A 144,179-nucleotide genomic window follows, 5' to 3' on the forward strand; every position below is an offset into this window, starting at 1 on the left:
AGTAAGGACCGCAGATACCTCAAATGACACCGTTTTTAAAGCGATACGAAAGCCTGAATATATGCAATGTTTATTTTAACTAAACACTCACGCATTTCGTTGGTCTCTGAGCTTTTGTTCGACGGGGAACGATGGCGTGTTTCCTTCTGACGTTTTTCTCATAGTTTTTTTCTGACCTTAAGGTGAAGGTCAGAAATTATCGCGAGTAAAGTCAGGCCCGATCTCACTCAATCGCCGATCGGCATCATTTTCTTGAAAATCTGTTCCCATTAACTGCCCTTTGTGAACAATGATTTAACGCGTCGACGATACACAGGCGAAGAAGCGCGCTGGAGTGGAGGACTCCGGATTACCTTTGACCGCTTGAGCATCTTCAACATGCGCCGAAACATCGAACACATGAAGAGCGAAACCGCCCATGTTCGAGATTTTGGCGCACGTTGAAGATGCCCAGGTGATAAAAATTAACCCAGAGCTTTCCACTGCAGCGCACCTCCTCGCCTGTGTAGCATCTGCGCTTTAAACCATATAATCAATCAGTCAGTCAAGGTTGGAAGCCAATACGAAGCTCTCAATTTGGAAGCCCTCATTCGAAGCCCTGAAAACATTTCCGAGTAAGTGCTCCAACCGTTTAAAAAGTACAGAACACTCATGTGAAATCGGCAAGCGCTGAAGTTTGCCGCCGCAGCACCAGCGGCTACCCGATCGTGCTTTAAATCTGACTTATGCCGCTTTCTTTCTCATCTAAAAAATACATATATGCACTCAGTGTAGGTAGGTACAGTAGACTCTCGCGTTCACCAGCATAAACCTTTCCCCAGCAGCATGAAAATTTTAAATAAATCGAAACTGAAATTAAGTTGTACTCTTGTGGTGTAGTCAGCGATTAGATAATCTTTGCTAGGTCAGCTTGCAAAGCTCATTATCAGATAAATGTTAAATAAAAGTAAAAGGGAGGTAAATGTCACCTTTGTTGATTTTGAAGGCGCATACTCCGCCAAAGTGGCCGCATTGTTTGATTTTTCTGTTACTATTTTGTACATCCGTTTTGGTTGAAGAACAACTATGCGTTCCCACACAAGAGGAATGTTTTGATAAGCCCCACCAACTTTCTTTTAACGTACGTTTGCGATTCGTGATGTCCCAAAACTCTAGTGCGTGAAAATGTATGAAAGGCGATAACTGTTTCCCGCTTTTGTCCTTGTATGGAATAAGTAGTAGCAGCTGCCGCTGCGGCGAGGGGTGTATTTGTATTCTGGACACTCGAATTTGCCCATATAGGCCAACTTGCTTTTACTCTTTTTTGTGTTTTTGATTTTGTGCCAGCGCACATCCGAAACTCGGCAAGCAAATGTACAAATTCACCAAATTATAAGACCACGGCACGGGTACCCCCGTGATATGTAGGATTTCTACTGTCCAGAACAGTGACACTCACCTGCCGTAACAAGTCCGAATTTCGGTAGCCTCCGTGTTTCGGTACGGAATCTATAGGATCGGTCAACGTCACATGTATAAATAACACTGCCTGTCGCGTCAGCCACTTTCCAATGGGAGCCGTACGGACGCATTTGGCGTGTCCGTAGGAGCGCGCCACACGACGGATCAGCGGAGAAACTATGCGTCCTACGGGCCCTAATATTGAGGAACGCCACCACTTTGCCACGTCTGTACGAACCTTGTGAATCGTTTCGGGTAGTTTCTATGAAGCGACGCTGCCCGGTGCACAGTACTGAGGCCGGCAGCAGGTGGAAAGGCTAACGAGCGGGTAGTGCGGGAAAGAGCCACAAGAAATGTTTGTTCGTCCGTTTTCAGCTGCCGATATAGGCAATGTTATAGGTGCGTTGGCTTGGTCAACATATAAACCATGTTCTCTGTATGCTCCTGTGTGTATATGTTGGACTGCATAATATATACACAGTACAACTACGATTATACGGCTTTCTCGGGACCGAGAAAAAGCGTCGTAAGACGCCGTGGACGTAAAATCTCAAAACTTACTCCTATAAATACTGCTTCGCGCGGCAGATTGGCAAGAAATTGCAATGTGTACTACAAATTAATGCTTTGGATTTCTCGCAAAACAAAATCAATAAAAACATGAATGATACAAAAGTGATGCAGTGAAGGAGCTAATCGCGTTGTATTAAAGCAAACCTTGCACTTCAGTCCACTGCCGTGATTTTTGCCAGCCAGTGCGAATCATGGCGCACGCGATCACGACCAACACATGTGGAAGCCGTAGCCTGTCAGCGTAACCTCGAGGGCAATTCACTGCTTAGTCGGAGAAATGAACACCTGCACACATCCCCTGTGAATTCTGCGCAATAAGAGAAGAAGAGACGCCAGGGAGGAGCGGGGGAAAGCGATTATGCAGACGAACGGGCGGCTGCTGGAGGAAAGAGAAACGAAGCGTAAGACGGAAAAGGAAGCTATGCCACCGAAAAATCATTGAGTGGGCGTGAGGTCCGCGGAAGAGGCCCGCGGCACTTTCATTTCTTCCGCCGATCGGTCGCGCGCTTCGCCTGGGTTGTCGGATACCGTCCGTGAGGCATGAAATCGCATCGAATAACCGGGGTTTTATGGCATTGTCTATACGGGGACTTCGCGGGGGCTGGACATGTTTGTCGTAAAATCCTGGGCATACAACTGAAGTTCACTGAACTTGATCTGCCGTTATTATGTATCGCATCAAATAATAAAGGAAGCTCACATAACGCGTAAGACTTGAACGCAGCCAAGCTGTACGCAACTTTCACGACCATCACGACGATTGCAGCCAAGTTGCTTCTTTTTTGCTGCCGCAACGACCTTTACACCATCATTGTTGCTACAAGCATCAGCTTCCTTCATTTTTTAAGTGGTACTCATTAGATATCATAAGCGGCGCACGCCGTGAGGTGACTTTCTCGTTCCGAGCAAGTGTTGCCACGAATACGGCAAACGCTGTAGTTTTTTTTTCAATCTTGGCCAATCTCTCTAAGTGGGTATGCTTGGTTTGACGAACGTGCGCCAGGGACGCTGGGTGGTCGCGGAAAGGCACGCACACAGAAGCGCTGGGGATTTTCTTGGTTGTCATAAACTGCAGGGCGGTCGCTGCAATCTTGCACAATCCTCCAAAGTGGGTATTTTGGCTTGACCAAAGTGCGGCGGGGACGCTGGGCGGTCGTCGCGTGGCACGCACACACGAGCGCTCGGCATTTCCTTGTTTTTTTAAGTGCCAGGCGGTAGCCGCAAGCCACGCGCTCTCGTGCACGCGCTCACGTGCAGTCGGCATTTTCATGGCATTTTTAAGTGCGCATACGCACACTAAAAATTTGATGAACACCTTCGCTGTTAGCAAACAGCCCGGTTGATGAACCAGGAAAATCGCAGCGAAATTTTCACTTGGCGATAACTATCTGTCGCCGTAGTTACCCAAAGAAGCCAAAAGTAAGCAATTTTGAATGCGCTATTGCGTAATTTAGGTTTGCATTGCCAGATTTTATTGATGAGCGCTCAGGGAAGCTTAACGTTCAAGCATTTTTAAAATGATTAAAATTTCCTTGAATTTTTCTCAAGTGGAACCAACTGTCAAACTTCTGGGGTTCCTATCTTTGAAGGATGCCTCTACACAGTAGCCCCAATTCATGTCGGTCATACACGTCGAGATGCGACATTAGAACATTGTTATGGTCAAAGGTTTTTGCTCCTGTATGGTTACTATCTGCCCCGCACACCTACCTTCCCTGCTCGCTCTTCTCCTCCGACCACTGTACCAGCATGCTCGAAGCACGGACTCATTCAACAGCTGATTCGCGAAGTTTAAAGGGCCTGTGTGGGCATTGCAGCCAAGCGGCTCCTTGACAAGAAAGCTCTCCTAAAACGGGGGCAAAGAAACATTATAGCTCAGTCTAGTACCGAATTCAATAAAATTTATTCCACTTCCTTACATCTCAACGTTTACCGATGTATGTAGTATCACCTCGTTCGAACCATTTATTGTATGTGTTCTTTTTTTCATTTCTGAACAGGTTTTTTTCAATGCTTTCGTGTGGATCATTATTAGTTCTTACGAGATGACATAATATTACAAACGCCTTTTTTCGAAGAACTGCTAGAAAAGTTTCGAATATTTTTTTTTGCACTTTAGCCACGCGTTGCCACAACATTTCGAGAAACCTCTTACAATAAAGCGCCTGAGTCAGATGTTTCGATGACGATGATTCTGCGATGGTTGTTGTAAGATAGAGTCAACCAGCGGATTTCTGACTTTCGGATATCAAAAGGGCAGGAGTTGTTCATTTTAAGGTTACACTACGACGGAGCTCTGACATATGAACACGTTAGTGCGTGTCAATTACACTTGCACTTATTATTTTTGCTACAGATTTTTGTTGACTGGCACAGTACGAAGAGCACTTTTTTAGACCTTCTTACAAAAGCTGTCAGCATTTAAGTGAAGTCACAGCCAATCTTCCAGAAACTTTCAACAAACCACACGGCTTATTTAAAAGGCACTATATGTTTCTGAAAAAAAAATAAATTGATAAACTTGAAGAGTGAGCAGCCTTTATGCTCACTCCACTGCACGTTTCGCGCTTGTCGTATATTTGCTTTACGAGTGCATATATTACACCCGAAAGAAATGCAAGTCACGACTCAAGTATTTGTCATCATCGCCGTAACCGTTCATGTAAGTCGTGGTATTTCTCTTTTGGTTAATATTCCCATTTAAAAATTTGTGATCGAGAAACAGGGATTGTTTTGAAGAAGCCTACGCTGTTCACAATAACTGGAGATAACCTATGTCAAACTAATGTCTTGGAATTTTTCTTTCCCTCATATCTTTGTTTGATCATGTTACAATACTGAGGTATTTACGAAATCACATTTGAACGAATAGATTCAAGGGATGTTACGCTCTTGGCTCTACTTAATAGCTCTATGAATAATGCCAAAACAGTCTATCAATTCTGTCTGAGCACTTGTTTGTGAATAAATACACACGAAGCCGTAAGCAACAACCCGCATAGGCAAGCCTAGTTACATTACCATCGGCGTTGGTGCCGTTAAGAATGTAGCGGTAGCACATGAGAGATTAATCAGTAGTGACAGTACACTCATGCACACACTAAATGCGAACACAAGCAATGAAACTTCAAACCCAAATCCAGTAATGTTTCATTTTGTGCAATGAACCCTTTATAGTAAAACAATATTGCCCATCCTGAAAATGAAGCTGTGACAGCAAGATAGGAGCTCCACAAACGAAGATGCTGTTCTGGAAATCCCTATTTGTGCATTCGCGTGCCCGAATTATTTGACCGCTCATATAGAGGGCTGAAAAGAAACCCTAGTTAACCACCATGTGTTGTTCTACCTAACTTCGTGTGGTTTGAGGCGCAGTATTAATATTAATCCGTCGCCTGCTGTCGCCTGCGCTACTATAACTTCTGGGGGTATTTGGAGAAATCAAGCGGCAACACTTACGAAAGGTTCCACTAGATCTGTTCTGCATTCTGCTTTGAACACACGTGGAGTCGGCCAACGTGGTTCCATACACGTTGAATCAGGGCGCCGCGATTCACGCACTTCTCCGCAGTACGGCAGCGCTAGCCTCGAGGCACCGGCCTGCAGCTGTGGAACGCGATAAGTTTAAGTTGTCTTGAGCAAACCTTCAACCAGTTTATTTTGGGAAGAGCGCGATGGAAGAGGAACACCGTGAGAGGTGAGCGGGAAAGCGAAAAGAAGCATTTACTTGGCGAATGTCGACAAAGACTATCGCCGTTTCTCGACATTTCCAAAAAACCGGCAAATACGCGGACCAATTTCAAACAACGGGATGGAGCCACAGCTTTCTTATTTTTGAGTTTTTCCACACGCGGAAGGTGTGGTGCAGTTATGCGATCCCGGGATTTCCGTGGGAGTCGCAATGTGGCCATACAGTCACATGTAATTTTTGTCTACGTCGCTCTGTTGTCGGAGACGATCTGCTGGATGCTAGAAATAGACGGCTTGACTGTAAAATTGTTGAACCTTGTGAGGTGTTGCACTATGGAACCTTCTGCCTTCAGGACAGTGTGTGGATCACTTTGTAGTGAAGGGAACACACTGGAAAATGTTTTGTGATCAGTGAGTATTGTGTGCCTTATTTAACGTGTGGAGTCCCCTGATAACTTTCTCAACAATATAGCATCTACACTAAAACTTCCTGTACTATAGTGCATGTTTTGGACATTTATTATATACTTGTGGCCCTTCTATATCTGACCACTTCTGAAAACAAGTGGTAATTTGTCCGGTGTTGTATTTTAGGGAAGTACGAAAGTGCTCATTTTTTTCGTAAGGAGCTAGTATATAGTGTTGGATTGTTTTATAAGTATTATAGTTCGTACTTGGCACCCCCAGTGTTTGTGCATGCAATCACTCCTGGTGGAAGCATGGGCGGTGACAGGTTGTGTTCCGCTTTCATGGGTACTGAAACAGAGGCTATATAAGTAAGCAATAGGCTGTCTAAAGAATGTTTCTCTTTGCTCACTGCGGCATGCGTCTAGCAACCCTTCGTCATCATCTCGTCTCCTCAAGGTGCGTCCCAGCCCTGCTACATCGTCCAGAGCATTAAGCATAAGAAAATGCCAAGATCCGTCAAACACGTTGTGCGTCATGCTGCGGGTACCGGTTAGAATCATTATACCTAAATTTGTAATGCTCGACGTAATGTCAGGCTTGTGCCAGGTGCCTGAAATTTTGTGTAATGGCGTCATTTTCTGAGACGGCTCGCAGGCGCAGCTCGTGGACGCCTCAGTTGCAAGGATAGCCCGTTTCAAGGAATTCTAGACTATTAACGTTTTCATATCAATAACATGCGACGAGCCTTGCAACAAACGAGACGCCGGTTAACTAGATAAGGTGTAACGGATGTGTAGTAAAAGAAACAGGCTGTTACGCGTTACAACCTTCGGAACTACAATATCAGAGATAACAAATATTTTTAGCTCATTTGCCATGCGAGCACGAGCCCCGCCTGATGTAAGCAATACAGTGTTCTTCCACTCTGTGACGAATTATGACCACCGATGCTTACCCCAGTCCAAGGGGCGCTCCAAAGAAAACACTTTTCTGGTTATTTGCGAATAAGCGTACGTCTTAGATAATCAGGTGAATGAAACTTGGAAGGACTAGAATTTTAGTTTCGCAGACATACATAGGGCTGTCCCTTTTCCTTTTGCGTAGTGGGCATCTTACTTTCTGTGTAACACACCAACCCAAACTGAAATTGCCAACCAGCGCAACGGTCATGTTACCGATGAGCACGAGAAGCCTGGACGAGAGTGCGCGCCCTTTCCCGACTGGTTCCAGCAGCACCCCATCTGTGCACTCACACCCCGTCAACCGCTGATGTGGGCGTGCTTATGCGTGAAATGCACCGGCAAAATATCGCTCCAGAAGCCCTTCAAACTAGATGAGAAAACACATAAAAACGTCATAGAAAGAGCTCTTGAAGAAGGAAACAAAACACTAAAACACGAGCGCTTGAGAGCGAAAATTGGCGCCTACGCCGATTTATCCAGGCGTTCTACACGTGGAAACCAAGGCCTATACAACCTCGCTGTAAGAATCACATAGTGGGACGAACAGAGACCACTCGCATTGAGGCAAATGCTAAGGCTGCCTATACTCTACAAATTTTCACGGAGCATTTGCCGCACTCACGTTTTTTTCTAACCAATTGTTGTGATAAAGTGGTGTTTGTTTAGAGCAATTTTACCATCTTAAGACGTTTCTTGTGGAGATACACACCATTCCTAATTATTATTATTCGTTATGCAAAAACATTCTTCACTCTTTCTCTTTTAGGTTTACAGCAGTGAAGAAGAACAAGGTAAGTGCTGTGTTTTGAAGCAAGCGAATGTTCTGACGAAAAAATGGCCATGTATCGGCTCCTTTTGTTCAAAATGTCGACGAAGGACGATAGTCGACTGGCGCCCGTGACAATTAAATGCCTCTCTTTTCTTTCCCACTCACCCCTCGTGCTGTTTCTATTCTATGTCGCTCCTCCCAAGATAACCCGCTATACGTTTGCTCAAGTAAATGTAAATTCTACCGGGTTCCACTGCTCCAGCCTGAGTGCCTGGAGCAGTTCGAGGCGCCCTAATCATGTGTTTATAGAACATTGTTGCCCTCCTCCATGTGTGTTCCAAGCGCAGCGTGCAGGCTGTCTAGTGGAACCCTTCGTTACTGTTGCCGGTTGTTTTCTTAAAATGCCGCCAGGAGCTATAGTGGCGCGGCCGACAGCAGGCAACGTGGTGAGGCGGTGGATGTAGTATTTCATTTGCTAACGCAAAACCCACGGATCCAGGATTTTTTTTAAGTTACACTGCAAATGCCACTTAGGTATTGATTTTCTGCATTGTATTTGCGTAATGTCTTGTGCCTGTTCAACAATGTTGACAAGTATGAACATTGCCACCGGAACTAAACTATTAGATCTGGCTCTGGGTATATAAACCTATTGCGGAAATTCTGATTCGCTTTGGCCGGGTGGTTAAATCGAGTCATAGACAGACAGACATACAGACAGACCAAAATTTCTATATTTAAGTACCTAAAGAAAGACTATCGTCTTTAAAACACCAATAAGTGTTTCATTCGTACACCTTGAAAACAGCACTGACATCTCATCCCAATTATAACTGACACTATGGCTGAACCTGTTGCGTACGTTTTACTGCGACTTTGGAAGCCCACAATACGGCGATTCTCGCGCGGCACTTCGAGCTCATACTAAACTTTCTTTGCGATCTAACCAGCTTCGTGGTGGCGCTTGCTCACTTTAGACAGCAGCTAATGACTGTCATTTCCTTTGTTGTTTACGAGTATCGTCACTTGGACGCCATCATGTGACGCCCCCGATAGCGGGATAGCTTAACCCTACCAACTAGATGCCCAAGCAGCAGAAAGTGCCAAGCTCAAGCATGACAAATCATCAGTGGCTTCTGGGTCGGAGCTTGGTCAATGTGTGCCTTTATATTCCGTTGTACTGCAGTTTAACCGTCATGCCTCGTGTTTGCCAAACGCTACTTCCATCTCTGAAAATGTGCAGTTTGCACCCCCTTTTTTTCCAGTAACGTGAGTGTAATGTTTTATACCCATATTTCGTCTACTTTCTTAATGCTTTTCCCTCCTATACCCCAACAGGGGCCTTAAAGGAAACATTATAATAAGAGGGTTATGGCCAAACCTGGCACGCATCACACAAACGCACCACATAAAAAAAGGTATGCTGTGTGTAAGCGTGCCCCCGATTGCTCTGCATAGCAGTGAACTTTCATTTTGGAACGGCTGTACAAATTCAACGAGCAATTTCAACGCCTTGTAGATTCTGAGGTTTAAGTGCTCTAGACGATGTCTTCGGTGGACGTTTATGTGGGTGCTGGTATTAGTATTTATGAGTTTGTCTCTCAGTAAGCTTCGAATGCGAGTTCCGCGTCGTCTTGTTCTATCCCTTTCTCATTTTCCTGTCTTCTGTGCTGCATCTCAATATATAATGATGATGATTGATGATTTCTATTGGTTTCCCCTTTGTATCGGGGTGATGACATGTCATCTTACCAAAAAGCAATAATATACCTATGTTTTACACTCTTGGTTCAATACTAGCGCTGCTTAGGGCAGGCACAAAAAGCTTATTAGGCACAAAATACTTTTTTTTTCTGTTACAGGTGCTAACTGTCTTAGGCAACATTCCCCTCTCTGCTTTTCGTCCACCAGCATTCTAATCTTCTTTTGGTCCCCTAAACAGCATTGAAGTTAACTTCCTTTGTGATACCCTTAAATCCTAGCGCATCTGGAAGCCGAATATTACCCTCGTGTAGATTTAGATGGATACCCTCACATTCTAACACTATGGGCCGCATAGCTTCTGTTTCTTTTCCGCAGACCACGCATACCCCATCATTTTGTGAATACTTCCCCACAAATCTTTATGTTCGCAGGCAACCTGCTCTAGCCTCAAAGAGCAAAGCGCTGCCCTGTGAATTATCGTAGAAAATTTCCTTTCTGATGTTCAATTTCTTGGCCCTGTACATCTCTGACGACGTTTTAGCTTCCATTTTTTACCTCCATTTATTTGTTTCAATCTGCCTTGCCTCTCTTTTCGTTACCTTGGCTGTTTTAGATTATTCACTGTTCTTTCCGTATTTCATCGCTTGCCTTCTAGTCTTCCTTAACCACTGCGTGTCCACGCTTTCCAAGTATAGGTACCTAAAAACCTTAGCTGCCCACCGTTGTTGATCCGTTGCTCTCAACCTCATTCCAAAGCATATTTTACTCTGAGCGTCTCTAACTTCAAACGACGCCCAGCCCCTATCTCCCTGAACTGCTTCGTTAGCTGTTTTTCCATGCGCGCCTAAGGCCAAACGTCCTACCGTTCTCTGGTTCACTTCAAGGCCTAATAGAACATCTGATTTTAAGCAGAGTACAGCATTCGCAAGCGTGAGACCTGGAACCATTACTCATTTCCACATTCCTCTTACTACTTCATATTTTTTATACCCCCACACCACTCAATGCTTGATAATAGCCGCAGTTCGCTTTCCCTTAACCTTACGTTGCTCCTCGTGAGTTCTTAAGTAGTAACCCCCTTCGTTTATCCACACTCCCAAATATTTATATTTCTTCACTCCGTGTAATTCGTCTTGCTGGATATGCACTACGTCAATGGTAGCATCATTGAAAACCATTATTCCTGATTTTTCTGCACTAAAATTTAATCCGAGGTCGGTGGCTTCCTGACCGCTAATATTTATTAGCCGTTGCATATTGGTTTGGTTATCAGCTAAATGAACGATGTCGTCTGCGTATAACATTCCTGGAATATACTGTTGCACCACTTCACCTTGTAGCATATGGGTTAGGCTAAACCCTACTTGACTTTCTTCCAGTTTCTTTTCTAACCCTGCCATGTAAAGCATAAACAGTATTGGGCTCAAAGGGCATCCCTGTTTCAGTCCCCCATGGATTTTGACCTGCTGGGCGCATTTCTGTCCTTCCCACGTAAGGTGCAGTCTATTGTCTTTATAGATTGCCCTAAGGAACTGTATTAACTCGTCATCTAATCCCTGAAGTTTCAGCATCCTCCACAGCCGTTCTCTGTTTACGTTGTCATATGCCCCTTTAATGTCCAAGAACGTAATCCATAATGGTCTATTCTGTGCTTTCGCAATTTCAATGCATTCCGTTACCACGGACAAATTGTCATCCAGTCGTCTGTTTTGTTTAAATCCATTCTCTAGTTTCCCAAGTATTTCATTTTCTTCCATCTATGCTTGAATTTCTCATTTTATTGCCTGCAGAACGAATCTATACACCACTGACGTTACTTTGAGTGGTCTGTATGAATCAATACTGGCTTTGTCTCCTCTGCCTTTATATATTAAATTCATCCTAATTTCTATCCAGTCCTCTGGTATTTGTTTGGTTTCTATCACCTTATCGATTGCCCTCATGAACGATTTTTAAATGCGGAGCATTTCTTTAACTTACGATGTCACCCGGGGTTGTTGGCGTGCCTCGGCGTCCTCAACAGCCATGCCAGGTGCGCCCTCTCCCCCACTCCTCCTCTCCCGCATCACGCTACCCTCCTCGCTCTCAACAACAGGTCCGCACCCCTCCCCCTACACTATATAAAAAAATAATACTTACCGGCGCCTGGTTTCGATCCCACGACCCTGCGGGTGGAGCGCAAGGTACATGGTGCTCTACCCACTGCGCCACAAAGCCGACACAGAATGGAAGGCTACGAACGCGCCTTATATCCTTGACTCATTCAAACTACGTCAAGAAGCTGCTGATACAACGCATTCACTACCACCAACTCCCCAAACACTAAACGTTAACGCAATACACCCACCCCCTATGCGGCGCATTTACTCGAGTCCCCCTCGCGGGGAGATGGGCCCGTTTTCTTTTTACTTTTAGGTCCAAGCAAGTTTATCCGTTGCATTGGTTGCCCGCTGCTGTCTGGGGGGAAACCTTTTGCTCTGCTTTTTTCCAATGAAGGTTGCTTAAACTTATTTGCCTTCCCGAAGTTTTCTGCGGCGCTGATGTTATCGGTGCAGGCTTCCCTATCAGCATTGCCCTAAACTTATCACTAATCACTCGATGAATGTGCGCCAACGCGTGCTCTCCTTCTAAATGTTTCCCTTCCTCATCAATCAGGAATTTTTGATGGATATTCTTTTTTGAGCTTAGTAATTTTACATGGTTTCAAAACTTCTTGGATGCGCTTTTGTCCTTCTTCCGTAGTTCTGCTATCCATTGTTCGCTTTTCTGCTTGATCTTTGCTTCACCATTTTCTGCACTTCTAGTTTTTTCCCATGGTACATATCTCACTTCTCCTTCACTACCTCCGGTTTCATACCAGTTCTTTTTGCTTCTCTATGTTCTCTCGACGCCTTGTTGTCTAGGCCTGGCTGCCTCCCAGCATTGATTGTGCATGTGTCCTCTGCTTCCCCTATGTCTCCTAGTTTGCCTTCCTCTGCCGCGCCGGTCCCCCTAAAAAAGCTACCGCTCTCCCACATAAGCGCCACTCCACCTTGTTTCCTAGCCTGGGGCTGAAGTGAATCCCGTCCCCCTGGAAAGCTTGCCTATGCCCAATGCTGCCCTCTACCCTGTTCACGTCTATCACTTCACGTCTATCCCCGCTCGTCGCGTTCGTTACTTAGCCCTGCCTCCAATTCCGCAACCCGCTTAGCTAACCCCGAGTTAACCGCTTTAACGCGTTCTAGCCGCGACACCACTAAGCATAACCAACACGCACCTGCCTCTTCGTCTGCCTCGCCGCCATCCCGCTGAAACTTTTCTGGGTCTACCTGCCACGGACAGCTACCACACTGTACCAGCTTTCTACGCGTCATGAAGGCAAAAAAAGCCGACCCAACGAGAAAGAACCCTCCAGGCAAATACTCAGCTTCGGCTGTCCTCCGCTGCCTATGCCGTTCGCTTTCGTTCACTGTAGAAACACGCTGTTGTCGGAGCACCAGAAAAGCACGTCCGCACTGGTCAACTGCGCACCGCTGTGCCTTCGTCCGACCTGTATATATGTCCGACCTGTTTCGATTCGCTGAAATGTCGATTCCTGTATGAACACTTGTGTCAATACCTTAGTAGCAGACAACGGTAGAGACGAGTTTTACAACGAACAACACCGCCGACAACGGCACCAAGCAGGGGAACCACACAACACAAGCGAAATAATTGAGATGCTGCCAAAACTGCATAATCACATCAGAGGGATACTACTCGCAGCTGCCACCGTGATGATACTCGTCATCCACCTGCGTTAGCTTACGCTGTCTAGGGATGATGGTATTGGCGCATCACCAATACAATTGTCATCATAGTGCAGCCTGCTAGATTCCGCCGTTACGAGCTTGGGTTGTCCCCTTCCCGGAGCGTTCTTCCCAACAGGTCGTGTGCAAAGGTTGTGCCCTTCATTGGTAGACATGAGCAGTTGACAAAATACTGATGTTCGACCAAGCATTACTACATCTATTGTTTATTAAAACCGCTAAAGGTGTCCGGAATAACTAGTGGCAAGAAGTTGTAACCATTCCGTAGTAACCCCATTAAGCGCTTTACTCAATCACCTAAATACCGAACCTCATCAAATGCTAGTGTTAATGCATCTTTTCCATTCTTATCACCTCCTCTGATAAAAAATGCCTGCGCTATTGAACGCTCAAGCATGGCTGCCTGCCTTTCCACCCTCGATCTGCTAGTGCGTCTGAGTATCCATTTGCCGGTTCGTTTGTTTATCCATCGGTCAGGACGTAAGACTGTTTCGGCTGTCTCGTATCAATCCCTGATGCGGCGGGCAGGAGGCCACACCCTAGAACGTGACAACGAAAGCAATTTGTGCTGTTTTCTACCAGCCAAATGAGACAAATAAAAAATCTTCTTCCTTTTCGTTATGAATTTTCAGGGCCGTGCTTTTCCAGATTATGAAAAAAAAACATATTTAATGGGCAAGTGTTGTGCATGCGAGTTGTTCACACGGCTTTCGAGAATAATCAATTTTGAAATTTTTTTTCTCGCCTTCACAGGAGCTGAAGTAGAGAAGTACATCGCCGAGCTTGTGAAAAAGTTTGGTCATCAAAAAGCACGTGAGGCTAACAGGGAGCTAACTTGCGCAAGTTTTGATGGCAATCCTCCCGAGAGGACATTAGAAACACGCAGGTGGGAATTTTTGGCTTCCAGATTTTGAGACACGTCTTTTTTTGTTATACTCTAAAGGGCGGTGCCAGCTGCACCGCTGTCCATATGCCCTTTCCGGAACATGCCGCATAAAATTCACTATTTCCCCATTTGCATTGACGGCGCAAAAGCTGAATTTGGTTGATTTATTTGATTTGATTGTTGGGTTTAACACGCTGACGCGACGCAGGCGATGTTGCGCGCCGTAGTGGAAGGCTCCGGATTAATTTTCACCACCTTGAGATCTTTCACTGGCGCGGAAATCTCGTACACACAGGCGTATTTGCATTTCGCCTTCATCAGAAAAGTGGTCGCCGAACGCAATTGCGTTACTACAGCTGGAATACACATGCTTCGAATACCGCATTCTATACGTTTTGGAGAAAATAGGTTCATATATTTCGTTTATTTACTACCGCGGCCTCCACATAACACCTTAGCAGTGGAGACTATGGCTGATATTTTGCTTAGAATACGCCTCAATCCTAGCATTCGAATGAAAATCGACTGTCAAAAACGCCACGTTTTCTACCAGATGCGAGATTACACCGTTAGACCACCTGTATCGCTGCAACAAGGCATATTAAAATGTACTACGAAATAAGGCACCTAAAAAAATGAAGGAAACTTAACACTAACTCGTAACACTTGAAGATAACGAAGCTTTACACAACCTTCATGACCATTACGGCAGGTTAAGTCCCCGATTGCAGCTGACTTGCAAGCTCGTTGCTGCAGCGACATTTGCTTCATCTTTGTTGATAAAAGTGTTAGCTTTCTTCATTTTCATAAGTTATAATCATTGGTCATTAAACGATGTGTGTGCTACGTTGTGTGTGGTTGGGTGGAACGTTTCACCACACTGACACAGTTGAGTTAAAGGTGCGTTTATAAATCTTCATCGAGTATAGCTTCATTTAAACTAATTCTTCGTCTCCCTCGGTGACCATTTACATTGCCTGTAGTGGCAGTGGTTATACAGCCGATGTTGCAAGGACATCGTCGTGTCGTGTACTTTTACATGAGGACGTCATCTTCAGTTTCAGTAGTAGTGCCTTGTCAGCACTATGGTAGACCGGCAGCGGCTGACACAATTGAGAAATACCGAAGTTTGCATAGACCAGACATATAAAAGTTCCATGAACCGTAGTAGGAATATTACCCGAATTCTTGTTAAAGCAACTAATACTCAACGTGTCCATCATGTAGTCATCCAGCCACGTGTCCCGCTTTCCGTTCACGTTAAACTGTCCCATCAACAAAACGGGTCCACATTCCTGTTCGTGCGTGTGCCTGATTTTGAATCCGACGAATTTTTGCGAGCGAAGCTCTTCAACAAGTCGCAATTTTTTGTGTCCGCGGAACGACGCGGCTGCGGAGAAACGAAACTGTCGGGAAGAAGGGACTGACATTGCGTTGTGCTCTGCAGTTGTGGCGTCAAAAAGAAGAGTATTAGAAGTAGAGGTTGTGCGTTTGCCGAACTAGGGGAAGACCATTTCTGTTTGGCATTCAGTTCAACATCAAAATAGCAGCATCAGACGAGTTCAGGCTACCAAAGGTGGCGGCGGACAACTACCATACCTGGTCTATCAGGGCAAGAGCCGCTCTCGTGCAGAAGGGATGCTGGGACGCCATCGAACCCTGTTATTCTGAGGAAATGACAGATAAAGAGAAGAAGGTAGACAACAAAGCATTAACCTTTCTATTCCTCGTTGTTGAGGACAATTACCTGGATGACATCGGCGAAAGTAAAACTGCGACAGAAGCGTGGACGACACTTGAGGAGATGCACTCGAAGTTTGGAATCGAAGTTTGACCTCAAGTATTTCTTCCTGAGGGAGAAGATCGAAGAAGGAAGGCTGCAGCTACAATACGTTGAGTCGTCAACGAACAGCGCGGATCTTTTCACGAATCCGTTAAATGGAAAGAAGACACATGCGTATTGTGAGTGCTTGGGAGTGAAAAGTGTGTGCTGTGCACTTCGTTCTCCATAAATCGGTGGCAGTTCATTAAGGGGGAGTGTTAGTTGTGTAATAAACGGCCACCGGATGGTGCCACGTGTACTGCAGCGCGCATGCCTGCTCAAGAGACCCCGTGACTCACCGCAGAGTGCGCGCACCGTCCTGCGCTTTTGTGGCTTTTGTTTCTTCGTTTGTACGGGCGTATTGTCTTACTCCCGCGCGCCGCGCGCTCGCGCGTATTACGTTTCAATTAAGAAGATGGCAGCTTGATGGCCGCTCGTCGTTTCTTTCGGCTCCTCGCGAAGCTGCCGCATTCTGTGCTTTTCGCATTGTGGTCATGCTGCACACACCACAAAAACTAACAATCGAGTATGGTGCGTAACTGTATATCATGTGGATACACGGGTCTATGTGCACTGCATTGTATTTTTATAAAGTTTAATGTTGCAAGGGCGGATAATTGTCCATTATTTAGCTATGGTACATGGGCTTCGGAGGCTATATGTAAACGCAGATTACAATCAAGATATATAAAAATCATTATGCAGCAGATTTAAGAGCGGCGGTAAAGTCGAGACATGCCCCTTGCGCTACAAATAGGTCGCGAAGGTCAAGACGCGCAAAAGGAAACCACCAGCGTCACCCCTCCGTTAGGGTGTCGAAATAGAAATTTTAGGGGGTGAGTGTCAAGGATCTGCATCGTGAAGGTGGTGTAACAAGCGATTCCTTTAAAATCGTTTCATTCGCCTACTTTGAGGTGCGCAAACTAGCCACACAGCTAGCGTAAAAGTTGCCGACTCGCCTAAGTCACAGAGGATTGACACACAGGTTGAACAGCCATCGTGCACATTTTGGGGGGATTTTTTGACGTGTCCCATTTATAGGTAAGTATGTGTGGCATGCTTGACCTTCGTTTAGGCCAGCAGGTACATATTTCAGCTTGCCAGCTTTTCACTGCGCGTAAACTGTCCCTCTTTGGCTTTGTCCCATTCTCCAAAACACCGATAATTCATGCACCACAAAATATGCAGAACCAATGTTTTCTGCATCAATACAACTCGTGTACAAAACCGTACAGAATAAGAGGTCCTGTACATATTATGTTGGGCCTCAATAGCCCTCTATAGGTGCGGTGTTTAAAGCGACAGACAACCGATTTTTGTGGAGTGCACGTCCTTCAGTTTACGTGAAAGCCAGCGTTCTATATACTAGATACCCACAAGTGATTTTCATATAAACTGGCAGAATTGATTTCATTTTTGCTGACAACTTTATGAAAGTCTGAAAGGTGGCGACATGTAGTGTCTAGACGTGACAGTACCTTGCATGTCCAAAAAATTCTGTCGATTTCAACACGTGATTCAAAAGCCGCATGACGGAATGTGGAAGGCTGCGCATTATTGTTGATTTAGCAGAGGACAAGTTTTTGAATACCTCTCTCGATTTCAGGCGCACTTGAAATTATGTTCCAGCACGGCTCGCTGTCAATGGTTGCCAGCATTCCTTTTGGCTGGTCCCTTATGGCTGGTAGATCTGAAAACTTCCATTTCAAAAGTTCCAAGGCTCTACCAGCAAAACCAATTCGGGGTAAGGTTTTAAGTGAAGTTTTGTCATTTGGAAGAAAAAATATACTCGATGAAAATCGGTTGTCTGCCCCTCTACCGTCTGCATGAGCGATTAGAATTCTATAAGGAGTTCCACCTGACCAGGAAGCCCACTGTGTAAGCACTAATGAAGTTTGTAATGACGATACCGGTCGTTCCTGTGAATGCGCGCGAGCTGGCAAGATCCTATACGTCTTACGTAAAACGTACAGGAGTTGTGCTAGCTTTTACTCAACTTGTAAAAGTATATACAGCTGCTTACGGTTTCATGCTAGTAATACTTAGTGACATAAAGGGGCTCGTGGCGATTTAAGTCCTACACTGGAGTGTGCACGATGTCTTCCGGAGAATAGTCTGAAATAGTGTCATACAGGGGCCCACCCCAGTCATGTACGTCTTTCAAGCAGACAGAAGTCTTCAAGCCCATAGTGTTTGCATACAGCGTAGCAGGAACTTCCGGCGCACTAGCTTCAAAACGCGCCGCTACAGCCGCTACTTCGCGTCTGTTCTGGCCTTTCAGTCTACTCACCGCTCGGAACACACCGCCTTTAACACGGTCAAATGTTTATATACATTTGTTCCTCTCGCGCGAGATCCGACCTTCAGCGACATTTTAACCGCAAAGCGGCTTTGTGTATTTCTAGTGCGACCATGCGTTTGTCTATAACCTTTTTTGGAGCCTCATAGAAATTCGTCATCACCAGCTTAGCAAACGACCGCAACGGCAAAACGTGGCCTTTCCTACCGAAACAAGAAAAGGCAATGCAAGGTTGCTTTTTATTTCAGGATTTCGAGATAACGTTTGAATCTTTAAGACTTTTCTATTTTGGCTTTCCGTTTCAGAAACTGCGTGTTAGCGACGTCGCGTGTTAGTGTGCTCCAGGCTGATGCACAGGCTTGCAATATATTGAACCTACACACCTTGTTTAGTTTCATGACAATAGAGAGTCTTAGCATAACGGCTTCCGTACGCTACGCTAAGGTTAGCGGGTAGCGGGACCCGACTGCGCATGCGCGCGCTCGTTCCAGCACCGGGAGGCCCGCCGACCCACGCTTCGTTACCGTGTTACCGTGACCGTAACATGGTGGCCAGCGGGCCCTTTCGTTCAACCTGCATAGTGACGTACGAAGCCAATCCATTCAGATCCAACTGAAACTGAAGCTCGGTTCTCGTGTGCATCCGCAGAGATCGACACCAGCACCTCCAAGATTGGAGAAAAGAAAACCTCTTGCCAGGCCCATCAAAGTCGCGTCAACCTGACTTCGGACGCTTCGAGTGCTTCGAGCATGCCGACTTCCGCGTGTGCGGCCTTGCCTGCGCCACCATGGCAACCGCTGCCGAACAATTCGGCTAGCCGCACTCGGTTTTCTCTGGCGGATGACATCGCCATACTGCTTCAAGTCATAAATTTTCAGGCTAATACTGACCCATGCAGGTGGACGGAGATCGTCGAAAAGTTGAACAAAGACCTTTGTCGGTCGTACACAGTGCGAAGTGTTAAGGAACGGGTCGACCTTATCGCAGCCCAGTTCCTACAGAATGATCGGTGGAACCTGCAAAAGTAAGTAGTTGTTTTATTACAGGCAAACGTTGCATGATCACGTCAGCTGCTCGAGCTGAGCGTGTGGGTTACTGCAGTTAGCAACCGCTCTCTACAAAGTGCGCTTTTGAAACCAGGTCTGGCACTGATGAAGAGTACGGCGAGAGGGACTGGCTATTTCAGCAAGTTGTCCACCTCATAAAGGAATCCGGACACCGGATTAAGCAGCCCGCCAAAAGACCGCGGAAGCCGCTGCAGGCTCTGCAGGTCCGTCCTCACGATCCGCCACCGCAGCCAAGCAGGTGCAGAACGGTGACGCTGCCGCTTGCGGGCTCGTCCCAGTCCGCGCAGCGGGAGGACGCCCTCGCTTACTGCGACGCGGAAAGCATGGCGTTCTTCGGCGACGTGTTGGTTAAAGCAGGTGAGGTATCCAGTACGGTGTGAATATGTTGTCTATGCTGAGTGCTGCCACCTTGAGCGATAATCGAAGAACACTCGCTGTGATAAGCCTCCTCAATTGTTGTCAGGGCTCCTCGGGGAAGCTCCAACTGCGAAGGGTGCACAATATTCCTCGCTTCCAGTGCTCTGTTGTGCTGAACGCGTAGACTATGGTGCCACCGGAACCCTAATGTAATGGTGTTCCTCACTACCTCTGTATGTCGTGCACGCGCGTTTGAATTGCCTGCGTTCTGAAATCAACACCCGTTCCACATCCCAAAGCATGCAGGGCTCATAAATATTCTGTCGATTTTATCAGGTTTGCGTGCTTGAACGCACGACTTCCTTAGTCTATGAGGCTGGCGCAACTGAGATTTGTGTGTGCATGATCTCACTTTTTTTGTCTGCAGGGTCTAACTAAATGAAATGAAAGCTTTAGGCACTATCTGTTTTGGTAATTAATATAAAACACAGCTGCAATAAATTACTTTTTTATCCATAAAGGCGACTGCATGAACTCTGCAAAGAAGGGAGAGATGTTAGAATGCATTGTTCTTTTAATAACAGCCAAAGCTTCTACAATACTGCAGTCTAAATACAAAGCAATTTGAGCTACTGCAAGGCCATTTTAGTTACAAACAACTGAGGAAGCAATAGTGTTGTAGACATAATAAAATAGTAACTATGTTTTAAGCGAACCACTATAAGCAAGGTAAACCTTACCTCTGTCCTTGTTGCATTTCAATTTTAATGCTCCTGAACATGAGTAAGTAAAATTACGACAAAACGAAGTTGACTAGACAAAACAGGCCTGCATCCTCATTTCTTTGATGAAGGATGTAATCTTTGTCTGGTGGCTACTCGCAGCACTGCGCAGGATGGAGTTTTCCACTGTGTCAAAAACAGAAGTACCGTCATATGTCTGCAGTTTCGGACGATTGGGTTTTTTTCCAAGTAGCTTCTCAGACTCCTGGTCAAGTATTCATTCCTTATATCCGATATTGTGCGCAGCTCCCGCGGTTTCATTTTCGTTATAAAGTAAGTGTCACTGAAATAAAGCGTGACCAACGAAACTTTGTATTTCCGCACTATAGCCGATAATTCACTATATCAGTCTTCATTGTAACGAGGTTCAACTGTATAAAGAATGTCTTTCAAGACTACAGGTAATTATACTTCACAGCAGCCATTCAACACTCATTTCCCACCCCCACCCCGTTTATATTTACTTCTCGGTTCTGTACAGTTCTAAATGAATGTTTGTTTCGTTATTTGTATGCCTTTCCAATTTGATGTGCCCACATCAAAAGAAAAAAAGGCCCTACCGTTGCTTTGGCTTCAGCTTTTTCTGCACAGGGAAACAGACGAAATCAAAAATTGTTAGTAACAACTGTATCTGTCTGCTGCAGGTAGGGGTATGCCAGTCACCCTGCCCGATGCTATAATTGAAGTGGTGATTGGGTGCGCAGCTGAGGAAGACGCAGACACAGCGATGGCGTCCAATTTGGCTCCGTCGGAACCTCCCACCAACCCTCCATCAACGCGTGCGAGCCCTCCACCGACAGGAGCCAGCCCTTCACCAACGGGTGCCACCTCAGCACCATCCTCCACAACGCAGACACCCTCGGGAGTGCGGATGGGACCAATGCGTGGTACTAAAAGATTTGCCTATACCAAGCATGCTGCAGGGTCACGAAAGTAAAACCAAGTTTGCCTATATTGGTAGAATTGAGTGTCGCATGAAGTAGGTATCACTGCCCAAACACTTTCCCGAACCAGAGTGTGACATCGCAAATCTTGAAAAGTGAAGCACAGGATTGATGGAGCTTGCCTAAATGTTTTTCTGTAACAAACACTCAGGCAGCAGGGACATCGAATTGTACAATGGTGTATTCATGAACTTTTGAAAAGCATGCACAATTCAAAAGTTTATCGTCTAGACAACCTCCAGTGTTAAGCATTGTTTTCTAATAGAATGCCTGTCCTTAGGTGGTGAACTTTGTTTCAGCTTTGATTTCTTTAAAATGTTTCGCCTTGTGTACAGGCGCAATCAAAAGAATAATTCGTGCAAGCAGAGGTAAGAGCCCACCATACCCGGCTTGTTCTGGGCATTTTGAGACCACCTCTTCAATGCCACGATATAAAATTGAAGGGAAATGAGAGAAAACAGCCAGCTACAATCATGCATTTTCCAGCAAACAAGGGATCATTTGTTTATTTATTACAGTGCCCACAGCACCTTTTCAAAACTTTACAGTGGGGAGAATTCAAAATTCATACAAAAAACAAGCAAAGAATTTAATGCAAAGAAAAATGACAGGCCAAAACCAGGCATGGTCAACAAAAAGGCATTACCAAACATTGTAGCAATGTTTCCTCATTTGTTATGTTTGATGCAGCTGGGCCGAGGCAGAACGCTGTAGTACTAGACTACCTGCACACTCGAGACTGTCAAGATATGGACAGAGATGCCAAGCGCCTCGCCCTTGAAGAACGCATCATTTCCCACAAAGAGCGGAAGCACCGTAAGCAAATGTAGGAAAGGTATCACGAAAGAGAAATGTGGGCCGTGGAGCGGGCCGCAGAACGCCGCCTAAGGGCCAAGGAGCGCGAGGAAGACCAGCGCCTCAGGGCCGAGAAGCTCAGGCTCCTGGCAGAAGAGCGCCGCCAGTTTCCTGCGCAACAAGAGGCACAAATCAAAATAATGCATGCATTAGTTGATTCTTTAAAAAAGTGAGTGCACGTGTGCAATAAAAACAGTGTGGTGAACAAAAAAACCTGTTACATTGTTTACATTACATCCTCTAAAGGTACATTCATCTATGCTCCCTATGAGGGCACAACACTGACAAAAAGGAGCTGCTCATTTATGATCATTACCTATTCTGTGAAGCCGTTACGTGAAAAGACCCATCACTAAATATTATCAGACAGCAGTAAGGGCCACTACTACCATTGCAGAGGAGAATTGTCGCAACTAGCAGCAAAATCGTCTAACATTCAACACATAAAAAAACCACTGTTTGCGTTGCTGCAAAATATGTGCTCAACTTAACGTCCACAGCTACACAATCTACTGTACCATTACTGTCGGAGATCAGATAGAACACTGTCGCTTGTGGCTGTATTGCCCAGGCAAGCATAACGGCTGGCCTTACGATGCGAGGCATGACTGCTGCCAGCCTCAAATCGAGCATTGTGTTGTGACCCGGTTCTTTATGGATCAGAAAAAGACAAGTAAGTTTGTTGGACTGTCTGAGGAGCATTCCATCAGTTTCACAACTGAAGAGATGGGAAACAAAACTTAAAAAACAATGCAGCACTATGACTTGCAAAGAACAACATGGCCTCCGGAAGCTGAGACGTTTCAGCTTGGAAACCAGGGTGATTTGGGTTATGTGCTTACTGCACAACCAACAAAGTGAAACGAAAACGTCCTAGCCGTTAGCAGCAACCAAGAAGTCCTAGTCCTAGACGAAAAAGTCCTAGCCGTTAGCAGCAACCAGCAACCAAGTATTGGATGATGAAAGCTCAGCAAATGGCCTTTTCAGAAAACATACAAGATGGACATGACAAGTAAACAAAATACAATACAACAGCGTGCAAAAAATAACGCAACTAGTAATATTAACACAAATGGATGCACAACAGGGACGAGCTGCAAGAGAAAAAAATCAAATGAACTAGACACGTCCACCAAAAATATCACAAAAGCATGCGGAAAATAAAGTAGTAATGATTACGAATGAAAGTGTAACACTAGCAAAATATTAATATGCAAGAAACTCTAAGAAACAAAAGGCATTACAAAACGGGTCATGCATGACTGTGCAGTACCCTGTCTTAACTCTTTCGGGGCCACACCATCACGGGTGAACGACAATCTCCAAACCTCCCGTAAAGAGGAAAAACGGCGCTATTCGGACCACTCACGCCATCTGGCGTGTTCCTCGGCAACAGACTTTTTTATTTTCGTTGTCGTTTGTTTACATTTCGCGTGGGTAGACAGCATCGCGAGTGAAACCTGCACCCAAAGTAGCGGCGAGTTGGGCAAAAATGACCTCCTGTTTCACTGCACTGGCTGCAAAGGCAGACAGCAGTTTGAGGGACTTCGCCCCTGCTATTCGTCAAATTTTAGTTATGAGGAAGACTCTCCCATTCAAAAGCCTCAGACTACAATAGGTGCTGCCAGGGAAAGGTTTGTTTTTGACTTCGCGTTGTATTTATTAACAAAACATGCCTAATACCTGATGACTGCGGCATTACTTGCGTGTGTCCGGTGATCTTTAGCGTGCGCCGAAATCTCCAACACACAGGCGTTTTTGCTTTTCACCTGCACATGAGAAAAGCGGCCGCTGTGTACGGGAACTGAACCCGCATACTTGTGCCGGTAACGAAAGAGTTAAGTACACGATGGGAAAGGCACCAGGTACTCATTGAGTGCTGGAGCACTAACACCAAAGAACCCGGTCACCTGGCTCCCATACAGGCATGTGTGGAAGTTTGCAAGGAGGTTGGAGACCTTGTACTTACGCCCCAGATTTTGCAGTGAGAACTTTTGATTTTTGTGAAAGTCAACGAGGGCGAATTCTTGAGCCACATTGCCAAAGCCCCACTATACTGCCTGCCGCACCGTACTCATTCGGCGGTTAAAGCGGGCTTCGTGGGGCTTCAGGGACGAGCCTCCATAAGGCTTCATCAAGAGCGGCCGGAGTGGTTATGCCGGATCCCCATAGATGACAAGCCGCTGGTCCTGCGTCACCTGCTCCAACTTTTCGTACAGTCCAGAATCCTTAAGGATACCTGCAAAAATGCAAACAATTGTATGCAGCCGTTTCCTTGTAACTTGCACTTAAAGGGGCCATGAAGACAAAATGCAAGTTTATTTCATTTGAAAGATTGCCTGGTTAAGGTAACACTGAAACCACTTTTAAAACAAACTTCACTCAAATAGGCTCTATAATTACGAAAAAGGAAAATGGCCATATGATGCCCTAGCTGATTTCCTGCACTAGAACACGGCGTATTATGGGCAGCTGGGCTATTGGCTGAGAGCCCGGAAAATCCAACGCAAGTTAGGCGAGCCTTATAAGCTTGTGGAATGTGCTATTTGCACTTAAATGTAGTGCACATTCTTTTTACACCAGTAAGAATGACGGGGTAAGCAACGGAAGTTACGTGCAATTATGAAGTTATTGGCTATCTCCTTGGCAATGCATCTTTTTTGTACACTATTATGAGAGATACGTTTCACGTTTCGGTCAAGACTGCCACCGTTAACACCGAACATTTATGCGGCAGGGTTGCTTCGGTGCAGGCAAATGTGAGCCTGCATTCGTGTTTCGCTCTGTCCGCACTGATGGATGATTCGACACCTGTGTGCCGGGGTCCTCCCCGAACTTGTTGGTGAGGGCCTTGGCTCTGGCTCGGCGTCTGCTCTTGTTGTGTTCCGGGTGCACGTTTCTCGGGATTGGATCCACGCGTAGATCCCGACGGACGTCTTCGCGCAGCGTGGTCTTGACTCCTTGCTGATTGTGGTACCCAATTCGAAGCTTCTCAAAGGATGTGTCGGCCGGCCTTCGTACTCGACAGTCGCTCGAGCTGGGACGTCTGCTGGGCTTCGATGATTTCTTCGAGCGTGTTGTGAATTCCCATCTCAAGCAGCTTTTCGGTGCTTGCCGTGTCGGGAAGACCGAGTGCTGCCTTGTGCGCCTTTCTTATGAGAATGTCAATCTTTTTCTTCTCGCTCTTATACCACTGGTGCTAGGCCGCCACCAATGTTACGTGACGTATCATGACGGCTTGTATTAGCCGGACGGAGTTGTCTTCCCTCATACCCCCTCTTTTCGCGGTAACTCTTCTGAAAATACTGCAGGCGTTCGCCGCCTTGCTCGTCAGACGGTTGATCTTCCCCGTGTTTCTTCCGCTGGCCTCAATCACCATCCCGAGTACCCTTATCTTGGGTACCGTTGGTATGACAGTACCGCCCCTAGTCCGGATCGTGATCTGATCGCACTGTCTCTGTGTGGCGTCGTTGCCTTCTCGGTGGTTGGTACACGAGCAGCTCGGACTTCTTTGGCGAGCACCGGAGCCCCGTGTCTTGGAGGTAGTCTTCTATCTCTTTGACCGCTCTCTGGAGGGTCGTCTCGATGTGGCCGTCGTTTCCTTTACACACCCACAGGGTGATGTCGTCTGCATAGATCGTGTGTTCGACGTCTTCTAACTTCTCCAGTCTTCGTGCCACTCCTGTCATGACGAGATTAAACAGCATCGGGGAGATGACAGACCCTTGCGGGGTGCCTCTGTTTCCCGTGCTACGTTCGCCCACCTTGAGATCTCCGGCCAGAAGTTCAGCGGTTCTGCCCCAGAGGAAGTCTCTCACGTAGTTATTGCTTCCTTCCCAGAGGTCGAATTTTGAGACTTGTCGCAGGATCGCGGCGTGGTCGACTTGATCGAAAGCGCTGTGTAGGTCTAGGCCCAGTATGGCTTTGCTGCCGACAGTTTGGCTTTCGATTACTTGGTGCGTGATCTGAAGCATGACGTCTTGAGTGCTGAGGTGCTCCCTGAACCCGACTACAGAGTGTGGGAAGGCCGCTGTTCGCTCTGGGAACTTCTGCCATCTGTTGAGGACGACGTGCTCTAGGGCCTTGCCGACGCAGGACGTCAGCGAGATGGTCTCCGGTTGTCTGGGTCTGGCGGCTTTCCCAGTTTCGGAATTAAGATCATTTTCGCTTTCTTTCACTGGAGGGGAAGCGCAAAGAATATTTTACTGTCTGCAAGGCAACGAAGTTTGTTCGGAACAAGAGCAGTGTCTTTACGTATGCTTTTGTCCCTCTAACAAATTGCTTAGAAAGTCGGAACAGTCGCAACGTGAGCGCTCAGCAAAGAACGAAGCCCTCATAGTCCGTTCATAGCGGCCAGCCACAACTACGACAGGGCAAGGGCGACTCGAAAAACACAATTACAACGCCATGACTAAACGAGTAGGCAGCGTAGGGCTATTCGTTATTAGTAACAAATCCTGCATTGGTTCGCTGCTGTGCGTCATGACAGACGACGGTATTCCACGCTGAAATTGTAGGGTCTCATAGGGTCTGTCAGTCGACTACCTCGTGGAATAAAAGTCCAGACTGTGCTGCTCTTTGAACACACGAATAGCAGCAAGGGTACTATCCCGCCAAGTTATGTGGAAAAAAAAGATCAGGACAGCCGTTTTTGTGAACCCGGCATAGATCCAATTGTGCGTTAATAGAAGCTATTGTTTTCATCGTTTCACCGTGTTTCTTTTTTTCTGCCATTTGGGTGTGTGTGCAAGACAAAAAATGTGACCGCAATGCAGATGACAACTCGTCCAATCTAACCATATCAAGATAGCCGCACCCGGTAGTGTCGTTCTGGAGATACACCGAACTAAAAATTTAGATTGTTTCGTCAACTTGCGCAACTAGCTAGTCACTTCAGTTTGCAAGCATTTTTCTATGGCACTTTGCAACGGTTTTAGGCAAGGAAACGATCGAAACGTGCCGAATATAAAATGTGCAATCCCAAAATGTGACTTTCGAGAAGATGATTTTTGGGATAATTTCTGCTATCTGACCGCCATGTTTTTTGGATTTGATTGATCAGGGTGTCAATCAAACCCACCCATCAAGCACCTACACACATACACACACAGAAAGATTACAAGAAAATGGGCACACATTTGAGACTGTCCATGCTGTGTGTTCAGCGCATGCCTAGCATTGAGGAGGTAACAAGACGAAAACAGAAAACAGCATTTCACCCACTGCAGTTAAGTGTCCCAGAAATGTGCACCTGCTTCCGTGGCCTTCATGTGAAAAGAAGAAAAGACGAGTAAAAGGGCAGGACTAAGCGATGAGGATGTTTCATGCACAGGCAGGACTGCCTGGAGTTTAGTTTGCCATGGCACCCGCTTGGCGCAACCGATGCAGGAAAAAAGACCATTGCGTTATGCATGTGAAACATATGTATTTTGCAACACTTCACCTCAGTGTAACCATGTTTGTGGTACAATAAAGATACGCACATAGTTATATTCAATCCTGAGTAGTCCTTATTCTTGAGAACTGGGAATTTCCAGGTGTAGATATTGTCACACTGTACCCGTCCCTCGTTCTCAATTTTTCCTCAATGGCCCATCTCCCTTCCTTGGCTAAGCGTTGATGTTCATGCCATTCATTTTTGATTTGCTACGCACGTGATATGCGACCTTTCCTAATCAATACTTCAACGGTGCAGCGACTTTATGTAAAACACAACAGTTCAAGACTGACCGCTTTGACAATGACAGAGCAGTGGGAACAAACTGCGATGTTCATTTTTTAAGTGAGAGCCCAGGCTCACGCAAACTGCTATGAACTTACCCTGAAATGCATTACTAGCATCAAAAAAATTTTTAGCCCGCATATCATCAATGATAATTTGTCATGCATGTGGCTTTTAATGAATACAGTAGAGTAGCTTATGTGCACTCGTGGTCCAAGCACACACTGGTCACACTAAACATACCAGGTTTACATTTACGTGGGGCTCATCTGCAACAATTCAGAGACAAGGTGGAGGCGTAGATGTAGCACTAAATTCAATTTTGCCAATGCCGTTTGATGCATAACATTTTTGTATTACAAACAGGACTTTCCTGAACTGCTAAAAATACATAACCTACCACTTGTATCCCTACCTTAAAATAGGCAGGAGAAGAGTGCTAGTGCATCATTGCTTTTACGCATTTCCTCGATATGTAGAATAAGTAGTTTCGCATCCCGCAGAATGACAGAAAGGTACTGTTAAACTACATGCGCCATCTCCTATATTCGCTGTGTTGCTGCATGAAAGCACACCACAATAAAATACGATATGCTCGAAATTACGATTTCCCCGAAAGGGCAATAAACCCTCCAACTATACTTTTTGCACTCTGATTGGTAATACCAGGCAATCAATACAATAAAATAACATACCAGCATCATGTCGCCTTCCTTTGTAAGGTCCGTCCAGCTCGCAGATGATGCCGTTTGCGCACATCACCGCCTGGTATTTCACGACGTGAAACCGTTTCTGCCCGGAGAACAACTCCTGCTGCTCCATCGTCGGCCGGCAAATCCGGCTCGCCGTGCCGTGGATGAATCCCAGCATCTCCTCAGCGGCGCAACCCTCGCATCGACGGCCTGCGAAAAACGAACGTTTCTAAAAGTGCACTCAGCGCACCAACGGAAAGGTACTCTCACCTCAGCAAACTCGTGCATTCGGGACGGGGTCATCCAATCGTGGTTGCTCATGTCCGACAGGAGGTGGGCGAAGTAATACTCGATGTGGGACAAGACTTTGTTCACCACGCTGCATATCACCGTCCCGTGCCGACCAAACTCTACCTCCAGCTCGCACAAGCGGTTCGGGTAAGCGAGGCGCCGCAGCGTCATGCATAGGGCCTCCATGCCCGACACTCTGACACGCTGGGCGGTTATCACTTCATCCGGAATCTTCAGGGTGGTGAGCAGCTCACAAATGTCTTCTCTCTCGAATCTGAAGATTTCCACGAACTTGCGCCGCTTAATATTGGCCACATCTAGAAGGCCGTACTGCGCGGTGAAGCAGTACGGCTCCGGCTGCGAAACGAGGAAGTAAATTTCTTCTATCTCGCGCCAGGTCAGCGTATTGAGCAGCAGGGGATCGTGCAGCAGGCTGTACGGCATGACGAAGTTGGCCGCGCAGCACACCAAAAGAAACATCGATGCCTATTCGCCCGTGCGCCGCGAAGACGGCAAAGACAGGACCGACAGGACTGACAGGACCTGGACGAGCACGACGCAACGCTGTTGAAGACGCCGCAGCATATGCCGCTACCTGTCAATTGCTTTTATGAACGCACACAAGTATTACAGCAAATACAGGCTAGAACAATGCTTATGCTTTTTTGTATGATGGCTTTTAGACTTCAAATGCTTTACGTGGTAACGAATTGCCAGTTTTTGGTAACTGCGCGAATAAATTTTTGGCACACCCCGCTCCGCTACCGGCGTACGGAACTCACGCTACGGCAGCCCGCTTCGCTAAAACACGTTTTCGCCCCGACCGGCGGAATAAATAGCGTGTTCGCGCGCGCATGCGTAGTCGGGTCCCGGTACCTGCTAACCTTAGCGTAGCGTACGGAAGCCGCTAAGATAAAACTCTCTAATGGTTCCAACCATTGCGCTAACGCTACAGAATGCTGCACGCCCCCTGCTATATCCCGCCGCGGTGAACCAGTGAATAAGGTGTAGTGCTGGTGAACCTCGGGCCGCATGTTTGGTTACCACTTTTGCTTACCGCTTTTCAGATGGAGGTGGCAAGCGAAAACTCACGTAGATCAAATTTAGGCGCAAGTTAAAGATTCAAAGTGGTGGAACACAATGTGGAGCTCTATATTACGACGCACCTCATGGTCCAAGTGTAACTTCGCGTCAAAACCGATATTGTTATTTTTGCTCTCTCTCAGCCTATTGTGTGTTTTGAGGTCTTCCCTTAACTCGCTCCTTTCCTCGTACTCCCGATAGCATAAAATATGCCCGCTATCAACCCCTTCTATCAACCCCTTCTATCAACCCCTGCTATCAACCTGCTCTTCTAATCCCACTTAATCAAACAATATCCCATTAAAGCCGTGATAAGTTCTCCAGTAGTACAGCCCAGCTGTCTACGCTTCACAGAGTACTCGCGCTAATGGTTGCTAGGCTCAAGCTCAGTACACTCAGCACACTCAGCACAGTCTACTTAAATATTTTTAATGGTATACTCTGGGCAACCACTTAGAAGCGCGATACAGATCCCGAGAAAGGTATTACAGTAAGTAAAGAGACAGAATGCCGAGTGGGGTGCTTTGCCGTGTTTGACTATTTATAATGAACAAGAGTGCGAAGCTGAGCGACTCGGTAAGGATCCATGGTTAAAACAGCGCAAGTGACAGGACGAGAAAAGCTGACAAGGACGGGCGCTGAGAGACGACAAAAATTTCGTCGTCAGTCACTATTTGTCCATGTCAACTTTTCGTCGTCAGTCAGTATCTGTCCTTGTCAGCTTTTCTCGTCCTGTCCCTTGCACTCTTTTAACCATGTGTTTAGAATATCCTCTATTTTCACGCGAACTGATCGTTGTATCAATTGATCAAAATGAAATTATCTGTTTAATAAAGTCCACATTAGGATTTCGAAAATTGGCCTGACTTCAGTTCCGCAACCCCGACTTTATACTTTCATTGAAGTCGACGAGAATGTTATTACGTGCGTCTATGTACTCTGTAAGTTTTGTGGCCACGGCACGTATGTGCTGCGTCTTAGGTGTGCGTCTTCCCGTTATTTCGCCTACGCTAGTGTTTTCTTTTTCATCTATTCGCGCTGCATAGGTAAGCAAGGGCCTATATTTTGACTCAAAACAACTAGTTAATGTTTTAGTGAGCACATTTGTGTCCGAATTTTTATTGACCTGGTTGAAATAACATTGGCAGCTGTTTATTATCATTTACCGCTGAAACTTTTCCGTCATTGAAAATCCCACAAATTCAGAATGGCCGTAGTCTTTACCTGCCTATTTCTATCAGGTGTTCTTTACCAAGACAGGGCGTTCTATGAAAGTGTAGATCCTTTATTCCTTTTTATTCAATGTGCGCTGATTTCAGCCGCCGAATTTTGGAATACATTAAACCATTAACAAACCATGTTATCTCTGAAATTCATTGTACGATGTTCTGCTTTTATGAACTGAAACCCTTTTAAGAAGCCTATCGCTACTTTTTTTGTTGCTCGCTTATATTCACTCTCATTTATATTTATTCTAGAGCAAAAATACACTGGTGGCGAGATTCGGTTCATATTGAAAAGCGGAGAATGGAAGTAAGAACAAAAGTAACTCACGTGCACAGACTCACGTACGACCACACTAAGAAGAAGACTGATGAGAAGATGACGTTCGTTGACAAGGTGGAGGTGACAAACGTGTTTAAGGTGTGGACTAGAAACACAAACGAGCTAAACGCTTTGACTAGTGTAATGGCGGGCATCACGGGCATTTTCACGGTGGCCGGAACCCAGGACTCCACACGTTACTGGAGAGATTACAAAACGGAGACCATCACCGAGACGCGGACAGTACAAGTACGAGCAACAGTGCCACTGCCGAGGCGGTCTTTGATCATCGTTGATGTCATAAAGGAACAAGACGAAGTGGTAAGGAACAACCTGAAAGGAAGTGCAGTCGCATGCTAAGCGTAAAAATAAAACTTTAAAGTGGTAGAACCGTTCAATCACTAGGGAAAAACGTTTGTCTGTTTTAGGTGCGCCATTAAAACAGGATTACACCGACTCTGGTAGCTGGAAGTGGATCGGATCGTTTGAAGTACCCCGCACGTGAATCGTACTTTTCGTTAGAACAAAGCTGCATGCGGGGATTTTCGCACGTTAATTGTTGCTCTTTACACGACCTTCGACAAGCGGTTATTGTCAGCCCTTTGATACTGCACTACGATGTGGGCCTAAGGGAGAATTTACCTGTGGAACCTTGCGACAGAAGCGAGAAAACTATTGCGAATATTTCAGAAATATTGCTGTTCATATACACAACAATATTTCTATAAATACAACAGGTTAGCTGAGCAAACATATTTAGATTTTCCAAAACAAGAAAAAGTGGCAAAATACCACCTGCTCTTCGCTGGGTCTAACACATATCCGGTGCCCTTACACAGCGAACAGTGATGGTGAGTGGTGACACTGGCGGACCCAGGGCCTCATACTTTAGTTACTCAGGTAATACCATGCGGTGGCTGCGGGCGTCTCTCTTAAGCGCCAGCACATAAAATCACTTGCAATACAGCGGGCACACCACTTAGGGATATCACTGGTGCGCGCGAGGGTTAAATGCAGCTGATTTTCATATGCATTTTTTCTGGGTCGAAAGGTCCTCTCAAACTTCTGTCGTCCTAATTATCGGGTGCCACAACATGCCCGCAGAGGTGCCATTTCCTATCTTTCGTCAAACAAATGGCTTCACGAAACTGAAAACTTTTTCTTTGTAAAAACATGAAGCATGACGTAGAATCAGCAGCAGTAAGCACGAAAGGTGTCTTCTAAACGTGAAACTTCACTGTACTTTGGTCGCAAAATGCTCAAGGAAAACTATCATCTCAGTCGCAACTAAAAAAATTCAATGAGGTTGCCATCTTTCTAATGCCCGCAGAGGTGCCATTTCCTATCTTTCGTCAAACAAATGGCTTCACGAAACTGAAAACTTTTTCTTTGTAAAAACATGAAGCATGACGTAGAATCAGCAGCAGTAAGCACGAAAGGTGTCTTCTAAACGTGAAACTTCACTGTACTCTGGTCGCAAAATGCTCAAGGAAAACTATCATCTCAGTCGCAACTAAAAAAATTCAATGAGGTTGCCATCTTTCTAAGCTGTGTGACCTGAAATTACTATACACCTCCAAGAAATTGCAGCTGCTGTCAAGGTGTTAAACGTGAAACAACCGCATCAAGAAGTGTAAGCTTTTCTCGTCCAACACTTTCTCTAGCAAGACGTAACAGCCGGGAGACGTATGTAAATCAGGAGTGTTACAAAACCAAGCAAAACGACCAAAACAAATTTTTCGTACCCACAAATTATGAAACCACGCTGTCAGAGCCGGTAAAACCTAGTGTAGTGTTTATGGTGTGTCTATTGTGCTTCGGTGTTGTTTTTCTTGGGATGTATTTTTCTGGCGCTCAAGAGATTGAACTCCCGCTGCGTGTGCGTGTCTAACCTGTCAGGCTCGCGTCACCTATATCCCCTGATATGATAATAAACCAGGCAGTTTGTTGAAACCCTATTGAAGAAAACAGCACGTTTTATCCGCGCTTGAGGAAAGGCTATGCTTTTAGACACTTTCAAGTGTGTCGGTTGTGCCTCAACCATGAAAACCTCAAAAACCTGGGGAAATACCACGTGAGGGCACTTGCAGTATGAGTATTTCAATATGCTGCTGGTGCAGATTTCAGTTGAATGTTAATGCTGTGAAGATTTTTCACGTGTCAACATCCTTCTCCATACTGAAAAGCAGCCAGCGCTAGAACGACAAGGACGAGCAAGGGTACAAACACAGCGCCTCTTAAGCTTGTGCGATGTCTCTAACGCTTACACTCTACGCGTATAGGATTTGGTATACTTGGACAAAAATAACCGGAATTGAACGCTGATTTAACGGTCTCCGGAAAGTGCTTTAGTCAAAAGTAAAGATACGGTTACGGAACAGTCTCCACAAGTGATGTTGTCCAAGAAATAATACAATACAACGAACAGTATTTGCCAAGCGCACTGCGCATTTGTACAAAAGAAATTAGGGTAGTGACTGTGCTTGGCCGTTTCCCGGTATGCTTGCTGGACTGTTTTTGCATCTCGTCACTGTAAATAAATCCGCTTGATCAATCAAGGCTCTATCAATACAATAATGTTAATTTCTTTGCTCTCGTGTCTAATGCTAATTTGTTTCACTGCAATTACACCTTCGACCCGCGGCCTTCAAGAAGGTCTTCGGTTTAGTGCCACAGTTCTATTTCAGAAATTACTCCAGGTGAGGTGTTTCCATTTCACAATGCGGTGGTGCACGGAGACAGCCATTCTCAGCTCCCACATGTTTGTCTGGTTCAGCAGTTTCTCTGAATGCTCTTTAGTGTAAACATCGACAGACACGTCGCCAGATAACTTCTTTGCCATATAATAGCTGCGAATGACGAATTTCACATATTGGTCAAAATCAGATAGGAATATGCTTGCACCTATTACACCCAGCTAAAAGTAGTGCGTCACGAAATATTTGAGAAAACGTTCTGGGTTGCAGAGTGGTTGGTAAGTGACTTTGGTGCTTCGGAGCGCGCGCTTTTCTGGGACCAATGAGTTTGAATTGAAGATTTTGATACTACCATGCGCTAAGGTATAAATGCGCAGATTGGGGGGCTCAGTCGACTGGGTTAACCTGGTACGCAGCAAGGTTCCGGGAGGTAAACAAACATGGAGCCCGTTCGCCGGTGCTTCGCCAAAATTCCGACGGCCACTGCTCGCGGTTTCCAATCCTCCGCCTGCGAACACATCGGAACGGCTGGTTCCAGCCAACGTTTGGGGGCTCGGGGTGCGCGGTGCACAACTCACCGCCACAATGATTGCCCAAGGTGCCCCGTAAGGGGGCGCTGCTTAGGAAATAGGCTCTCCTATTTTGTTGTCCAGCGTAAAATAGTATGTGGACGTTTTAAAATTGCGAAGCAGTTGCGCCCGCAGGAAATTTATATTATAATTAACTACGCAGTTCTCTTCAGTCTCTAAAAGAAGGAACTTAAGACTTTCAAAAATGTTACAACCCCCATAACTCTACTGAACTTAGTTTTGTTACACATCTTTTGTTTCCGCGAAATTTGCATCTTCTCGTTTTTACGCTTAAGTACTGTTTGCCATACTCGCAGATATCTGTCTGCCCCCCTCTCCATAACGCGTGCCGCGATGCGCTGAAATAGGTATACGCCAATCACATGTGGTACTTAGGCGTTTGAGTGCGCACAAGCCCAGCAAACAGCTCCTGTTTCACGAGTGCCATAAGACAGCGTACCTTTTTTCTGCCGTCATCTCAGGGTGAGCTCGACGTAACAGCCTGTTCTTCGATGGGGTGTTTCGTGCGAGTTCTCAGCAAGATCTCACATAATTGCTTTCGTACAACCGTAGTCAATGTTTTTATAAATTCCAACTCGAGAGTATAAAAAACACGTACAGCGTAGCTGCTTTTCTACGAGACCGGGTCGTGCGTATAGACCGAGCATGTGGACCAAAGAACCTTATAGTATCCATACAGCTAAAACAGCTACGGTGTACCCTCTCCATTCCCCATCTGCGTATTGTTGGCGCTATCCCTCACAGCTAATGCGCACCATCGACGCACACCATCTGTTGTCATTATTGGACGCGTTGGTCAGCTGCGGTTCCCTCTCTAAGCTTGCCACCCATGTGTCCCCCATAGAAGCCGCTTTAGCCAAGTCGACGTACGAAAGAAATAAGCTACATATAAAAATGGCATTAGCCAACGCAGCCCATCTTGGCTGCGTTGGCGGCTCATTAAGGGGACAGACAACCGATTGTTTGGTGTGCATGTCCTCTAGCTCAATAAAGCCACCGTTTTGTATATTGGGGTAACCGCACGGTATTCCTGAATAAAGAGGTAGAAATAACTTTAATTTTGCACTAAGACTTCTGAAGTCTGAAAGGTTGCTAACAACTTCGTCGATTTCAACACGTGATTCAAAAACCGCATTACGGAATAGGAAAGGTTGCACGTTGTTGTGGTTCTAGCCGGGGAAATTTCTCAAATACTACTTTTTCTATTCTCACGTGCAGTTAAAAGTATTTTGCAGCACGGGTCACTGTCATCGTTGCCACCATTTCTTTTGGCAGGACACGTATGGCTGGCAGATCTAAAAAGTTGATTTCAAAAATTCTAGAGTGCTATCAGCAAACCCGTTCCGAGTTAAGGTGTTTCAAGTGATGCCCTTTCATTTGGGATAAAAAAATGGGATAGAAAGAAAATTGATTTTCTCTCCCTTTAAATGTTTCCTCAGCAATAAAAAAAAACATATGCAAAAGCTAAGGTACTACAAATACATTTGACCTAGAAATTTATGACAACGTAAATATTATCTGTATGTTTACAGTTACAGCATAAATAGACAAAACCTATAAGTAATTGCATAGCGGTCCACTTAGCTAATCGTTATGGGGCTCCCAAATATATCTGCTCTAATCACCAAAAAGGATGTTCTGATGACTTCTGTTAAAGGAGCCATGAAGAGAAAACACAAGTTTGGTTCATTCGAAAGATTGCCTCGTTAGAACCATAACGACACCACTTATAACGCAAACTTCGCTTAAATAAGCTACATAATTAGGAAAAAAGGAAATGACCATGCGACCCACCAGCTCATTTTCCGCAACAGAACCTGTGATGTCACTTGGGAATGCTCTGCGATTGGCGGAGGCCGGCAAAAGCAAACGCATGTTAGGCAGGGCTTACAGTTTGCATTGCGAGCTAAATGCCCGTGAAACATACTGCGCATTCTTTTTATGACAAAGAACGGTGGAGTAAACGGTTGAAGGTCCGAACGAACTTGCAAGCGTGTGCCCCAATGCGTACGAAACTAGCGCTGCTAGCGCCGGCCGAGCTCGACAGCTGACCGTCGCGCTGACGAATTTTCGGGTTCTAGGCTCTTCGGGACCAACGAACCGTTCCAGCGCGCACAGCCGCGACCTTGCTTCGTATCATAATCCCTTCACAGGAGGTTGGCCGTCATATCGCCAACCAGCAAAGGTAAAAATAGAAACGAGGGGAGTAAGGAACAGCAAGAAGCGACGAGATAGTGCCAGTCGTCGCGTAAGTTTCGAATGGTGTTGGCTTGCTGCTGTCGTTACGAGCTTGTTTCGAGTTTACAACCACTGAAAACTTCAGTTTGTTCAAGTACTTTACAATGAAATTTCGTTGCTGCGTTTTGAAATGCCCATGTAGTACGGGCAAATCGTCGAGGGAGTGCGACATCCCCGCCGATGAGGAGATCTCCTTTCATGTGCTGCCCAACGACGAACCTAGGCGAAGCAAGTGGCTACGTTTTGTGAACTTTGCAAACGGAGGAGAAAGAGAGCTAAAGGAAGTACGAGTGTGCTCGCTTCATTTCCGAGGAAGTGATTACGGCAGGGACCCTTACGTTAGCTCACTCCTGGACATGCTGGCGCTCGTCGCCGACTTCGTCGAATCGCTCTAACCTTGGGGAAAAAAATGCCGTAAACACCGCGCATTGACGCTCGTATCTTTCTGGTCGAAGCAGAGAGCTCGCGCGAACGGCTTTCCATACACGACACCGGCCAACTGGCATAAGTGATACTGCTCCTGAAATTGAACTATTATTAACCGTAATGAAAATACGGCACATACGTACCAGTCTATATTCGTCCGTCGCGACGGGGCTGACGAGGCAGCGGTGCCGACGGCTGGGCGTTCGTCTGTTGTGGCTATCGCGGAATGGTCGCTTTCCCGTCCACCGCGTACCCCACAACTCTTGCCGCTCGTGCACTTAGAAGCATTGAGCGTTTTTGTGGTGTGAGGTTGTTAAATGCAAGCCCGAGCTCCTCGGCGAGAGTTTTGTTCTCCGGATCAGGCGATTCCATGACTAGGGCTGCGGGTGCACTAGGTTTTACTAGTATTTTTAAAATGGCCGCCGTCTGGATCGACTCCCGCGTGTGGGTGCTATATGGAGTTGACATACTAAGTATTTGTTTCATGGACCGGCTCTATGACGCCATTGTACACGTCACGGAATGTGCAATTTTAGCGGGAGATTTAAAATTTTGGCTTAAATTGCCTTATTTCTCAGTGAATAAAGCATGATTTGCTTCCGGGAAAGCGCTTGGGGTACTATGAAATACCTAATCTTTCGAATAAAACAAACTTTTGTTTTCTCTTCATGGCTCCTTTAAGAAATGTTCAAGATTCAACTTCTTGTGCATTTTATTTGTGTGCTACTTCCGCGTCATAAAAATTCGGCGGGACTTATCCTGAGTTTATAATAAGTCGAGTTACGCTCAATTCTGTAGTTTCAATGAAACATAGGATGTGCCCTGATAGGTTGTCTTAACGCATAGACTTTAGACATTTCGCGCTCATTCACTTCTGTAAGCGCATAGCTTGCAAATTTTTACACGTATAGTGCTTAGTTTACCAGGTGCGGTATAATTTCCCACTTTTCTTACATGCTGTTTAATCCTACGCACACATAAAGTCCTCTTTAAGGTATGGGAAAGTGCACGAATGGAGCGTAGTGTGTAACTACGCGCAACGCCTGTGCTGTGTGCGTAGGCATCACTACCTCATGTGGTCAGTATCACTACCTACGCACGGACAAATTTGCGTCGGAAACACTGTGAGCGAATGGGTAAGTTCGCGAGGCGGATAAACACACCTAATCCCAGGCACCCGGGTTTGGTTTTTTTTATGCCTGAAGTAGCGGTCCAAAATATGAAGGTGGCAGAAAATATCAAATTGTAATTGACCAATTTGCTGATGTGGAAAAGCAAAAAAATGGACCACAAGGATCCGTAGCTGAAGCCCCACTGCCTGTAGCCGGAAATCTAAGAAAATAGAGGCCCAGCAATATGTCGATGCTTTACAAAAAATAAGACGCTACACGTGTTTTTCCTGTGGTCATTTAAATCATTTTTCTTTCAGGTTGCAAACTGGAGTCTAGTGACCCATCTGGAGGGGAAATTTGTCATCTGTTTAGAGACCACTTCAAAGATGAAAACCCAACACGTGTACAGCGTTTCTGAGTTGATAAAAGTGTGCCCTGATCTCAAAGAAGTAACTGAAACCCATGTTGTCTTTACGTCTAATGGGGGATCTGATTCTAGTATGGCTACAAACGTTCGTATCAAAGTTACTGACCGGCACAGACCACGTAAGGTAACCAAAAAAACCCGAGTATTTAGCCTTGTTGGCACAGAAAAAACACGTTAAGAGAAATGAAGCTATTATACGCTTGCCGAGAACAAAGTTTTTCAAAGACAGTAAAACCGAAAATAATCACGCTCGTAAAATCGAAAAATTTTTTTCAGCAAAATAAAAAATAGGTTCCAAGTTGTGGTTAAGCGCATATCTCCTTTTAATAAGTCATTATGCAAAATGACTTTCCCTGACAAGAGTAAGGGGCAACACAAATAAAAGTTCATATTTGCAACCACTGGAAACACCTCAATTGACCGAATAAATTTAGAAGTAATTTTTGGATTTACGATTTCTGCACAGGTGGCACAGGAGAAGCTCCTCGGCTTCATTTTCTTAAAAGTTACAGAACTGTTCCGTAGGTTTTACAGTGATGCCGTAGGTCGCTTGAATGGGGTCGCTAACAATAGATACACCCAGGTTTCACCGAACGCCTTTTCGCATTACATTTCTTAGAAACGCAGGCGTCCGTTAGGAATCAACGCAGCGTCATCGCAACAGGCAAACGATTGCGGCTTCTGTTCGCGTGTTTGTTCACGTAAGTGGTCGTAGTCTTCTTCAACTTTTCATTGTGTACATTTTGGAAGTGCGAAATGCGGAAACCCGCCTTCGGTTGTCAGATACTTTCTTTTATTTAGTAAATATGTGGCTCACCAAGACAAAACCCGACAAGAACAGTTTCAAATTTGATATTGATTTTTGTATTAGTGAGGGATCTTCGCGACCCAAAAACAAAATTATTAGTCAACGTCAGAACAATTCATCAAATAATTCCCATTTGTGGAGACATGCGCCTGCAAATGAATACAAAAAGAGGAAATATTGTCTGCACTTCATTGGCTCGTAAACAAGGTTTATGAGCTTGGGACATATCAAAAAACCATTTAAAAAGAGCAACGATCAATGCAAGCCCCACCTGAAACATTCATACTTGGCTATACAGTCGAACATAAATACATCAAAAACGCATACATCGAATTATTGTTTATATCGAACAGTTTCAACATGCCCTTGAAAATCCCATGCAAAAGTATAGCGCTGTTATTCGCGTCTATCGAACTCCCGATCACGGACAGATTCGATATATCGAACGCTACGCTACAAGTGACCCTGCAGCAAGTGCGCTTTGTCCAAACGGGCTGGTTTCGATATTGACACCTCGCAGGCGTTGCCGTATTCGGCGAGGATGGGGCGGCGTCGTGTCGCTGGGATGACCTTCAAACACGGAAGAATACCTTGAGCACCTGCTGATCGCACGCTAGCATGGGGGGCAGCCACATTTATTTATTTGTAATATACTGCCAGCCACCTGTTGGCAGCCAAGGCAGCGAGAACGCGTGGAGGAGTTGGTACGGAAGCTAATAACGATGGATGGGTAACCTACCGGAAGTTCTCGGTTCCTCGCATTTTTGCAGCGTAAGCTACACTGGCCGAGGTTGAGCAGTTTCGCGAGAAGCATTGTGTCGGATTGAATGGGATTGGATTGTGTTTGGATTGGATTGGATTGGATTAAATTGTATTGTATTGTATTGTATTGGAACTCCAATAAAACTACTACGCGTGTGTAGAGAATTGGGTCTGCACATTCGCCGGTCTTCGCATTCCAGAGGAGTGACGTCATAGCCGCGGCAGACGCACTGGCGCCGTCGTGTGGCCAGCTGTACGCCTCCATTGCGCAGTAGCCAAGTCTGACGCTGCGCCGGAGCTGCTTGATAGCCGTTTCGCGTGGCTCCTGGAGAGCCGTTCTGCGCATTCGCGAGGAGCAGTGACTGGACTAGACTGGACCGGACTGAACTGGATTGGATTAGACTGTGTTGGATTGAATTGGAAATCATTTTAGCAGCAGTAAGCATGATAGTAAGCTAATTCTAGAGAACCAGGAAACCTAAGAATAACCAGCTGAACCTTAACTCACGCTACGTATATCCTGGCATAGCTGAGCTAAGCCACTGCTAATTTTTTGCGTGCATGAGCGGTTACCAGTGGTGGCTCGCGCAGGGATACCGATGCGGCGTGGTGCGTGTTAGTTTCGTCCGCGGCACGTGTTTCAGCGATGAGTGTACATTATTTGACGGGTACAAGCCGGGAAAAATATCTAGGATGCAGAGTTATTTAAATTTCTCGCTGAATTCTTGAGCGCGGTACTGTCATCAAAGGACGTAAAGTGAAGGCTGCACGGTGACGGCCTGGCCGATCCGGAGCGTGTCTTGTGCAAAGCGGCTTGCTTGCGTGGCTCAAGACGAGAGGTGTTCGGATACCGAAGACGATGGCGCTGAGTGCCTCAAGAGTGCGTTTAGAGAGCTGTCCGCATTCCCATGCGCCATTTCGAATTACACAACGGCAGGCGAGTGCAGGATGCGGTGGACATCACCGATGCCGAAGAAGTGGTACCTATTAGCGACTCTGACAATGTTCCCAATGGACTTGACTTGCTCAGATTTGCCAAAGTTGTCGCACAGTGTACAACGCGGATTCCCTCATTTAGACGGCGTTTGTAAGCTCTAAGACAGTGTGGTGAAATTCGTGACGAACAACAAGCAAGCGAATCTACGACTTTTTTTATTAAATAAAATGTGATGATGATGACGATGGTTGGAGTTTTTTGGCGCAAAGCCAGCTGGGGCAAAGAGCGCCAAACGAAAGTGTCCAGAAGAAAATAGTGGCTACTAAAGCCAGAATAACAATTAAAATCAATTAATGGCAATGGTGATGGCTGGTGTATAGGGCCAGTTTTGATTACGCATAATAGGAAATGAGGTTTAAAAAGTTTAGTTCAGACAAATATTTAAAAACGCGTTGCACAGAGACCATGGCATTATCACCCAAAAACAACGAAGGGTGTAGCGGAATGTGTCTGTATAGTTTCTTGAAGTGTCTGAGTCTTGTTGTGTCGAGTGCCTTGCATGTGATTAAGATGTGCACTACGGATAGGCCCTCCCCACACCTGCTACACCCAGGTCTTGGAGAGCTAGTGAGCAGGTGTGAGTGTGTTACATGAGTGTGGCCTATCCGCAACCTAGCTAAGGTAACTTCAATGTGTCTGTTGTGTGAGTCAGTAGCGTATGGTCCCAAGTGAGGTTTTATTACATGTAACTTGTTATCTGTCTGTTCACTCCAGTGTGTTTGCCACGTGTTGTGAAGTTGATGTCTGATGTGTGGCTTCATATCTGTGTACGGCAGTGTTGCTATGCCCACTGAATTCAAGAGTGTAGCAGCACTGGCCATTTCATCTGCGGTTTTGTTCCCGGCTATTCCACAATGGCCAGGAACCCAACATATTGTTATTTCAAGACTTGATGCGTATGCCGCCACAAGGCCCTTAAAAACAAGATAACATAATTTTTTGAGCGTTTTCTAGACAAAAGTGCACGTACAACACTAAGAGAATGTGTAAAAACTATGGACTTTGGAATTTGATGTTGGACAATGTCGTTTAAAATAAGTAAAATGCCGTGTGCTCCAGCTGTAAAAATGCTGTTGTGGAAGTTCATTCTTTTTGCCACATTAAAGTTCGGTCTATGCGCAGCACAAGAAACAGCATCAGCTGTCTTTGATGCGTCGGAGTAAAACTCTGCACACTGGTACTTATCCTGTAGGAAGAGGAAATGCTGCATAATAGCTGCCCTTGGTTCCCTGTTTTTGTCGAACTGCACAAAGGACAGGTCACAAGAAACATCCCTGGCTTGCCATGGTGCAATAAAATCAATGATCGCTGTCTTGTGGATATATGAAAATGACACTGCTAGCTCAGAAGCTTCTGCTCTCACTCTCAGAGGGAACGGCATGGGAATAGATGGACGGTTTAAACCGAGCTGCTGTGAGGATGCATCATGAATGGTCGAGTTAAGAGGATGATTTGTCAGGGAGATGATTTTAGAGCCATACAACAAGTCAGTGTATATCCTCTGGTGATACAGCGACCATTTGTGGCACTCTGCATAGAGGCTTTTAATAGGGCTGGTGCGAAAGACGCCACAAGCAAATCGAAGCCCCAAATGCATAACTGGGTCAAGCATTTTAAGTGTCGTTTTTGTTGCAGACCCATATACGACGCTACCGTAGTCTAAGCGAGATCCTACCAGTGCAGTATAAAGACGCAGGAGTAGCTGCTTGTCTGCACCGTACGATTGGTGAGAGACAACTTTAAGGATATTCATAGTTTTTAGGCATTTTTGCTTAAGCATTTTCAGATGAGGAAGAAATGTTACTTTGTTGTAGAATATTAGGCCTAAAAACTTGGGCTCCTTTTTTACAGGAATCGACACGCCGTTTAGAGTAATGTCAGGGTCCACATGAATCCCGCGAACACGGGTGAACACAACGCAAGTACTTTTTACGGGGTTCAGCTTAAAGCCGTTTGTGTCCGCCTATCCAGCAAGTTTGTTCATGCCGAGCTGGACTTGCCGTTCACAGACTGACATATTACATGATTTAAAAGATATTTGGACATCATCTACATAAACTGAACAAGAAATGGTTGGTAGATATGCCTTACGGAGTGAGTTCATCTTTACTATGAAGAGTGTGCAGCTCAAAACACCTCCTTGAGGCACGCCATTTTCCTGAACATGTACATTAGAAAGTGCACTACCAATTCTCACAGAGAAAGTTCGTTGAGACATGTAGCTAGAAAGAGTGCTAAGCATGTTGCCCGAAACACCGAATGACTTCAAGTCACTCAAGATGCCGTATCGCCATGCCGCGCCGTAGGCCTTTTCCATATCAAAAAAGATTGTAATGCAGAACTGTTTGTGAATGAAGGCATCTTTTATGTAGGATTCCAACGCAACAAGTTGATCATTGTGGGAGCTTTCCGCCCTGAAGCCTGCCTGGCAGCTCTCGAGAAGACCGTTGTATTCAAGGAAGTACACGAGCCTGCGAATGATCATCTTCTCGAATAGCTTGCACAAGCAGCTCGTCAGGGCTATTAGACGGTAACATGAGGGGGACGACGGGTCCTTTCCCTCCTTCGAAAAATCCACTACTATGGCCTCCCTCCATGTCTTTGGAATGTGCCCCGAAAGCCATATTTTATTATATAGATGTAGAAGTGTTTCAAGTGTGTCTGCGTGTAAGTGTTCTAACATTGTGTATATCATGTTGTCTGGGCCTGGAGCTGAGGGTTTACACGTGCTCAGAGCAGACCTCAGCTCATGTAGGGAAAACAGGGAGTTGTAAGAAGTCTGTGATGTTTTGTGGCCGTGTAGGGACTTCTTTTCACTAGAGTCTTTATACTTCAGAAAAGTGTTCGTGTAGTGTACTGAACTGGACACATGTTGGAAGTGTTGTGCGAGTGCGTTAGCCTGGTCTTCCAGTGTGTCCCCTGTTGTACTGACCAGGGGAAGGCTGTGTGTCTGTTGTCCTTTGAGTTTGCGTATACGTGTCCATACCTAGGGAGTGTCTGTGTATGAGTTTATAGATGTTATGAATGAGCGCAAACTATCTCTTTTTGCCTCACGGCGCACACGTTTTCCGAACGTCTTGGCCCGTTTGAACAGGAGGTTTCCCGACGTAGGGTACCGACGGAGGATACCCGACGCCTTGTTCTGGGCCTCTCGCGCTCGCCTAGTCCTCATTCCACCACGGCCTCCGCTGGTTGCGCGGGGCACCAGAGGCGTGGGGAATAGACTTTTCGGCGGCATCGAGGATGTGCGCCGTGAGGAGTTGAGCGGCTTCATCTACGTGTAGGTGTCTTATGGTTGTGTAGTGTAGTTTCGATGTCTCTGTAAATGTGGTCCAGTTACCTCGTGCTTCATTCAACCTATTATGGGATGATAAACTGCTTGGGCCTTTACCTATATATGTTAGTGAGGTAGGGAAGTGGTCACTGCCATATGGGTCAGTGCCCACACCCAACTGGAGAAGAGGAGAGAGAACTGCGGAGCCTATAGCCAAGTCAAGGTAAGAGTATGTCTTGTGTCCTATGGTAGGGTATGTAGGCTGGTTATTGTTGAAAAGGCATGCTCCAGAGGATGTTAGAAACCTCTCTATCAGGCGACCCCGGGCATCCGCACGAGAAGAGCCTCAAAGTAAATTGTGAGCATTAAGGTCGCCTGTTTAGATGTATGGTTAGGGCAGCTGATCAACCAGCACCTCAAAGTCAGAGCTCGAAAGTGCAAGATCAGGAGGAATATATATAAAGCATACCGTTATCAACCTATTAAATATTATTGTTCGAATTGCTGCAGCCTCAAGGACAGTGTTCAGAGTGACAGGGTGGCAGGCTAAGGATTTCCGGGCAATTATGGCCACACCGCCAGAAGAGTGTGTGCAGCCATCCCTGTCCCTTCTGAAGACCATGTAACTATTCAAGAAATTTGTGTGCTTGGAATTCAAATGTGTTTCCTGAACACACATTACACTTGGCTGATTAGCATGCAGTATTTCGTATACATCGTCAAGATTTTTTTGAGGCCTCTGCAGTTCCATTGGACTTTGTTTTCTCTTCCCATTATGAAGTGCTCGGAGCTACTGAACTGTGTTGTTTATGTGCGGTATTTCGGGGCTGTGACTCTCGTCTTTTAGGGGCAAAGCTCCTAAAGCCGTGGGTCTGTCCATCCTTGTGTCTCGTGGTACGTGATCGCCTAGTTCGATGACTCACTCGCAGGTGGCGCTGGTGTGAGTGACGTCGTCACTCGCGCGTGACTGACACTATAACAGGCAATCGCTGTTGACGCGCTTCCTCTTTCGCAACGAGTCACCAGATGGAGGAGGTGGTTGTTGACAAGGCTGCGGAGCGTAGAGCGCGCAGGGCGGTGACAGCGCGCGCTCGCCGACAGGATCCCGCCGTGCCCGAAAGAGAGGCCGAAGCATCTCGTCTAGAAAGTCGCGCTTAAACCGCGCGTCGGCAGCTTCGGTCTGAGCTCGCTTGATGCGTTTTGCAGCCGCCTCGCGAGCTCTCACTGCATCGGGGTTTGCCTGCCGATACGAGCGCTTGCTTGCAGCCTCACGAACCCTACAACAACAACAACAAACGAACAAGAACAAAATAAAAGAACAAAATAATAGTTGATTTGTACAATGTATGCACACAGTCTTACGTCTTTCTTAATGATGTAATGGGTGAACTTTCACGGGAGAGTTACGGTTACCGGTGATCTCCCCCTCTCGAGATTCGCCCCACTTATCATCATTCATTCCGTGGATATGGCGTGATTTTTTTTTTGGCTTGTCGGGAGGCTTTGGCGTCGGGACGCGTGCCTTGCGGTGCACCGCAGACAGGAACGGTCCGACGACCATTTCATCCTCCTATGTCCACGGAACGCCTGAGGGATCAGGCTCCTTGTACCCTTTGGGGCGTGCTTTTCCTTGCCCGCAACCACCGAGGGTTTCAGGAACGCCTCGGATGACGCAGGTGGTGCGGAGGGGGTGGGAGCTGCCGCTGGTTCCCCCGTTTCCATCTCCTCCGTGCCCTCGCATGTGGTTTGGGATGGTGGAGCGGAAGTGGAGGATGCAGCATCCCTCCCACCAGATGTCGTTGCCACCACAGCCGCTGTTGGCTCAGCGAGCGGTGCGGATGCGGGAGCGGTCGCCAGAGGCAACCTGATGAGGGGTGAGGACGGGACCAGGTCCGACTCACGTTACTGGGTCCCCGCCGAAACCTGACGCCGCTCCGCCCCCCGGTTAGCTGCTTTGGCGTACCTCCCCAGGGGGAAAGAGGCGAACCTCTTTTGCGCCTCTGGGAAGGTTATGTTCTCGTTTACTTTCAAGGAAATAATATGTTTCGCTTGTTTAAACTTTTCAGCTTCTGGAATAGGCAGCGTGCGGTCCCTGGCAGTTCGGACAGGTGAAGTTCTCGGATTCACAATTATCAGTTGGATGATCTTGCGCTGCACATTTTGCGCACGTCAGTTTACCACGCCAAGAGGCTGTGCCGTGCCCAAACCGCTGACACTTGTAGCAGCGGCATGGGTTCGGTACGTAGGGTCGGACCGGACATCTCACGAAGCCTGCGTTGACCGACTCAAGGAGTGTTGAGCGGTCAAACGTCAAGATGATGTGTTTGGTAGGTATGATTTGATCGTTTCGGCGTATGGTTATTCGCCTCACGGCCGTCACGCCCTGATCACGGAGGCCCTCGAGCAGATTGGCTTCGGTTTCACTTATAAAATCCGGATCAGAGATCACGCCTTGGCAGCTATTAAGGCTGCGATGAGGTGTGATCTTGATGTCAACATTGACCATGCGCGTTTGTGTAAGGAGGTTTGCGGACTGCTGTTTGTTGTCTACCTCAATCAGGAGTTCTCCCGTTTTCAGTTTATTAGCCTTGTACGAATTTCCGACCAGGCTTTCAAGATACTTGTAGATTAGAAACACGGACTGCGAAGTGATTGGCTTTATCTTATCAAGAGATTCCATGATCAGAAAGCGCGAGAAATTATCGGGCTTTGGGAGTGAAATTCATTGCAACGGAACAAAAGATACTTCCGTGCGGCCCCTTTTCAGGGACCGATCACGCTTGGAGGGGGGGTTGAAAATACCATACAGCATGTATAGCAGCAGAGGACGAGGGTACTTTCTTCCGCAGCCTTACCCTGATAGCTGAGGAGGTCGCGGAGCTCCCTGCCTGGTAAAAAGACCCATCCGCCGTAGCTCGACCTGGGCTCCGACGGCCACCGTTTGAGGTTTCTACCCTTCACCATACAACACATCGCCACGGTTGGATCCAGCTTATGTTTGGGGGCTCGGGGTCCGCGGTGTCGCCAACACCGTCACCAAGATTACTCAAGGTGCCCCTTGGGGGGACACGGGCATTTTTGCTTTCGGATCCATAAGAAAAGCAGCCACCACCACCGTGAATCGAACTTGCGTCCTCGTGCTGAGCCGCACAATGCCTGAGCCACTGAGCCACCGAGGCGGGTAGATCTCAAGAACTGGAATTCATACAGCAAGAAACATAGCGTCTATTATCTAAGAAAGTGAAACGCGCGCACTTCTCATACGTGGAACGAAATTAAGTTTCCGACAACCCCGGTAGGAAAAAAAGAACAGTGATCACCACTGCATGCATTCCCAGGCATTTATTACTGACACATTAGGCGCAAATTTTAAATGTTCAGTAACAGTAACATGCGAACTACACGCAGAACGGCTTGTGTGCACCCTTTAGGGAAACTGCAAGTATCTACTTATGACAAGCAGCTTTGCCTAGACGTGTAATTCTGTGCTACACAGCAGTATACAATGTCGATAGGGCGACGATTGTTTATGGCGTCAAACGTTAACATCGAAACTGCCATTTTTGTACTGCAATACGTGTTATTTTACCTCAGCTGTGATTTTCTGCCTTTTGTTAAAAAAAATCAGATTCTATATGCAAAACCTAAGGGCGTAGCTATATACCCGCTTCCTGCCAGAGGACCCCGCAAGGAGCCTGGTCGACAAGGCTCAATTCTAGCGCAGTACACACCCCAGTATGATGATGATGGTTGGTTGTTTATGGCGCAAGGCCAACTGGGGCAAAGAGCGCCAAAACAATAGTCATATATGAGGGGTGAAACGTTAAACAATAAGTACAGTCAGCAAAAACAAAACAAAAGAACAAAATGACAATGAGCATGGCTGGTGTATAGGACCAGATTTCATGATGCGTGATAGGAAATCAGGTTTAAAAACTTGACTTCTGACAAATACTCACACACGTTTCACGGAAACAATGGCATCGTCACCTAGAAAAAACGATGGATGTTGGAGAATATGTTGTCTGTAGAGTTCTCTGAAAGGTTTGTGTCGTGTTGTGTGAAGTTCCTTGCATATGATTAGTATGTGCACTACGAATAGAGCCTCTATGCACCTGCTGCACTGGGGTCTAGAAGATCCCGTCAGCAGATACGAGTGCGTTGCATGGGTGTGCCCTATCCGCAGCCTACCCAAGGCGACTTCCGTGTGTCTGTTGCGTGAGTCAGCTGTGTACCGTCCCAAGTGTGGCTTTATGACGTGTAGTTTGTTGTCTGTCTGTTCGTCCCAGTGTGTTTGCCATGTTCTCCGCAGGTGTTGTCTTATGTGTGGCTTGAGGTCTGTGTAGGGTACGGTTGTTATGTCTACAGTGTTCCTGAGTGCAGCAGCAGCAGCCCTCTCGTCTGCCAACTCGTTCCCAGCGATCCCTGCGTGTCCTGGGACCCAGCAGAGGAGCAGCTCATGCTTTTGTGCATACACGGACATGATAGTGCTGAATTGCAAGATTAACTATGTGGTTTTTGGGGGGCTTGTGCGATGACAGTGGGCGAACACCAGTCAAAGAATCTGTATAAATGATGGAATTGGGAATTCGACTTTCAAGAATGTGTCGTACAAGCAGTAAAATTTTATACGCTTCTGCTGAAAAAATTGTTGTGTGCACGCTCATGGTTCTGGCTGCATTGAAATTAGGACCATGAGCAGCGCACGACACCATACTGGAGGCTTTAGAAGCGTCACTATAAAATTCTGCACATGTGTATTTAAACTGCAAAGACAGGAAGTGCTGCAGTATTGTAGTTCGTGGTACCCGATTTTTGTCAAGTCCCTTAAAAGAAGGGTCGCACGACACAGGGAGAACTTGCCAAGGCGGTAAACAGTTTGAAAAGGATGACCTGTACACATCTAAGAACGAAGCACTGAGATCCGAGACTCGCTCTCTCACTCTAAGTGAAAAGGCCAGAAAAACGGATGGGCGATTTACAAAGAGCAGAGATGTTGATGTATCGTTAAAGACAGGATAAAAAGGATGATTATTCAGTGATGAAATTTTAAAAGCATATAGCAGGTCCATGTACGTTCGTTGGTTCTCAAGGCTCCACTTATCACACTCGACATACAGACTCTCGACAGGGCTAGTGCGAAAAGCACCCGAGGCGAGACGAAGCCCCAAGTGTAACACTGGGTCAAGCATTCGCAACGCTGTTTTAGTCGCTGACCCATATACTGCACTGCCATAGTTTAAACAAGCAGCCCGAATAATCACATTTAGCCCTAGATACACCCATGTAGGCCCTCTTTTGCGATCACTCAACCTTCTCCCAATCAGTGAGCTCGTTTTGTACAACTTAGGAATTAACACTTATAACTTACTCAGCCACTCTCACCTTTTTATGTAATAGGACGAACAAGTCTTACCAACAACAACAACACGCGTTTTGCAATGCGAAATAATTTCTTGCTTCCTCCAGTCCGCGCGAACTACGGAAAACAGTCGGTTGAATTCAACATGATAAAATTGTGGAACAACCTGCCGGTAGCCTTAAAAAGTCGAAAGCTATTATCATCCTTTAAGAAATCACTTAAATGTTTCTTTCTAAATAGTCCTTCATTCACTCTCACCCTATAAATCCAAGGAAAGCGTATATAATCCGGGAAAATGTATGTCTCCAGTTCACTGACGTTGATTTCTGTGTTGCAATTTTTTTTAATCCACCCCAGTGAAAGCATGTTGCCTGATTGATCCCTGTAATGCGTTTATTGTGTAATATTATTTTACAATAATTCTGTTTTCATGCTCTGTTTTCTTTATGAAGGCTGAACAAATCAGCCTAGGCTGTTTTGCCACAGTTAAGCTGTTTTGTTCTATATTTCGACACTGCTGATGTCCAGTGAAGCGTCATTTTTTTTTACCTCCGCTCTGAAATTTTGGCCTAATCAGTAATGAACGATCATCGCAATTGTTCTTTATACCGTTATACCGTGTCCATTTGGTTTGTGTATAAATCTACATTATATTTATGCTTATCTCTTCTGACTGCTCTTGTTTTACCGTTTTTAAGTGCGAATGCACTTCTTAGGCGAGCCTGAATCGTCCGCCGCCGTCGTCCGCATAGCAACAGCTGCGGGTGCGCGCGCTCCTCGTCTTCCTCCTCGTCTTCCCTAGCAACGGGGGGAGATGGGCGCGCGCTACTCTCCTCCTCCTCTCTCCGCTCAGAGACTGCAGGTGTTGGGCGCCTCCTCTCCACTTCGGGCGGGAGAGCTCTCGCTCGCTTAGCGGGCGCTCCGCATTCCGACGCGTGAGGGCGCTCGTGTAGCCCTCGCCGTAACGGCGGGCGCTACTTTCCTCCTCCTCTCTCCGCTCAGTGAATGCGGGTGTTGGGCGCCTCCTCTCCACTCCAAGATCACGATATCCACCGTAATCGCGCAATCAACAACCAGGCATTCGCACTTACACACTCTCCCCCTCGGGGAAGTGCGAGGGAACTTTTATGTATTTTTTAACAAGAGGTCCCCCCACAGTGATAAACTATGGGACCTCTTTCTGTATTCTTTACCAATGTATGTACTGTATTATATGCAATCTTCCTAATAAACTTCAAACTAAACTAAACTTCAAACCAACCAAAGCAGTATAGAGCCGTAGTAGGAGTTCTTTGTCGGAACCATACGATTGATGGGAGAGAACCTTCAGTATATTCATTGTTTTCAGACATTTTTGATTAAGTTCCTTGATGTGTGGAATGAATGTGAGTTTCTGGTCAAACACAACACTTAAGAACTTGTGCTCCTTGTTCACAGGAAGCGACACGCCATTAAGAGTAATGTCTGGGTCCATATGAAAACCGCGCTTCCTGGGGCCGAATTCTCTAAAAAACGGCCGTCGCTTTGAAATGACGGGGTAGCGCCATTGAAATGTATGTGTTCTGTGGTTGGGGCCGCCGCTTTGAGGTGGGCAGCATGAAGTAGGAGCTGCAAGAAAAGCACTGTGGCAAGGACGCGAAGCGACAAGTGAAATGACGGAGGGCAGTGGGTGTCGCTTCGCGTCCTTGCCACAGTGCTTTTCTTGCAGCTCCTACTTCATGCTGCCCACCTCAAAGCGGCGGCCCCAACCACAGAACACATACATTTCAATGGCGCTACCCCGTCGTTTCAAAGCGACGGCCCGCCGTTTTGGAGAATTGGCCCCCTGAAGAACACAACGCAGGAGCTTTTTACAGGGTTCAATTTAAAACCATTCTTGTCTGCCCAGCCGGCAAGTTTCTTTACACCAAGCTGGACTTGACGTCAGATTGACATATTGCATGATTTATAGGATATCTGCACGTCATCTATATACATGGAATAAGAGATTGTAGGTGTCAGTGCCTTACCAAGAGAGTTTATTTTTACTATGAAGAGAGTGCAGCTCAACATGCCACCCTTTGGCACGCCATTTTCTTGCACGTGAACCTTTGAGAGTGCACAACCAACTCTTACTCGAAACGTTCAGTCTGACAAGTATCTAACAAGATTGTTCACCATGTTACCCGAAACACCGAATGACTTGAGGTCACTAAGGATCCCATAACGCCAAGCGGTGTCGTATGCCTTCTCAAGGTAGAAAAACACAGTTAAACAATAATACTTATGGGCGAAGGCATCCTTGATGTACGAGTCAAGAGCTACCAGTTGATCGTTCGTCTATCGCCTCACCCTAAAGCCTGCCTGGCAGCTCTCGACAAGACCGTTGTACTCGAGGAAGTACACGAGCCTGCGATTTACCATCTTCTGGAAGAGCTTGCACAGGCAGCTCGTCAGGGCTATAGGAGGGTAGCTTGAAGGGGACGACGGGTCCTTTCCCTCTTTCAGGAAAGCTACAACTATAGCCTCCTTCCAAGAGTTTGGAATGTGCCCCGAAAGCGATATCTTGTTATATAGGTGTAAGAGTGTTAGAAGAGTGTCTGCGTGCAGGTGTTGTATCATTGTGTATGTGATGTTGTCTGGGCCTGGAGCTGAGGGTTTACACGTGCTCAAAGCAGCCCTCAGCTCATACAGTGAAAACTCTGAGTTATAAGATGTTGACCTATTGTTATCTTGTATAGGCTTCTTTTCCGCCGTTTGTTTGTGTTTCATGAAAGTGTTTGTGTAGTGTGCTGAACTGGACACGAGTTGGAAGTGTTGGAAAAAAAAGATGTGTACGCTTTTTCCGTGGTCGTCCTCGTATCATCTTTGTGCACAGCAAGTTACACGGCAGTACTTAAGCATCTTGGACAACAATAAATGCCGACGTGCGCGTCGCTAACCCCGGGCTATCGTGTATACTGTGGTATCCGGAGATCCATGAATCCCCCAACATGGCGGAAGCGCACGCGGTTCCCGGGAGATGGCGCCAGTTTTTGCATAAGATCTATTTGCGCAGCTGCAGCTTCCTTTGGTCATACTTACGTGGCAATCAACACAAATACTAAGCGCGCAAAGCGTTCACGTGGGGACACAGAGAAACACTCCACCTATTTCGTCGTTGTCCTTAGGCACTCCAAATGACATCACGTTTTGCTCACGTGATTTAAGGATTTTTTTCCTCCTAGCCCCTCCGGCCGCTAGCCACCATACCGCAAAACCGTCGCCGCCGCCGGCCCAGTAGACCATGGAAGACTCGCATTCCAACACTATGCCCCACATAGTTCCTGTTTATACCCCCTCATTTTGGGTATAGTTCCCCACAAAGCTCAAAGTTTGCAACTAACATGCTGTACCTCAATAAGCAAAGCACTGCCCTTGAATTTATCGTAGAAATTTTCCTTGCTGGCGTACAATTTCTCAGCCCGGGACATCTCTAACGACGTGTTAGCTTCCATTTTTTATCTCTATTTATTTGTTTCCATCTGCATTTCCCCTTTTTTGGTTAGCTTGGCTGTCTTGTATTCTCCACTGTTCTTTCCGTGTTTCATCGTTAGCCTTCTAATCTTCCTTAGCCACTGCGTGTCCACGCTTTTCAAGTATACGCACCTAAAAGCTTTAGTTGTCCCCCTACTTTGATCCATTGCTCTCAACCTCCTCTCCAAACATATTTCACACTGAGCTTCTCGAACTTCAAACGACGCCCAGCCCATATCTCCCTGCGCTGCTTCGTTAGTTGTTTTACCGTGCGTTCCTAAGGCCAAACGGCCTACCGTTCTCTGGCTCACTTCAAGACATACTAGAGCGTGTGATTTTAAGCACAGTGCTGCATTCGCAAATGTGGGACTCGAAACCACTACTCCTTTCCACATTCCTCTTACTACTTCATATTTTTTTAAGTGCGAATGCACTTCTTAAGCGACCCTGAATCACGCGTCCACCGCCGTCCGTCCGTCCGCACCACATACCCACTTAGGGCGATTGGCCAAGAAGAGTTCCTTATTTCTTTAGCACATACCCACTTAGGGCGATTGGCCAAGAAGAATTTTTTCAGATCACTCGTGCATTCCCACTTCCCCATCGACGAGTGCTGCTTCGCCAGGAGCGGAAATCGGGGCGAGTACTGCGGCGTCTACCTCGTCGGTCACGTCTACGCGAACCTCGTGTCGCACGCCGTGTCCACCTCGCCGGTCAGGGTCGAGTCGCCGTACAGTGCCGTCTACACCGACGCGTACTCGGGCGACGGAATCGTGGTCGTCACCCTCTACCTCGCGCCAAACATCTCGCGCGACGACGTCGTCGAATACGTGGACGCGGCGATGGAGAGTGTGGCCAGGCGCGTAAAGCTCTTGGACCCGGTCGTGGTTGTTGGGACTTTAACGTGGACGTGCGAAAGGGCGGCGAGTGGTTGATGGAATACATGCTCGCCAACCACTCCATGACGTGCCTACCGCTAGAGGCTCCCACCACCATCAACGGCAGCTACATCGACCTGGACTTTGCGAGGAACTGTCTCATACGCGCGGTCTTGCAACAACTCTTGATCGTACATTTCAGTGACCACAAGGCGGTCATAATGACCGTCAACTACAACGACAACACCAACAAGTGCTGAATAAAGAATACTGTCGTTTCACTTTACTTGCGTGTGTGTGTGATCTCCTCGAACATACCCTTTAATTCACCAAGATTTCCAGAGAACGACTAACGGGGTGTGTGAATCCCCACTTGATCACGCGGGGGTGTTAAATGCAACTAACGGGCGAATGCCAACACAGTTCAACATAACTCCCCCTCATAGCATCACCCGTGCATTCGCACTTCCCCATGCTCCCCTTCGGGGAAATGCGGGTGTTTTTTATACCCCCACACAGCTCTATGCTTCATTACGGATGCGTTACGCCTTCCTTTACTCGTAAGTTGCTCCTCGTGAGTTCTTAAGTAGTTGTCCCCTGCGTTTATCCACACTCCCAAATATTTATATTCCTTCACTCTGGGTAATTCGCCATGCTGGATAGACACTGCGTCAGTGGTAGTGTCATTGAAAACCATTATTCCCGATTTTTGTGCGCTAAAATGTAAACCGAGGTCGCTGGCTTCCTAACCGCTAATATTTAAGTGCCATTGCATATCGTTCTGGTTATCAGCTAAGAGAACAATGCCGTCTGCGTGTAGCGTTCCCGGAATACGCTGTTGTACCACTCCGCCTTGCAACATATGTGTTAGGTTGAACCTTGATTTTCTTCGCTTATTTTAATCCCGCCATGTAAACCATAAATAGTATGCTGGGTTCAAATGGCTTCCCTGTTTCAGTCAACGATGCATGTTGAACTGCTGTGGGCGTTTCTGCCTTTCCCATGTCAGGTCACTCTATTATCTTTATAAACGAACTGTATTAAATCCTCATCTAATCTCCGAAGTTTCAGCAATCTCCACAGCAGTTCTCTGTTTACAGTGTCATATTCCCATTTGATGTCCAAAAATGTAATCCATAGTTATCTATCCGGAGCTTTCGAAATTTGAGTGCACTGTGCTTTCATGAATAAATTATGATCCAAGCACCTGTCTTGTCAAAATCCATTCTGCAGTTCCTCAAGGATTTCATTTTCTTTCATACATGCTTGTATTTCTGATTTTATCGCCTGCAATAGGAATCTATACACCACGGACTTGACTGTGAGTGCTCTGTATGAATCAACACCGGCTTTGTTGCCGCTGCCTTTATATATTAAATTACCTTTTGTCATGAGATTATTTGGGCCAACAAAGGAAGCAACCGTACGGATGAGCGCGTACAATGTGCTCGTGCTTTATACGCTCAGGGTTGCGGATTCATGCGCGAGCCCTTCTTGCAGCTAAAAGCATCGACGAAAGCCGCCGCCCCTTGCAGTTCTTGGTTGCAGTCGAAGTCTGTCGACAGCCTGGTCTGCGTGTGGCAAAAGCTGATGAAGAATAGCCGGTGATTGCTGAAGCCTCTCACGTTCAACGAGGTGATGTTTTGGGCTTGGAAAGCACGAAGGGCCGCCAACCAGTGGGTTATGTTGACACCCGGTTTGCTGGCAATTTGCGGACTCGGTGCATTTTCGTACCTTCTGCCTGCACCATAAGAATCGAAGTGCGTGTCATTGAGTACAGTCTCCGTGTCCACACCCAGGAGCAGTTGCTTCGCGAACTGCGTTCCGATGCCACCATAGCTTGCGGCGAGGAGAATGTGGTCAGGGTAAAATAAGGGTTCGTGCGCGGCTAGCATGGACATCGTGACGCTGTTGAGGACATCGTCATACGAGAACGCGGCGTCGGCAAAGGAACGCGGCAGCCTCTTTTCCTCAAAGTACGCGTCGGTACCGATGAGTAAGGCGCTGGCGAGGCGAGTTGTGTACCAGTACCCCAGAGTCGAATCCTGATTAGTGTTGACGTGGGCGTAAATTTGTCGGATTCGTTTTTCCGACTGGTACTGTTCATCTGGCCATAGGTTGACTCTCACTGCACGAATCTTTTGTGTAATGTGCGCTTTGTTACTAGGCGGAAGGTATGACTCCTCGTACAGCGCAATCGCCGCTTCCCGAACGGCGTCGAGAAGCCGGTCGACATCCGCCTTTATCTCCGGCGGGAAGTTCAGGCGCACATGATTCGCGAGCAGCATGATCTTGAACCCGCTCTCCACTTGTGTCGTGCAGAAGAGAGATCCCACTTTGTGCCCGTAGTTTCTGTCGCCGTACTTCAGCTCAAAGAGGTCCCGGTATACTATTGGTGAGTACACCTCAATCATCCACCAGCCCAGATGGCTCAGGACATCGGTCGGGTCGTGGTCTTTCAGCAAGTCCCGCACTGCATTGATTATCCCTTTGCCTTTCATAACTGCGAAGTCATCGACACCAAAGCGGTCTACCGGATGGAAGTACTTATTCAGGGGGGCTATTATGCGATCCGTAGCAACATTCATATCGCGACCGATTTCGCCTAGCCGCACCAGGACGGAGGCTTTTTCTTCGGTCACGGAGTCCAACCTCAAGGCAAAGTCCTTAGTGATGTTGAAAACTTTGTAGAAGTCCACTATGTCTTTTGATTTGTTTGCGTCACCCTGGTACGGAAAGTACTTTAGGAGGTTGTCGATGTATTTTGTTACTGTAAAATCATCTTTTCTCATCATTTTTTTGTATTTAGCGTTCAAATATTTGTGTTGTGCACTGGGTGTGATGTAAACAGCCTTGCGACCTTTGACACTCTTTCCGGGGGCCATTTTGATGTCGAACCAGAGAGCGACTTGAAATCTTATGCACAAGTTCAAGAAAGCGTCGAGAGGGTCGACTCCACTCGGGGGCCGTTCAGGCCAGGGAATATTGATGTTGCGCAGGAGCTCCTTGAAGAACTTGTGCGTCTCCACAGGGTTCCTGGTTGTGTCTCCCTTGCAGCTGGTGAAAAAAGCTTCGGCCACGCGCATCAAAGGATACGCAGAGGACGAGCCCGCTGATCTGAGCTCATTCATCAGAGTGTTGATAAAGGCGTACTTGAGGTTCCACTGAAGTTTCCACCCCTCCTCGAGCCTTTGTTCTTTGGGAGACGCCCATCTGGAAGTGACGAACGCCGTGAAGTCGTCGCACGGATCAACCTTCCGGTCGAGGGTGGCCGCGAGTAGCTTGCCGTATTTGAGGCACGCGTCGGAAAGGCCGCGCGATTCGTCAGTGAAGTGGAACAACTGTGGGGCGTCGCCGCTTGATCTTGTCGAAAAATAAAACACGACCACCACCACAGCGACGAGAATGATTCCGCTTACGAGGGCGACCCGGGAGGCGTGGCTCAGCGGACATGGGGCCGCCAGTGGTTCCTCGAGTGATGCCCGAAGAGACCTCTAAAAAGGGGCAGACGGAAATGACAGCAATCAAAATCGCTCAGCGATAGAGCTAGTAAAGAGTTCTTTGTCAGACTCCACTATGCCATGCTTGCACATTCAGTGAGCTGTTCATCACAGCGCGGAAACGCCATGGGGTGGTGTAAATGCACACTCGACCGGTAATCGGAGCATGGCCAAGCATGCGGGGATTGCGCGGGTCGACAAACGCAACCTGTCGTGGCTATACACGGCTGCGCATCGCTCTCCCACAGCTAGTATCATTGTTAGGCCTTTTGTGTGTCAACTGCACCAGTGGGAATATTTCAGCGTGACTTTTGCAAAGTGGTTAGCGTGTGCACTCTCTTTGGGGTCCCTGTGCATGCGTCAGTATGCTGCACTGCTCAGGCTGACTGGAATTGAAACCGTGGATCGTCGTTATAAAAGTCCCGTCGAGCCTGCTCATTTGCACGGTTTCTACGGAGGAAACGAGGCCGTCTCAACTCGTGTGTAACGCCAGTTGTGGTGAACGCGGGCAGTTCCACTAGGGCCATCCGCAGTTCGTGGATACCCCAAAGGAGCGTCGTCGTCCGTCACTCCTATACCACGGTAGTGGCTGCAGCAAGTGAACGCTACGTCGATTGATGTGCTGCCAATAGGGCAGCGACAGAGGAAGAACCACGGCACGCGACCATGCCATGATGGCCTCTTCCTTGATGCATGCAATTCAATTGGCCCTCCAGAGCGAGTCAGTGTAAACTACCTCGGTCAATGTACCGAACGGGTATATTTATTCTTAGATGCAATGGACGGTGTTTCTCGCGCGTTCGCGACGTGATCCCCTTCCTGATTGGACCCCGTGGTACAGAGTAAGCATTCTGAAGTTTGTCTTTGGGCTGGTGGGCTACAATACGCTTCAAAAACAGCACGAAATACTTGGACGAAGTAGGAGACAGCGCTCTTAATGAAAAGGTCTCAAAAATGTAGTAACCGCCGCATTTACTAACTCCTTACGAACCTTACTACCCCGGGGTTTTGTACGTAGGCTCTGCCACTAACAATTGCATGGTTAGGAAATTAACTGAGTGTACGAAGTAGCACGCACGAGTTTAAGGTTGTGCTTATCACTAGGTTATGCATGGTTAATCAGTAAACGCATGTAGCTCAGAAAAATGTTATCGCTAGTACTAGTGGAGGTAGTGGTGCTTACTGCCTGCTTTATTTAGTAACCCTGGCTAGTGCTAATTTACTACCACCAGTTACTAAGTACCTAGTGTAAACTGGGACAAATAACTTGTTAGTGTTTCATTAGTGAATGCCCCAACCTTTTTTTAGGAGTGAGCAACAAGGAGTGAGCAACAGCGAAGGAAATTTTATTGCAGTTGAGAACATATGGAAGGACGAAGAAACGTAATCTTACGATGGTGCGAATACAAGAGAAGCTCCGGAAACCTGAGAGCCAAAAGAAAAACAAACGGCAACGACCTACGGCGAACGATGTTAATATCTACAAAACACCAACATTCTTTCTTTTTCTTTTAGGCTGCCAAGATCTCTTTTACGGTATTTTATCTTCTTTATCTACTCTACTTTGTCTCCTGTGTTCTATTTCCTTTACGCTGAGACACGCTACTCTTTTAGCGGGAGATAGCGTATCCTGGCAGTTACAAAGGAAAAGAATTGGTGTTTTCTCGATATCAACTGCGCGGTTTCTGGAGGTTGCAGTTTATTAGCTCTTTCCACTATCTAGAGCTTTTGACCCCGCACCGTCAGAAGATCACGTTGGCGTCTTCTATATGTTGTCAACCCCAATAATATTTCCCGAGCTGTTCGTCAGCGTTTGTGGTTGTCTCTCACTTTAACCAAATTTCCCGCGCTGTTTTTCAAGCGATATAGAGTGCACGCGTTACTTTTAGAAATTAGAATGTGGATTATCATGTGAGTAGCACTTTTCCGGCGACAGTCTACAGACAGTAGGAACGGCAGTAGCGCTCTGGCTACCCTGTCCTTTACTTGAGGGGTATATGGGCACAGGCGAAACGTATTCTGAATAAAATGATGCTTGTGTGATATGGAAGAGCTGAATGGAGCTATGGGTAATGATGTACTGATTTGGACATTAATTTTTCTGCGGAGTCAAATTTCATTGAAGCTGTCTGAGTTCGAATCGCTGAAAGTTCAGGCTAACAGTGTGATTGGAAAGCAGAAGGAGGAAATATAAATGATCTCGTGGTTGGAAAAGGCCGTAATTTAATCCTGCCTTGTGTCCTCGAAGGCGACATCATCCTTCTTTTCTTTAACCAGAAAAGTCTTCGGAAGGCCCTTTCTGCGCCTTCTCCTAAACTTAACCAGAGACAGCGGCATTTAACCCTGCCACGACTTCCAACGGTGAGGGCGCACTGCCTTTGCCATTAGGAGATTGAATTTCTCCATGTTTTGTAAGTGAATTTTATTTCAGTAATAGCAATTAGGTTAACCTAATCACGATTACGCTGTTTTAGGCTGTATATTGTACATGTTTGTTCGCGCGATAACAGAAGAAACCTTGCCTCCAAAGCTTGTAAAAACCAACATGACAGCACAGCGACACTGCGTGACGGCCCCGAACGTTCGCACGCGCTCGTTTGGCCCCCACAACGCCCAATTGTATCACGATTCGCACTTGGCCAGGAAGAAGCAATGCATAAACATCTGCCATTGGGATATGCACCGACAACAATGATCATATACTGAAGCGAAGCTGATAATTCAAGTTTAGGCGCGATTCTCCGCGTCACCTGGCATGACGTAATCGCCAGTTACATCAGTGTCTCGCACAGCAGTGAAGCAACAATGCATGGAAACTAAAGCGTGGTGCAGCAGCCAGTTCAAAGACAACAGCGCGGGGATTGACCGCCAGAAGCTTTAGAGACAAGGGCGTCCGAGCTATTCGGCTACAGAAGCGGCGCGGCAAAATATCTAGCAGGTTGGGACTTCGGCCATCCAAACCACCTCGCGCGTGCGCAGACGCGTATTTTCCTCCAGTGTTTTTCACCCTTTCGATGACAATGCGGAATAACGAAACCCGAAACCCGCCTAAAGGTATATTAGACAAAGAGGTAGCACACTTGCGGATTGTAGCTATAGCCATGCTGCTAGAGGACGGCTGAATATCCTGGTAGATATGTCTCCACCTCATGAAATGGGAACGTATATGGGTCGGGTAACTGGTTGTTTAGCTTGGAGTAAGAAGTGGGCATGGATTAGAAATGAAGGTAATGAATGCGGGGAAGCGGAATCGGTAAATCATAATACGCTTGACTCTTTCCAGAGTACGGCTACATATCTCCATTTGAACTTGACAAGGCGTCAAAACATGCTTTGTCAATTGCGTTCTAAGCAATGTAAACTCATACCAAGGAGCCCCTGTGATTTTTAAGTTCTATAATAGTGCCTGGGGGTGGCATATTCACGCCCCGAATTGTGGCCGACGATATCAACTCGCTGTTTCTTGAGCAGCGCCATGCCACCATGGCACCGCAGAGCCAGCGGAGCATCAGTGCAAGCGAACGCGGTCCGATGAATTCTTGCCCGACGCCGACGGCTAGCGTCGCTAGTGAAACTCACCGCATGGGTAGGGTGGAACTCGTGTCGGTGCGTGGGAAGAGGGGGAGACTTCATCTCTGACGAGATACCGTTGTAGCAGCGGGAGGCGTGTAGAGCGTGCCGGTTGGGTCGGAACGTGAGAGCTTCTTCGTCGTCCTTTTCTTCGTGGCCAAAGGTGCTCATTATTTGTTTGGCAATAACCAAAAGAAATGGCGCATAGATTGGCGTGAGACAAGATGGCATTATAATAAAGCTAAATTATCCATTTGGCAGAAAAGGGAACAAAAATACGACTTATCCCTGTCGGAGAGCCGCCTCAACATGAGTTTAGTTCCGTTCCGAAGTCCACAGATGGCGCTGCAAAACCGACTTAGGGCCGGACTTCCGGGGAGTAAAAACCTGGGGGGGTTCCATAGGATCCCGTGTTGACAGAAGCAAAATGAGCTCGATACTCCCGATTGGTTTGCGACATGGTCTCCAATCCATCCCCGACACGTCCGAACCCTTCCGACTATACACTTGACTTTAGAAAAAAAAGCTTTGCAGCGTTAAGTACGTTCTGAGCGTCAACAAAAGTGCTGGGACGGTGACGGCGCTCTACCACTCGCAGGCTGATCGATCGATGGTCGCATGAAGTGAAATTTAAAGTGAAAGCTTCTTGGTTAAACTAATACTTTCGTGACAAGGATGTTTCAACAGAAGGCGATCAAATCAGATCAGATTAGACTTTATTGTTACCACGGGTGGAATTGTTTTCAGGTCGACTTCAGTGTCCTTCTGGCGACGGCAAAATTCATGTAGATCTCTGCGGCGTCTTCGGCAACCTGGGGTAGTGAGACCTGGGTCATTGGGTCTGTGCTGAGCAGCGTCGCCTCCCACTGCTCCTCGTTCGTAATTAGTAATAAAATGGGGCGCTTTTTAAGAGTTTGAAGGGGTTTTTCTTTACAGGACCAACTCACACGTGGTAGGTCTGCGTATTGACGGCAAAGATAAAAAAAAGTAACGCAATTGGCGATTAGCGCGTGGGCGTGCATGCGAACTGTGCGTGTACTTTCATTAAACACTGCTGGTTTGCGTCGCCGTTACGACTACATGGTCCAGCGCTAGCTTGCTGTTTCATTGCATGGCTCAGGGACAAAATGCGGCGAGCGTCAGAAGCGCGAAATCTGTTTTGTGATTCCAAAAGTAGTGGCCGTAAAACAAAGTAGTCGGGCGAACTTAGTGACCCTCCTGTTTCCTTGTTTGCTCACACTTTATTTAATAACGCTTTGGATCATATACCCCCGGTTTGCACTTACTAGATTAGAATAAGGGTCGGCAACGTATTCAGGTGTAGGGCCGAGTTGCATGAAGTCGACACGGCGGAGGGCTGGATGGCAAATCACGTGGGAGTGGGACTGGGGCTTTGAAGGCAAAGAGAAAAAATTCGACGGATCGCAAATAATATTTGACAGTAATCTGGCAAAGTGTGAATATGGGGAACAATGCAGCTGGAAGCGATCAATTTTTATTCCTTGTCTCCCCGTCAAACACTACTCGAGGTCGAAACTGGCGTGACGACGTTCAGATTGTTAGTGACAGGGGGAGGGTTGGGGGTTCTGACGACGTGCTGGGGGCCGCATAATACAGCCCGCGAGCCACGTTCGGCCTGCGAGTTGTAGGTTGCCGATCCCTGAAGTAGATATAACCAACACAGTCAGTGACTGTCGCATGTAAATATTTGGGCCACGCACGATGTATGTGGCTGTGTTATGTTATGTAAGTATAGAATTAAACATCTCTGCAATAGCGGACGTGTGATTTGGTGCTTGATTTGCGTTCGTTAATTGCGCTTAAGTTGTTTATTTGACGCTATTGCATCACCTACTCGCTAATATACATGTACCCTGCTGTTCGTAAATCGAATGGCGTACAAGAATAATTTAGTTTGCGAAAATACAAAATAACATTTCCACTCGTTTTGAAGGGGGGGGCCAGGCCAGCAGTGTCAGTTGAGTCGGTATTGCATTATAATGCTCCCGCTGAAACAACCATTTAGAGTTACCTCAGGCTATAGTATGACAGCATTCTGTGTTTATGGTAGGTTGGTTGGTTGGTTGGATCCGGAACAAGAAGGGCGCGTACCCAATCTGGGCGATTGGCCTAGTCTTATTGTGATTTCACTGCTGAAGAAGCTTAGTAATTAGTTTCAAACGAAGGGAAAATAGGGTACAGTGATGCTAACAATTTCGGAACCAAAGGAAATTTAATACTACTGTACGAACACGTACTTCAATAAACAATTAAAAATGGGTTGCTGCTATTGATTAACAAGGCAAGCGACCTGTTGCGGCAATAAATAAGTGAAGAGCGCGAAAAACATGGTATACATGCGAACTATTTCTTTGTAAACGGTACGCGAGAAGAAAGAACGATAATGATTGTCAGGAATTAGGTTACACCATCCGACTTGGGGATACTGTCCCATGTTGATAAAATCGCGACAGCTCGCTCAAAAGAAAGCCGATAAATCGGCTTGTTGTTGCGGATATTATTTTGTTTAGCCTCTGCAACTACTTTCATGACATTTTATTCAGTATGCAGTCATTTAAATGCACCACAATGTGATTAAGTTAAGTGCAACCAACTTTCTTTCTCGCTTGTAATTGAAAACACACGGAGAGCTGTGAGGGTCGTCTGCTTTTGTATAACCCAGATGCATCGGCCACTAGGGGCGCTGCATGTCACCAAAATTCCAGCACAGGAGCCCCATATGCTGCGGCGTAAGAGAGGAATAGTAGCTAGCTTACTGGAATGCATGTCGTAGGGCAATGTTAAAGAGGAACGGAGATAATTCCGCGCCTTGCGGGCTACCCGCGGATGAGAGATGAATGGCGTCGGGCTCGGATTGCAGGTCGCCGAATTGAATGATAGCTGTTACAGAACGAAGGCATACGATTGCGGCCCCCCGTTTTGCTGGGATTGCGTGGATGTTGAGCCGCTAGCAGGAGAGCTCATTTCACTCCCACGACGATAAGTTAAAGGCCAAAGTTACCTGTTTAGGCACGTTCTCCGGCGTGCCCTAATACGCACTGACGAGGGTCGCTTACAGGCCAGCATAAATACTCTGAATTCAGAGCCGTCAGCAGGCATTCAGCGTGCTGCGCGCGGCTCCCAAAACTATATATATACACAATCCCTCCAGCGCTCTTGTGGTGATTTGCTTAGAAGCCGGTGCGCGCTGTGCAGGAGGGAGGGGGAAAGCGGGGACTCCACCAGACGGCCAGCATGTGCACAAGGCTTGGTCGAAAGGTACTGACTACAGTGACGGGGCCCGTCGCTTTAAAATCTGCACTACAGTGACGGGGCCCCGTCGCTTTAAAATCTGCACTACAGTGACGTGGCCCCCTCAATATAACAAAATCAAAACCAGCCGATTAGCCGCCGTTTCTCGTTGTGCGCACATCGAGAGAGCAGGCGGGGGAGGTTGTTGCACTGGCCGGAGAATTTTGTCGATTCTCCGGGGCTCAGCTCAACCTTTCGAAGTCAGAGGGAGCATGGCTAGGCGAATGGCTCACCAAACCCCAACTCTACGGAGTTCGATGGAGGGGGGCCATCGCCCGCTACCTTGGGGCAAACCTAGATACGATACCGGCGCAGCCATCGCCCCCCGGTGGCAGACGAAACTGGCAGCTGCTGGAAGGAACTTGGAGCCCTGGATAGCGCGACATATTGCCCTCTTTTCTAGGGCGCATGTTTGCAACGTCGTGGTATATCCGGCCATCTTGTACGCGGCCCGTGTCTCGACTCTTGGTGCAGGCTCAATGGCCAAGAAAACCGGTTGTTTGCTGTTTTCGTCTGGAGATCCACGTATGAAGCCATGCGCCGCACTAACATTTTCTGGAGGGCCGAAGCCGGGGGCCTTGGGCTCGTTAACATGGAACTTAAACTGGTTGTACAGAGATTTGTGTAGTTCCGAGATCGCAGTGATGGCTTTCTCCAGGTGGTTCTCCAAACTGTAGGCGCCCTACACCTGGCCCCTTGGCTCGTTACAACAGCAGAGCTCGCACATGACGCCCGTGCAACAGGCTTTTACAGGGAAGTGGCGGGGGCTCTGGCCCTCTTGCAGGAACTCTTCTCCTGGGAGTATTTGTGCGCAGTGAAGCCGAGGAAGCTCTACTAGGATTTGGTGGAACAGACCCGCCCACCCCCCTTGTATCGCTCCCCACCTTTAGGCCACCTAAGAAGTGACGTCCTACGGCGTGTGCGGAAGCTCCCCGTCCCAACAAATTCGAAAGATTTCTTCTTCCGTCTGCACGCTGGGATACTCACAACTAAGGCAAGGCAGGAAGAGCGGGGTTTCTTCCTCCCTGGAGGGGCCAACTGTGCGCTGTGCGGAAGGCGGGAGACGGGCGAGCATGTATTCTTAGAGTGAAATACGGAATCGTATTTCTGGGACGAGCTGCAGTGCTCCTTTGGCACACAATGGCAGCTCACATGAACCAACTTAAGGTTCTTGGATGCAGACACGGAACTCTCACACCTCCTAGATTGCATCCACATCACGGGCCTCCACTCGCTTTGGATGGCAAGAGTGGATGCTGTTGAATGCGCTGAACACCCTCGGCCGGCGTGGATGCATTTTGTTCAGAAGGCGCAGTGGGCAGTGGCCGCCCTTGACGGGCCTGACTCAGACTCCGGGTTGCGTGATGCACTGGCGCAGGGTTCGCATGTCCTTTCAGAATTTAAGGTGAAGGAGCGGAGGAGATGGGACTCAATTTGATGGCTAGGACCGGGAAACACTCCTGCTCACCTCTGCTTGCCCAGAATGCCCTTCCCCTCCCTTCGCTCCCATCCCGTTCCCTTCAAGCGGTGTACAAAAGGCACCGTCATCCATTCGACAACGTTCGTGCTGGTGTAATTACCGTCCGAACTCCGCGGCTGTGCCAGCATTACGATGCCACTAGCTTACACTTGACGGCAGAACATGCTTACGCCATGCTAGCGTAAAGGCAGTATGCGCCTATTTTTCTACATGAGTAATGCTACTATTGTGCACGGCGAATACCCTGCAATCATCTGATGTGATCCTGTATATATCTCTGTAAATAAAGTGTTTGTTATTAAAACAAATTCTGGGATTTAGTGTAGTGGTTCAGCCGCTGACTACGAACGTTGTAGTCTGTGATTCGATTCTCCCACCGTGTTTTGTGTGTGCGTGCGTGCGCGTGCGCGTGCGCGTGCGCGTGTGTGTGTGTGTGTGTGTGTGTGTGTGTGTGTGTGTGTGTGTGTGTGTGTGTGTGTGTGTGTGTGTGTGTGTGTGTGTGTGTGTGTGTGTGTGTGTGTGTGTGTGTGTGTGTGTGTGTGTGTGTGTGTGTGTGTGTGTGTGTGTGTGTGTGTGTGTGTGTGTGTGTGTGTGTGTGTGTGTGTGTGTGTGTGTGTGTGTGTGTGTGTGTGTGTGTGTGTGTGTGTGTGTGTGTGTGTGTGTGTGTGTGTGTGTGTGTGTGTGTGTGTGTGTGTGTGTGTGTGTGTGTGTGTGTGTGTGTGTGTGTGTGTGTGTGTGTGTGTGTGTGTGTGTGTGTGTGTGTGTGTGTGTGTGTGTGTGTGTGTGTGTGTGTGTGTGTGTGTGTGTGTGTGTGTGTGTGTGTGTGTGTGTGTGTGTGTGTGTGTGTGTGTGTGTGTGTGTGTGTGTGTGTGTGTGTGTGTGTGTGTGTGTGTGTGTGTGTGTGTGTGTGTGTGTGTGTGTGTGTGTGTGTGTGTGTGTGTGTGTGTGTGTGTGTGTGTGTGTGTGTGTGTGTGTGTGTGTGTGTGTGTGTGTGTGTGTGTGTGTGTGTGTGTGTGTGTGTGTGTGTGTGTGTGTGTGTGTGTGTGTGTGTGTGTGTGTGTGTGTGTGTGTGTGTGTGTGTGTGTGTGTGTGTGTGTGTGTGTGTGTGTGTGTGTGTGTGTGTGTGTGTGTGTGTGTGTGTGTGTGTGTGTGTGTGTGTGTGTGTGTGTGTGTGTGTGTGTGTGTGTGTGTGTGTGTGTGTGTGTGTGTGTGTGTGTGTGTGTGTGTGTGTGTGTGTGTGTGTGTGTGTGTGTGTGTGTGTGTGTGTGTGTGTGTGTGTGTGTGTGTGTGTGTGTGTGTGTGTGTGTGTGTGTGTGTGTGTGTGTGTGTGTGTGTGTGTGTGTGTGTGTGTGTGTGTGTGTGTGTGTGTGTGTGTGTGTGTGTGTGTGTGTGTGTGTGTGTGTGTGTGTGTGTGTGTGTGTGTGTGTGTGTGTGTGTGTGTGTGTGTGTGTGTGTGTGTGTGTGTGTGTGTGTGTGTGTGTGTGTGTGTGTGTGTGTGTGTGTGTGTGTGTGTGTGTGTGTGTGTGTGTGTGTGTGTGTGTGTGTGTGTGTGTGTGTGTGTGTGTGTGTGTGTGTGTGTGTGTGTGTGTGTGTGTGTGTGTGTGTGTGTGTGTGTGTGTGTGTGTGTGTGTGTGTGTGTGTGTGTGTGTGTGTGTGTGTGTGTGTGTGTGTGTGTGTGTGTGTGTGTGTGTGTGTGTGTGTGTGTGTGTGTGTGTGTGTGTGTGTGTGTGTGTGTGTGTGTGTGTGTGTGTGTGTGTGTGTGTGTGTGTGTGTGTGTGTGTGTGTGTGTGTGTGTGTGTGTGTGTGTGTGTGTGTGTGTGTGTGTGTGTGTGTGTGTGTGTGTGTGTGTGTGTGTGTGTGTGTGTGTGTGTGTGTGTGTGTGTGTGTGTGTGTGTGTGTGTGTGTGTGTGTGTGTGTGTGTGTGTGTGTGTGTGTGTGTGTGTGTGTGTGTGTGTGTGTGTGTGTGTGTGTGTGTGTGTGTGTGTGTGTGTGTGTGTGTGTGTGTGTGTGTGTGTGTGTGTGTGTGTGTGTGTGTGTGGTTAGCGTTTTGTACACCCCGCAGGGGGCACCTGTGTACTCAAGGTGTTTTGGTGAGTAGCGCCACCACGGTCCCGAGCTCCGCAGGGGTGCCTACTGCCGTAGGCACTTGGTGTCTTGCAACACCACGGACCCGAGCACATGTGGGTTGGACCCACCCACGTCCCGCCGGCTGTGCGTGGCTTTGCCGTGTCCGGCGAAAAGGGGAACCTGGTGGCTGAGCCAAAGTTGGGGTTGTTTTGGTCCTTTACGGACCCCCAGCAGCGGCAACACGCCACTTCGGCCCCCGCTTCTCGCAGACGGTGCCCCCGGTCTGACCCGCCCGGGGGAATCAGCCAGTCGCCTTCTCCTGTCCTCCTCTCAGCTCTTTCTCTTTCCTATTTCCTTTCCTAACACTGTCCTGTCATCTCAGTTCTTCCTTATTTCTAAGTTTTTCCAGGCGGCGAGGGTTAATCCTGTGCAAAGACGTCACCCTCGATCCCGAGCATAGGAATATAGTGGCAAGGTACGGCTAGCGTGTTAAGTCACGTTCCCTTGTTGGGCTCGGTGGTGGGCGGCCGGCCTTGCTACCGAATGTACACCATGTATTTATGGCTTCTTTTTCCATCCCAAAAAAACCTGATCGGTCCCTGAAAAGGGGCCGCACCGAAGTACTTAGCATCAGAGCAGCTCCACCTGTCGAAACCTTTAACAAATACCTTGTGGTACACTCTGAAGAAGCAAATGCACCCCTAGCAAAAAAATCGGTGTTCCTCATTGCAAAATGCCTCGAGAACATCGTTGGGAAAGACTACCATGCAAAAAAACTTGCCTCAGGTGACCTGCTGGTAGAAGTACAAAGGACAAACCAAAGTGAAAACCTCCTGAAACAGGACACCCTGGCTCAACTAAAAGTGACGGTCACGCCACATCGTAGCCTAAACACAACCCAAGGCGTCATCTCTGAATGAGAACTACTTCATGAGACTGAAGACGATCTCCTCGAAGGGCTCAAAGACCAAGGCGTAAATGCTGTGCGGAGGATAACTATACGTCGCGCAGGTGAGTCAATCCGAACTAAGCACATTGTTTTGACTTTCAACCGTCCAACACTTCCCGAATCGGTCCATGCTGCATTTATTTCCTGTCCAGTGCGTCCATACATACCTAATCCGCGAAGGTGTTTCAAGTGCCAGAAGTATGGCCATGGAACTCTGTCGTGCCGTGGCCGATCCATCTGTGCTCACTGCAACAGATGGATCGGCCACAAGTGAACAACTGAAGCAACAAGTGAAATGCCCAAACTGCAGTCGATCACACTCTGCCTTCTCACGTGCATGTCCATCATTCAAAAAAGAAAAAGAAATAATCAAACTGAAAGTCACTGAGAACCTAACGTTCCCACAAGCCCGCCTGAAGCTTGCCTTGCTATCGGGCAAAAGTTACGCAGACGCAGCTCGCCGGGGGATGGGGCGTCGTCTGGTAGATGCGGGCACCCAGTACAGCGAGGCTGACCTGGTCCCGTCGCAGCCCCCCATTCAGCAGCAGAAAGTCGCTACCGTGGCTTCTGCTGCTGCACTCCGACCTAGTGCTGGGCGAGAGGCCGCCAGCACGACTCCTGTACAGGTCAGCGATGTTGACCTGGCCTCGTCTCAGGCACCTGTGAACAGCAGAAGACTGCTCCTGTGGCTACTGCTGTTCCAGCTGTGCCCAGTGCTGCGGCTACGGCCTCGAGCACAAAGTCTGGTTCTGACAATCTTTCAACTTCAGAAACCGTGGTTGAGGCTATGGATGTCTCTCCAAGTACGTCTGCTCCTGAGGCATCACAGGAGCGCCGCGGTGCCACAGGTCGTGGCAAACCGACCAACCCAAAGGCCAGTAAAGTCGCTGCCCCTGGAAATTACCCCAAAACCTAAGTGAACCTGCTCAGAAGGGCCCCCAAACACGGCCTGCTAAAAAGAAGGGAAAAAACATGATTCAGAACATGATCCTTTTTTCTCTTTTGCTAATTTTCATGGCTGCTGAAAGTGTTGTGTACTGGAATTGTAGGGGGTTGTTAAGAAATCTAGACGATATTTATGACATCCTCACCAATCACAAACCACAAATACTGTGTCTCCAAGAAACACACCTGCGCCCATCACAGACAAACTTCCTAACACAGTACATTGTTTACCGTAAGGACAGACAAAATTGCATCCAGCCGTCTGGTGGTGTGGCAATATTACTCCAAAAATCTGTGGCCTTTCAGTACCTCCAGCTACAGATGTCACTCGAAGCTGTAGCTGTCAGAGCCATAGTTTTTGGCATACTAGTTTCAGTTTGCTCTCTCTACATTTCACCCGACTACCGCCTTTCCAACGTCGAATTTGAAAACCTAATCAATGTACTACCTGAACCTTACATCATAACCTGTGATTTTAATGCTCACAACCCCATCTGGGGATCTGTGCGAGCCGATGCTCGAGGGCGGCTCATTGAAAGGTTTGTCACGACATCCGGATGTTGCATCCTTAATAAGAAACGCCCCACATATTACAACTCCACACACCACACATACTCAGCAATAGACCTTGCAATTGTCTCTGCAATCTTGCTGCCTATGCTTGAATGGAGTGTATTTAACAACCCGTATGGCAGTGATCATTCTCCTGCAAAACTAACTGCTGTAAACAATGACTCTCAAGGCACAGAACCACTTCGAACATGTAAATTACAAGCAGCTGACTGAAAAACATACAAAGAACTTTCCAGGCTACCCCCTACAACAATATGCCATTTAGATGTTGAAGCAGCAAGTTCACTGATTACAGCCCACATTCTTGACTCTGCTCAGAAAAGCATTCCAGAGACTACTTTTAAAACTCTCCCAAAACCCAGACCATGGTGGAATGAGGACTGCGCGCGTGCACGGTCTGAACAGAACAAGGCGTGGGCACTTTTACGCCGCTATTCCACGGCCGACAACCTTCTCAAGTTTAAGCAGGCAAAAGCTAAAGGGAAGCGTACGGGACGTATGGCAAAAAACGAAAGTTGGACCAGGTTTATATCATCTATAAATTCTTATACGGATTGTAGGAAAGTCTGGACTAGAATAAAGAAGCTAAAAGGATACAAGAGTCATCCTATTCCCCTTGTAAGTAGTGTGGGTAACTCAGTAGAAGATCAAGCAGATGCTCTTGGGAAACACTTTGAGCATGTATTCAGCTCTTCACATTATACACAAACATTTTTACAGCATAAGGAGGCAGCAGAGCGTCAGCCCCTTCGTGTGAACCAACGCTCAAATGAGGGCTATAATGCTTCATTTACCATGCTTGAATTGATGAGTGCACTCTCGACATGTGGTAAGTCAGCCCCTGGAGCTGACCGAATCAGCTATGACATGATCAGACACCTACACAGTGAAACCCTGCATGCAATACTCTCTCTCTTTAACAAAATATGGCAAACAGGTCGTTTTCCAAGAACATGGAAAGAGGCTATCGTTGTACCGCTTCTAAAAGAAGGAAAAGAATCCTGTCTTGCTGCGAGTTACAGACTTATCGCCTTAACGAGTTGTTTATGTAAGCTGCTCGAAAAAATGATAAATCGGCGACTATTGTACTTTCTCGAGTTTAATGGTCTGTTAGACAAAAATCAGACAGGCTTCAGGTCTGGAAGGTCAACTACAGATAGCCTGGTTGCATTTGAATCATATGTGAAAGGCGCCTTCATCCATAAGCAACACTGCTAATGTGTTCTTTGACATGGAGAAGGCGTATGATAGAACATGGCGATACGGTATATTGCTAGATTTGCAGTCATTTGGCCTTACTGGTAATATGCTCAACGTTATTAAGGACTATCTCTCTGATCGCACATTTCGTGTTCGTGTGGGTAATGTGCTGTCTAGAACCTTTGTTCAAGAAAATGGTGTACCCCAGGGGGGAGTGCTGAGCTGCGCACTTTTTCTTGTTAAAATGAGTTCACTAAAAAATGTTCTGCCACGAACTGTCTCATACTCCACTTATGTTGATGACATTCAAGTTAGTTTTAAGTCCTGTAATTTATCGATATGTGAACGCCAAATCCAATTAACTGTAAACAGACTGGTTACATGGGCTAACAAGAACGGGTTTATGTTTAATGCTGATAAAAGTGCTGTTTTGGTATTTTCCAGGCGGCGTGGTGTCCAGCCCCCTCCTTGTATTACATTACAAGGTCAGCCCATACCAATAAAAATGAACACAAGTTTCTGGGTATTTTACTTGACCACAAACTCACATTTATACCACATATTAAATTACCAAAAACGAAATGCCTGAAAACGATGAACATTTTAAAGGTACTATCGCATCAGTCATGGGGAACGGACACAAAGTGTCTGCTTTCACTTCTAAATAGCCTAGTAAGGTCAAGAATTGACTATGGATGCATTGTATACCAGTCTGCAACCACAACAGCACTGAAAATGTTAGACCCAGTATACAACTTGGGGCTTCGTTTGGCAACAGGTGCATATCGAACAAGCCCCATTCCATCCCTTCACGTTGAATATAATCAGTGGTGCTTGGAGTACCAGCGCACTTACACAGCTCTGATGTGTGCTGCAAAGATTACTTCTATGAAGGAACACCCTTTGAACGCAATTATGAAAAATAACACTAATAATAAACTTTTTGAAAATCGACCATCCGTAGCACCACCCTTCTCTTTGGCAGTATCACGCCGCTCAAAGGATCTCCTCTTGCTGAAGTTTACTGCACCTCCATTCATGAGTTGGTTGCTTCGTGGGACATTTGCCCAATTCAGTGCGACATGTCTTTCAGAGAACTGCAAAAGAAAAATGTGCCAAACTTTGTTATTACACAGCACTTTCTGTCACTCAGGGACAAATACAAGGCAGCTGAATTCTACACAGATGCCTCGAAGACTTCTGCAGCGGTGTCTTGTGCTGCAATTGGCCCCATATTCACTTTTTCCAAAGCAATGAACACGAACACTAGTATATTTACTGCAGAGGCATATGGTATCCTGCTAGCTTTGAACCACATTCTCCAAAACAAAATTAAGAGCTCAGTTATATACACAGACTCACTGAGTGTTGTTACAAAGCTTTAATCTCTGAAGGCTAGTAAAAACCCAACTTTTAATGATGTTCTAAGAGCTCTGTACTCGGCTTATAGTCTCTAGCTTGCTGTCACAGTGTGCTGGGTTCCGGGCCACTGTGGCATTGCTGGAAATGAAGCCGCTGACCAAAGTGCTGCAGCTGATGCCCTTCGCGAAAGCATAGATATTAAGCTGGTTTCATATGAAGACCTCAAACCTTATGTGAGGAGGAAGCTGCGAGAGCACTGGCAACAACAGTGGGATAAAGAAATAGGCAACAAATTACATGTCATTAAACCTAAAATTGAAAAACCTCCCTCTGAGAAACATGCTAGATCAATAGAAGTAGCCTTATGCAGACTTAGAATTGGCCAGACACACATCACACACTCATACCTTTTAACAGATGCAAACAAGCCACAGTGCCATCGATGTGGGGGTCAGCTTTCTGTCCTTCATATGCTTATTGAGTGTGACATGTGCATCATTGAAAGGAAACGTCATTTTAATGAAGCTTACACATATAACAATCCCTTGCACCCTTCACTATTTTTATCAGACCATCCAATGTTCCAATACAAAAAAGTTTTTAGTTACCTAGCAGATGTAGACTTTTTAAAATACATATCATATAGACCATAACCTCACCTGTGTTCATTATGTGTTTTAAAACAGTGGTGGAACCTGAGACTTTACATCTTAGGTGCTTGCACTCACTGTTTTAATATGACCCTATACGCCATTTATCTTAGTATACTCACTATGCTTTATAATGGCCCTATACTCCAACCCCCTGAGTAAAGTTTTTTAAACTAGTGCCTCCTTTACAAATCTTTCTCATCTCTTTCATCATTGTCATGGCGCTCTTTGCCTTTGTCGGCCTTGCGCCATTAAACCCAAAATCATCAGCAGCAGCAGCGTTTTGTAACAGCAAAACAATTCACGTGGTGAGAGCAGTCGGTCTTCGTTTTTTACTCAAGCGGCCGAACCGCTCCCGCTCACTGGAGCCAAGGCCGACGTAGCCATCGCCAGTTACGCCCGATATCCTGTAATTATTACCAGTGATTGAGAATTAACAGTGACTCTGGCTAGTCAGTGAGCGGAAGAGGTTTGGTCGGATAGGTAAAAAACAAGACCAACTGCTCTCGCTGAAATATTGTGAAGCGGGCGTCGGGTGGCGGCTTGGAGATCCGTTCGGATAGAGCTAGAGTTAGTCCGACCGTCTGTATTATTAATAATGATTCATAATTATCAGTGATTCTGGCTAGTCAGTGAGCGGTAGCGGTTTGGACGGTTGGGTAAAAATCAAGAGAGACTGCTCTCAACGCGAGTTGCGTTTCCTCTGGACGGAACTTTAGGGGGCCCCGTCGCTGTAGTGCAGATTTTAAAGTGACGGGGCCCCGTCACTGTAGTCAGTACCTGGTCGAAAATGCCTCTGCTGAACCCAGTTTGAGCCGGTCCTCGCAATGGCTGCGTCCGTGATTCACGGGCCACCGAGCGGCCGGGTGGCACTCAGTCGCCGGCTTGTACAACCGGGAAAGCTACTAATGAACTGGCTTCACCGCCGCACGTGGAACTTTTCCGCAATGCACAGAACTTCACTGCAGCCGTTGTACCTCGCGCAAATAGCGTAACGGCAAAACACTTCGTGCTGATTTGTACCAGCCGTACGGTTGGAAAGGAAGATGCGATGAAGGTGTACATGCGGCTACCCGGTGCCCAAATCTGCCAACGTTACACAAGATGGCCTGGTGTGCGACACCGTATAAAAAGCTTCCTCGAGATCCACTGCGTGATCTACCTTGAAGGGGGGTACAGGTCGCGTTGATTTCGTGTTTTAGTTGGAAGGGTGGGTTTTGAACTTAAAGTGCGACCCAGAAGCCGAACACGGTGCGGAGAAGTGTTTCGGTCGGATTCATGTGGCTCACAAGTCTCCCATGGACGACATGCTCTAACACTTTGCCCACGCAAGATGTGAAGGGATGATTGGAAGGTATACCTTAAGCGGCAGCGGTTTGTATGGTTTCAGGATGAAAAAAAAAACACTGAGTTTCCGCTCGCGTGGCATATGCCCCAGCCGCCCAGTAACGATTGTAGTAAGCTGTCAGAATTTCTGTTGAGCGATCATTAAGGTTAGGAAGTAGCTTATTAGTAACGTCATCCATCTCGGCTGCCGGGCCGTGCTTCTCTTGCGTAAAGCCACACGAGCCGCTTACACGCTAATTGCACCATTCACGACATCATAGGTGGTGTTCTGCCAGTCGGGGAGGGCTTCACAGGTGCCTTGGTGGAGTGCAGTTCTTAAATTCTAGTCGTGAGTTGACGTTATTCAAGGGAAACTCTTAGATCGTTCCGGTGAGTCGGTTCCTGTTGGCCAGATTATACTTAATGGGGTCACGCATATGCCGTAATATGGCACATGTGCGGCGCATGCTGAGATGATGACGATCCGCTGTCGTCGGTGCTGTGCCCCAACCTCTTCTATGCGTCAACCTGTAGGTATAGGTTTGCAGTGTGCCTGTGCGCGTGCGTGTGTGTGCGCACGGTGGCGTGGGTTAGTGTGGGGGTGTATGGAGGAGTTGTGTGGGGGTACGCGTGGGTGGGGTGTGGTTGTGCGGATGCGTGGGTGTGTGTCTGTGGGGGGGGGGGGGAGGTTTTATGCGCGTGTGTGCCCGTTCGTCTGTGTGCGTGCGTGTGGGTTGAGTGCGTGCGGAGCAATTGCTTCGACCAGTAACTTAGTCAAATTGATCGAAAGAGTTGTATACGGCCGTTTACTTTACTTCTACTCCTATCTAGGGAAAATTTACTGCGTGCACATCAGATTGGCTTCCGTCCAGGCTGCTTCATTTGGTCCGCCCATGTGGACCTGGAGAGTCGTATCCAGTTTGCCCGTAGAAACAAACTAATCTGCACGCTTGTCACACTGGACATTGCGAAAGCATACGGCAGTGTAGAATACAGCGTCCTTATAGCTAAACGTAAAGAATGCGGGATAACCAATTATATTATTTCATGGATTCAGCAGTTTCTATCTGGCCGCAAGTTCTTATGCTCGAAAAATGGTTTTAAGACTTCCACACCAGATCAGACAAGGGGCGTTCTACAAGGGTCAGTGCTTTGTCCGGTTCTGTTTAACATACTGATGAGATGCATTCCTACCAGCAATGAAGTGTGCGGTTACGTTTATGCGGACGATATAGCCTTTTTTGCAGCAGCACGGGACATACATGAGCTATATCAGGCGTCATAAAATTATTTGGATTATCTCGAAAGGTGTCTGTAAAGTCTGAATTTGTCGATTAGCGTTGCCAAGTGCGTGGTCCTGGTATTCCCCGTATCAGTGCCCGTAACCCTCTGCCATGGATACCGGGATGATTTTATACCGCAAGTGACAACTTTAAAATACTTGGGTATTATTTATGAGAATAAGCTTGATTGGCGGCATCATATAAAGCACATTACGACGAAGGGGGAACGGGCGCTTGACCTGTTGCGAAGAATTAGCAACCGGAATTTCGGAATTTTGTGATGTGAAGAGAACCTTAATATTCATTTACCGCGGGTACGTGCGCCCTATCTTATAATTTGGCTGTGCTCTCTTTTCTGGATCTCCAATGTACAAACTCAATCCGCTTATATTGCCAGAGCGACGTGCCCTGAGATTATGTCTCGGCCTTCCAAAATACACAGCTAATAGCACATAACATCCTGTACTTGGAGTCCCGGCTGCCTGCACTAGAGTCTCGGTTTAAGCTTTTAACTGCTCTGACGATGCTTGGGATTTTCGAATCGCCCCTCAGCAGAAATTTGTCGCTGATGGTGGCTCGACCGGTTTTATTTTTTAACTCGTGGTGGCCCCACCAATACCGCCCTCAATGTGTGTACGCCCAGACATTACTTTCACATCGTAATATTAACATTCCGTCCGTTATGCAGATGTCCTGGGAAGCTGTCCCTGTTCCCGTAACATTTAATAACATTTTTCCTAACAATGCGAAAAGGCTGCCTACACGTCTACTAACCGGTTTGTTGAACGACTATCTGTCCAGCTTGGATACATATGTGGTTGTAGCGACTGGTGTGTCTCAACTTGAGGAGAGAGCGAGTGTGGGTATTTTCAGTCCACAACTCAAATGGTCGCTTTCGATTCGCCAACCGGACTTCACCCCAGTCTTCTATGCTGAGTTTAAGGCAATAGTCATAGTGGTCATAGCATTAAAATACTTATCTCCCCAGATATTAAATGTCGTAATTGTGTCTGATTTATTAGCTGTTTGCTCCGCTATGATATCCGAGAAAAATTCTGCTCTTCTTTTCACATTTGGTTTTTTTAGTTCCTTCCCACTTGTGAGAAATCCGCTTGATATGGGTGCCTGGGCATAAGGGTTTATATCTGAATGGAGAAGCAGACTCTTTAGCGAGGTCATCACTAGGAGCCCTCCGATCAGCGTCTGTCCATTTCCCTCCATACTGGCCGGAGCACGGATCCTTCGGCATCAACATCTGGCGAGGAGGCAGGAGGATCCCATCACCTCCCTCGATGATTACGCCCATTTGGCATATGCGTAGGACTCGCGATGTTGCGAATCTCGCCAATGCGAGGTTACTTTAACTAGCTTACGTTGTAGAGTTCCGCAGCTCAACTTCTATATGCACCGCGCTGGGCTCACCTCCTCTCGTCATTGTGCTCTTTGTGATGAACCCGAAACCCTAGAGCATTTTTTCTTACATTGCCGCGGCTTCTTTTCAATGAGAAGAAAATACCTCGTGGAGCCAATTCACCGCCTTGGACTCACCCTTTGAATGCCGGTCTTACTGTCGTTTGGTGCCATTTCACTTGGGTTTCCCCACAGGAATTTGGTTACAGCCGTCCACACCTACGTCTCAGAGACTAGGCGCCTACCCTGTTAGCCTCTCTTCTTGTACACAGACGAAATAAAAGCCTATTGCAAATTCCCGCATAGCCTTTTCTTGCAAATTCCTGCATAGTGCAGACTTCTGAAAATTCCTGTCTTTGTTGTGCAATTATTCTTTTCAACAATTTTTTTTCTCCAAATTTAGTCTCCTAAATCGGGGCATTAGCCCCAATATATCTCCAGATCCTGGCAAATCCACCAAGTGGGTATGCGCCACAAAAAAAAAGGAACAACAACAACAAGGACAAATTCACGACGTAACTTCCGACCATGCCACTCAACAACAAGCGTTTACTGCTTGTTACAAGCGTTTACGTGCTGAGCGCACGCTTTCCAGCAAGCACCAATGTCTGCCCTGTCTCGCACCGCACCTACCGCACTGTAAAGCGACAACTCCAGGTCGCGGAAAACCCGAAAAAAACTCGCCGGCGGATGACACATCGAGCCCCCGCATACAACGTCTGGTGCCGCGCTATCCCCGGGAGGTAACACGCAGCCTTCATCGCGTTGTCCAAGGGCGAATAACAGGGAATGGCGCAAACGCAATTGTCCCCGCTTTTTTTGCTTCGCGTAGCTCCGGTGATACTGAACGGATTTTTGTTATTCTTGCGGGAGCATAATGCTGGGACAATAGACTTGCCTGAAAAGTAACTGCGCACAGTCGATGGTAAGTTTTGCCTGGTCATTCTACACTACTCCAAGATTATGCAACAATTCAAGCATTTCTACCGAGCCTATTCTCATGATCAGTGCCCCTCCTAATCCTACCTCGACATGGCACGCACCCAAGCAGCAAGGGCGTGCTAGAAACGAGCAGCTCGTGAAGAAGAAGGACCGTTTTCTGTCATTCGACTTGCTTCACCAATCACTGTTACTCAATGCGCTCTTGAACTCCATACCTATTCAACCTGTTGTACAGACATATGTTTATGAGGATGATATTGCCTTTTTCTCTTCTTCGCAGGATATCCATTCCCTCATTGTCTGTTTCATTCTCTTCAGTCATATCTGAACGCCGCGGAATTCTGGCTGGACAATTTGAAAATTTCGTTAAATATTAATAAGTGTGCCACTCTCGTGTTCCCCCTTCCAGACCCAATATCCATGTCGTGTTCCCCCATCCAGACCAAATATCGATCAAAGGCAAAGCTCTTGCCTTTGGTGAAGCTTGCACGACAAGCATTGCGCTGCTGCTTAGGACTGCCCGGTTACGTCGCGATTCGGGTGTTGTATTTAGAAGTCAGAGTCCCAACGCTGAACTCCGGGTTCAAATAATCAACAGTCAATGCATTCGCAAAGTTGCTTGAGTCCCCGCTGGCGAGACCACAGGCTGTTTCCTCCAACATGCAATGTCGTTTTTTGGTTCTTATTAATCTCGTATCCGGCGCACACAGGTCATTTTTGCCAATGCACACAGGTCATTTTTGCACAGATCATTTTGCAACACCACCCTTCTTTCAGTTCCCGCCTTGCAGTTATCATCAACAGTAGTAAGGATTTCATTCGATAACATTTTTCCCGAAACTCGCTGTTTCCCCCGATTAACGTAATCAATAACATTCTCCTGGCTCACCAGTCTGAATACCCACCCCACGTGGTCATTGCAACAGACGCTTCGAAAAAAGATGAGGAGCTCGGGGTGGGTATTTTCTCTCTCGAATGGAATTGGCCGTTTTCATTGCGATTACCAGATTTCATCCACATTTTTATGCAGAATTTCTTGCCCTTCTTCTGGCAATCCTGAAACTTGATTCGGTGCACTTTTTTATGATGTTGCTCACCGACTCCCTGTCAGTGTGCACTGCTCTCTCCTCAGAAACGTTAAATCATATTACTAAAACTTTTTATTCCCACGCCCCCATTCACCTGAGAGAGATTCGGCTCGGTTTGCTTCGCGGCCACTTCGAGTTAACCCTGAATGAAACCGCTGACACGTCGCTAAAACAGCATTGGCGTTACAGATTGTAGAGGTGCTTCCCCCGTTTGCTTGCGTGCTGCTGGCACGTTATCACCAATACCTAATGAATAGGATGCCTCTGATTACGGGCTGTACACTTTTCCGTAACTTGAAGATCTCAGGTTCCGCTGGAAAAGAGGTCTCTCCACTCGCTTGGCCGAAGTATCGCTGACTTCTATTCGCTGTGGTGTGCCTCCACTTAATCAGTACCTATCACGGGCAGATCTGGCAACCGCCCCCTTGTGCCACTTTTGCCACGAATTTGAAACCGAACAAAATTTCTTCCTTTTTTGCCACTGATTTTGTAATCAGTGGAGAAGGCTTCTGGGGGCTCTCTTGCGACGTCTTGGACTGCCCTTGACTGTAACAGTGCTTGTGTCGTTTTGGGACACTAAGCTGGGCCGATTCTACAGGGACGTGTACAATGCCATCCACTTTTTCATTTCGGAGACAGCTCCTCTGCCGTGCTAAAATATTCTTATTAGGCTGACTTTTGCCTAGTATTTCTACTATCCTTTCCGTTATTTTTTCTTGTTTGTACTCTTTTTCTCTTGACTTAGACTAAAATTCTTCTATTTTGCCTCGTATTGTAATCAATGGAATCCCCCAAGTGGGTATGCGCCATTGTTTGGGCCACCATAACACCACCACCTCTGAGAGGGGCCCTACGCATCTTTCCTTGCCGACTCGACTTTCAACCATCGACGGCCCCATCACATGCAGCTAGCTTCGAGCCCAGCGAAATTTCCAGCCAGCAGTGGACACGAGACCCAAACTGCTTTTACAGCCGGCGTAGAGCACCAGTCCTACTCCTGTTCCTGCTACCTTCGTCCACGGTGCCACGGCAAAGCGAGGAAAACCCTGCGATGCCGAAGGAGACAAGTTAGTTCAGCGGCGATCGCCTGTCCATCGGATTGCCCAGCGCAGCTGCCCAGGCGCCCACATCATCTGCCACACGGTCGAGTCCTAACGCGACACCGACCTCCTTAACCAGGACCCATCGGCGCCCACCGCCCGTTAACGTAGCAGCAGCCGGGTTTGGCGCCGCGACAAGGTGGTTCCTCTCTCAAGGAGCATAACGTGGAGTCACCGACGAGAAATCGGGCGAGACATGCGTCTGGGCAACAGGAGACCAGGACGATGACCATTACCCGTCGGAATCGTTCATCAGGGCAGGTTCAGATTTATTAATATATTTATTTATTTATTGGTTGGTTGGTTTTTTTTTATTTACAGGTTAACGCTAGCTTGGATGCCAGGCTTTGAGCAGGTGTGAATGATACAAAAGGGAGACAGAAAAAACGGGATAACATACTAGCATAAATGTACACTTATATGAGTACAACGCTTTCAAGAAAAAAACTGCACAAGTACAATCGGTAAGGTAAGAACTAAACAAGAAGAATATATCGCGCTGAATTCAACAAGGCACGAATAAATGATAAGACACCATTGCATTGCACATCAGTAGATGACAGGTTACATTTATGGCACGTACAGGGAAAAAGTAATTTTCAAAAATGTTTGCTTTGCATAAAAATTCAGCGACTTTCATTGAACTTCGAACGAGTTCGGTGGCGAATGGCTGGCTGGATGTATGCTTCCTTGTCCGTATGAAGTCTATCGCTATACAACAAGTAAAAAAAATTAGTTGATCATAATAACGTCGTACCTCAAGGCTTTCCAAACCAGCCCTGCGGAGAAGGCGCGTAGGAGACGTTATCCAGCCGTATGAATTACAAACAAATGGCGCGTTTTTTAAAGACGATAGTTTTTTGGGGAACTTAAACCCAGAAATTGTGGTCTGTCTGTACGCCTGTCCGTCTGCTTGTCTGTGACTCGATTCAGCCACCCGGCCAAAGTAAAATGGATATTACGCAATAGTCATATATACTCACAGCCACATGTAAACGTCTAAGCCCTGTTTATGCGTTCATACTGGTCAACTTTGTTGAACAAGAACAACACATTACGCAAATATAAGACGGGCAATTAGTACACAAGGGATATTTACGGTGTTCCTTTATTAAAAAAATTCATGGATGCTTATTATTTCCATAGCAAATGATATTCTACATTTACTGCAGAAAACCGCCGCCTCGTGGCGGCATATGAAAAATCACGCGACAACAGCAACGAAAGGTTCCACTAGCTAGGTTCCACGTTCTGCTTGGAACGCACGTGGAGCACGGCCACGCGGCTCTATAAACCTTGCAGTCTGCCGCCTCCATTCACGCGCGTCTCCGCCGTACTGCAGCGCTGGCATCGAGGAACCCGGCCTGTAGCAGTGGAACGCGGTAAATTCAAATCGCCTCGCGCAAGCCTTTAGTGTGTTTACCTTGGAATGAGCGCGACGGTACAGGAACAGCATGAGAGGTGAGCGGGGGAGCAAAGGGAGGCATTTCCTTGGCAAAGGTGTACAAAGACTATCGTCTTTTGACTACATTTGCAAAAAAAGGAGCAGATACGCGGTCATTCTTTTGTATGCCCTCAAGCTTACTGGTATTAACCGAGTTGTATGTGTCCCAGATGATGGAAGCATATTCTAATAGTGGTCAGATATAAGTTTTCAAAGGTAGCAGTTTGGTATCCTTGGAAGCTTTAGGTAGCATTCTCCTTAAGTAGCTTTACCAAAAAATATCGATGCTAGTTATAAGAACAGCGCTTAGGGTTAGTCGAGCTGCGGGTAATGGCAAGGAGTGGCGAAGTGCGATGGACAAACGCTTCTCGGTGGGGTTATGTTAATAAGCTGTGTTCCATACGATTCGCGCGAGGTTATAACGGCCAATGAAACATTTCAATGATTTAAAAGATTTCAATGATTTAAAGGCCGTCAACACTTGGACAAATATTAGTGACAATAGCAAACGTTGATCCCCAAGCGTAATGAATATGTGTATGTATAACAGACGATAAAAACGCATTAGTTGCTGATGACAGCCACTGCAAATTGATAATGCTCGCTACAGCAAACCCTCCTGATGTTATACTTTACATTCAGTACGTAATTGGCTTGAGCACCAAAGCTGTGACAATGCTGCAACTGCTGTGAAACTCGGATAACTCGGATGCGTTTCCCGGTCTCGGTCGTCAAACAACTTTAAATTGCAGTATCCACAGCTAAGCAACACCGAATTTGGTTTCGCTTATGCTGGAAAATATGGTCTGTTTCCCCATCCTGGCAGTGACAAAGACGACCGCTTTCACATACCATGCCTAGAGCATTTAATATGCAGCGACAACTAAAATATACTTAGTTTGCGGTAATTTTTGCGGACACAAATGAGCCGTCCTATCACCCAGCTACCTGTCTCAAGTAGGCGAAGAGTTTATTGTTCTTTACGAGAAAAAACTATGATAGTGAGGCTCTACTTAGAATAGAACTGAGCGATATCCCCTGCCGTTAGCAAAGCGCAAAGCGCCAATCGCGTTAACGTTTTCTTGCACGGATAGAAATTCGGCTACGAGTTGCAACGAATCTGTCGCGTTGTGCACAGTAGTCCACGCTGTACACTTGAGTACATATTTTCTCTTAAAACTTCTTTCCGGCGGCGTGGCCTAGTGGTGGCGTATTCGATTCCTTGGGGATTGTTGGAGGAGTCGGTGGTACAATCGCTGCTGATGCATTTTTTTTTGCGACTCCCTTTCAGCACTACGTCCTTGGAGAGTATCGGAACGGACCAACCGGGTGGCCGTCTAACCGTTCGTCCGCTCACATTTAGTCTTTAAAGGGGGCAATGATTGTGACGAAGGCTTTAGTCCCCCAGAAGACGAAATTGTAGTCCTTTTTTCGATAGAGTGTAGCCTCAACGTTTGCGTCTGTGTGCAGTTTGAGATCGTTATGTTACCGAGCAGCACTGACTGCTCAAAATTTTATGTGGTTCTACGTAGTACTGTAGTTAAACTCACGGATAACAACCGCTAGAAGCAGTCAAATTGGACGCTTATTCACAGTGACAAGGTGCACAATTTCTAATTCAAAGAAGTTAAGGTGACATCTACGTTTGGGTCTTAAGATGCAAGACGCGGTAGCGTTAATTCTACACCAAGGGAGCGTTTTCGAGCGCAGTTTCTGTATTTGCGAGCTATGCTTCACAAGCACTGAAGGTCAGCGCTGAGAAAAAGACTAGTGACGAGGGTTTTTAATGGCCATGGCCCAGGAGAGACAAGGGCTCTGAGCGCTTGTGTGGCTTGAGATGTTGAGATGTGAGCTTGAAAGGTTGCGGCTGTGGGGTGTTGGTCAGTTTGAGCAAGAAGGTATCCATGCCAGTGCTTCAAGGTGTTTATTATCTTGTGTGCATGCCCGACCGAACCTTTTCGCCTCTTGCGACGAGAAAGAGAGAAAGAGAGAGATAGAGAGAGAGAGAGAGTGAAGATCTTTCCTACAGAAGAAATAGATGCAGTTCAGGAAAATGGTTTTGAAGGTACGTTGTGCTTGGTGTGAACACAAAGACGGGCACGAAAAAAAACGTAGACTTTCACGAGAAGACGGCGCACTAACAACTGTTTTATTCGAAACAATACAAAAACATATATATAGAAAACACAGAAAGCAACTGTTGTGTTCTTGACTAGACGGAGGCAGTAGTCAACCGGGACGAGCAGACCATGTTTATTGGTCACCAGATGTTAGTCGAAGAACGCAGAGGATTAGGCGCGGCTGCTTATAAGCGATAGCCGCAGCAGAGAACAGGGCAGATAGTGGCACTCCCTGAGCGGGCGCATGCGCAAGGACACGGTTCAAATGACACAACATCCCTTCCCCAACACAAGGTTCATTAGTCGGTGCTACGGCTTGTAGCGTTCCGGGGGTTGTCTTTTCTGCGTGCCGCGTCGGAGGACTGGTTGGGGATCCTTGTCCCTCTCCGGTTCTGATGCGCGGGCTTCGGGATAGGTAAGACCTGGCACGGAGGCCTGATCTGCAGACGTGGGGCTATGGGCTGCGATTGGCTTCACCGTAGCCGGCGGTAGGACCACAGTGTCCTCGGTCGAGGGCTGACTCGAGGCCGGCTGGACCGCCTTGGTAACCGGGACCGGCATGAGCTCCCCTGGAGCTGCGGTGCTTGCCCAGCCCGGAGTCCCGAGTGGGATTTGTTGGTGTGCCATGGGATTCTAGACGTCCGGAAGCTCACATTCCGGGGCCTGATGGTACCTCGGGCCCTCCTGGAAGGTACATGGGCGTAAGTCATCGGCATGAACATAGCGCTCCTCTCCTCCCGTAGACAACGTATGTGCTGATGCTCACACGTCTGAGCACGGTTCCTTCGAGCCATCGGGCGTCACCCGGGCGCAAGCCTTTCACTAATACGCGGGAGCCTTCACTGAATTCTCTGCAGCCTCCTCGCGTTTGGTTCGCCGACTCCCTTATTCGTTCCAATTTTTCGGTCATTCTTTTCTCCATATCTGGATGCAAAAGGCTCAACCGCGTCCGCGGCTTCCACGACAAGAACCGTTGCGCTGGAGTTTCATCTGTAGTACCGGTTGGGGTGTTGCGGTACCTGAACAGGAACTGGTCAATGCGATGCTGGAGAGTCTTTGATTCCCCAGTCCGCTGTTCGTCGAGGACCTGCTTGAAGAGATCTCTTTTTATTGTTTGCACACACCGTTCAGCGCTGCCGTTTGATGCTGGATGATAAGGAGGCGACTTCACATGCCGAATGCCATTCCTGCTCAAAAACGTTGCAAACTGAGTTGACGTGAATTGCGGGCCATTGTCCGTAACCACTACTTCCGGCAATCCATAAGCAGCGAACACACTACGCAGTTTTTCCACCGTCTTTTCACTGTTCGTCGCTTTCATCACAAACACTTCCACCCACTTTGAATGCGCATCCACCAGCACCAGAAACCACTGTTGCTCTCGATACGCGAAGTCCAAATGCACTCTCTCCCACCTTCGCGTCGGCCAGCCCCACGACAACAATGGGACGCTGGGTGCTGAGTTTTGCGCCAGTTGACACGTCATACACTCTTTCACTGCTCGTTCTATGTCTTGAGTTAACCTCGGCCACCACACGTGACTTCTAGATAACATTTTCATGCGCGTCATTCCCGGGTGGCCCTCATGCAGCATTGATAACACCTTTTCACGAAGCGCAACAGGCACTATCACGCGATTTCCCCAGGTTACACAATCCTGGTCAACAGACAGTTCGCTACGCCGTACAAAATAAGGGGCAAGTGTATCTTCTGCCACATGCGAAGGCCAGCCGTTTTGAGTGTAAAACAGAACTTTTGATAGGACCTTGTCCCTTTTCGTTTCCATTCTAATCTCTTTTGCAGACAGCGGGGTTTCATCGAGCACAGAAAAAAAATGTACCTCTTCCGACTCGGGTGCTTGGCTCGACAGCTGCAAAGGCAACAGCGACAGTGCGTCAGCATTTGCAATCTCGCTAGCCTTGCGATAAACCCAGCGGTAGTTATAGGCTGCAAGAAGCAAAGCCCAACGCTGAACACGCGCTGCTGCCATTGCGGGAACTGGCTTATCATGCGCGAGCAGGCCCAGCAATGGCTGGTGATCAGAGTATATGCTAAAGGATCGACCAAACAAGTATTTGTGAAATCTGCGCAGCCCGAACACTACTGCCAATGCCTCTTTTTCGATGTGCGCATACGCCTGCTCGGATTTACTGAGAATCCTCGACGCAAAGGCTATCGGCCTTTCCACTGGGCCTTCTTTGTGGAACAGTATAGCTCCCACTCCGTAGGCTGACGCGTCACAGACGAGGCCGAGATCCTTCGATGGGTCGTAGTGGGCTAATACCGTGTTTTGCGTAAGCCATCCTTTGCTTGTTTGGAACACTCGCTCGGCCTCAGCTGTCCATTTCCATTTTGTGCTATCTCTGAGTAGGTCGTATAGCGGTTTTAGTTCTGCTGATAGGTTGGGAACGAACTTGCCATAGAAATTCAACAGTCCCAGATACGCCCGGAGTTCCTGTTTATTCTTTGGGGCTGGCGCTTCCTTGATTGCTGCTATTTTTACGTCTGAAGGCCTAATTCCGTTCCCGTCTGTCACGTGGCCCAAGTAGGTCAGTGACGTCTCAAAGAACTTACATTTTTCTTTTTTCAGTTTAATTCCATGTTCCTTAAACCTAGCTAGCACGCTTTCCACCTTCTGATAGCACTCCTCGAAGGTTTCCCCAGCGATTAACACATCATCAATATAACAGGATACTCTATCTGGGCCTTTTAACAGGTCATCCATTACCGCCTGAAAAATAGACGGGGCACTCGTGATCCCATAGGGTAGCCGTGTATACTGAAACAAGCCAAGATGCGTATTCACGGTGACCAAACTCTGCGAGTCCGGATCAAGTTCTAGTTGCTGGTAGGCCGTTGAGAGATCTAGGACTGTGAAGTATTTACACCCGTGCAACGTTGCGAAGATATCTTCCATTACTGGCAACGGGTAATGGTCCGTTCGGAGAGACTGGTTTACTGTCATTTTATAATCCCCGCAAATTCTGACCTCCCCGTTGGGTTTATAAACAACCACTAGAGGCGTTGCCCAGTCGCTACGTTGAACCGGAATTAGGACCCCAGCTCCTACCAGCGCCTGCAATTCTTTTGACACCGCGTCTCGCATCGCGAAAGGCACAGCTCGATGCTTGCAGAACACCGGCGTGCTCCTTCTTTCAAAAGCAGTTTTACCGGGGTGCCTTTTATCAACCCAAGTTCGGGCTCGAACACCTCTAGAAATTTTTCTACCAGTTGTGCTACCTTGTCTACGCTGACACCGCACACGCTCAACCAGTCCAGCTTAAGAGCCTCCAGCCAATCTCGACCCATCAGCACCGTCTCACATTTCTGTGGCGTCCGCACGACAACTAGCGGGAGGGTGACCGCCTGACCATGGTGCTCGACCGGTACCTTCACCCTCCCCACGGTCTGCAGGGGAACGCCCCCGTACGTTCGTAGCCTAATTCGACAACTTTCCAGGGCTAGGTCTGGCCAATACTTCACAAACACACTTTCAGGTACAATCGAAACAGATGCCCCCGTGTCGATTTGCATTCGCACATTTCTACCTGCCACCTTAACGTTCACAGTATAGCTAGGATGGCTACTGTCGCAGGCAAATATGTTATGCAGCACAAGTTCGTCCTCACCGTTCATTGTCTCTAGGTTGTCACGGACGTCGTCCACGGCCCGCACCGCGCGCGATGAGGCAGCCTTGCAGACCCTCGACAGATGACCCATCCGCTTGCATAGATGGCACTTGTATTTCCGGAACGGGCAGGACCTTCAGTCGTGGGATGATCCACCGCAGCGGAAACAGTCTGGCGTTTCGATGGGGTGTTCCGCTCCGTAGGCTGCTGCTGCTGGCTTGGCTGAAGCTCTAGCTGCGGGCTTGGCCCGGTAGGTGTGGCGAACATCATGCACTTCCTCCGGTTGTCTCGTAGCTGGTTGAAACTTTTTAGTCTCGGCCCGAGCTAGTTCAACACTTTTGGCAATGTCGCACGCTGTGTCAAAGGTCAATGTGCTCTTCTTGAGAAGTTCCGCTTGGGTCGGTTGGTCTTTTAAGCCGGCCACAAACCGGTCCCGCAACGCTTCTTCCAGAAAGGGCCCAAATTCACACGACGACGCCAGCCTTTTTAATTCCACGGCGAATGCAGCCACACTCTCACCTTCATGCTGGGACCGGCGATTAAACCGGAACCGTTCCGCAATCACCATTCGCTTGGGGGCGTAATGCTCCTTGAGAACGGTGACGAGCTGACTGTATTCCTTCTCCTCAGGCTTTGCTGGGGCGAGCAGGTTCTTTAACGTGCGGTAAGTCTTCTTGCCCATGGCGGTCACGAATGTCGAGACTTTCAAATCATCGCTCACCTTCACGGCGCGGACGTAGTGTTCAAACCGCTCCACGTATGATTCAAAGTCTTCGTCCTCATCTTCGTCGAATCGCTCGAACTGGCCTAGCGAAGCCATGTCGCTGTATCGACCCGGCTGCCTCCGTTGATTCCTGGTCACGGCAATCCCATCCTCGTCGCCACTGTTGTGTTCTTGACTAGACGGAGGCAGTAGTCAACCGGGACGAGCAGACCATGTTTATTGGTCACCAGATGTTAGTCGAAGAACGCAGAGGATTAGGCGCGGCTGCTTATAAGCGATAGCCGCAGCAGAGAACAGGGCAGATAGTGGCACTCCCTGAGCGGGCGCATGCGCAAGGACACGGTTCAAATGACACAACAGCAACAACAAATTTCTTATAGATGGGGAGGGCAAGTCAGACGGGTGAAATATACTGAAAAAAGAGATACAAAGATAGCGGTGGTCGAAGCGGGTCCACGTGCAGTCGTTAGAAAGATGATTCTAAAAACTTAATCTCGCGCTGGGTGAGCGCAATCGAAGGGGTGCTCATGCATTCACCCTCACGTCCTGAAATCATTGAAAACGCTTCGTAAATATCTTTGGACATTTTATATTAAGCGCGGAACAATATGGTAGTTTTGTGAAATGGGACCTCACACTTGCACTTCGCACGGTGTGCCGCAAGATTTCCCGCTGTGCTCACTTGTGGCCGGCATATCTATGTTTACGCAGACTTTCGTTGATACATCGGCCTGATTGTCCGATGTAGAAAGGACCGCAAGACAAAGGTATCTTCTATATAACACCCTGCGCGTAATTCCCAAATTTTCGCACTTGTCGAACCTTGCATGTTGCCTTAGATGCTCCCTTTTCTTTTCCTAACTGCATAGCCTTACAAAGGCCACCTAGCTATAAAGGTGCAGTGAAAACAACTGGTACTTTATGCTTTCCCCCGACTTTTTTTTAACCTGTAGTAAACGCCGTGAACGTATTGCAAGACGGCAGGTCGGATGCGTTCTTTTACACCTCCTACTTCTACACCTTTTCCTTTGACAACAGTTCTGAGGACTTTTTCTGCAACAGAAACTAGCAACCTGTTTCGACAACCACTTTTCTTAAGCATGTTGACTTGGAAGCTAAGGCTTTCCATGATTGGCTAAGGCTCTCCGTGGCAGGATTTTTTGACCCCTTTCGAAGGACACGAAAACGCGGTTCCACGTTCCCCTTCACGTCGTTTGTAACTTACTCCACCTTGGGGATTTCCCCTAAATCGGTTCGATTAACACCTCTCGATTATTTCGAGTTCTTCATCAATTCGCTCTCGCGCTACAAACGACTGTCCTCCAGGTTAGCATCTGTTGGTAGAGCGACTGCTCCGGTTAAGCGGTCGTCCCGTGTTCGAATCCTGGACCAGGACGAATTTTTCTTCAACTGCGAAGTGTCCGAGGAAACGGTATAGCTTTTCTTTGTAGCCGATGGGCTGCATTCAGGTGGATGTCAAGCTTTCCTTCGCAGAAACGTACTCCACCTTGTGGAATGCCCCTAAATCTGTTCGAGTAACACATAGATGTTAGATGCTTGTGTTGGTTTATCCTCCACAGTGTTTGCGAGTCTTTTGAAGAAAGAAACAATTTTGAAGGAACGGGGCAAATCGGGTTCCTAGGCGTAGGATGAGCAGACGCTCTTAGTGGTTTTCTTTGAGGAGAGTGGATATTCATGGTTGCATGGAGCATATGTGACCTCGCGTGCCTCTTGGTCGGTGCCTCGTTCTCTTCCAGGCCCTTGTGGCCGGGAGTCCAGGAAACGTTAATTTGCTGAATTGGAGAGGGGAGTATCTTAACGAAGGCTGCAGAAAACAGTCGAATGCACGTTGAGAGTCTGTAATGATGTTTACGATTCTATTCGATTCGTCCAATTGTCGGATTGCCAAGGGGATGTCTTCAACTGTCATTTATTTGATCCTGTACGTAGAAGGGCCATGTACAGAGAAGGGCTGAATTTTGAACTATAACAATGGCTGCGTCGTAGTACTTTCGTCGATGCCATAGTCGGTGTATACTGTGGTCGCATAATTTTCGAAATTTCCTCAAATGAACTTGATCCTGCCACATCGCCTAATCTTTTGTAGGTTTTGAAGCATGTCTTTTCATAGAAGAGAGTTATTATGCGGAGCTCCAGGATTGGTGACATGTATATCATGGCGCGCAGTCGTTTTTTTTCACAGTGGTAGCCTATCTTCCATAAGAAGCAGGTCCCTATTTTGTTTACCCAGCTCTTCTCTTGGGGCTAGGAGAGTAGTTTCTCTGATTTCTTCAAGAGCATTATGAAGACAAAATTTGTGGGCCTATTTATCGACATAAACGTCACCATCCTATTCAGGCCGACTGCAGGAAGAGGGCCTCTCCCAATGACCTTTACTGCTGTTGTCCTGCGCTGCAGGAATAGTGTGGGAATTTGTTAATTTTTTTCTCTTTTTTCTTGAATGTTAGTTTAGCTGTGCCACTTGACTGTAGAACCACGTCAACATTCATACGTGAGTGTTCTCTGGGAGGACATCGTTACCTGGTGTACGATGATTTTTAATTTTGCCGCATGGCATTCTACGTCGTTTGCCAAACGGAGCTTGCAGAGGAGACCAAAGCAGGAGAATATTTAAAAGTAGCTTGGAAATATATGTGATTAGACTAGACTCGAGCAGGCAGTACCGCTTCCTCCGATCACCAAACTAGTCGAAGAGATCAAGCTGAGTTTGCTGAAGCACCTCGAACACATGCGCATGGACGCGCTATTAAAGCGAAGCTCATGCCGTTGTACGATATTACTCCCTGCAGAAAAGCCAATTTTCTCTGAAGATGGTGATGAATGATCGTGGGAGAAGTGAAAGAAAAAACGCTTCCTGTAATCGGTATAGAACCTGAGTCCCCAGCCGTTGGAAGTCGACGACTATCCAATTGCTCCCCTTCTACATGGTCGAAGCGAAACGCAGAGTTGCTGAGAAGATTTCCGTAAATGGATGCGTACCTCCGGAGTACCACATACTCGCAGTGTAGAATTGGCCGTGTTCAGCTCCGTGTTCACCCATCCTCATCGTCAGATGGAGAGGTGCGACATTTTTTTCTTAAAGGCGACACGTTAAACAGCATTGTCAACCCTGCTATCTTCCCCGAGACTATCCCACCGTGAGAGAGACCTGCGATCGCCCCTATTTGACGACTACCCATTCCCCCACGTCAACGAGCAGCAAGGGATAAGTGCGTCCACACCCTGGTCAACGATAAAGCTGACGTTGGAGTTGATGTCTTCACCTATGCCGCTAACCACGGCACAACAGCCGCTGTTGCTTGGACATGCCCCGATAATCCTGGCACTGCGTATCACATCGTATGGGATAGTCAGAAAACACCATCCCTTGTCCTTCAATAAATTGAATAAATTTTCCTTTCTCCTCCAAATAGGGCTTTCCGCATACAGAACCTCGCTCATAAACAGACACGCCACGCGCGCGGTCTGCACTGCTGGACATCTCTGGAGCGGACGGCAACCAAATGGCGTATAACGGGAGTGCCTACTAAATCCTCCCACTGTTCTCGACACCGCTTCAGCGCAATCTGACCCAACGAGCACATATGAACCACATTGGCAACAAAACCGTCAATCTAGAGCCCTGAGCCGGCACCGGCTGGCCGAGGTTCCACCCCCTGGTTTCCTTGCCTCACTAAGGACCCTTCTTAGAACAAGGGACGTCTTTGCGCACAAAAATTCATCCCCAGATTTCCGGCTCACGGTTAGTTCAGCCATCCGCCGCCAGGCGCTCAGTAACGAGCGTCACTCTATGGGCGGCGATCTTTTCAGCACGATTACTCATAATTTTCGAAATGGTCTGCATTGTTTTTAATATCATGTTATCCTGGGAGTGAAAACTACCAGTCTATAAAATATTGCTCCAGTAAATTGGTTCCACTAGGTTCCTGAAGGGTTTAAATTGGGAGTATTGCGGAGAAGCTTCAAGCACTGCGGAAAAGCCCCATCGTTCCCGGAGCAGACCACGCGTTGAAAACTCCGTGGGTGCTTCACCTCGTTGTTGTATGAGGCCGACTTCCAAATAAGTCGCATTTTTTATGCCTACGCGCGTTACTGGTGCGATGGATAAGAAAATGATAGTGTGAGGCTAAAGCGATGCGGTAGTGCGAGTTCTGGGTGCTGTTACAAATCGTCGCTGTGTGAGTGCGCGCCCGCTTGTGTGCATGCGTGAGTGTGCGTGCGTGGCGTGCGTGTGTGTGTGTGTGCATGTGCGCGTGCGCGTGTGGGTGTGTGTGTGCGCGCGTACGTGGGCGCGTGTGTGTGTGTGCGTGTGCTTGCGTGCGTGTGTACGTGTGTTTGTATGTGTATATGTGTGCCTGTGTGTGCGTGCGTGTGTGCGTCAGCGCGTGTGTGTCTGTGTGCGTGCGTGCGTGCGTGTGTGTGTGTGTGCGTGTGTGTGTGTGTGTGTGTAGGTGCGTGCGTGCACCTCCTTAATTTCATTCCGGGCTACATTAGGTAGACTACGGAAAGTAAAGACAGCAGTAGAACAGCCAGAAGAAGAAGAAGAATGTAAAGCAGTCATGAATGTCACCGTGCTGCAACAGAAGGTTTGGTTAAGTACATTATACTTGTCTCTGGTTTCCTTCTTTGTACAGCCCGGAGTGAGAGTTCAAGTGACGTCACATTTGTAATCGTTGCGGGTCTCGCTTAAAGCTTCGCAGTCCAACCACATTCACAGCGTGATTTGGAGCAATAATTTTTTGTATTTTGCCTAATTAGATGATTAGTGAAGGGTATTTAGCCAACTTTCAAAACAGGAAAGCTAGGCAAAAAATTCTAAAGTTGCCTAGCGGTTTGCAAAACTTCCGAATAAATAGTTTCCGAAGAATTTTTCATCTTACTCATACCTGATATACAAAAACACTACGTGACATGCCTGCTTGCGCGTCGTTATTGCGGTGCTCCCAAACGTTCGGGGCATGGAGGTTCGGTGCACAAGCAGACACAGGCGTGCTGCCGCCCTAAAAGCGACAGGTCAGCGACGCGAGCTATAACCGTTGCCTGTGCTTATCTATATAACAAACTGTCGCGAGGGGAGCACATCGCTGGCGTAAATGGCAAAGCCAACGCCTGCATCGCTAAACTGTAGCCTTTCAACTTGGCAGCACGCCGATAAATCCCGATAGCCGACATAATTTCGAATTCCCTTGTCGTATGCCGTGCGACGTACGGATAGTGACAGTCAAAAACCTATTGCCATAAAAAATAATCTTGCATTTTTCGCCCATCAAGTCATCCCTAACCACAAAAGTGCTTGGTGCACTATAAGGTTAACAATATTTCAATTCTTACGGGTGGAATCTATAGAAAATCAAACGACAATTGAAGATTACCTCAATCGAATGCAGGATTTACTTTACCAGAATGAAACTGAGCGCACTAAAACTTTTCATAACTAGTGTTTTCTACCTCGGTGATATTGACTGGGATCAGCTTACAACTGGTAGTCACGAAGTGGAAAGCTGTGAGTGGCTTTTAAATATAATGTATCGATTTCTGCTACCTCGCTTGGTAAAAGAACCCACGTGCATTAAAGTTAGCGCTCATTCAGTACTTCATCTGGGTCTGTATCCCGACGATTAACCCCTGAAGTAAGCATACAAGAAGGCATTTCTTATCGACAAATCCTTTTACTTACATTTGGTGACCAAAATCTGAATTCCAGCCGTAACAATATTATCGTAAGGGTTCTAATCAAGCAGTATAACCGCGCAAACGACGAAAGCATTATCGATCTTCTAGAAATAATGTCAGAGGAATTTTTATGTGATTCTGATACAAGCATTAATTAGTCATAAGGATCGGAGTTCTGCGACACCTACTTCATTCCTACTAACTGGAATCCCACATAGCGGAAAACGCCTTAGATTACATGTGCTATCATGGATATTAAAATAAATTTAGAAAGAATACAAGAAAAGAGAAATTATTCAGCATACAAAAGTCACGTCGCATGAACTTTGAAGGTCCGAAAAAAAAAGCCAGAGATAATTTTTTTCAACAACGCTTGCAAGTTTTATGATAAATCAGCGACAGACGTTTTGACAGGTATTTGTCTAAGCCAGTTGACACATCAGCACATTGGAAGTGGCAGGTGCCGTATTCAGCGACGCAAAATGATTCTCCAACTTCTGCAATAAGTATTTCCAATTGTTTTAACACGTGTTACTGTCGCAGTAGCACCGCCGACGTCTCCCTCAGGAATGCCAGGGATAGACATAAAAAAGTCGGGCATTTGAAACTTGATTTTGCAAATTGACGTTTGCAAAATCATATTATATTATCAGTTTGCAATTGCAAACTGATAATATATCGAGTGTTTTCTTTAGACAATACTTTGAACAGCTAGTTTCATTCTTGTATGCAATCTTTACAACGTCCCTCAAGACGGCCACCCTGTCCGAAGATTGGCTTTGTGCAAACATCGCTCCTATATACAAAGGCGGCACATAAAGGCTGCAACAAACTGCACGCAGGCCAATCTCACTAACAAGTTGTTGCTGGAGATTGGCGGAACAGATTCTAAAGAAAGCAATAATATATTACTAACAATAAAACAATGTTCTACACCTAAAGCAACACGGCTTTCGCAAGGGTTTGTCCCCGGTGGTTCAGCCTCTTGAAATAACCCATGATTTTGCCTCACCAATAGATTCCAATCTACAAGTTTATACAATATGTATTGAGTTCACTGACGCCTTTGACCGTGTACGGCCTAGCAAATTTAGGAAATGTGAAGTAAATTAACATATATTATCAAATACCATGGGAAACAACCAATTTATCCAACCACAGTTGTACGTAGCCATCACCAATTCGGGATCTGACCGTCCTGACGTTTTTTCAGGGGTCCCACAGGCTTCCGTCTTCGGCCCCTTACTTTTAAATGCAGAGCATTTCTTTAACTCACGATGTCACCCGTTCTAGTTGTCCATCGTAGTCGGCACCCCTCCCCCTACACAATATAAAAAAATAATACTTACGGGCGCCTGGTTTCGATCCCACGACCCTGCGGGCGGAACGCAAGGTACATGGTGCTCTACCCACTGCGCCACAAAGCCGACACAGAATGGAGGGCTACGAACGCGCCTTATATCCATGACTCATTCAAACTACGTCAAGAAGCTGCTGATACAACGCATTCACTGCCTGTGGGCTGAACGCGAGGTACATGGTGCTCTTCCCACTGCGCCACAATAATCATACCCACCTGCTAATAAATGATGTCATACCCACCTGCTAATAAATGATGTCACGTGACCACGTAATTACGTCTCCTCAGTTAATTACACTACAACAACCAACAGCAACAAGTGCAACAACATTAACGTAACGCAAACTACTTAACGTTGTGCGCCCCCGGAAATGCTCTGCATTTGATCGTGCCCCTCGCGAGGGGGATGTTTAGTTTCCTGCCGCAGCAAGAACCAGGCGGCCTCCTGCGCAGTTTGTGGCGCATACCCACTTGGGGGATTGGCCAGGATCGTTTCACTTACTACATGCCGGTTACGGCAGGGTTTGACTTTTTGTATTTCAGATGGATCATCTCGCAAGTAGTGCAGCAATGCGACGTATTTGAATTTCATGTTTGCAGCAGTGCTTGTGTACGCCTTCACAAACGTATTTTTTTCCTGTACGTTTAATGACGTTGCTTACTGCGTTGTAGATGGAGTTACCTAGTGTCGCTCGATAAAATACAGAGTACCGTCAATGAGGCACGCAAGTGAGCAAACGTAGCCATTTTGGTGTCCATCAGTGTTGCCAAAGTGCCGCCTCACCGCTAACCTTGACTATGTAATTTGCAAACAACACTGGCAAAGACGCAGCAACACTGCATCTTCGAAGACACTTAAGCAGCTGAAGTGCTGCTAAGCGCGTTATCTTTGATTCGCGTTCGGAACGAGGCCAGTCGCGCGTGGCCTCAGAGCCGGTGGACACACTGAGACCGCCACAGTTGACCGACAGGAAACGCATAAGCAACAAAATTGCGGTGCCCATAAACCGTCGCACTGTAAACAAATACCGCGTGATCCGAACTGACCAACGATCACGGCGGAGGCACGGAACAATAGTAGAAAAGAGTGCCGTTCATCTGTGACCCTATCTCGTTACACTAGGGTTACCGTTCGACTGTTTGCTGACGATTGAGTTGTTTATTCAATCGTGCGTGAGACATCATAATATTTACCACTAAATTCTTTTCTCTGTGGAAGATCTCGTTGGTGTGACAGCTGAAACTTAAAAATTAACACTAGTAAAACAAACTGTGTGAGCATAACTCAGAGAAGGTCACCACTAGAATTTGCCTACACACGGAATGGCTCCGAAGTGTCGCGCACAAACTCTATAAAATATTTAGGCTTATAACTTTCACGTATATGTTGAAATGGGATACTCATATTGAAAACACGTGCACCAAAGCATTTAGACAATAGTGCTTCATCCGTAGAAAATTGTCGGCAGCACAGCGTTTAATACGCTGTGAACAGCGTATGAACAGCATATAATACGCTTTTAAAACCCATCCTCGAGTATGGAAGTATAGTTTAGAACCCACATCAACAATATTTTGTACACAAATTAGAAAAAAAATCAGAATAAGTCACTCCGATTTATTTACTCTGGTTTATTGATTGTAGGGTTTAACGCGCCGACGCAACGCAGGCGATCAGGCGCGCCGTATGGTCCGGATTAGTTTTGACCACATGGAGATCTTTAACGTGCCCTGAAATCTCGTACACTCCGGCGTTTTTGCTTTTCGCCTCCATCAGAAAAGCGGACGCCAAGGCCGAGAAGCGCACCGTCTCCTCGTGCTCAGCGCGTTTTTATTTACACTAAATATTCTAGACACGACAGTGCAATTTCACTTAGCATTCGAGCACGAATTGTAACCTTGTCGTCACGTTGTTGTCTTGCATCCAACCTCCAAATCGGCACTCGACTACAACCAATCATTGAAAAACATTTAAGGCCATTTAACACGTGTAAAAATACATTCAAGAATTGTTTTTCGTCATGCATTGAAGCGTGGAGCGTATTACCACCCGACGTTATTATTAATGCCGGAACGGTTGACCGCTTTGTTAAGAAGGCAGAATCGGGGCTCACTTCATTCCTGGAGCAGTAAAGGCGTTTGAAAAATGTGTGCAGGTGCCGTCAAAAGTAACTAGAACACGTCTCGTGAATTTACAAACATTTCCTCTTCCGGAAACTGCCTGCATGCACTGGTTTGCGTTTAAATGAGTCCTCCCAAATAGAAAAAGCTTCCTGTAAACAGGTTATGGCTGTCAAAAAGCGAGTAAGACACCTGGATTGTGATATTCACAAATCCTTGTTCCAGTTACTTATGAAGGCACCTGAACATTTTTTCATCCTATTTCATGCCTAATACAGCCGAGATTACAAGGCAAGCACGTCGTCGCCTGTTCGTGCGTGCATGGTTTTGCTTTTACTATTTATCGCTTTGTTTTACGAGGTGATGTGTACCGTTAGGAGTGTCTCACTGTGTTATGTGTGTTACAATAGTCTGTACAATGTTATTATTACTCATTTTCCCCACAACTGTGTGGTACCTGAATCACACAGCTTAAAAAGCGCATATTTTTTTGTTTGTGCTTTTGCAGTGACGTGGTCGATTTGTGATGTTTTTTTTTTATTTTACCGTTGAGTAAATAGCAACGCGCAGTGCGCCCGTTGCTTTACCCATGCGCAGTGTACCAATTTTTTGTATTCATGCATATAGCGCACCGCGAGCGCCCATTTCCTGTAAGAGTCTGACAAGGCTTGCAGTATTGATAAATAAATAAGCACTCTTCATATGAGGGGGGTGGCGGAGAAATCAGTTGCGTCCTGCACGTGTGTGTGGAAGAGGGGCTGATACCAGAGGAAGTCCGCATTGGAAATTTGCGCACATAAAGTATGTCCACCTGGAATAGCGCCTTTTTAACACAGAAGCTGCCGGACAACCCATGGTAAGTCGCACCCCTTCCCATGGAGCCCAATCAGCCCGTGACAGCCTCTTAACTTTCCAGGAAATTACCTGCCACTACCGCCTCTCTCGCCGGCGCTACCCTTCACCCCACTGGTCACGTCCTATCGCAGAGGAACGATTACTGGCGCCTTCTCCAAACCAATACGCTCCTTTGTCTCGCCAGACTACATGCAATTTATCCCTCAATATATCCTTCTCCCCAATGCCCAGACTGCGGAGCCCCCGAAACTGTCTCTCATATTATTTGGCAATGCCCCACAAGCCATGCCCTCTCATCTCTTCTGAGAAGCACTGGGAGGCGGCGTTACGCAGCAAGGACTTGCTGAACGAGCAGCTCAGGTCACCGGCACCCTACAAGCACTGGTCAGCTTTCGTAGTTAGCACAACTAGTGCTCGAATAAAGTGTTCTCTCTCTCTCTCTCTCTCTCTCTCTCTCTCTCTCTCTCTCTCTCTCTCTCTCTCCCTCTCTCTCTCTCTCTCTCTCTCTCTCTCTCTCTCTCTCTCTCTCTCTCTCTCTCTCTCTCTCTCTCTCTCTCTCTCTCTCTCTCTCTCTCTCTCGGCATCCGAAAATCTCTGACAAATAAAAAATACCTAGCGCACGTGAGCGCGTACCTTGCAGCGGCCAACCGACCGTTAAAAAAACAAAATATGCCGAGCACTCGTGAGCACGTGCCTCGCGGCGACGGCCCTGAGTTCCCGGCGCATGTATATTAAGCCAAGTAATGGCCAATATTATTCAAGATTGCCAAAAAAACTGCAGTGTTCACCATAATCGGGGCAACACTTCCAAAAAAACTGAAGGAAGCTCGCACTTAAAGCAACAAGAAAGGGGTAAAGGTCGTTGTGGCAGCGAAGAAGAAGCAGATCCGCTGCAGTCGTGGACTTTAACATTTTGATGGTACTGAAGGTTGCGCACAGCTGCGCTACCTTCAAATCTTACGCGTTAGTGTTCCCTTCATAAATTTCATTGCTCTGCGACATTTTAAACAGAGCCCTGACTGGGAAGTGCGGGAAAGAATACGGTACGGCCAAATCACGTCAACAAGAACCAAGTCAACCTTTATGGCTTTCAGCGGAGCCCCAGTCAACACGATTCGCAATGTTGCCAGAAACATCCGCTTCTGAGTTGACGTATTAACCGAGAGCAATAAACAGATTTGTTAATTTCACGCTCAACTTGTTTACTGCGTCATATGTACCATTATTTATTAACTATTCTGTGTCATAATAAAATCTTGAATCAAATTACCATTTCAATATAACTAATAAGGTGTGACAATACATACAGCCTAACTTCCTACGTAACAAGCTATTCTATTCACACTCCCCTATACATTTTTATAAAGGTGGTAGCAGGCGCAAACAATGTTTAAACTATCGAAAACAAGCTCTTAATGAGAGTTTTCCGTGTGATGACCATTCCCGAAACACAAGTATTCCTCGGGCGAAATACCCTGCGAAATATTCCCGACCAGTTTTCCCATGACGAGGTGGCCTATAGGACGAGTGGACTTGTGACGAGTGTGACAAGACCCGTATTCATCGTATATCTCGCATCGTGTATACATAACGGTAAATTTCAGGACTTTTCCTCTTCCAGGAACGCACCGCCGTGTCTCGTGTCGCTGTAAGGGACGTGGCAAACTTTGGGGCCCAAATTATGCACACTGTATGTATACGGATATATATATAGAGCATATATACAAGACAACTGAGGTAGCGCGTAGTGGGCCTTAGAACGCGCTTGCCGTGCTCTAACCGGCGCCCCGGGACTGTGCCCGCGACATGTAGCAAGTTGTACAGCAAAAACCATCTGGTTCTCAAAGGGTCTAACGTCATGTTTAGCACATCGAGAGTAAGAGGGAAGACCCCAGTTCAGCTAGGCTCAACCCAGTATCCGGCAACCTTTAACGTTTGCCTGCATTTTCTATGAGAGGTTGGCTCAAGTGTGCGCTCTTGTTTTAACTAGACAAAAAAACATGGAAAAATTTCGACCACCAAAGCAACCATCTTCGTCTGGCCAACAATTCATCTCTACCCACGCTTCGCCATCAACACGCCGTGTAATGGCTACTATTTGGCAGTGCTTCGCTACAGCTGCCTAATCATTCGCAGTCGACTGAGCGGGACTCGACCATCGCGTTGCCACGAGGAATTCGGCTCTTTTCTTTCTACATTTATGCTTGATAAACATACGTAGACGCTGAAACCGGGAATTTTAAAAACTGAAGTCAATGCTGCACGTGGTGGGCAAAGCCAGTACTACTGGCCATGAGCCGGAAAGCTGGACATGCTGCGCTACTCGGCCTCTAACCCGGACCTAATATCGAAGTGGCCGAGCCCAAGGCGTTCCTCTCAACTCAGCTGCGCCCACTGTGGCAGAAACGAGACACCCAAATTTTTCCACCTTATTTGGTCATGCGCAACCTTCTTAGACGGCCGTGCGCAGTTACTCGCAAGCGCCACGCTTCCAGCGCCGGCGTTAGAAAAAAAATTGTCTCTATAAAATGGTTCGAACGTAGGCATTCGGAAACAATTCACCATTTTCCCGTAGGGAAACCCTGAGTAGTATGCGAAGCAGTCATGGGGTCGACTCAAGTTCCCATTAGTTTTCAGTTCGATCGTGGCGTTGCGGAGGAGAATGAGGAGAGCGGAGGGCGCGCACGCGTCATTTATACCGCGGAGCTACAATATAGAGTTATAGCTGATCGGAAAAACGGTTTCGGTACGGTAACGCGTACTGTCTGGATGCTACCGCGCATGCGCAAAACCCTACCGTATACCGGAGCGACTTGACCGCACGGTACCGAGGCGTACCGTGTCCGTCGTTCGAAAGCGGGCGGGCGCATTGGAAGAGTTTGGGAGACGCACGATTGGCTCACGCCTAGTCGAACGCATTGTAAATATGTGATCTTTTATGAAAAATGAGGTTGCAACAAGTGAAATCCGCGTGATTCTGACAGCTCAAGCTGCAAGCGAAACACGGTCCCGGGCCAACTGCCGTGGCTTGTGTCGTCGAGCGACGCATGTCCGATAGCTTTTTTTTAGGTAAAATAAGGGCGATACGGCTACATCACTAGTATTAACAGCAACATGGGGCCCGTCTATAAATCGTAGAGTGAGGAACAGGTGGTATCAGTGCGAAGGACTCTGAAATATAACGAAAAACTAGAAACAGCCGGCCGTATGTACTCAGAGTGCAGCTTGACCTGCTGGCGCCATCTATTGAAATGGCATAGAGGTGAAATGCCCGCTTTACGTTCACGCAGCCGCCGTTCGAATCTCCGTAGCGGTGTTAGATGTTTTTTTTCTCGTTTTTAATACTGTCTTTAGCTCTTTTGAGAACTGAAAACTAATATTTCAGCACAGGAAACGCCACATACTCACAAAAAATTGCCAAACAACGTACAACACAAGTCGCTCCCAGTCACAGTAGCATGGCAGGTAGTTACCGTCTGCTATAACTCTTAAAACGAGCCTTCCCCGTATGGTCCCGTAATGGGTACCGTGTACCGTACCAGAACCGTTTTTCCGATCTGCTATAGCTCTCTAATGGCGCCCCTAGCGGAGTATGCAGCGGCTACTGTCACGTCTCTCACCATGAGCTGCTTCGCATTATCGGATGGCCAATCCCTAGGGGCATCCTGCCACAATCATCATCAGCGGTGCATGGCCAGGCATGCGCAGTGGGGGTGTGGCAGTCGGGGTTCCCCTACGGGAAGATGACGACGGTGGTTGACCGCGAAGCTATCTCGTGGTGGATTCTTTGGTTGGTCAATCCCTGGGGGCATCCTGCCAGAATCATCATCAGCGGTGCATGGCCAGGAATGCGCAGTAGGTGTGTGGACGGCGAGCAACGACTACAAGGGAGGGAGGGATATAGCCCCGAGCATGAGATGCTTCGCATCCAAAATTATCTCTATAAAACGGTTTAGTCGCTGCCCGCCACCACACCAATTAACCCCGGCGTGTTTCTATTTTGGCACACCAACCACAATGTGCCTCCAAGATCTATGCGGGGCACCCACTGCCCTCATGGGGAGGCCACAGTGTGTGTTTCTCAAATGGGACGTCGAAAGCCAACTACTTGAACACTACATAGTTACATGTACTAACACTGATTTGCGACGTCTTTCCCAATCCCCTTTGCCGTTCCCTACACACCAGGGTATTCAGCATCCTCTCTGCATCAAAGTCACTCTTTAATCAAAATTCTGTTTAAGCCCAATCATAATGAACGTTTTTGTCAATAACGCTGATTTGGTATGTTTTACGTCACCTTAGCTTCAGCGTGCAGCCTATGACCGTGTTTAATTACCGTTCTGCATCGGCCAAACAGACATGTCACGTGGGGCGCTGTGCAGTGAAGCGTTTGGAAGTATGTATCCCGGATACTCTCCATCATCTTGCACTCCCCCCTCCCGCTGTTCCTCCCCTATCACTGCCCCATTAGGAATGCAATAGAGGTGTTTTGTTAAGGTGCAGAGCTTCAGCGTGCGGCGGCAGCGTCTCCGGGACCAGGGATGACAGGGAACATAACGAGAAACCTTACCGCCGGTGGCAAAAAACGAACGACTGCGTTGCAACCATCGTTTGTAGTGAGCAGAAATATCACATCCGAATATTAAAAAGTCCTCTAGCACAATATCTTGTGCTTCTTTGCCATTACAGAAACCAAGAGGATCACAGTTACCCGCAAATGCCTTGTGACAGCCGAAACAATCCAGGTTTTTTTTCCAAAAGAATGCAGATCTCTAACATTTCACAACAACCCGTGTAAGTGCAAATACGCTGATACAAATATAAATATATAACAGCTATACAAGAAAGCAGCCGCAACTGGATTAACACAACACATTTAATGGATAAAGTCACTTAAGCACACAACATAGGTCCAGGTTCCTTAAGATCCCGTAACGGAACACTACCAAGGAAGATAGCAAATTCAAGATACCCCAATTACGAAAAGAATTCACACGTATTGGCGGGGTTCATTTTAGAACCCTTTGCACACGCGAAAGCTTCGGTAAAGGGCCGGAAGCCACGTAAGGCTTTGTTGCAATCGGCCATGGAAGGTTGTCTGATGCCGGGTAAACCACATGTCATGTAACACAGTGTTAGGAAGAATACCTTGGACTCCGGGAAGTCTTTCGATATTGCTGTGGCTTTTTGGGCTCGGCGTTGATCCGAAAGATTAAATGCGTTGTAAGCAATCTCGAGAGCTGGTACTTCTGGGAACACACTTGACATATTATCCTTTTTCAGGCAGGCATCCTTATCTTTAAAGGCCTCCGCTGACATTCGCGAGAAGAACGAATCGGTATTGCCAGTGTCTGGATGCCACTTTATCCCTTCGCTGTCCATTAACTTCACCAACTGCAGCGCCAAGGAGAAGCCGAATCCCCCATACAGCATCGCCTCGGTGCCGTTTGCATAGAACAAAGGTCTCGCTATTGCACCTATTGCGATTTGAAGGCTGTTGTCCAGGTAGTCGTAGCGTAGATACGCCGGGGAGTTATTGTCAGGCAGCAACGCCATATATTCATACTCGGGAGTCCTCTTCATGAAACGTAGCCAATAGTGGGACCAAAACCAATAGCTTTGAAAAGATGTTTCGTTGTCTGGAAAATTGGCGTACGTTGCCTCGAGCACATTATTTCTAAGAAAGGAGGGATGAGGCCAGAGATGGGTTTCAAGTCGCAACAGTTTTCTGTGAAACCGGTGATTGCTCTCAATATCAATCCAGCTGGAAGCGTTGATCTTGCTAGAGAACGCACGCTTGAGGCTCTCCAAGACTGTGCTGACCCGGTCACGTCCGACCTCCGGAATCCGCGCCACATAATGCAAGGGTATTAGAAGTGGCTTGTAGGATCCTTCGAGGTGACTCGCGCAGACGATTGGAAGGTACGCGTGGAGTAGACGTGAATCTCCATACCGCAAGCTAATTAGGTCGTAGTGCGCGAGTATTCCGTACGTCTGGACGAAAAGCCATGCCACGTGTCTCTGAATATCTGTGTCATTGTACGTGGCGAAGATGGTCCCCATGGCTTTGAGAAAGCCGACGTCGCTAGCGAAAGCATAGTCATTGGTGCCAAAGCGTCGCCCATACTGGGTGTTTTTGCTGAGCTGTTCGATCCACTGGGTAGAAGACAAAGGATTAGTATAACTGTCAATGCTCCCTAGGGAAAACACAGCCGCTGATTTCGGCTCCACTGTGAGCGCTTTGTGTAGCCGGGTGAGAATATCGCCCTCTATTGAAGCCACATCATCGATCTCAGCAATACTCGTAGCCGTCGCGGTGTTGCCGAATAGTACTTTTTGAAACGCCCGCCAATAGCGATCGTAAGCGTACCCTTGCCTTACGGTGAGGTGATGGCGATACAGCGCACCGATATGAGGACCAGGGGTTATCCGCAAAATGCGCTTTTCCGAATATGGAACTGTTGTGAATCTTGCAGTGAACCAAAGGGGCGCCATCCAGTTGATATCCATAGAGATGAGCAAGCCAAGAGCAGTGAATCCGGGCAATGGTTCACCCGGCCAGCGCAGTCCGATCTTAGAAAGAATTTCGAGAAATTCGGGCACGTTGGAACCGTACCGCGAGCCACTACTGTCCATGCAGCGGTCGTACATAGCGCGCGCCTTTCGCCCGGCTGGAAGCACTTTTGTTCCTTCGTACAGGCTGATGTTGATTGTGCGGTACCAGTCAAAGCGCAGCTGGTCCATCAACGACTTTACCTGGTCCTGGTACTCGTTGGGCGGTAGCCAGCGGGAACAGACGTACGCGTGGAAGTCTTCGCAAGGGTCGACATTCGTACTGATGACTTGCCGCAGGAGGTGGTCATGGAGCTGGCAGTCCTCGGTCTGGCACAGCACTTCCACGTGTGGCAGCCGTCGAAGAGGATGCAGGGCAAGCACGGTGGCTACCAGGAAGATTACAACCACTCCGGCGCAAAGCGCGGCTATTTGCCCTCTTGGGCTAGTGGCAGTGCCCGTGACCTGGAAAGTACAGCCGTCATGAGTATCCACATTCCCGCTTTATCCCTGCTTTTCTAGGTATCAAACCGTTGAAGGCAATGGAAACAACAAGTGTTTTCACGGTAAACAAAGCCACTCAACAACTTGTATCTGATCTGCCTGGTTCATTGCAATTCTGTAAAACCTCCACTTGTGAGGGTTTTTCTTTCACGCATCCATTAGGTGCGTAATTTATCCCCAGTAGTTTGAGGAACCTCTACAAGAAATGGCCCCTGTGGGTTGCAAACCATGAAGACATAGCAGCACGGGACAACAAACTGTAAGTGCACTCTTACTTGTCATCAGACAGCCGCTGATGCGAATAAAAGGGGATATGAAATCGCGGCATTCTGACACCTGTAAAGAAGATGGAGCGCACTGAACTGCTGACGCGAAGCCAGGTGTCTGAATCACTAACAAACAGTGACAACGGAACGCCAAGGAGTCCCATTTGCGAAGTGCCGCGACTAGCACAAGGAAAAAACAAACGGTGCCAGGCTCGACTTTGTATCATTTAATTGACATGAATGTCACCGATACAAAATACCCCTGCAGCAGCGCTCATAAACAGAAGAACCAATTTTCAATGAAAACTACATCAAAGGCCTTTGGGTGCGCCTCAAAGTGGTGTAACCTCGGATGAAAAACAAGTGCTTTTGAAATCGTATACAGCTCCGCATGACAAAATCGTTGGGGATCAAATGCGCCGGCTACAACCGTCACCGGACAAAGACAAGGTTTGTCCTGGATCATGGCATAAGCATCGGAGTGTTGGAAAAAGTGCAATCCACGACGATAGACCAGTGACACCCAAAGCAATCGCTGCTGGATTCATCGTGATTGTGGATATGGTAAGTCCCACGTGAAGCAAGGACGAGTTGTGGTATCGGCAATAACAACCAGTTTTTATTAAATTAATGTAAATACAGAGGTTCCATCATGACGAAGGGATGTTTCCATCGAGAATGTACATACTGACAGGTGCTTGTTGTATACATTGTACGTGAATCCTAAAATAGTATTTGTCTCGAAACCGAACGCTTCTTACCACCTGCAGGAACTTTTACTCATCACTACCCTTCACCTTACAATGCAGTACTTCTTATGCAGCACGAACGCGAACTCACACTACGCATGGCTTTGAACAACAAAACGTGAAGCAGAATTGGGCCATGTTGTGCAAATCAGGTAAATCCTCCTTCGAAAGAATTGTTTTTGAAAGTGACTGCAACTATAGGCTTGAAGTTGTTTTTTTATATTTCGCGTTTTTTTGCCCATTTTTTGAGACGTGTGAAAACTTTACAAGTCGAAAGAAGAATTTTGCCCCAGTGAAGCCCAAATTGGCAACTTGATGTCCCCGCCCGCTAAAGACGCAAGGAATAAAGCAGTGCCCTAATTGGTCGTAAACAGATTCTTATAGTGATAAATGTAGTGTACAGATGCTTGTGCATGCGTGTTCTTTTAAACATACTATACTCCGGTACAAGGTGAGAATAACAATGGAAGTCGCCTCAGCGCCTCATCTCCATAGCCGGTTGTTGCTCCGCGCGGAGAAAAGAGTGCGCTTCCGCGAGTGTTTTGATCGTGACGCGAGTTTTTTCCATGATTTCTTGGACTTACTCTGCTTATAAGCTACTGCAGTCGCGACGAACAAACTAGGTAAGAAAAACTAGACGCCATGAATAAAGCGCGGTCTCAGTTTGAAAAGCATGCTCGCTTAGATATCTGGGCCTGTCGCTTAGGCGCGCGTGATACACTACATGAGCTACTGCCGTTCTTAACTTGTACGCGAGAATACCGCAGCTTCGTAACTGTGTTTGTAGGGTGAATAAATGAGAGATAGCAATTAAAAATTCAGTGTCAGCCGTGCTGTAACACGACGACAGCATCCTTTAGCTTTCAACATGTCGAATAGAGATAGCAAACTGCTTACGAAATCTTTCGCAGAGTTGTTTTCTTCCGAAGTTCGGGCGCGGCTTCTCAGTGTGCCTCCCCTGCTGACACCGGCCGTGGGCTCGTACTGGCTGTCCGATTCAGGATAGCGCGCCGCGGATGGTTTTCCCATGCAGGTCTGTGCCAACTGCTCGTACAGGGCCGCCGTGTCCTTAACTAGGCTGGGCCGGGCTCTTTTTGGCGCGTCGCTCGCATCGAAAGGCGCCGTGGTACTGGTCGCTTGGCGTGACGGATCTGTCTTAGCAGACGCTCGACCGGCGCTTTTCTCTCTCCTGTGGGGATGGAAGAGGAAATGGTAAATACACGGAATATAGTCAACACGTTTAATTTTTGTTACATCAGGAGGAGAACAACTCGGCGGAATTACGACGATTGACCGCGTGAAACTCGAAGTCACGTGCTTGTGCCACACAAAGTGCGAATCTGAAGACAGAGCCTAGCAAAGATCGACACAGGGTTCAACTGGCGTAAAAACGTTTAAGGATAATTTGTTCTAGTTTCGGTATTTGTAGCATGGAATAGACGCTGTTAATTAGAGTGTATTCCGCTCTCCATGCCTGTGCAGCAGTCCTTGTGCTCAGAAGTACAGGTTTTCAGGAGCATCTAATGCCTGGTTGGGCCAGGCGAGACAGCAGGTGGGAAGAGGTGACGTGCACTCAGATGTCAACATATAGTGCAACGAGCAGGTTTCTAAATCCCTACAAAGCACCTTTGAACGACATACTCGGCCCGAGATTTGAACTTGCTGCGCGAAGGCGTGTGTAATCCTGATTTGGTTGAAAAAACATTTTTGTTTCGTCCGTCTTTTTCACATGTTCCGAAGTCTTGCTTACGGGGCTCTAGTGGGTTTCTGCTGTGTACCCATAAGCATTCTTTTTTATTGCCACCACTACCACTACTTGCGATCATCGGGTGCTGCGGACGCATAACCAAGAGTGTTATGCGTCGTTCAGGAAAGCTACATAGTTTACGAAGCCTACATGGGAAACCTGCATTGTTCTGGAAACCTACATAGTTTAGGAAACCTACATGGGAAACCTTCATTGTTCTGGAAACCTACATAGCTTAGGCAACCTACATGGAAAACCTGTATTGTTCTGGAAACCTACATACGGCAGTCAAAAGTGGCTCTCTGTCAATGTCACTTAGAACCTTACTCGCACTCAGCTGCAGATATTACAGGGACGCTGTCGACCGCAGCAGTGGAACTTGTAGGCTTGGCTGCAGCTCCGCCTAGGGTCGTTGGGGAGGGAAGCAGTTCACTGCTCTTTCGGGGGGACAGCGACGTGGGCGGTATTCTCTGCAAGAGGAGAAAGAGAGCATCACCATCATCACTCTCATTCACCAATTGATCACTACTGCAGGACAATGAATACAAAACAGTCCTTTACATTGTCGCTCGAATCCATTCTTCGCCTCCGAACTGATTTCCTACTTCTGCTGTTGTCTGTTCAGTGTTTGACGAAGTTATCTACCAAAGATTTCCACAACGCCTTGCGGGTGCTAGCTCCGCTGTTGATTCCTCCAATTAATATAGTTTCCAGAGGCGGCCTGCCTGGATCACGTTACCGGGAAATAAATGCGGCCCTTTCTTATGGGAACTGGGCGCCTGGACGGGTGGCGCAACCCCTCGGCGCTCCCCTCGTTACTGGAATGAGCCAGTGCATTACACGACGCCACCTCCCGTTTTTTTGGCATGTTTGATTGGGTGCTTTGAAAGTATTGGTAGTGTAGTGAGTGGATATTTGCGGTGAAATGAAGTCTAGAAAGATGTGCTGGGTTCTTAGATGGAAAAAAACTCCCACCTCCCCTCGCGGGAACCACTGTGTAGATGCGACGCATAGGGGGTTCACGTTCCAGCGTTGGACAGCGGAGGAACGGCGGTGGAATAACGGTGAGGGGACGCGCCGGCGCCAATGTGTCTGCCGCGGCTATGACGCAACACAATCCAACATAATCCACTGTCCAATCCATTCCACTTCAACCCAACCCAACCCAAGCCAAGCCAATCCATTCGAATCCAATCCAATGCCCCTCGCGAGAGAGGGGCATCGGAGAGGAGAGGTGGTGAGCGGCGGAGAGCGCTGCTCGCCCCTCGAGGAAAATGGGGGAGGGGCGGACTGCGACGACAACGCCGACGATGCCGGATGCAGGGACAAGGCGAGTGAATGAGATGCAGTCGCATCTATTAACGGCTATGTAAACTTTCCGGACGCTCCTAAAGTTGGCTATCGGCTTTTTGCAGCGACCGACGCTTGGCTCCAACCGTTCTGAGTACGAGTAAAACTACTATTATTAGATGCGACGCTCAGAGCATCTCTTGTCGGCGGCCCTGTCCTTCCTGCGTGCGTCCGTTGTTGTCCGCGTGCGTCCGTTGTTGTCCGCAGCCACTCTGCAGCTCTATTCTCCGATAGCGAACACTCTCTCGCGACGGGCATTAGATTGGACTCGATTGGATTGGATTTGGATTGGATTGGATTGGATTGGATTAGAGTGGATTGTGTTGGATTGTGTTGCGTCATAGCCGCGGCAGACGCACTGGCGCTGCGCGTGCCCAGGTGAGAGCGTGTGCAGCCCAGCGCGCTCTCACTCCGCCGGTGGGCGGCGCTGCCCGCGGTGCTGCGCATGTGCAGTACTCTCTCTCTTTCCGCGGTCTCCTCTCCTTCGGGCGCGCTGCGCATATAACCGGTGTGCCGCTCTCCGGCGGCCTTTCGTTCGACGGTTGCTCTCCACTTGCGCTTGAACCCCCCTCAGCGTCGCATCACACCAGGGTTCCCGCGAGGAAATGTGGCCGTAATTTTTAGCATTCATTTCTTCTTAAATGCAATTACGACTACGAAATCCTATTTGACTATTTGAAGCTACTAATTTGGAGAACTATTTTCAGGGCTTTTAGTTACTACGGATTCCAAGTCAGCCTTCACGCTGTGATACCTCGATACGTGTGCTTTAAAGAAAAAGGCACTTAGGTACGAGAACGATTACTGTATGACCGCGGAAACTTCGTGCCAGTTTATCCTTTCTTTTTGTAACCCTGAGCTTTGTGCCTTCGGTTTTTGTGGGCGACACTGTGACAGCATGAGAACCTGAGAGCAGAAGCAGAACACCCCAAGCTACAAACCATCCCCCATCCTCTCCCCATTTTACCACCTCCATGGAATAAAGGCTGGCACCGACAGTTAAAAATGTGGCAGTTTGAACTGGAGCTTGTGGTTTTTTTATGCTTAACTATTCTGTATTGATTGCCTAAAAAATCCTGTTAGCCTCGTCAAGACACCAAGAACGCGCGAGTAGATGCCCCAAATAAGGGTGCATCAGCCCGCGTCCTCCAGCACAGATGCATTTCCGACATGCTAGAAGCGGTTAGGACGTGGAGAGGGTTGCATTGAAGTGCAAAATTAAACAGCAAGGTCATCCAGCCCTCTTTTTAACGACGGCGATTGTTTTTTTGTGCGAAATCGAAGAGGAAATGATCGAACTCAATGAAGCTGCGATCAAAAGGCCAAACTGCATACTGGTCAAATTCAAAGCTCAACTAGTCAAAGTTTAAATCCAGAAGGCACCCAATGAAACCCAAAGGAGAAGGCTTTGCTGTAAACCTTCATCGTCGTTAGGCGGAAGAGTGCACGAGTGCATGATGCATGGCGGAGGAGTGCATGAATGCAAGTGGCACCTTGTAAACCGACTGCAGCATTCACCTCTGAAACAGAGTACACGTTTTCGGAACCCTCCTGCCTCTCGTCCTTCAGCCACGCACGAATTGGTTCTTGAAAAAACATTAATCAACTATCCAACAACCATTGCAATTTATGTGAAGCAATGCGATTCCACGACAAGCAATAACTTTTTATTATGCGGTATTTATTCGCAAACGATTCCGGCTGATTGTGGTTAGCACATTTCTGTTAAATTAAACAAGTTTATACCGTAGTTAATGAACACGCGGAAGCGTCGTCCATCAGAATCTTAGAAATCTTAGAAGCCACCCCTAACTTTGTCTTTCGCTTGTGCAAGACGCCGTTTAGTCATCAACTCCCAAGGGTAGCTCCGCAGTATTCCTGGATCGGCTGCACACACCGGCTTCCCAGGAGCATTTAGCTGCATTATATGCCTCGATAATGCATGCAGGCATGAAAAATTGCACGAAGGAATAGACTTTCACTTCCGTCTTAACTTCCAGCTTGACGCATTGAGCGTCTTCTGCTATTTGTAGTTACTGAGTATAGGAGTAAATTCACACACATGGCATTCCTCCTGAAGGTGCCCTCCACTCTCAATATTTAACGATCTGAAAAAAGTTCGTGTGGTCATGTACGCTTCCTAAGCCGCATCACAGCAGAACGTCAGAAAGCCACGCACGACAACGCTGCGCTGATCGCCACAGTCATTCCACTGACCAGTGGTTCGTCACGGACGGCGCTGTCCGGTGAAGTGACGGTTGCGCCATACAACGGCCGCCCAGTCGATATACCCATGTGACCGTATGGTCTTTATAAATATCTGTTACAGTTTGGCTCCGCGTTTGAAGTAGCGGTTCAGGCTTCTCCGCTTTTAGTTTAGATCAAGACCGGAGGTCCACAACGACTTCGGAATGGCAAAGGCGTCGCGCTGCTGTATACAAGCCTTATCGCAGCTATGGCGATAGCATAATTTATGCAGGAGAGAAACACAAAAACGCGTCTGTGTTCAGAAAACTTTCACGCACGACACTCAACCTCAAAAGGGTCATGGTTTGGGCCTGTTGGTGATGCATAATGTAAACTGAAAGCGCAAAATAGACACGGACAAAGAAAGGGGACAACAGGACGAGCGCTAACTACCAACAAAATGTATTTGGAAAAAACCACAATATATACATGCCACGCTTTGCACTTGCATACTACCACACATGCGCAGAGACACTTATAATCGCCTGAGATAACAGAGTTCTTTTTGAGAAAGGGATACAGAGGGTGTGCTCAGGCAGTGAGACTGCAACCTATCTATTTTTTCAGCTTCTATAATTTCTCTTGTTAATCTATCTTTATTCTTGCCGATTATGATACATTTGTCGAAGAGCGGTTCGCAGTGCGGTTTGTGGTGACACGTGGAACAGTGATGCGCTAACCATCCGCCACTCCCGTTTTTGACATTGCTAGAGTGCTCGCGAAGCCGGTCATTAACACAGCGACCAGTCTGCCCAATGTAACGTTTGCCGCAAGAAAGAGGAATTTCATATACCACGTTTTCTGTGCATGTTGTGCGCTTACATTTATGTTTTATACCGCAACGGCTACGGCGTTGACCCCAGGGATTACTCATTATGCATAACTTGCCCAGTTTTTCTTGCCCAGTTTTTCATTCCGCGCACTCTAAATTGGTGAAGAGGGGAATCATAAACATGTGTTTTAAGAACGCTATCAAGAAATCGTGTGACCATTTAATGGCTACCAGCCTCCGTCAACAATCGCAAAGATTGTCAAACTCGGGGTATCCGGCTCTGTTGCAAATCGCTGTTGCTGAGTCCCTGCTAAAAAAGTTGCGAGCCCGAACGCAGGGAGAGCAGCCGGCCTCACTCGAAAACCGTCCAAAGTATGCGGTTATACCTTACCTCCACAATATTTCCCACAACTTGAAGAAAATTGCCGGACGTACCAATATTAGAGTGGTTTTTTCTGCCCCAGAAAAACTGGGCAAGTTATGCATAATGAGTAATCCCTGGGGTCAACGCCGTAGCCGTTGCGGTATAAAACATAAATGTAAGCGCACAACGTGCGCAGAAAACGTGGTATATGAAATTCCTCTTTCTTGCGGCAAACGTTACATTGGGCAGACTGGTCGCTGTGTTAATGACCGGCTTCGCGAGCACTCTAGCAATGTCAAAAACGGGAGTGGCGGATGGTTAGCGCATCACTGTTCCACGTGTCACCACAAACCGCACTGCGAACCGCTCTTCGACAAATGTATCATAATCGGCAAGAATAAAGATAGATTAACAAGAGAAATTATAGAAGCTGAAAAAATAGATAGGTTGCAGTCTCACTGCGTGAGCACACCCTCTGTATCTATCCTTTCTCAAAAAGAACTCTGTTATCTCAGGCGATTATAAGTGTCTCTGCGCATGTGTGGTAGTATGCAAGTGGAAAGCGTGGCATGTATATATTGTGGTTTTTTCCAAATACATTTTGTTGGTAGTTAGCGCTCGTCCTGTTGTCCCCTTTCTTTGTCCGTGTCTATTTTGCGCTTTCAGTTTCCATTACTCAACCTCAAAGTCAGTGTATTGGTCTGCAGCCTTCCCATTTACGCTAAATATTGAATTGGAAAAATCCAATTTGGCCTTTTCTGATCCCTGGCAATCACAGTCACGTGTTCATTGACACTTAGTGCAGCTGTTTTCGCAAATGAATTGCGCCAAACTTTGCACGTCTACGATTACTTGGTGTCTCTTTTTGTCATTCCTGAATCAATCTAAGCAGTTCACGTTCAGTCAAGGACTCCTTTGTGAAAGTAAATTTTACGGGACGAAACTAGAGAGTTGCTCTGGAGCAGTTATGGACAGTGCAGGTTGGGAAATTGATGAAATCTTTATCTTTAGTTGATGGTGCATTGTATTTCGTGAGAGGGAGAGTTTCTCTCGTCTCAAGGTACACTGAAGCATGCGCAGCACAGCTTGCCGTTTTTTTTTAATAAAAAAGCATGTTTATGTTGGGATCTGCAGTTGCTATGATTAACCTATCCGCTGGAAAAATCGCTGGCGGGAAGCGCACTTGGGCACAAAAAATGTCATTTAATGCCTCCAATAGAAACTCGACTTCTTTCAGCACTACCCACACGTTCAGAGTAAAGATGCGTCGCTCTGGAGCGATACGGATCTTTTTTGAGCCGCTGTTTTTGAAGAGCGGGTGAGCCGTGGTTCAGTAAAAGTAAGCGACGGTTCTTTTGGAGGGAGGGAGCCCCTACTCGCCCGCTCAGTGATCCGTGTCGAACGGGGCGAGCAACAGCAAACCTATGGTGCCAACCATGAAGGACGAAAGCCAACTGCCCCAAGAGCCGAAGAGCCGGGTTAAGTGAGCAGTTTCTTTGTTGCAAATTCTGCGCCATCTATTACAATCGCGAGAAAGCAACTGCCCTTCTGGGCAAGGTGGGGCTAATTATTTAAATTGCTCCATCGCCTCCTGTCGTGTGAGCAGACAGTCCGAGTCAGGAGAGCCGGATCTCTTTAGCCGTTCTTCGGCTCTTCCACTCAGTTACTTAGCCGAAGAGCCGAAGAGCGGGATCTTCTAAGCCGCTCTTTGAGAACGACGGTTGAGAGACTGCTGCGGCAGCGGTTACCGGCTCAGTTTCCGGCTCACGGCGGTTATTTGGCAAAGCGTCTACCCAAACAACTTCCGCTCAACGGCTCCCCGCGTGATCAGAAAACCGTGCTAAACCAGGTGGCTCCATCGTGTCACCACGTTACGGTAGAGTTAGTAGAGGCGTAGCGGCGGACACAGCCGGGTTTTGTGTACAAATTTCGCGCCATCTATTATCAGTGCCAAAACGCGGAGCCGTCTTACTTGGAATAAACTGAGCAAGGTGTTGTTCATAAACCGCAACTTACATTTTATGTATTAAAATTAGATTCTTATATCGTGTTTTAGAGAATCATTTTTTCTGGGGTTACAACTCTCTTGCAGAAAGCATGTTTGCGAGCTAACAGAGTTGACAAAACATTTACATTTTTTTCTTTATATATCGACCGAGAGAGATATACAAACACCGCCGACACATAAAAGCCTTTGTGATGACGTTGAAGACAATTCTTTCCTCTACAAATACACCGCATGCTCTGACAAAAGAAAGGTTCCCATAACAAGGAAATGATCCCGCCCCTGAATGAAGCAATAATTTAGATTATGCTTAGCACAGGTCAATGAACCACTCAGCCGTTCAAATGAACCAGTTCACTTCAGTGAACCGACCAATCCTGAGCTCCTCACTGAAGTCGTCCATTTTGCCCACCTCTAACCTGGCGCGATGAAAAATCCGACTGCAGCCAACAAGTTATGCACGCAGAAAGATGCTCACCTTCCCCGATTGATGACGCCGCCGGTTACTGGTCCGCGTGCGGGGCTCTTGTTGCCCGGTCGCATGTTCTGCTTTGTCCACCGTCGATGACGCCGCAGCCGAGCTCCTTGTGACAGGAATCGCAATGGGGCGGCGCCGAACCCGACTGCTGCTGCGGTGACGAGCGGTGGGCACCGATGGGTCCTCGTTTGGCAGGTCGGGGTGGGCATAGGCCGCGTCGGGGCGCGATTGCGTGGCAGGTGACGCCTGGGCAGCTTCACCGGGCACCCGAATGGAAAGCCGCCTGCCGCTTGACTGCCGCCTGCCTTTGGACGTGGTAGGGTGTTCCTCGCTCTCCCGTGGCATCGTGGATGAAGGCAGCAGAAGCAGGAGAGAACAGGTACCCCTCAACAGCGGCTGTAGGCGCAGTACGAAGCGGCGGCTTCGGCGTCCGTGTCCGCGGCTGGTTGGAGATTACGCTGCGCACGGGGCTAGAGGCACGTGGTGTGTCGCGGTAGAGCAAACTGGGCCGCCGATGCTAGAAAGCCAAGTCAGTAAGAACAGATGCGGAAGGCACCTCTAGGTTGAAGCAAGCCGAACGAGAGAGATACAGAGGTTCGTCTTCTTCTCTTTCTTCGCGAGCTGCCTCGTGCCTGGGACGCCCTTGTTCTTTTTTATGCGCGCCGTGTCCTGCTAGAAGCTGGAGGGGTATTGGCCATGAAAAGTTGCTTGGAAGATTTCCCATGTTCCTGTACTAAGCTCTCGGCCCGTTTTAAACATGAATTCGTCGACTGCCATGTTTTGACTGCTCGAGCACTGATGAGTGCCGCCTGAAGATTGATGACAAGATGGGAAAATAATACTTCCTCCACCCTTTCCTTATTGATCTGTCACGCAGTATCACCCAGAGTGAGCTTGTTTTTCGGTAGTGATCCTGTGCTTCAATCATAGCGACTGAACGGTTACAATGAGGATGGATCCTGCTTCTAGCATTTCCCATACCTCTTACAGGGACTGTTCTGCGCAGCATAGGCGGCCCTTATATGTCTATCTCTCCGCTTTCGATTTTTACCTCTTGGCGCGAATTAGTTGGACCCGCATATTTCCTGCTACATATCCTCTGTTGTTGTTCCTTGGGGTATGACACATACCCAATCAGGGGATCGGCGAAATCTCAGAGGTTGGAGAAGAAAAAAGTGTTTCATGTTATTACGGGGCACTGTATAAAGATTATTTCACAAGGTTGGAAAGCATTTTCGATTTAAATTAGGGAAGGAATGACTGAAAAAGTAAAGTTAGAGCTGTAATATGCAAAATAAAATGATAATCTATTAGCATTTTCCATAAAGAACATGAGGGCAGAGGAAACATCTGGCTAGCAGTGACACGGCAAACCCACGGCTGTTAAGCGGCAAATCCAGGAGCTGGTATCTGAGTTTGGTAAAACGTCGATATGATAGTAGGTAATGGTGAATGGACTTTCCTTCGTTGCAGTAGCTGAGGTGTTGGAGCCAGACGGTACGTACAGAGGTACCTGTAGGGGAACTCGAGAGAAAAAACCCGTTAGTATGACCTCTAAAGTTGCGTGAAGGGCACCACTCGGATACCCATGCGAACTTAAGTTGGTAGAAATATTTTAAGGTCAATAAAACTGATTCCTTCTGCCCTTGTATCCTTAGAATCCTGCGATATCTACCAGCAACCGTGACAAAAGACGTTGGAGGAATGACATCTGCGACGGGGCCGCAGAGCGCTATTCTTGCGATAGAATCAGCGGCTTCATTTGAAGAGTTTTCCCGCATGTCGAGGTGCCTATAGAAGGTGAATTTCTATCAGATGAGGTTGAAGGAGTGGTTTAAACGTGCGTTTGAGAGGGGTGTATTTAGGGGCAGTAAGAGCTAAGCAGATGAAAGCAAATCTCAACTTGTAAATAGGAACAAAATTGAGGCATCCAATTTATGTAGCGCCAAGGCGATTGCCAAGAATTCATCATGGACTATAGGGACAAAGTCTACCAGATGGACTTAAAACGACCAATTGAGGGAGGGGGAAACTATACCTATTCTTGAATTCATCGCTACAAAATGCTCCTGTATAAATTAAAGCTACTCTCTCCATGGAAGCCACATTCTCTTCCAGGAGGCCATCGAGTATACACGGATGTAAGTGTTGGGAATTTTTGGGGAAGATGTTGCGGACGTTTACACAGACAAAGTTCTCCTACTAAGGAGGGAAGTCACCCTATTGATTTGAACACCTAACAGGGAGATAAAACTTTGTATTAAGGTACTTTGCGGTAGTCTTACCTGGGCCGCTGGTGCGTCAAAAACGCGCCTGCCTCAACGATGAAGACAGACTGCGGCCTGTTAACTCTATAGGTCAGTCAAAGCACAACGTCAACGTCCGCACAGCAGACGCCATCACCTGATTGCGGTGATGGCGCAGTCCGGTAGACGTCGGCTTCATTACGCAGGGACCCAGATTTAATTCCGACCACGGGAAGCGCTTCTTTGTGGTTTCAGCATCATAATTATCATCACTATCACCATGATGTGCACTACTACCGTGTAAAGTTGGCTCTCCTTCAGTTCGTTGTTGTTACGACACCGCAATCAGTGGGACCAAAAAAGCGTAGCTTTAAAAAAAAAGAAACAGTTGCTAATACAAAATACGCAAATATAAGGACTTTTTTTAATTGTCTATATTACCGCACTTGCCACTGCATTCTGGAGGCGATGAGAGTATATGAATCATCCACACTCTTATTTTAAATCCAGTAGTAGCCATAAAAAATTACACCATCTTCACGTAGGGGAACTCTGAGTAGAATGCGAAGCAGGCAGGAGGTCGATTCAAGTGCCCATAAGTTTTCAGTTCGTCGTTTTCGTTAGGTTGAGGTACGTAGCTACCGTTATATTTACCGTTTGGTTTTCATGGTAACTACGACACTTTTCACTTACTGGAACTACGAAATTGGTAATTGCGTTGACCCCATGGCTTTTTCGTATACTGGTCAGGGTTCCCCTACGGGAGGATGGTGTAGTTTTATTGGAGGGGGGGGGGTGTCAGAGTGGAGAGGCATTTAAGAGAGAGAGAGAGAGAGAGAGAGAGAGAGAGAGAGAGAGAGAGACGTTGTACGTGGTATGAGTTTGTCTTTATTTAAGCATTATCATCATAATGCTCAACTTAGTTGACGTCGAGCTGTAGTTGGCGTTCCGCTTTGATTATGAATGTCTTATTGTCGGTCAAATGTAGCGTCAAGGGCTGTTGTAGTGGATAAACCCTAAAGTTTCTGAAGATGAGGTCGATGCACGTTCCCCAGATGGTTGTGGGCTGCTTGTAATCACGGCCCGTCGAGACTCGCCGACGCACGCCGCTGCTGACGACGATGAAACGCGAAGGTGCGTGAAACGTGCTCGTCTCGTGCCAGCCCAGGAAGACACTGGCAACACTGTCGCTCCAGGAGCCATAGAAGGGACCGCGCGTTCAGAAGCCTGAGCATGCGCAGTGGGGAAGTTGACGACGCAACAACAACGAAAACGACTAGGTAGGGACAAAGCCCCGACCATGCGTAGCTTCGCATCTAAAGTAAATTCGTACGCATTATCTAAACCTGAGTGTGATGTGTATTGTATACGGCTCCGACGGACATCAACTTTCGGAGAGTGGAATGGCCAGTTATGTTTGCTAGTAAGCGCTCGATTTGAGTTAAGAACGTGTTTTTTTATCAGACATACCCCGCAGTCCCATTTTACGTCAGATCATTTAAGGACAGCTAGGCGCTAAAATGTGGTGGCCGCTTATATTTCACCACAGCAGCGTACCAGTGCCACTTAATCTGTATTTGGTGCAACTAGGTGTGTGCCCAGTCCGGACAGCGCAGCAGCAGCAGGAAATTGCAGCAAGTGAAAAACTGTTGGCGCATATTGCGATATGGCACTGAGTGAGATATTAGGCGGCACAAAAAAAACAAAATGAACGGTGAGTTCAAATGCTATTGCACGCTCACAGAAAAAAACAAAGGGAGAAGTCTGGATCTATACCCTGGTTTCGAAGTTTTTGGCTGGCCGTCAGTGCTGGTTTGCTCATATTAAAACCTATGGCAGTGACCATATTACCTTACACATTTTTTGTCTTTATTAACCAGAAGAAAGGGCTCGAATCCCAAGGGGGTTAGGTAGGCAAGAAACAGCGATGGAATTCCTTCATTTTAATGTATGTCGATTCGGTCATTCTTCTTAAACGGCACACGAGAATCACCAGTACGACATACATCAAGATTAAGGGATTCTATCACTTTTTTCGCCTACTGTGACAACTCATATTGACTGGCCGAAATTCGAATTCCTGATGGCGGAAACCTCCGTAGATGGGCTTTCCAGAAGCACAGAGGTCGCTATCAGCAATGCAATGCAGTCATCCCGCCGATCTAGCTCGTTGCCGCCAAGATTTTCGAATTTTCAGAACAAGCTTGACCACCTCCGCGCAATTAGACGGTGCTGCGCGCGATGGTACAGGCGTACAAAATCCATGCACGACATAAGGGCTTCCAGACACACAAAAAATACAGCGACGCATCGTTGGCTCCGGGCTCAATGGTAGAAATAGTTTTGGGAGTCCATCTACCCTCGGAAATTTCTGCCCTCTATGTGGAGAACAGCGCGTGGACTAGCAACGCCCGGGCTCCAGCGCTACCCGTTCAAGGCAGTGTCACTCCGCGAAATATTTGGGGAGGTGGAATTTGCAGAGGATTTCTGCGAGACGGATGAAACCGAGCCCGACTCCGTTGGATCTGCGTGGAACTACCAAGCTACACCTTCCCCCGATGAGCGTTTGAAAGTTCGTTTTTCAATGGAAGGATTAGAGGGAGCCCTGGCATTCTGCAGGCGAAGCTCTTCACCGAGTCATGATGGAGTAACGTACTCCAACTTATGCCACTTCGGTTATGGAGCTCATCAAACCCTTCTGTACCTTTTAATCAGACATGGGTGGATAGGGTCATACCGCCAGAGTGGAAAACAAGCCGTCTTGTTCTACTGCTAAAGACTTGCAAATCTACGGTTGACCTTGCGTCGCAGTGCGCCCAACTGTCCTGGCAAGCTGCCTTGGCAAGGTATTTGAAAGATGGGGTGTTCCCCCTTCAAATGCGTTGTGGACTTAGTCACATTTGCGCAGAAATAAAAAACTGGAACCGCCTTTCCACAACCCTATTCCTTGATGTAAACGGCACCTACGACAATGAGGTTCTAGAGGCTATTCTAGACTCTCTAGAGCACTTAAGGATATGTGGGCACGTTTACCGACGGGTAAAACGCTTCTAGCCCAAAGGTTTTTTTTTTTCTTATGGCAGAGGACAGCCCAACATCAAAGCAATTCATTCAACGTGGTGCTCCTCAAGGTGGTGTGCAGAACCCAACGCTTTTCAATCTAGCAATAATTGAACTTGTGAAATCTCAGCCCAAGAAGTGTCTGCATCTGCATTTATTCCGACGACAGTTGCCTCTCGACTTCGGGTGTCAATCCACCTCAGCTACGATTGACGTCACCTGGGAGCGCAGCTACGTAGCTACGAGAAGCTACGTGTGGCTGCTGACGAGGTCACACGTATGACGAGGTCACACCTATGCGATTTGGTCACACCTATGAAAGCAAGGACTGAGAATATCTAGCGACAAGTCCGCTGAGGTTGGATTTAGCCGCAAGCCCAAGTTCCGGTATCCCAATTCGATGAATTGAAACTCGATACCTTACTCCAGACATCACTAATTCCTTGTAATTGTCTTCAACAAAGACATGTCATGAAGCGCACCTGTGACTTTTTTGACAAAGAAACCCACCGGCGTTATCCAAATTTTCTCGATTCTGACTAGAAAGACGTAGGGCAAGTCGATCAGGGGAGTGCAACCGCTGTACCGCGCACTTTTCTTTGGCGGCTTGCGCTACAGTTGCCAGCGCTATCCAGTACAAGCTCTAAAAACCTTCGAGAAATCCCGAATATTCAAGGGCATCTTCTACGCTCGTGTCTTCGTTTGCCGCGATGTGCGGCAACAGTTGTAACAACCTGCATTGCCCAAGGCCATCCTATTGAATCTACGGGGCCACTGAGACATTACAGACTACCGTGTCACTCGCTCGTGCAGCTCCCTCTAATTCGACCACGCTGTTCATTTGCAGCGATCGTCGCCGCGCACAGATACGCCCACGGTCACACCTTGTTCCCCGTTACGATACATGGCAACCCCCGGAACTCGTCTCCGTGTTCCGGGGACTCAGAAGAAGGCCGACTTTCCGTCCCTGGCCCTGAAACAACTTTCCAAGATGTTATTGAATGAACGGCACATCAACCAGAAACATACGGTTACAGATGGTTCGTAACGTCCTCGAGTTTAGCAGGTGCGGTGGCTATACTATCAGAATTAACTCCAATTTGATTCCGTGCGTGTTGCGACTGCCACAAGCTTGACTGCTTCTGAACTGGAAAGCATTCGTGGGGCTCTTAGACACATTATCGAAGCTGATTCCCTAAAATTGTGCATTTTATTGTGATTCCAAAGGTACAGTAAAAAGTACACGCGCAGCGTCGCGAAGCACGCTTTCCACTTACTCCCACCTCTTGACTCCGCCGTGCGGTCCTTTCCACCTGTGCGACTGTCCTTTCCACCAACTTGTTACAAAAATTCAGGAATAATTGCATCGGCCCGTCGTAGAGGGCCATGATATATTATTTCAATGGCTGCAAAATCACTGTGGAATCAGCGGAAACGTTCGGGATGATGCAGCTGTCCGGATTGGACATGGCAGTGAAACCACTATCGTGCTTACGATCTCAAGGACGGCTGCCGCGAAGATGCTTTGTCATTTCGGAAGTAGTACTACCATTAGTCAATGGTATACAGCGGAATTGTGATTCCGCGCATTTACAACCAGAACCCTCTGCTCCAGCGCCGTCTTCCGTGTGGGCTGTCTCGATCACAGTCGGCTATACTTTGTGGACTCGACCTTGGAGTGGCCTTCACGAAATCCCACTGCTTCCTCATCGGGATGGTCAGTAGGGCCTAAATGCGACACCTGTAGGGCTGAAGAGACAACACAGCAGTGGTTCTGAAACGGGGGTCCGCGAGGCCACTTCAGGGGTCCGCGAAGCCCTCCCCGCATGTTTACTCCCCCAATTATTTCTTCTTTTTGCGAGACCTTGCTGGAAATGAAAAAAAAAGGTGGTTTCGCTACATGACTTGTACGGTTTTCTTCGTGTAGCACATGTTCTAACTTTGCCGTTTTGCCCAACACACCGGCTATGCGACAAAGCCACACACACAAGAGGGTGGGTGAGATCTGCAAAAGAAAATTGTTGGAAATTTGACACGCATAAGCGGAATAGAAATAAAAGGTTAGTATTGAATAGGAATTTTGGCGAATTTAGCTGCCAGTGCATATTATTTGACATGAGGACACGATGAACATAGTTCATCGTGGGGTCCCCCATCGCTCTAGCAAGCCCGCAGAAATTCGCCGGTACACTCATTCCTGAGAATCATTGCAACAGAGCATGTGGATTTCGTTGCCTACAGTAGTTATAGAAACGAGGCGTGCTCTCCACCTACCTCAGCAGATTTGACAATAAAATGCGTTCACAGTCGAGACCATCTTAGGACATCGATCCCTACCATTCACAAGGAGACATGCGCTTCTATGTTTGCGGAAAGACACAAGCATAAACAGTCGACTATAGTGCCCAAAAAGGAACTAGAGTGCGTGGTCGTGCCCCCTCCTGTTCTCCCCCTTTCGCCTGCCCTCTTTGTCATCTCTTGAACCGAGCTCTAAGCCTGGCTAACCTCTGGCCCCTTCCATTCTCCTTTCCCGAAATAAATCAAAATGCTTTGTGCATGTAAGGCATAATCGTGCGTCTCATTTGTTCTGTACAAATACTGCAAACCATGGAGGAACGAATACTCAGGAGAGGCACCTAGCATCCCAATGCATTGCGAAAAGTGTGGAGGAAGTGATGTCATTTTTCTTGAGCCCGTGTACGATGTTGCTTACTTGTTTACAACTGCGGCTGCCAAATTTGGGCGAATAGAACGGACAAATTTTTAAGGCGCTTGGTATGTGGCTGTCTCGCTACGCTTGCAAACCAGCGGAGTCGCTCCGACAAATGTTTTTAGACTAGGCCAGTTTGAAAACTCCGCTGTCGGAGGCGGCCTTAACTCATACCCCGGCCGCAGCGGCGCTTACGTCGCGTCGAGATCGGCGGAGCTAGCCGCTGCCGCCGCCAGCGACCTGCCGGGAAAATCCCCTTCGCTCACCGATGGCGAGAGCCGCAGTTCGTTCTTTGCTCACTGTGTTTCTTCGTTGTGAAGTGAAGTGAAATTTATCGCTGCTGAGACGTAGTGCGCAAAGACCGCAGTGATGTACCACCCCAAACAATGCTCCCGTCGTCTGCGTTCGCCATCCCGCGAGCCTGTTGCTATGACGACGACAAACGCTACTTTGCCAGGCTCAAGAGCTGAAAAATAATTCTTCTATCTCAAAAACGAAGGCCGTTTTTCGATTAAAACTTTGGGTGAGGGTTAGAATTGGCAAATTGAAGGCGAAATCAACAGCTTAGAACATCACATCTCTCCGAGGAATTAGCGACGAAGCTGTTTTAGCTTCGAAGTGGGAGGGCAGGGCGACGCCATGTTAGTCAAATCAAACCGGAGATAGCAAAGAATGATGGGGTAGAGTGCTGGGCTCCGTCGGCTCAAGTCATGGCGGGACTCGGCTTCACAAATGTGACGTCAGGGCCTCTCCTAATCTTTTCTTTCCTCCATGCTGCAAGCCCTCACTATCCATGATTTCCTCGCAGCCTGCGCCTGTAACTAAATGCCCTACATCAACCAATGGTGATTTTCTCCAAACTGATTCTGTTCGAACTAGGAGTCATTCCAAAAACGCAAAATGACCATAAGGCTGATTGAGATGTCTGTGAAACTTTGCCACGTTCTGCATGGCCTGTTTATCTGTTCTTTTAGAAAAAAGTGCGCACTTCCGTGTGCTATACCTGTCGCTCTCAACCTACTAGACTCAGCAATTTTGAATTGAATCTAATTGAACTGAATTGTATTTATTTTACAACCATGTTGCAGGAAGAACCGGAATAGAGCAGTTAAAACACCTTGGAAGCCCCTGGCCACTCTACACACCCCCTATTGTCAGCCTACACAGGTGTATACGTTGAGATGACAAAACTAAATCGTAGTTTTCATGGTCCTAAACGTGCCGTTACTTTAACAGAGCCACAATTTGCATGGCATGAGTGAGTACAAAAATATTGTGGGAGTACATGAGTTTCTTTGGAGCTGTTTCCCAGCGATGTGTATCCAAGGGCTGTCCACTCATCACAGGGAGTTTCGTTGCTTGATAATAAGAACATTTATTTTTTCTGGAGTTTTCATTATATCCATCGGGAAGTGCTTAGAGCGAAACCTTGTGTACACTTGACTCAGTTTTCGGCTCATGGAGGTACAAAAACTGAAGAGCGTAAGTGGCTACTTAAGAGATCCCCCAGGGAGCAGCTGAAAGTGTAAGATCTTAAAAAGCTCAGGGACGGCTGTTTCTCAATTATCCTCTTGAAAGCCTTGATCTCAGACTCAGTGCATAAGCTTTTGTAGGTGAAAATGCGCTATACTGAAAATGAGAAAAATGCAAACGAGGGAAAATATGGGGTTATTAAAAGACTTGAAACTTGGGCGAGTTGGTAATGGTTCATCTAAAAAATAACAACTGCGCTCTAATTAATTTGTGCGCAGTGGTTATTTTAATTATACCATTAAAGGCATTCCCCCTTCAAAATTTAGCATGCCTTGTTACCACTCGGTTCGACGTGTGACGAAGGGAAGATATTGAGTGTGATCTGCATCAGGGTGTCAAACCAGAACAGTAACCGAATTGAAACGGCAACTGAATCCAAATATTTGCCCGGAACCAAAACCGAACCGAACCAGTATTTCCCGCCAATTTGGAACTGAACCCAAAACGGTACCTATCGAAGGAACCGTTCCGAACAAATTCCAGGAACGTTTAGTGAAACGGTTCTCAGAACGGTTAGAATAAACGGAAAAACATCGAGTAGGTTGGACCAACCTAAACATTTTTGGAGCCGTTTGCATTTCCAAATTTCGCAGCGCACCCCTCTCAATCATTCCGATAATTTAGTTACACACAAAATAGCCGGAATTTTTTTGGAAGACGACAATCTAAATGCTAATAAATGAAGTGCACCACTAGTGCGCCACTGTTATGTTGTTTTAAGCGTAAGATTTACACTTCGTAATGAAGTCAGGAAGAAGTTGCCTAATGCATATTTTGTGTTCATTCGAGAATTTTTGAAACAAGTATTCATATGAGGTATGCATGTAGGAAGCGTCTCAAGTAAAAGAAAAAAATTGCGATCAACTGGTTTGATGCGAAGGAAATCCTCTAGCATTTTCAATACCTTCTCTCCATTTGAGCTACCGTTTTGCAGCCTTGGACTCCCAGCGACCATTACCGCTGCTTGTGATTACACTAAGCTACCATCTTTACTACAATCCCATCGTTGTCACCTCTCGGTAAGGTACCATTAGCAAATTGCTAGCTGGCTACCAATACTCAGTGAGTCATTACAGCCGTTCCATCATTCTAGCCGGTCTGTTAGCACATGGAAAGAGGGCAGAATGAAATCCCTATAAACGCCACCTGCAACTCTTGACAGGTAAGGGTTGACGCCGACGCCGGGTAGTGTTCCGAAGCCTGGGTGTTCCGAAGCCTGGGTGGAAGAAACCTTGCAGAGGGCGGCGACGACCGTCCACGAGTACGCCAAGACCTGCGGGCTGAGCTGTGCCCCGCAGAAGTCATAGCTGTTGATCGTGCAGCCAGGCAGTCCCAGAAGGGACCGCCACCGAACGTTATCGTCCCGAACAACTGCAAGGCAACCGCCGTCACACACAAGATAAAGACCGTCTCCGAGCAGATCTCGAGCATGATCAGAAGAGTCACCAACAGGAACCGAGGAATCAAGGAAGACGACGCCCTGAAATTGGTGCAGGCATTCATCGTGTCCCGCATCACTTACTCCGCCCCGTTCCTCCAGCTGACGAAGGGGGACCGTGAGGCCCTGGACACGGTGGTCAGGAAGGCGACCAAGCTCGCCGTGGGAGTGCCCGTTCAATCGTCCACGCAGAAACTGCTGGGCATGGGCAGGCACAACACTGTGAATGAAATGGCGGAGGCTCACCTCTCTAAACAAATGATCAGACTAGGTCCGACTGAAGACGGACGGGCTGTCCTCCGCAAGGTGGGATGGACCATCGAACCGCAACCAGACACCGAGACATTACCTCCCGAGTGGAGGGACGTCGTAAAGACGAAGCTCCTTCCCAGGAACATGCAGCCCGGGGAAAACGAAGGGAGGCGGTTTGCAAGGGCAAGGGCGCTGGCCTGTCAGCTCAAAGAGCACCCCGACGTCCTCTACGCGGACGCGGCGCTTCCCAAGTAGGGAACCAAGGCTACGGCGGCAGTCGCCACCATAGACACCCTGGTGACCTGCGCATCGGTCCTCACGACCCAATCGATCGAAGCAGAGGAAGTTGCCGAGGCCCTCGCGATAACACATCCGAGGGCCGGCACTATAGTCACGGACTCTACGAAGGCGAAAAGGGAAGGTGTCCGAAAAGGGAGCGTGTCCTCCGCGGCACATGCGATATTGTCCAAGTGAAGGCCCCCGAGGCGAGCATTAGAGCTTGTGTGGGTGCCGGCTCACTCGAGAGTGGAAGGAAACGAACTCGCCTACCACCACACCCGAGAGTTATCCGTCCGGGCCGAGGACGATCCGCCACAGCTGCGCCCCGTCACGAGCTGTAGAGAAATTACTGATATGTACAGAGAGCGCATATGCAGATTTCGAAGGCCCCACCCGCAATTGAGCCGAAAACATCAGACCGTAATACGAAGAATACATACGGGTACGCTAGCGCATCCCACACTTCTAAACAAGATGTACTCGGACAGGTACGAGAGTACTTGCCCGTTCTGCAAGGACAAAGAAGGCACTCTGGCACACGTCCTGGCCGAGTGCGAGTCTCTTGAGATCCGCCCGCCCCCCACCCCTATTCCCACACCCGACCCCCCGGCAGCAATGGGAGACCGTGTTGTCTAGCCCCGACCTGACGATCCAGCTCGCGCTGGCAGCCAGGGGCCAGGAGCTGCTAGACGTATCTGGGACCCGAGAAGAGGGTTCCACCCCATCCGGTGCCTGCGTGCACTAGCCATTACCTAATTTTGCTCAATAAAAGTTCATTCTCTCGCGCAGATTTGTCGTGTCGGTCAACAATTCTCGGAGGCAAAAACACCGCTATAGAACATGAGGAAATAGCGCCAAACTTTCCAGAGATCAAGACGTTCGTGAGTGCGCGGTTTTTAGTTTTTTTTTTTTTTTGCTTTTTGTCGGTCTTTCAGTCTGTGTGTTGGTCTCACTGTCTGTCTGTCTGCCTGTCTGTTTATTATTTCTTAGCTAGTTTGTTCGTTTGTGTGTTTGATTGATTGATTGATTGATTGATTGATTGATTGATTGATTGATTGATTGATTGATTGATTGATTGATTGATTGATTGATTGATTGATTGATTGATTGATTGATTGATTGATTGATTGATTGATTGATTGATTGATTGTGGGCTTGCTTGCTTGCTTTGATTTGGCTCCGCCCTTGCTCTTACACGACAGGTTGCCGTTCTCATTTTGAATTTCACTTTTACTGCGTCGTCGTAGCGGAAAGGATATGCTAACCTTGTACTCAACCTTCTGTTTATTATAAAATCATAGACTTGCCTTGACTTAACTTGATATGACTTGACTCATATAGTCCAGACTCCCAGATGCCATCCACATCAAATATTTTAAAGTGAGCGGGTGCGCAAAGGCTGCCTAAAGGTGCCGTGACCCTATTCGCCACCACAAGCGGGTACCTCCACGTCCCCGATTCCATAAAATCTGCCGACACTGAGTAATGCCAAGGAGCATCTAATCGTGGCATGATTTCTACTAAAGGTTTGTACCTGTGTTCAAAATTCTGTCACCTCAGCATTATTGCTTCTCCATTTTTACAGACTGAAATGGGTCGTGATTTTTTTTAAGAATAACACTTTCGTATACTTTCTTAGTGGCAGAATTGATAAAAACGGCAAAACGAATCGCCCGATTCAGTCCAAATCAACGGCTGTGGTTTCCCTGTGGAACAATAACAGCTAAACTAAATCTTTGCCTCCTACCCAGTGAATCGAACAGCTGAACAAGAATTCCATGTATCGGCGACGCTATGCGAGAAATGACTATGATTCCGTGAGAGACATGGGCTTTCTGATAACTACAGGGACCATCATAAACACAGACATTCAGAGACACGTGACATGGCTTTTCTTCCAGACGTACGGAATACTCGTGAACTACTAGCTAATTCGTATGCGGTACGGAGAATCACGTTTACTCCCCGCGTACCTTCCAATCATCTGCGGCAGGTACCTCGAAGGAACCTACAAGCCACTTCTTATACCCCTGCATTACGTGACGCGAATTCCGGTGGTCGGACGTGACCGGGTCAGCACAGTCTTGGAGTGCCTCAAGCATGCGTTCTTTGGCAAGATCAACGCTTCCAGCTGGATTGATATTGAAAGTAATTACCGGTTTCACAGAAAACTGTCGCGACTTGAAACCGGTCTTTGGCCTCATCCCTCCATTCTTAGAAATATTGTGCTCGAGGCAACGTACGCCAGTTTTCCAGACAACGAAACGTCTTTTGCAAGATACTGGTTTAAAGGGGCCCTGAAAGGCATTTTCAGCACACTAAATGAACTAGCGCAACCGTTAGATTGGGTCGTCAACGTCCTTTGTGCCAAGTATTACTCTTTTACGCGCAGCTGACAGCTTTTTCTCACCCTTTTTTTTTCTCACCCTTTCCTTCGTGTTTTTGGACGCCGCCATCTTCACATGTCTACATCATCGATTCCCACATGTTCGTCATGAGCGAGACACCCTGCTATTGGGCGGCTTTTTCACGCACTTCCGGCAAAGAGATGAGTCGTCTGCTCAGCGTCGGCTCACCGTCTGATCTGCCAGCGGAGTGCCGGAGTGCTTGGCATTTTACGACAAACGAAACAAGTGTAAAACAAACGCTTAGCCGTTTGTATTGAATGCAAGACGGCCATAACACGACATGGATATTCTGTTACCTGAGTACGTTCCATAAAGAAAGTGTTGAAGCCCCGTGGCACTTCTTTCGTGCAATCGCAGAGAACGCCCTGAGCCAAATGCCCGGGTTTGACGCATACATTTTATTCAACTTCAAAGCAATCCAGAGATGCGTTTCACGTTTGTGAATTGAAGAATGTGCCTTTCTTTAGTTTCCTAGTTTCTACACTATATCAAGCTCCAAGTTCAGGTCGTTCCACACCAGCGCTGCACAAGCGCACATGTGACCCACTAGTAGGAAAATCTAACGAAATCGAAGTGGGGATAAGAGTCAGCGGAGTTAAAATAGCTACTAAGGAAATGAAATTAACTGAGACTTTTACTGTACAGCGGAAACTAGGGTGCAGGAAGCACTTTTTCGCGCTAGGTGAACAAGCACAGCCGTCAGCAGCACGACCACACATCCGCGAACGCTTTTCCGTCAAAGAAATACAATTGCTATACGTGATATATTGTGGAAATTTGGGGGACGCTTATGTACGAGCGTAATACAATAGTCATCTGAAAGTAAAGTGTACACTGGTTGTACATATATACCTTGTATTACCATCCCGGGATCCCGGGGTTGTGGCCGAGTGGTCGGGAGCGTCCGGTATTTTATTTTTCAAGTCACAAGTTCGAACCCCCAAGGGTACATTCTTTTTTTTCGTAAGTTTTCTTTGTTTTCTGTCGATGTTATACATACTGAATTCATCATGTTTGGGCCGTAACGTGTATTGCTCCATGACCGAGTCAGGAGGCGGTCTCTTAGCCTTCAATCCAACGTCCGGGCTAATTGTGATTCTTGAGCCATATTCTCCCCTCTTGAGCCTGGAGAAACATTACTGCGTTGTTGTTGCCCTAGCAACGCCACCGCCATGTTGGCCTTGTATCCGTTATAATTGTCATGGCAACAATGTGAGGGCGCGCAGCTTGCTTGGGGGAGAGGTAATGCACTCACGTCTCATGCCGTTTTGATTCCTTCCTCACTCCCCCCCCCCCCCCTACCGTTGTCAGATGGTGGAGGGCTTGGCAACAAAGTGCCGCACCCCGGAGCAGCAAAACTCAACCAACCATCACCCCAGTCCCACCCGGCAACCGCCGCCGCCGCCATCGCCACCCCGCTGCCTCCACCGGGCAAGCCCCGCTCCGACGGCGCAAATCCACGCCGCTTCAGCAGTAACGACGTTAGCTCGAACAGCACTTGAACACTTTATTCGCGTTACGTGCGCGAACGCGACGTGCGGCGAGAAACGCCGATGACCAATGCAACACCGACAATGTTGACTGTCATCAAGCTCAGCACACGCACGACACAAGTCCTATCCTTCAGCTCAGCTTCACGGCATACGAACAAGGTTCTCACCTTTTGCTAACAGCACTTAAAAAGGCTTCGCGTTACGATTTATCCAGGTTTTCTTGGAGTCCCTTTAGCAGCACCGTAATGTCCGAGGGAGCACACACGAGAAATCGCCCGCTACATTAGACGCGCGTCGACCTTGCTGCATCGCATGGCCTCGCCGTGCGGAAGCAGCAACCAAGGTAAATGTAACTGGTAGCGAAGCTTCCATAGAAGCCCATACGTTCCGAAAATGGCGTCTCTTAAGCTGCTCATGGCAACGTTGGCTCATGGGGCTTACCGCCATCTGTGTGAGGAGGGAACACTTCCGACGGAACAAAAAATAAACCGGACGTGACGCAAGATCTGGTCAAAAAGTGACGACATTTCGGTGGCATTAGCGCGAAAATTTGACTTCAAAATAGCTTTAGCAGGACTGTGATCGCTGACGGCTCATGTCATTGCCATCTGATGCAAGTTGGCGAGCCCTTGGCGTGTGTGCTTCAAGTCAACGCTAGCTTAACTAGAACATACTCGTGACTAGAGAAACGTTCTTAAGCATACATACTGTCATATGATTCGACTCGGTTTTGATAAAAACGGCTTGCATTTTCTCTGAAACTTTATTCTGTATTCATTACTTCCACTGCAGTATAAAAGCAATCAGTTGTTTACCTTGATTGCAGCGGGTGGCAAACTGGGAACCAGGCACGTACCCCCCTCCCTCTTCCCCTCCTCCCGGGATTTTTTTTCTGCCATGGAATACAGAGCAGAAAATGGCACTCCACCACTCTGCACGGCCCCCCTTCATACCAAAAACGTGCCCCCTCCTCACCGCGATACAAATTTCTACCAACGCCACTGCTGGGTTGTTTAACTGCGTCGCACATACGCAGGTTGCATGCGCGCTTTAAGAATAGATCAAGGTTATGCCTGCTCGGTGTGTGTGCTTCAGTTCTAAGAGAAGAAATAACGCATAGTCATGCTATAATGAAGACATTTGAATTTTATTCCGGGATAAACATAAAACAACTTTACCACACTGTACAAAATCAGCACGCATACAAAGAAGTACAAATTGTTCGTGGGCACTACATACATTATGATTTTCTTTACGCGCCGAAAAATTGACTTTACCCGTAACACATAGCATTATGAGCAATGAAAGCCTCAACAGAAGAACTACTTCCCAACAAGAGAAAAGAACTAGGCACTGCATCTTGACGCCGAAAACCGGGCCGCAGGAATGCCGATTCACGAAAGTGCAGCGAGCACACCGCAGGTGTACCAGCGTCTTATCAATTAGACATGGGTTTCTACAGAACTTCCTGGCTGCATTGCAGAATTTCCTGGTTGCATTGTTTAGGCAAGTGTCGCAACAGATAAGTAAAAAGAGAAAAAATGGATCAATGCAAAAGAAAGCGACTGCAGTAAGTAAAAACACATAGCAGGAAATATCTCAGCACAACACAGTACTGCGATGGAAATATTGCTTGCACATGCAAGCTCGGGAAGGAGCGATCACTACAAGCGTTGTAATGCAATAGAGAAGGCACTGATATCGCCAATTAAAGCGAATCGTTTGAATTCGAGTGGCGCACAATATTTCCGCTATTTGAATACGCTGAGAAGTCCTAGATAATTGACACCACTTGCTCCGAGCCAACCTGAGGTGAAATCAAGATATAATTGGGATATAACAAAGCTTTAGACCCATTTTTTTCGAAGCACCGCCGCGTCCCCTTACACAACCACCTGTGCACGTATTAATAGTGCTATAGTTTCGCGTTACCTGTGGAAATGAGAGGAAAATGGTGCAGCGAAACGCCAGGCGTACGGGAGTTGCTGTTGCGACCTTGTACAGCACATCGTTTCCGTAGGTACAGAGGAAAGCGCTCCACTCCAACCTTTGGCAGCATCATCCCGTAAGACACCGTGCCCGCCGGGCACGGTATTAAACGTGTCCACCCACGATACAACGCACTTCGCAACTCCACGCACAGGAATAATTAATTCCGCACCAAATTAACAAGAAAAAACGAGTGCGAATGCGCACCACCAAAACATGTGAGGGGCGTTTCCTAGCAGACGAACTTTAGGCGCGCCTTTCCGAACACTACAAGGACTGCATCACAGAGCTATGACGTGCCATTCTTCAGAAGGCGCTACAAAAAGGGTTTTTGAGAATGAACAACATTTTCATAAATTATTTGCACATTGTGCCTAAATAAATGGGACTGAGAAATAAATATTGTTCGTAAAATAGAAATATTGTTTTATTGTTGAATAAAACTTGGTTTTTTGTTATTAGTGTTTGTTCCCTCCTCGCCTAGTCGCGCCTCAATCGCCACTCCCATCAGCCCCCATGCTGATGTCGCTGGCAATAGGTTCTGAACCGCCTTTCGCCCGAAGCTTCGCTGCCATTTATATTTACCTTGGAGCAACTGCGGTTACCGTTTTTGCGCATGCGCGCCCCCAGTCGCGCCGGAGAGAAGTGGAAAGAAAACAAAATGAGAGGAGGAGTGTTTTCCAGCGCCTCTTCCTCTAGGCGCGAATATTAGAACCGAAACTAGAAAAAGTAGCACTGGCCTGACCGAGTTTGAAGGACGCGCGCAGGCAGACACTGACGCTCCAGCGAGTTCTCTTTGACGTGATGTTGCCATTAGCACCAACTGCTTGCGGGCAGTGGGCACAGGCCAGAATCAGCTGACCATTGGCCTGGTGCGAACACGCTTTTTACTATACAGGCATGACTGAAGCAAGCTCCAAACATGGGGAAAAAGCGCATGGCATTTGAGCATCTTCGGTGACGCGGAGAACGTTCATCCACTTCGTAGGCCTCGGGTAGTGATTGCTACGATTCCAAGACGTCCTGGTAGGCTTACTTGAGGCCCTTCACAGCTGAAAACATGATTTTATTTTAATCGCTTTAGATTTTAATCGCTTCTTCATTGGTCGATTGTAGGGTTTAACGCGCCGACACAACACAAGCGATGAGGCGCGCGTAGTGGAGGGCTAGGGATTAATTTTGACCACGTGGGGATCTTTTACGTGAGCCGAAATCTCATACACACGGGCGTTTTTGCTTTTAGCCTCGATCAGAAAAGCGGCCGCTGCGCCCGGGAATCCAAGCCGCGACCTCGTGCTCAGCAGCGCAACGCCTTAGCCACTGAGCTACCGCGGTCTAATCTCTGCTAGGTTCCGAGGTCAGGATCGCCAAAAGAGGGATGAAGGGGAAAGCCTAAAAGCAGCTCCCATCAGACCATAAAACAAGGGTTCTCTGGCTGCATCAAGGTTCGCTGCACGTTGCGTCTAGACCGGAGGCGGAGCTGAACTTCCCCGATGGCTTCGCGTCCTGGAGTGCCCGGTGAGCGTAGCGTAGCGTTCGGGTCTTTTGGTGCCGCTGCCTTGACTGACAGGAGTGGTTGATCCACCATGAACTGTGGTGGCCTGATGACTTGGCGCAAATTGAGGCTTTCCGGCGCCAGGCACGGGTGCCTCGATTTGTGGGAAGAGCAAGTAGTCTGCCCGACACCAAGGCGGCCCCCCCAGAAGGGAACGATGGTGAGGTTACCCGGTGCAAAGCTCGGGTGCCTGGAGTTGACCGAGTGTCCGGCCCTACAGCGCGGGCCTGGCTGTGCCGGCATAGCTGGCGACATCCAAGCGCTGCTGCATGGTCGTCGCCCGCGGGTGAATGTTAGGTTTCTTGGCACACGTCAACTCCAGCCGGTGTTGCTTTCCCTGTTGTTGTCGTTGCGCCTTTAGGCAGGACACATACACAATCAGGGGTAAGCAAATCAACAAAAGGCAGTGAGAATAAATAGAATTCTTCTTTAATTACGGTTCCGACGTCTTCCTCTCCCTCTTCCACGCACTTCTCTTTTTCCCTGGCGCGTACCCCCACAGGGGTGGTTGGCCAAGTTTTCCTCTAGTGTTCTCCTTTATCTTCATCTTCATTACGACATACTGGTCAGAGTTACTCAATATACAGTGACAGATACCTGGCACTCATACAGACGGAATGAGTCAAAAACGTTTACACTCTCGTTACTACACCCCATTTGCAAATAGAGTGGCTGCTCAACATATGTATGTATTTTAACGCATACAAATGGTTAATCTCCGTCGAGAGTATACCGCCAAAGCAGCGGTGACGGTGTGGAGCGGGCCGGAGCCTACCGCGGCAGCTTTCGAAACTGGCCGCTAGGGGGATTTCACGGCGCCCGGACATCCAGCGCTCGAGACAGAGAGCGAGAGAGAGTAAAAACTTAATATTAAAAAAAGGGAGCACGGGATCGGATTCCTCATTTCAGCGCGGTGGCCACCGGCCAAAGGCTGGTGGCGAGTGCTGTGGCGACTGCTGTGAAGAGCAGAGCTACCCAACACCTCCCTCCACTGCTCAGTGCTATTGATTACACGAAAGAGGTCTTGAGGGCAGTCCCATATTAAGCGCAGGATTGTCAATTGGGCGAGTGAGTACCGGTGCATGACTTTCTAGCCAAGGCTGTTTGGTTATGTACGCACACAAGCCGCTTGTGTTTTAAATGCATAGCATTTTAGTAACTCACAATGTCACGCGGCGTTGGCGTGCCTTGTCGTAGTCCGCATGCGCGTCTTGTCGTAGTCCGCATGCGCGCCTTGTCGTAGTCCGCATGCGCGCCTTGTCGTAGTCCGCAGCCAGGATAAGTTTCCGGCGCCCGGTTTCGAACCCATGACGCCGCGGGCGGAACGCAAGGTGCCCGGCGCACTACCGACCGAGCCACGAAACCGACACAGATTTCGATGCACCGAACGCGCCTTATATCCTTCACTCATTTCTCGTTTGTTTCGAAAGCGCCACAAGTTGTCCCGCGCCTCCAAAATATGGCGACAAGGGTCCCGCGATCGAGAGATACGACTTGCCGGCACACCCCCTCGGAAATGCTGTGCATTTGATCGTGCCCCTCGCGAGGGGGATGTCTTTTTTTACCTTTTGTTTGGCTGTCAGTATGCACAAATGAATGCGCTATATGTCAATTGTTATTTTTCATGAGTGTATACATATTTTTTGCGCGCAATAAAGATTCAGGCTGCTGTCAGCGCGTGTTCTCTCTCCATTCTTTTCTAAGACCGTCGTCTATGCGCTGTTTTTCCATCATGAACCAGATTGAGCGACACAGTGAGGCGGGCTCCCCACATGCGGGGCATGCGAATGAAGGGAATTCTGATGGATGGATGCGACGGAGGTGAGGTCTGCTTGGCAAAGCGTTCGCTTGAAGGAGTCACCTAATACATACCTGGCGTATCGTGAGAGGCGCCAGGTATGTAAACCCAGTGGTGCGGAACGATGCTAACGACAGTTCGATGTGCGAGCTCCCGAGCCATTAATTGTGCTTATCGCGATTTCCTCCAGGCCAGTGTGGGCTCGCATTTATTAGAGCTACACGGAGTCCTCTGGTGGGTTCAGAAGGGGCGCCAGTGTTAACGCTATAGAGTCTTCACCTCCCAAAATTTTATCGGTAGGAATCTTTCGCGTTCTCATCTCATAAAGATGTGCTTGAGGATCCACTGGAACCTTCTCCCGCTACCTGAGCCAAGTGCGGCCGTCTCCTCTAATGTTTACCGTTTCAATAGAGATGAACCAGCCAGATTGTGTAATCATGCGGCCTCCGAGTCACGCATCCCTCTGAGTAAATCAGGCAGCTCGGGACTCTGCCCGCAAATTCCTTGGACTTGCTCGCTCGTACGACCATACACAGCATCAGCAATCCATGCCATGCGGATACAACGGCACTCTGACTTATCATTGGTTTCAATGGCGGGCACTTCTCTCTCACTTCAAGATGCGTAGAAATGATTAAAAATGCTTAGAAAAAATGGAACACCTCACTCCTCAATGCACGACTCCACTCATGCAGTGATCCCTCCGTGTTCCAACAGCATGCACATTATACCCCCCTCCATTGCACTGTACGCCATGCGGTATAAACGTGCTCTGAGGCGCCAGTTTCGCCTCCTCTCCAAAGCCTTACCAATGGCAGCGGGAGGACCGGCTGGCCAGCGGCGCTGAGACTGTCGTTTGTGCTTTCAAATGACGGAACCATCTTCCGTGTTGCTCCAAATAGCCGTTCATTCCTCCTCGTCCTTTCTAAAGTATTCCACCGACATAGGCTGCGTTCCAATTCGTCGACAGCTGGTAGACATGTCACGAAGCAGTATAATTACACGACTACAGGAAGCAAAATTTGAACGGCGCAGCGGTCACCAATGCAGACGACAACTTCCTAGCAGACATGTTGAGAAACGATAGCCGTATAGATTTCGTAAAAAATAGTACCGTTGTTTTACAAACATTGTGTGATGTAAAAGCTAAGCAAAGCGTCTTCACCACCTGTCTATTACACTAAATATTTCCTTATAATAACAATTTCATTTGTCGCAACACTCGTACAAAAAAAGGTGGCGCTGGAGTCACTTAATAGTTTAGACAGGAAGGTAGCCTGCATCGTGACCGACTTCCATGCTGTTTCTTCGAAGCAGCCTTCGTTGACTGCTTTGTTAGAATTAAAACTGGGCTTAACATGACGGACGGTACACAAAGACGGCAACTAAGCCATCTAAAAGGGCAATTGGAACGCACCCTAAGCACCGGCGGCGACGTTTCGGTCTTGAAGTGCGCCGTTCCCTCATTCTGTGATGTTGCAGCTATAGAAACGACGTGTTCCTCAGGCAACTAAAATCTACAGCGCTCCCAGCCGCAAATTGAACCGGCCTTTTACGGTTAATCTTAGCAGCGTACAGCTGGACACAGATTGATAATTACTTGGCAATGTTAATCCCTGACTCCAGCAGTTCTTGGCTTTTCAATGTATAGGATTAAAAGAAGCCGCACTGCAGCACGCCACACGACCACATCCCGCAGCGACCCGTTGTGTACGCCACCTTGATGCACCTCTGGCCCTGTGAAGAATCCTCCTCCTCAATAGCCCGGAAATCTCTCCTTAGAAGGGACGCACGTGCCCTAATTCCCCCGTGTGTCTGCTCCCTGCCCCGTAATCTTTCCCGGGTGGAGGAAGTTTCTCAGGAGGCTTTGGGCTGGGGTGGCCCTCACACCTTCAGTCACTCGGACTTGGGGGCACTAGAACGGGTCCCAAGTGTCCGTCTCCGGCGGTTGAAGCTGACGCCAAGCATCTTTTGTGGACGTACGCGGGGACAAGGACAGCTCGAGACGCTGCGTTCAGAAAGGTTGGTCTCCGGTGGGATAAACCGGATAACTACAACCGCTGGGTGCAGGACGATAAATACTGCAGGTCACTGATGGACTTTCTGCACGCCACTGGACTGCATGCATACCTGTAGACTTGAAAACCTGTCGGTTTCGTGACCTTCTGTGCTCTTGGCAGCCCCTCTCTCCCTGTTTTCTTCTCTTGCTCTTTCCTTCCTACTTTCTTCCCTCCTCCCATCTTGAAAGGAGCCATGAAGAGAAAAAAAATTCCCCCGCACCTCCCCGAAGGGAATCGTGCAGAAATGCGAATGCATTGGGTGCACCGACGAGTGTGTTGCGAGTAATGGCGTAATTAATGACGAGAGTGTGAATGTAATCATTTATTCATCAGCACCTGTTTGTGTTATCGTTGTACCTGATGGCCACAATCACTGCCTTGTGATCGCTAAAGTGCACGGTCAAAGGGTCTTTGAGAAGCATACGCGCGTCACAGTTTCGCGTAAAGACCAGATCAATGCAACTCCCGTGAATGGTAGTGGGGCACGTGTCGAAGCCGGCAGAGAGACAATGCATAGAGTGCCTGGTCTGCATGTACTCGACCAGCCACTCACCACTCTTCTTGCGCACGTCAACGTTGAAGTCGCCAACCAATACTATGGGGTCAGAGGGTTTGGAGCGCACGCGAACACTTTTCATAGCCGCGTCCAGCTGCGCGGCAACGGCGTCTCGAGCGAGGGCTAGGCGGCCACAGCTGTTGCTAGGGGCGAGGAGGAGCGCGGAGAGATAACACCTGAAGGCGCACGCCGACCGAGCACGACAACCCCCGACTAAGAAATGCATTCGCATTTACGACGACGACGACGACGAAGGCAGAACTACGAGGCGCGCGCTCACGTGCGCTCGCGCTGGAGGAATGCAGGCGCACGCCGGCCAAAGCGAACTGTATCACGTGCGAAGGAAACATTTATTATTGGCCGATTTTCCGCCCTATCACAACCGAATCGTAGACAAGCTTTATTCAAGTTTCTCAGGTCTAGGAAATCATCTCCCGTCTCTCCGAACACACCCTCCCTGGTTCGTACACCAGAAGAATCCGTTGAATTCTTAGAGACCATAGCGAGTGATATACAGCTGCGGTTTGCGACAAGGATTCCGTCGACAGGCTCTCGAAATTTCGGCACGGCTGACTTTGAAGAGGTCGCTATAGGCGAGCTAGATAGCGTAATTTCCCGTCTTCCAGCGTCTGCGCCTGGTCCAGACGGTATCACCGCAGCGATGATTAAACTGTTGTACAATTAAGCCCCGGCAGACCTGTTGAATGTGGTTAATATTTCTCTTAAAAACGCGTGGATACTTCCTGAATGGCGCTTGGCCAAGATTTTACTTCTTTTTAAAGAAACCGGATCTTGGATATACAATTGATAATATTAGGCCAATAGCACTAACATCCACCGTTGTAAAAGTAATTGAGCGCGTTTTGCTTCTCCGTATTAACAAGTTTTTGCGTACAAGGAACATACTCAACTGCAGACAAATTGGTTTTAGGGAAGGATGCTCTATCTGGTGGGCGCATATAGACTGGGCCCGACAAAATAAGCAGATCGCTGCATTGGTCACCGTGGACATTTCGAAAGCCTACGACAGTGTGGAATATGACATCCAGATCTCCTAGCTCGCTATTCGTTTCCGGAGTACATTACTGCGTGGGTAGCGGCTTTTCTGGAAAGCAGAGAGTTTTTCTGTTCCCAAAATGGTTACGCCTCTTCCCGGTATAAGCAGACACGTGGAGTACCCCAGGGGTCTGTTATCTCCCCAGTGTTATTCAATGTGCTTTTGAGCTCCATACCCATTCACTGAGATGTGCATACATATGTCTATGCAGATGACATCGCCTTTTTCTCTTCATCGCAAGACATCCATTCCTTATTTCATTCCCTTCAATCATATTTGAATGCCCTGGAAGCGTGGTTGGATACTTTGAAATTTTCTTTAAACATTGATAAGTGTGCCATCCTCGTGTTCCCTCTTACGGACCAAATATCGATTTCGTTATCGTATCACCAACAAACCATTCGTCAGGTTGATTCGCTAAAATATCTTGGGGTCATATATGACAGAAAATTGAATTGGCGCCTACACATTGAACATATAGCTGCAAAAGGCTCCCGTGCTGTGGCTCTACTGAGGGGTCTTAGCCACAAAAGAACAGGTCTGAGGGCAGATACGCTCTTGATGATTTACAGCATGTATGTTCGACCAATTTTAGAATTTGGGTGTGTTGTATTCTCTGGCGCTGCGACATATAAGCTCATGCCTTTGGTGAAGCTGGAACGACAAGCTTTGCGTTGCTGCTTAGGCCTACCCGGTTACGTCCCTATTCGGGTATTGTACTTGGAGACCGGAGTCCCAACGCTGAATTCCAGGTTCAAATATCTCACCATCAATACATTTCCAAAGTTCCTAGAGTCACCGCTGGCCAGATCACAGGCTGTGTTTGTCCAACACGCATTTGCGTTTTAAGTGCGAATGCACTTCTTAAGCGAGCCTGAATCGTCCGCCGCCGTAGTCCGCATAGCAACAGCTGCGGGTGCGCGCGCTCCTCGTCTTCCATAGCAACGGGGGGAGATGGGCGCGCGCTGCCTGGCCGCGTCCCCATGGCTCATTCTTGTTGTTGTTCCTGCTGACATGGCACATACCCACGTGGGGGATTGGCCAGGAATCGGGCGTGAGAAGGGCTAATGCACCCGCTTAAAGGAGTACTGACACGAAATTTCAAAGCTGAGATCCGCTCTAGCAATCAAGTACAACGACAACACAAATAGGTGTCTGTGAATAAATGCATCTTTCTTTCTTTGTAGTTGTGTGTGTGTGTGTGATCTCTCTTTCGCGAACATTACCGAACTGCGCAAATTCAACTCGTGCATTCGCACTTTCACATTCTTCCCCTCGGGGAAATGCGGGGAATTTTTTTTCGGCTGTAATTGGTCTTGTATCCGGCGCCCGCAGGTCATTTTTGCCAATTCTTTACTTCAACCATTAAACTTCATGCTCCTATCAGTTCCCGTTTTGCAGTCTCAACCCACAGTAGTGGAGGTTTCTTTTGATAACATTTTCCCAAAACATGCTAAGTTGCTTCCAACCAACTTAATTAAAAACATTCTCCTGGCTCACCAGTCTGAATACCCATCGCACGTGGTTATTGTAACCGACGCCTCTGGAAAAAATGAAAAAGTTGGGGTGGGTATCTTCTCTCCGGCATTGAATTGGTCTTTTTCATTGCGTCTACCAGATTATATTCCCATATTTTATGAAGAATTTCTGGCTATTCTTCTTGCTGTTCTGAAACTCGATTCGGCGCAATCTTCAGTGATGATACTCACGGATTTCCTCTCCGTGTGCATGGTCCTTTCTTCAGAAACTGTCAGTCCCATGCTTAAAACTTTATTCCTTCGTTCCCACGCATGTGCGGGCAATTAGGCTTGTCTGGCTGCCTGGCCACTGTGGATTAGCCCTTAATGAAGCCGCGGATACATTAGCAAAAATGGCATTTTCGTTACCTATTGTGGAGGTGCTTCCCCCGTTTGCTTGCGTGTTGCTAGCCCGTTATCGACAATACCTGCAGGCCCAGGACGTGTCCGATCACGGGCTGCACACCTCTCCGGAACTCGAACACCTCAGGTTTCGGTGGAAAACAAGCCACTGCCAACTCGCTCGTGCGAAGTTTCGCTGATTTCGTTTCGGTGTGGTGTTCCCCCACTTAGCAGGTATCTATACCGGGCAGATCTAGAAACCTCACCCTTGTGCCACTTCTGCCATGAAATTGAATCGGATGAGCATTTCTTCCTTTTTTGCCGCCGATTCTCGCATCACCGGAGAAGGCTGCTGGAGGCTCCCCTGCGGCGTCTTGGAATGCCACTAACCTTGCCAGTGCTTTTGTCGTTTGGAGGCACGCAGCTAGGCCACTGCCATGGGGATGTCTGTCAAGCCATTCATTCCTTCATTTCAGAGACGGCTCATCTGACTTGTTGAAATGATTCTGATCAGGCTCTCTCGCTCCTCTTTCTTGTTGTGCCTTCAACCTATATTCTAAATTCTTTCTTCGACTGCACCTTTTTGCCAATCTGATTTTTTAGTTAAAAAAAAACACTATTCTTGGCCAATCCCCCTGAGTGGGTATGCGTCACTTTATGGGCCACCACCACCACCACCAACGGAGCAAGACAACCCCCGGCTAATAAATGCATTCGCATTTAAAACACAAGTTTGGTTCATTCGAAAGATTGCCTCATTAAAACCATACTGACACCACTTTTAACACAAACTTCGCTCAAATAAGCTACATAATTAGGAAAAAGGGAATGACCATGCGACCCACCAGCTCATTTCCCGTAACAGAACCTAAAATGTCCCACGAGAATGCTCTGCGATTGGCAGAGGCCGGCAAAAGCAAACTCAAGTAAAGCAGGGCTTACCAGTTTGCATAGTGAACTATATGCCCGTTAAACATACTGCACATACCTTTTATGACACTAAGAACGGTGGAGTAAACGATTGCAGTTCCGAATAAACACGCAAGCGTGTATGCCAATGCGTACGAAACTACCGCCAGCAGAACTCGACATCTCGCCGTCGCCACCGTCGCGCAGACGAATTTTCGGGTTCGAGGCTCTTCGGGGCCAACGAACCGTCCCAGCACGCACAGCCGCGACCTTGCTTGGTATCGTAATCCCTTCACAGGAGGTTGGCCGTCATATCGCCAACCAGCAATGGTAAAAATAGAAACGAGGGGAGTAAGGAACAGAGAGCAGCAACGAGATAGTGCCACTCGTCGTACAGGTTTCGGTATGGAGGTCGTGTTGGCTTGCTGCTGTCGTTATGACCTCGTTTACAGTTTACAACCACTGAAAACTTCAGTTTGTTCGAGTAATTTA

At 47.6% G+C, this 144,179-nt stretch overlaps 2 protein-coding genes, 1 long non-coding RNA gene and 1 pseudogene across 4 annotated transcripts; 1 reads left to right on the top strand and 3 right to left on the bottom strand.

Annotated features, from left to right (window-relative positions):
• The first annotated feature begins 4,568 nt into the window (after window positions 1-4,568).
• Window positions 4,569-39,450, top strand: LOC144167355 (uncharacterized). 2 transcript variants are annotated; one of them, XR_013321965.1, is made up of 6 exons: window positions 4,569-4,675; window positions 7,840-7,864; window positions 9,181-9,260; window positions 14,088-14,220; window positions 31,613-32,000; window positions 39,059-39,450. It is a non-coding gene; the product is annotated as an uncharacterized LOC144167355 (long non-coding RNA). The 2 variants fall into 2 exon arrangements; XR_013321964.1 differs by lacking the exons at window positions 9,181-9,260; window positions 31,613-32,000 and having other exon boundaries at window positions 4,575-4,675.
• On the bottom strand, window positions 24,112-29,495 carry LOC144167353 (uncharacterized; annotated as a pseudogene).
• A 16,757-nt stretch (window positions 39,451-56,207) lies between the features above and the next one.
• On the bottom strand, window positions 56,208-61,985 carry LOC144168263 (neprilysin-2-like). Its single transcript, XM_077697281.1, has 2 exons — window positions 61,824-61,985; window positions 56,208-58,238 (listed from the first exon to the last, which is right to left on the bottom strand). The coding sequence occupies exons 1-2, from the start codon at window positions 61,983-61,985 to the stop codon at window positions 56,208-56,210; spliced, it is 2,193 nt and encodes a 730-aa protein (XP_077553407.1).
• A 26,845-nt stretch (window positions 61,986-88,830) lies between these two features.
• LOC144167356 (uncharacterized) lies at window positions 88,831-89,752 on the bottom strand. Its single transcript, XM_077696642.1, has one exon. The coding sequence runs from the start codon at window positions 89,512-89,514 to the stop codon at window positions 88,831-88,833; it is 684 nt and encodes a 227-aa protein (XP_077552768.1). The 5' UTR covers window positions 89,515-89,752.
• Window positions 89,753-144,179: the final 54,427 nt, after the last annotated feature.

The sequence above is a fragment of the Haemaphysalis longicornis genome, unplaced genomic scaffold, assembly GCF_048455015.1.
Source record: "Haemaphysalis longicornis isolate Haplotype H1 unplaced genomic scaffold, Haemaphysalis longicornis Haplotype H1 scaffold_2, whole genome shotgun sequence".
Classification (NCBI taxonomy): domain Eukaryota; kingdom Metazoa; phylum Arthropoda; class Arachnida; order Ixodida; family Ixodidae; genus Haemaphysalis; species Haemaphysalis longicornis.

Coding starts and splice junctions, on each gene's coding strand:
- LOC144167356 (XM_077696642.1), bottom strand. CDS start 89,514: ATGGCTTCGCTAGGCCAGTTCGAGCGATTCGACGAAGATGAGGACGAA.
- LOC144168263 (XM_077697281.1), bottom strand. CDS start 61,985: ATGAGCACCTTTGGCCACGAAGAAAAGGACGACGAAGAAGCTCTCACG. Junction 58,239..61,823: donor AGTTCCACCCTACCCATGCG/GTGAGTTTCACT, acceptor GCCCCTTTTTAG/AGGTCTCTTCGGGCATCACT.